Source organism: Cynocephalus volans, chromosome 2, assembly GCF_027409185.1.
Source record: "Cynocephalus volans isolate mCynVol1 chromosome 2, mCynVol1.pri, whole genome shotgun sequence".
In the NCBI taxonomy this organism is placed as follows: Eukaryota; Metazoa; Chordata; class Mammalia; order Dermoptera; family Cynocephalidae; genus Cynocephalus; species Cynocephalus volans.
The window spans coordinates 170,675,334-170,819,512 of NC_084461.1; the positions used below are offsets into that span (position 1 = coordinate 170,675,334).

Genomic DNA, 144,179 nt, shown 5'->3' on the forward strand with positions numbered 1-144,179 from the left:
ACCCCTGTTGATTTTATCTCAGATCTGTGGACAACTCTGTATCCCTATTGTTGTCATCATGTTGGTTGGACGAGTGTGCTGGCTTCCTAATTGGCTCCCTGCTTTCATGCCAATCCATTATTTACACAGCACCCAGGGTCATTCTATAATATCCTAAATCAGATATGTTGGTTCTCTGTGTGAAACCATTTTTGTTTAGAAGTCTGAAAACATTCTGAGTTTAGATATTCTGCATGTGATTTTTTTTTTCACTTAAAAGCTTTCAGGATTTTCCTCATATACTGTATTATAACTCACTGGACCTCTTAAATCTAGAAACTCATTTCTTTCACACTGGGAATTTTCCTGTATATTGCTTTTCTGATTTATTACTCTCTCTTTTCTTTGTTCTTAAATTCTACTATATTGACTCTCTAGGTTTTTATATTTTAATCCTAATTTCCATCCTGCAAAAGTTTCTCTAGGGAGATGGAAATGATTTACTAGAAGTTATTTTCCTACTTAGCTTATGAGGATGGTGGTTTTAATGAGTGTCACTCCAGGAGCTATTTTAACATAATTACCCTTTCAACTAAGTGACAAGCTATGATAAGTTTTAAATTTTGTTTTGTTTTGTTTTCCTCTAGCTATCTTTTTGGTAGTCTCATATGTCTCATCTTGAACTGCTTTAACTTAAAACTCACTTAGAAATATGTTCAAACCCTTTTTTTTTTCCTTCAAAGCAGTGAAAAGAATTGGGTTGTCAGAAGTGAGGGTAAAGTGCAATGGGATATAAATTTAGAAAGTAGGTCAGGTCCTACTTCTGTGTCAGGGATAAAAAATGAGTCTAAGATTCAGAAAGGGAATATTCAGTAATTGACACAAAGAGAGAACTCTCAAAAGTCAAAGTCATTTGTCATTTGGTTATGGAATGCAAGAACTCTAATCAACAGCGTAAACCCCAGGGAAGGCAAGTCCTGCCTATTCATTGTAGAGTGTACAAGGTATAATAAGGTTTTTAGAGTGTAATCAGTGAGAAGAGGAAAAAAGAGAAAGAGAGGGTGATCAGCATGGAGTAAAAGGAAAAAAATCACTGGATTAGAAACTGAGTTTAGTTCTGGTTCAGCACTTGTGACTGAGGGCAAGGCAGACACAGTGTCTGCTTGTGGCTCAGGATCTGTCATAAAATCTGAGACTAAAATAAAATATGATATGTGACTCATCTTTGGTAAGCATATTTTTTACAAACGACAGTTGTGATTGATGAATTATTCCAATTTACAGTAGGATTAGTAATATAGAAATCAGTTACATTGTTTTATTTATCTTTTTTTTCAAATTTGAAAACTGCCAGATGAAAGTGAAGCATCTGGAAGCAGATAAAACAAAAGCTTGTAAATGCTCGTCCATTAAACATAACAATTTAGCTGAGAGTTTGTGATGACCACATGGAGGGAAATTGATGTCTTCAAACGTTGCAGTGATGTTTTAAAGAACAGTTGTTAAAATATACAGTGAGTTTAATAAATTGAAACATTAGCCCATTATTCTCTAGGCTCCTACTTGTCTATGATAATACAGGAAAAGTCTTATCTAAGGCAGAAACAGATAGTATATAAGCTCTGATGAATATTTTAAAAAATAATTTTAAAAAGAGAAGTGTTGTTAGCTAATGGAAAATATTGTTAAAGAAGCTATAAAGTTATATTTAATAAACTAATGACCCACTTGGCTAGTATTAAGATGCTGTGTGGCAGCTAACAAGTAGATTGGCTAGGCAGACTCAGGGGAACCCTCCAACTCTAAGAATCTTTAATAGAACATAGGTTAATTATTACCTTCTGAACCATTCCCCAGTAGATTATATTTAGAATATTAAAACATTTGTGATCTACACCTCTGTGTCTTTCCACTTGCCATTGCCTCTGGACAAATGTTTTTCCTTTATTCTCCACCCAATCTTTATACCTTCAAAACTCAGCACAAGTGTCATTCCTCAGATAAGCCTTTAGTGACCTGCCATTTTTTATTTGAATGCAAGTCTTCTATGTTCATACACCATCATCTGCGTGGTATGAAACTTCTTGGACTCTCTGGAAATTGTGGGTCATTAATCTGTGTCTTCCCATGGACTATACAGACACAAGTGTGGGAGCTTACATGATTATGTTTTCCCAGTTGCTGGCACAATATCTGGTATGCTAGTTACCCAGAAGGAATCAATTAAATAGATGAAAAAGCATGGAATTTTTAATTGGAAAAACTGGAGATGAATGCTAGTTTAGCTCAATTCTAAGCTGTCTTACTTAGGGGAAATCAAATTATCGCAGATTTTCAGTTTTCTCAGTTTTTAAATAGGGATAATAATGACAATTTTGTTATATGCTTATTGAGATGTGAATGTGAGATTATGCAAAACCACTTGATAAACAGAAAACTCTACATTAACGTTACCATTGTTGTTCTACAGAAGGAAATGAAATAGGAGGTGCTTAGTTTCCATGGGCTTGGGTTGCAGGACACACCTCTGGGTTTCAAGCCATTCCCCAAGGTCTCAGGCCCCTTCTCTCAGCCCTCCCTTAGAGGAGAGTTACTGTTGCTAGTTAGACCTATTTTTGGCACCAACATGGGGTAATTGAGATTTCAGGGGGCTGGCTTATGCAAATCCAGTGGCTGGGCATGCTCAGCAGAGAAAGGTTATATAACCCTGGTAGCTGAGCATGCTTAGTGGAAGGGAGTTTATCCTTTGAATGACCTTCCACTAGAGGTGCTAAAGAGCACAGAATATTCTTGAATACATTTGGTACACGTGATAGAATTTGACTAAAGAACATGCTCCAAAAAGAGACAATGTTACATAACAGGGAACCACCCCCTTAATTAAATATTCATTTATTAGATAGCAGAAGTATAAAAGTTGAGTTCTGTGAGAAGGCGGGGTTGTTGCTTACTTTCCTGGGGTCAGCCTGCATTTCACTGGCTGAGGTGTGTATGCTTTCTTTTTTATCAAACTTACATTCAGCAAGGGGCTGCTCGCTCCCTTGAGCCAGTCTGAAATCTGTACTGCTCTTTAAGTGTGTATTTCTTACTTTTGTGTTAAACTTGATGCAGGCTCTACCCAGTCTCTGGAACTAGGTTGCACCTTCTCTGTGAAATATGTCTCTTATTTGTTATATTAAACTTGTTTTCACTTTCTACTGTGCCTCTGCTCTTGAATTCTTTCCTGTGTTGTAGTCAAAAACCTGGTCAGAGGATGAGGTGAGTTGCAGCTGGCGGTCAGGCTTCCCAGACCCTTCCTCGCATCAGAAAGAGGTGTCAAAGCTTCTAGATCTCATGATACCATGCAAATATGCTGATATCAAATGCCTTTATATTTTAAAACCCTCAAATCCCTCTTCGGACATGTTTCAAACTCAAATTATATTATTAAACACAAAAGTATCAAAAGTCTTTCTGAACAACACTGGTAGAGAAGGGAATGTTTGGATATAGGTTTGGGGCAAGAGTGGAATTAACCCGTAAGCACCATCATTGCAGAGGGGGCAGGAAGCAGAGAAGACATGAGTGGTATAGCCTGAATTTACAAAAGCCTAGATGAATAATTAGAAAACATTTTAATAAAATGTATGTGTAAAGAAATTACTTTTCAGAAGTCATAAATACTGATACCATGTTATTTAAAAGATGACATTTATAGAAAAATTAGTTTTTATGGTTTCTCTTGCCTTTGGTTGTAGACTAAAAATGCCCAGAAACTTTTGGAAAAGATAAAATGAATTATAGTGTATAGATCTTCTTTTCCTTTGAAATAAAATTATTTTTACAGTGTTCATCTATGTGCAAAACCCCCCTGAGTAAAGGCCATTGGCTATATATTCAGAAGATCTGAAAGCAAACCCCATGTAGGAGTAAAAAATGAAGAATGACATTTATTTTATTTGTATCAAAAGTTAAGTCAGAACTTCTGCTTTAGGGTAGGATAGAGAATTTCATAGCAGACCAATGTTCCCACTGAGACCAACTAGAAAAGTCAGATAAAATACATTTTTTATAGATTTAATAGTGTTGGAGAATCACGGAACTATGAGCACTACAGAGCAAAATTCTAAGGAGAGAAAATCTTTCAGAAGGTGAAATTAGGACTTTCAGATCTCTGTGGGCATTATCTGATTCTGGGCATGAGCTGGAAACTGAGACTCTGGGCTCAGCCCAGGCTTTGAACTACTTCTGCGGTGCAGAGTAAGCAGCAGTGATCTTAACAGTCATGAAATGTTTGAATGACAGGTTTAAAGATGTAACTACCCTCAAACAGATGGCTAGTTCCCCTTTACATACATGTGCTAAATTCCTAATCTGCGCAGGACAGGAAGCTAAAACACTAAGCCCAAACCTCAGAAAATCTAAGAGGAATTTTTCACAGTGTCCTGCTCCTTAGAAAACAAGTACTTACCAGGGACAGACCGCCGAAAACAAGAGATGAGAACTGAAATCCTCCCAAGGATGGTGAACTAACACGGATACATAGCTCCAACTTCTTTTTCCCTGGGGCTACTTGCAGATCTGGGTATAGCTACAGTCTAAGAATCTAGGTTTGACCTCTCAGAGAGGACCATGGCTGTGGACAAAGAAGACAGCAGAACGTTTGGCATTTGCTCAGAATTGGAGTGATGAAATTGGAAAGTTGAGGGCCTTTAAACATAGCTGTCTCCTCCTCAAGACTATTGTCAAATTTTGATGTCATGTGGGATAGCAGGCTAAAGAACTAAGCTGAAAACCTCTAAAAAATCAGAGCAGAAATTCCTGCGGTTTCTCACTGCTGACGAAACAAAGACTTACAACGACTTCAATAAAAGCCCCAAAGGGCTGAACGCTATCTAGGAAGAGATACAGAAAAGAAGTTGACTGAGTCTTAACGACACTGCAACACAGTATTGGCTCAGAGCAGTCAATCACTGTATTAAAGTGATCACTCTCCTTCTAACCATTTAGCAGAAGAAAGGGGAATCTTCTCTTGTGGAAGACTAAACTAATTAAAGTATCTCAAGCTTTTAACTCAATATGTGGCATTCAATAAAAAATTACCAGATATGTGAGGAGACAGGATCATAAGATCAAACCTAAGACACAAAGTAGAAACTGAAAGCAAACTAACAAGAATCTAGATATCAGAGTTACCAGACCAGATCTTTAAAGAAAACTTTGATTAGGATGTTCAAGTAAACAGAGGACAAGAGGAAAAATAAGAAGAATGCAGAATTTCACCATAGAATTGGAATCTATATAGAAAATGAAGTGGATGATCTTGAATTGAAAAATACAATCTCTAAATTGGTGAGTTTAACGGCAAATTGAATATGCCAGAATACAGAGCAATAAATAAGAAGAAAATATATACAGCCAAAAGAAAGTATTCAAAATGAAGCACAAAGAGGAAAATGAGTTTTAAAAAATAAGAGTGTAAGAGACATATGAGTTATGGTCAAAATGTCTAACGTGTGCTTGGTGTTTGGGTGAGAAAGGAAGAAAAATGGGAAAAAACAAACAACAGTTTTTTAAGGAGATTGTAGTTGAAAATTTTCCCAAACTGATGGAAGACATCAGTCCATGGTTTCAGATAGCTCAGGGAAAGCCAGATTGATCAATATAAGGTAAACAATAACTAGGCACATCATGGTCAAATTGTTGAAAACCAAAGAGAAAGAGAAAATCTTAAAATTATTCAGGGTAGAAAATGACATAGTCTCTGTAACAAAGCACACAAGACTAACACCATCTTGTGTCCTGCCCACCATGTTGACTCCTCTTTAACCTCAATCCTTTGTTTCAGTGAACAGTTACAGATTAACATTAGGACGAGCATAAAATGAACATAAGGCTTAGGGACTAGGTGACATTGCAACTCCCAGCATCACCTAGTTGGCACACAAGCATTACAAGCTCCCCAATTTATAGATCCCAGAAAACTTGTTTTAAATTATTTCTTTGAAGTTATATAAGCCTTGTATAAATGCCAGAGAGTGAGAGAGCTCTCATCACCTGTGGACATCTGAGTCTTTGCTGTGTGTGACTTTACCCACATATGTTACTCTTTTAGTAAAATGTTTGCATGGATTTTCCTGCCTTGTTTCTGGTCTGAAAGTTTCTTCTCAGTTCAGAGGATATTATACTCTAACCTCCTCCTTGCACAACCCTTTTAAAGAATCAACTGGCAGTTGACTTTTCTATGGAAGAAGTCAGAAGAAAATGCAGTGACATCTTCAAAGAGTTGAAACACAAATAACTGTCAATGTAGAATTTTACACCCAGCAAATATATCTTTCAAGATGAAGATGAAGTAAAGACACATTCAGAATAAAACTGAGTAAATTTATCACCAGCAGGCCTATGCCTAAAAAAAAAAAAGTATAAGAGTCTTGTGGGAAGAATTAATGACTTAAATGGAAATACGGAAGTGCAAGATAGAATAGGAAGCACAGAAAAGAGTGTGTATATATGGATTGATATAAAGAAATTGACTGGAGAAAAAAATATTCGTAATGTCTCATGGATTTAGAAATATATGTAGAATTAAAATATGTGACAAAAATAACATGAAAGGCAAGAGGAGTAAATGGAGTGAAATGTTAGTTACAGCGTTACTGAAAATTGATAAAAATAACATTTATGCTATATTGCACTAATTCAAGAATACCTGCTGCAATGCATGTAGTAACCAGTAAATGAGTAATGAAACAGTGAATACCTAAGGGCAAAATGGAAAAATGAAGAAAATTTGAATAATATAAAATACAAAAATGAGAAAAAAGGAAAATAAAACAAGTGGGGCAAATAGAAAGCAAGTAGTAAAGTGGTAGATATAAGCAGAAGTAAATAATGAGTTAAATACTGATGGGATAAATACTAATATTTAAACATGTTAAACATAAAGGTAATAAATGGTTTAAAATAAACTATTATATCCCATGCAAATACTTAATAGAAGAAAGCTGCAGTAGCTTCGCTAATGTCAAGCAAAATAGAATTTAATGTAAGAAATATTATTAGAAATAAAGAGGTATACTTAATGATAAAAGGGTATATCTATCAGAAAAATGTCAAATTTTAAATTTGTATGTCCCCAATGAGGCATCTTTATAAAATTTAAAGCAGAAAATTGACATAATTTAAAGGATAAATACACAAATTTAAAGTGACAGTTGTTGACTTTAACAAAATTCTCTATAGCTTATAGAATAAGTAGAAAAAACTCAATAAGGATACAGAAGATATGAACAACACAATTAATAAACTTATTCTGATTGATTTATATAGAACACCCTGCCCAATTATAACAGAATTCACATTATTTTCATGTGCACACGAAGCATTTACTAAGATCACCATATTCTGGACCAAGAAGAAAGCTTTACCAAATCTCAAAAGATTCGTATTGATATTCAGAGTATGATGTCTGAACTCCAGTGGAATCAAGCTAGAAATAAATCATAAAAAGATAACTTAAAAATTTCCAACCTTTCAGAAATTAAACAAAGAAAAAATTACAACTAAAATTGGACAAAATTTTGAATTGAATTCCAGCAAAAATATAACATTTCAAAAAAAGTTGTGGAATTCGGCTAGAGTTCAAAGGCAAAGTTTTAGTTTTATGTGCATATGTTAGAAAAGAAAAAAGACAGCAAAATAATTGCAAAGCTAAATAAAATAAAGTAAAATTAGTAAACTTAACAGCAGAAATGAATAAGATAGGAAAGTGTACAATAGGAAAAAGCAACAAAGTCAAAGCTGGCTTTTTAAAAAAATTTTAAAAGTTTTTTATTTATTTAATCTTCCAAATTTTATTTTATTTTGTCAATATACAATGTGGTTGATTATTGTGGCCCATTACCGAAACCTCCCTCCCTCCTCCCACTCCCCCCTCCCTCCCAACAATGTCCTTTCTGTTCACTTGTCGTATCAACTTCAAGGAATTGTGATTGTTATGTCTTCTTCCCTCTCCCCCCACCCCATTTTTTTGTATTTATTTATTTATTTTTAGCTTCCACCAATAAGTGAGAACATGTGGTATTTCTCTTTCTGTGCCTGACTTGTTTCACTTAATATAATTCTCTCAAGGTCCATCCATGCCATTGCCAATGGCAGTATTTCATTCGTTTTTATAGCTGAGTAGTATTCCATTGTGTAGATATACCACATTTTCCGTATCCACTCATCTGATGATGGACGTTTGGGCTGGTTCCAGCTCTTAGCTATTGTAAAGAGTGCTGTGATGAACATTGGGGAACAGGTATACCTTCGACTTGATGATTTCCATTCCTCTGGGTATATTCCCAGCAGTGGGATAGCTGGGTCATATGGTAGATCTAACTGCAATTGTTTGAGGAACCTCCATACCATTTTCCATAGAGGCTGCACCATTTTGCAGTCCCACCAACAATGTATGAGAGTTCCTTTTTCTCCACAATCTTACAAGCATTTATCGTTCACAGTCTTTTGGATATTAGTCATCCTAACTGGGGTGAGATGGTATCTCAGTGTGGTTTTGATTTGCATTTCCCGAATGCTGAGTGATGTTGAGCATTTTTTCATATGTCTGTTGGCCATTCGTATATCTTCCTTAAAGCTGGCTTTTAAAAAAATTAATAACATTGATAAATACCTAGAAAAGTGGTGAACAAAAAGGAAAAGAGGATGAAGAAGTATGAAAGGATGAAAAGGAATTCAGAATAAAGAGGAAATATATGTAACCAACAGAGAGAATGAACGTTACCACATATCCTGCATACCTATGTACATTACAGAGATAAGAAGATATTAGAAAGAACTTTGTCAATAAATTTGACAATTTGGTCGAAATACAGAGATTCCTTCAGAAAAACTTACACAAACTAACAATTTTAGGAAAAAAGTCTGTAGCCTGATATTTAGTAAAGAAATTAAATCTTTTGTTAAGTACCTTCCACACACACAAAATAACAACAAAAAACAAAACATGCTCATGTAACTTCACCAATGAATTCTTTCGATGATTAAAGAAGAAAATAACACCAATCTTAAAAAATTCAGCCAGAGCATAGAAACAAAGGAAATGCTCTCCTACTCGTTTCATGAGGCCAATTATAACCTTGATCCCAAACTTTGACAAGGACATTATAAACCAATATTTCTCATGGACATAGATGCAAAAATTCTAACAAAATTTTAACACAAGGAACCCAGAAAATATCTATAAAAAAGAGACTGTAAATCTTGACTAAACTAGTCCTATTCCAGGAATGTAAAAATAAGCTAACATCTGAAAATCTACCAAATGTCATTTTCCCCATTAGCAGGAAAATGGTGGTGGGGGTAGGGAACACATTATCTTTTCTTTAGATGCAGAAAAACAAAACATTTGAGAAATTCAACACCATGCATGATAAAAACAAAAACACAAAAACAAGAAAAAATCTCTCAGCAAACTGAAAATAGAAAAATCATTTTTTAAGTTCAGGTAAAAATGGATGAATTTCTCATTATATCAAGGTGGAGAAACCAAATGTAAAGAATGTGTACAATGTAATTCCACTTATATAAAATTCATAACCAAGGAAAAGGAATCTGTGTACCATCAGACGTCAGAATAGTGGTTACCGTTTGTCTTAGTCTGCTTGGGCTGTCATCACAAAATACCATAGATTGGGTGACTTTAACAACAGGTATTTATTTCTCACAGTTATGGAGGCTGAGAAGTCCAAGATCAAGGTGCCAGCATGGTAGGTTTCATTCTGAGCCCTCTCCTGTTGGCTTGCAGATGGCTGTCATCTTGCTGTGTGCTCACATGACATCTTGGTGCATGTGTGGGGAGAGACAGCAAGCATTCTTGTGCCTCTTCTTATGAGGACACTAATCCCATCATGACAGCCTTATTCTCATGACCTCATCTAATCCTACTTACCTCCCAAACTCCTCATATCTGAATACCATCTCTTGGGGGTTAGAGTGTTAATGTATGAATTCGGGGGTGGGACAAAAATATTCAGTCCATGACACCATTTATTGTTCAGGAGAAAATAGTGACCGGAAGTGGGCAAAAGTGAGCTTCTAGCATGCTGACCAAGTTCTGTTTCTAGACCTGGTTACTGATGTCATTGATGCAAACTCTTTGTAAAAATACATTGACTTGTACATTTATAATTTGTGCTCATTTCAGCAGGTATGTTATGTTTTTTGATAAAACAAATTGCTCAAGAAACTGTGCATGATATCCTTATATATGAGTGTATGAGTAGTGTAACTTCACAGCTTCTTGCTTCTTTTTAGATTTAGAAAATGTGTCTAGATAATCTGTATCAACTTTGATCACTTTTCCTACGTGAGAATAAGCTTGTTTTGCATTTCTCAAAAAGTTACCTAGCCTTCCAGGTATGAAACCTTATTTTGAACATGATTTATGAAAACTCCATACAAGCAATAAATCTATTTACAGGTTACAATTAAAAAAAAAAAAAAAATGAAGACTTAGCAGGAACTTAATTTCCAGGTGGCCTTGCTGCAAAATTGCAAAATACTAAATTACTCTATTCCATGGCCCGAATTCCCACAGTGTTGCTCTTTTTTGTGGGTGTGGGTAGGAAGTATGCTGGAGTCAGATGAACTGAGCTCTCATTCTCATACTTCTCTGGTCCCGTTTTCTCTGGAAAATTTTAAGTAGTTACTGCTTTTATTGTCCTTTTAGGAGGAAGGCCATGACTTCCGTAAATTGTCCTAACCAGTTTCATGAAGAGGTGAGAGAAAAATTGAGAGACACTGTTTCGGGTGCTGCTAACTAAGTGATTTTTAAAATTTAAATCCCCATAGAAATCAGTTTGTCACTTTTTTTTTTTTTCTCTTAAAGACTGAGCCAAGAGGTGAAGATAGGGACTGGGTCTTTATCCCTAGAAACTCGGGCTACCGGTTTTGGGCTGTAGACATTTGTCTGTCCTGTTTAGTAGAGGCTGACTCATGCAGTATCAGAATGATGCTGTTTCTGCTGTCCCATATTTCAAACTGTGTTTATAAGCTTTGCAACAAAAGCAGCCAAATAAGTCTTCCTGTTTGAAATTAAAATATAATGCAAGAGGAGAGGCAATTTTCTTCTTTCTTAATGACCGTGACCCACGAGTTTAAAATAATTTGGTCTATTAATCACTAATCAGATTTACCAGATTGCCAAGTAAATATTTACCCTAGTATAAATCCTGTATAATTATGTAGATTTCCACCATTCTTTGGCAAATATACATGAATAAAACATCTTTAATATCTGCTTTGGTTTATTACTTTAACTCTTGAACTGCCCGTGATGGTTCTATAGTTTGTTTATATCTCTCAAGTCAATTGCTTTATCAGATGCATACTTCTGCCTCATTATTTATCTTCAGATATTAGCTAAATGGCTCTATTATGCTTTCTTCTACCCATAGTTCCCCCTTCCCTCCCCCACCCATATCTCCAGGTCTATCTCTATAAAACGCAGATCTGCACATGCCACTCCTTTAGTTAAAAATCTTCTGCATCTCCTCTTGCTTTCAGGGGAAAACTTAAAGTCTGACTTAGAACACATGGCCCTTTATCACTTGGCCTTTGCCCTATTATAGAGCCCAGCAACCTTGGCCAATCCACTAAGTTCTTTGCACCTCAGTTTTCTCCTTTGCAAAACTGGGATAGTGAAGTACGTACCTCATTCAGCCATGAATTTAAATGAGATCAGGCATAAATGTAACAGACTTAGCTGAGTGCCCAATGTGCAGGTGGAAGGCAGAAGGGAAAAAAATGATGAACGTTGTATCTTCCCATAGCAGAGGAGCTTGAAACCACTCCCTCAAGCCTTTTTATAAGGGCTCTAAACTCATTCATGAGAATTATGCCCTAACGACTTAATCACTTTGTAAAGATCCTTACCTCTTAATACTACTGTATCAGAGACTGTTTCGACATTTGATTCAAAAATCAAATGTTTGTAGAGGGACACAAACATTCAAACCTTAGCAAAGGTAATTTCAGTTCTTTTTTATCATGGTACATTTGTATATTGTCTTTAGTAATTACAGTAAAGAAGAACTCCTTTTTAAAATTTTAACATGTATTTGTACATGTTTAGCATGTATTTGCACAGTGTGTTGTTTCAATACATGCATATGCTACACATTGATTCAGTCATGGTAGATAGCATAGTTTTGTGCCCATTAATCTACCACTTCTCCTCCCCTCCCAGCCTCTGGTAACCATTATTCTACTCGCTACTAGAAGTACTACTTTTATAACCATAAAACAAATAGGATTATTTTCATGTTGCAAAACAAACAAAAACGGTAGAGTTTATACGATTTCTGAATGAGATGGCAAAATGAAAATAAAGCTTAATCTATTTCTACAATGGCTCTCTCCCTATTTCTCCCATTCCTTTCACAGCACCTTAATGAAATAATCAACAAAATATAATGAGGAAGAATTACCATGAATGCTTCTATTAGGGATAAGAATGATTCATAGTCCAGCAAAGTTAAGAAATCTGCAATATGTAGTATAAAGGGACTAGGTTTAAAGGAAGACAAGGATAACTTGCCTATTCACTCTTGAGAAAATTCTGTTACAGGAAATACGTAGAGGAGAGCATGGCAGACCTCACTGTCAGTCTCTTCGCTAAGGCACGTCAGTTCTCCTGGCTAATTCTAAACAAGAAATTTATTCATAGAAAATTATCAGAGATGCCAACAAAGACTTTGAAGATTTATTATATTCCTATGCATGATAGCAAAAACTTGAAACTACTAAATATCCAACAATCAAATGTTGCTTCAATATATGATAGAATACACATAATGTGGAATTTTGAGATCATTTGTAAGGATTTTGTAAAATGACCTCGATATAACCTGAAAACAGAGAGATAGCAAATAGTAGATAGTGAAGCTAGTAATATCTTTAAATATATAAAATATACATTTAAAAATATTGTATATATGTTTCTGTGTATAGATAGACTAGATAGATAGTAAATAGATGGATAGATAGATTTGCATAAAAAATTGATCTATGTTAGAGGTAAATAATTGTCTCTTACGTTTGCAGTGTTTATAATTTTTGTATTGGGGAATTAAATGTATTTTGGCTTTCTTTATAAAACTTTACATTTTTCCCAATTTGTGCAAAGATCAGTTTATGATTCGTTAAAAAAGAAAAAGAAAAGACACCTTTAAGTGCACAATTTTGTGAAAATAAATATTGTGTAAGGAAAGTTTGAGGTTATGTGAATTTCTGAAGCTCCAGTTATATCCAATTATAGACACTGTCTTAAGAAATAATGTGATTCTATTGCTTTGTAGCTGTCTGTGAATTGTGCTTCTTGTATCTGACCAACTCATTTCAAGTAGCATGCCCCCCTAACTCAGAGGAGGATGATGCAAAGGTTTCTCGCTCTGTGATGAAGCTTTGGGTGTGGGGTGCTGAATACATTCATTTTCAAAGAACTTAGCATCCTCTCTTAACTACTTGTATCTGGTTAGCTCAGAATTTACTGTTGCTATTTTAACTGTTCCCAGAGAACCATTAGAGGGTTTTAGCTCGAGTGTGTCTATGAATATTCATAGACAGTCAGCTTCTGTGTTAGAAACCACACCCACATCTCTGCAGTATCTGCAGCATGAATAAGGGCGTCCTCTGGGACTCTTAGGGCAACATGAAACCTTGACAGCAGCTGCCTGAAGAATGCACATGAGGTCTGTTTTGCTGCATAGATTTGTAGAGGAAAGTCTTTCTAATTTACATTTTTGCATCATGGAAAGACTTTAAAGCTTTTTTTTTTTTTTTTTTTTTTTTTACCTGTTTTGCATGATTAGCCTATCACAAAACCCTCATAAAATAAAATTGTCATTTTCTAAAATTAGGATTGATATGTAGCTTTAAAAATAGCACATATGCTGTTTCTATATTACTTTTGGATGTACAGTGAAGCAGCAGTCTGCATATACACATGGCAATGAATGTAAAAAGGCAGTTAAATATATAGACAAATATAATGGCTCATGCTAAGTATCTCAATGAGGTTATCATTTCAAATTTGAATTTGATGCATAAATATAGAGACATATGGAATTGGATCAATAAATGGTCAAATACTGGCAAATTGCTGAAGATCACATAGCTAGCTAGCTAGCTAAATTCATTATATATGTTTTACTCACACACATCATTTATGGATGTCTATTCTGTGTAACACACAGGTCAACTGGGACCTTCCTGCCCCTGGGAGAAGTCGGAAGCCTTGCACACAATTTTTTTGTCAGTTCTTGCAGCCTAGTCTGTCATGGCCTCCTCTGTCTTATCTTACAAACATTGTCTTTTAATTGCACTCAGCAGCCAAAAGTGTAAATCTTTAAGAACTGACCACCACCCTCCAACATCCACCCTAGGCCAGTGAATCCACAGGCATAAAGACAGCAATGAACTGTGGACCTCCTCAAGTTTGTATTTGGGAAGAATAACTATCACAACGTAGAATGTCAAATCTCTTTTTGACTAGTTTCTTTTCTACAGTCCCTGCCAGGGTCTATCTCTCTGATCTCCCTAAGTATCTAGCTTTCCTTTTTTGTTTTCTGTCCCCCTATTTTTCTCTACAGAACTTCAATTCTTCTCCCTCTAATTTGCAGAGTAACTCAGAAAATTTGCATGCATATCCCAAATTTGCTATCGAAACTTATCAATGTGCTCTTTAAACTAGGCTTTTCTATTAACATAATATACCCTTCTAAGGAAGAATTGGGATTACATAACATAAAACATTTTTTAAAAAAAATTAAATACAAAATGCTTTTTCTTAAGCATGAGTGCACCCAGGGTTCTATTTTTTAATGTCTTCTCAAATGGTGTTCTTCCTATGTACCTTTTCCTTTTCCAGTGGTTCTAACAGCTATTTTTGTTACAGTAATTTGTAAATTCCTGTTTCAACTTCTACCTCCTTCTGTGCCACAAACCTGCACACAGATCTGCATACTGGACATCTAGACTTGGAAGTTCCTCAAGCACCTTAAATTCAGGATATTCAAAGCAAATCTCTGTATATCCCACAGGCATCCCACTTTTAGTCTATTTTATTTTTTCTATACTCCTCATATTTGTTAATACTACCACTGTTGTCACAAACACCCAGAAATTTGGGAGCCATTATTAAGTTCTACTGCTTACTTATAATTAACATTAAATTGCTAATGGGAATCTGTCCTCTCTGAATTGGTAGTTTCCTTTCCAATCCAATTAGTCTTCCTTGAAACTGTCATTATTTTTTTCTCCTAGACTCTAGGAATTTTCAAATTAGTCTTTGTGCCTATGGTCTATTCCTACTCCAATCCATCCTCCTCCACTTGTGCCAGAGAAATCTTTCTAAACTGTAGATCTGACTTTCAGTCCTCTGCTCCTACAGGGTCAAGCCCCGGTATGTGAAGTATTATACTACAATGTCCTTCACAATCTCTCTCCAGTCGACTACAGCCTTATCCACTTCTTTTTCCCTGCAGGCACCCAGTGCTGGATCTAGCCTCTTCCTACATTGTTGTTTTATATTTCTGTACCTGTGTAAGTCTGATTGCTTTTGCCTTGAAAGGCCTTCCCCAATCTTATTTACTAACTGGTAAACCCCTACCCTTCCATCAAGACCCAAACCAAAAAAATGCTCTTCTGTGAAGGCTTGCTTGACCCCTGTCTTTCTCTCCTCTGCTTTGCATCAATTCCTTCTCTAACTTGTGTTCCACAGCACACCTCCACCCCTCTCTTACAGCATGTGCTGCATTATATTGTAATGATTAACTTATGCTTTGTCTCCCCACTCGATTGGGAGTTCCCAAGACAGTGGATGCATATTGTTGAATTAAATAATGGCTGGTTCCTATTTAATTATTGATATTTGGAGTTAAATGGACTTCAGATGAGCCCTTGAGTTGACCTTTTATGTGACAAAGATTCTTTCCTTGACCACACTTTATTTGGGCTCCTCTGAGAGTTCTTTTACACTAGACCTCATTCTTGCGCTTGTCTTAGGCTCACCCAGTTCAGCATTGGCAAGAATCCTTCTAAGGCAGTTTAGCAAGAATCCCCCACTCTTGATATCTGATCACCTTCACTATCTGATCAAATTCCTCATCCTCTTTGAATGTTTGGTAAAATTCTGCTGTGAATCCATCTGGTCCTGGTTGGGAGCCTTCTGATAACAGACTATTCCAAAAGATTGAAACAGACGCAAATCTCCCAAATGCATTCTATGAAGCAAACATCGTCCTGATACCAAAACCAGGTAAAGATATAACCAAAAAAGAAAACTACAGGCCGATATCCCTGAAGAATATAGATGGAAAAATCCTCACTAAAATACTAGCAAACAGAATACAGCAACACATACGAAAAATTATTCATCACGATCAAGTGGGATTCATGCCAGGGATGCAAGGTTGGTTCAACATACGCAAATCAATAAATGTGATACACCATGTTAATAAAATCAAACACAAGGACCATATGATCATCTCTATAGATGCTCAAAAAGCATTTGATAAAATTCAACATTCATTCATGACAAAGACCCTCTATAAGTTAGGTATGGATGGAAAGTATATCAACATAATTAAAGCCATATATGATAAACCCACTGCCAATATCATCCTGAATGGGGAAAAGCTGAAAGCTTTTCCTTTAAGAACAGGAACTAGACAAGGAAGCCTACTCTCACCACTCCTATTCAACATAGTGTTGGAAGTACTAGCCAGAGCAATCAGAGAAGAGAAGGAAATAAAGGGCATCCAGATTGGAAAAGATGAAGTCAAACTGTTTGCAGATGACATAATCCTATATATCGAACAGCCTAAAGCCTCTACAAAAAAACTCTTGGAGTTGATAAATGATTTCAGCACAGTAGCAGGATACAAAATCAACAAACAAAAATCAGTAGCATTTCTATTCTCCAATAGTGAACATGCAGAAAGGGAAATCAAGAAAGCTTGCCCATTTACAATAGCCACGAAAAAAATAAAATACTTCGGAATTGAGTTAACCAAGGAGGTGAAAAATCTCTATAATGAGAACAACAAACCACTGCTGAGAGAAATTAGAGAGGATACAAGAAGATGGAAAGATATCCCATGCTCTTGGATTGAAAGAATCAACATAGTGAAAATGTCCATACTACCCAAAGTGATATACAAATTCAATGCAATCTTCATCAAAATTCCAATGACATTTTTCTCAGAAATGGAAAGAACTATCGAGATATTTATATGGAATAACAAAAGACCATGCATAGCCAAAGCAATGCTGAGCAAAAAAAAAAAAATAAAGCTGGAGGCATAACACCACCTGACTTTAAACTATACTCCAAACTATAATAACCAAAACAGTATGGTACTGGCATTAAAAAAAGACACACTGATCACTGGAATAGGATAGAGAATCCAGAAATCAACCCACACACCTACAGCCATCTGATCTTTGACAAAGGCACCAAGCCTATACACTGGGGAAGAGACTGCCTCTTTAGCAAATGGTGCTGGGATAACTGGATATCCATATGCAGGAGAATGAAACTAGATCCATACCTTTTACCGTACACTAAAGTCAACTCAAAATGGATTAAAGAATTAAATATACACCCTGAAACAATAAAACATCTTAAAGAAAACATAGGAGAAACACTTCAGGAAGTAGGACTGGACACAGACTTCATGAATATGACCCCAAAAGCACGGGCAACCAAAGGAAAAATAAACAAATGGGATTTAATCAAACTAAAGAGCTTCTGCACAGCAAAAGAAACAATTAACAGAGTTAAAAGACAACCAACAGAGTGGGAGAAAATATTTGCAAAATATACATCTGACAAAGGATTAATATCCAGAATATACAAGGAACTCAAACAACTTTACAAGAAAAAAACAAGTAACCCAATTACAAAATGGGCAAAAGAGCTAAGTAGGCATTTCTCTAAGGAAAATATACAAATGGCCAACAGACATATGAAAAAATGCTCAACATCACTCAGCATTCAGGAAATGCAAATCAAAACCACACTGAGATACCATCTCACCCCAGTTAGGATGGCTAATATCCAAAAGACTCTGAGCGATAAATGCTGGTGAGATTGTGGAGAAAAAGGAACTCTCATACATTATTGGTGGGACTGCAAAATGGTGCAGCCTCTATGGAAAATGGTATGAAGGTTCCTCAAACAATTGCAGATAGATCTACCATATGACCCAGCTATCCCACTGCTACGAATATACCCAGAGGAATGGAAATCATCAAGTCGAAGGTATACCTGTTCCCCAATGTTCATCACAGCACTCTTTACAATAGCCAAGGGTTGGAACCAGCCCAAATGTCCATCATCGGATGAGTGGATACGGAAAATGTGGTATATCTACACAATGGAATACTACTCTGCTATAAAAAAGAATGAAATACTGCCATTTGCAATGACATGGATGGACCTAGAGAGAATTATATTAAGTGAAACAAGTCAGGCACAGAAAGAGAAATACCACATGTTCTCACTTATTGGTGGGAGCTAAAAATAAATGAATAAATTCACACACACACACACAAAAACCGGGTGGAGGGGGAGAAGACATAACAATTACAATTCCTTGAAGTTGATATGACAAGCAAACAGAGAGGACATTGCTGGGAGGGAGGGGGGAGAGGGAGGAAGGAGGGAGGTTTCGGTAATGGGCCACAATAATCAACCACATTGTATATCAACAAAATTAAAAAAAAATTTCCTCATCCTCCACCTTTGAGGTATATAATTTTGGCCTGCGTTCAGCAAGAATCCTGTTAAGTCAGGTTAGCAAGAATCCCCCTACCCTAGGTGTCTCCTTTTAGTAATTTCCTGTGCACTGACTCCTGCACTCTGCTCAATAGCTGTGGATACTCGGCTGTCCTTTTTGTATTTGGAGGTCATCTCTCTCCCCTACTGCCATACTTATTGCAATGGTCCTAATAAAATCTTCCTTTGTAAGACTGGCCCGAAAGCGTGAATCTTACTTGTTGGGAAGGCTCATCTCGCGAAGACCAGGAGACAGAGATCGCTGCAATCAAGCAAGAGGTTTTTTTATTCCAGCATGCTGGGGTCGCTCCATCTTCAGGACAGAAGCGGCCCCGAGCCCTTAACACAGGCGCTTTTTATACAGTTTTTAGACAGACTTTGGCAACAGGATAAGTTGTACATAGCTCATTGGTCATCTGAGGTGACCTTTAAATTCATTGGTAGCTTTTTGGCAGGTTGGCACGCTAACAAGGAACAGTGTATTGCTTAATCTTCTTCCCCTCTGGGTCAGACCCAGTGGCCCCTAGATAAGGAACTGGTCAGTCCTTCCTGGAACTGGGTGTACTTTCGGTGGTTACTCCCTTTCTGGAATCTACCGTGCCTGGGCCCGCCTTGACTATGCTTATCCTCTACATGACCCCTTAGAAGCTGCCTTACTTAAAATGGCTGATGTACTTAAAATGGCACTAATTATGTTCCCCGTCACAAGCAAGCAGTAGTACAGAAGCAAACCGCGTATGTTAGAGTAATACAATTTCCTTTATACCTTATCATTTTAACAAGTATCTGAATAATTTTTTCTTTAACACATGCCATGTTTTTCTTTATGGGGATGCTCCTCTCTGCACATAAATGAGAATCTCTGAGAGGTACGTTGATTCTTCCAGAGCAGTTTTGAATCTTACATATCTGGGATTAATTATTATTTTTTATTTTTTATTTATTTTTTCTTTCTTTCTTTCTTTCTTTATTTTTAAAAATTTTATTTTGTCGATATACATTGTAGCTGATTATTGCTCCCCATCACCAAAACCTCCCTCCTTTCTCCCTCCCCCCCTCCCCCCCAAAAATGTCCTTTCTGTTTGCTTGTCATATCAACTTCAAATAATTGTGGTTGTTATATAACAACCATATCTGGGATTAATTAAATACGTTTTTACCAACGTACATGAGTAACTGATTAACTTGTGCTCAGAGAATAATTGACTCATATGTCAGAAATTTGACTGTCTATAGTCAGAAGAATCAGTGACATTTTCAATATTTCATTAGTCCATATGTTTTTATGCATAGACCTATGAGGCACTGGTTTTTATAGTGAATGCATAAGAATGTGTACATCTAATTGATTATTAACCACTGAGAATTCTCTAAGTGAAATAAAAATGCTAAAGAAAGAAAATTTCCCAGTGTCCAAGTAATTCTGAGCATTCATTATATGCAACTTTTCCCTATTTTATTAATCAATATAATGTCCTTTAGCATATATACACTTATTCCAGTGATACTTAAACTCACCAAATACTCCCTCTGAGAATATATCAATTATAATATTTTTAGGATCAGTCTTAAGACTTCATAATTACAGTTTAGTTTAACTTAAGTTTCAAATCCTTCATGGCTACCTCATGTTAATATAGTACCTTTCATGGGCAGTAAATATTTTTCAGCACCTACTGCTAGGTGCTGTAAATACAGAAGAAAAATTCAGATCAAGTACTTGTCCTCATGGAGCTTGCATTATAGTGCAAAAGAATGACAATAAATAAGACAGTGTAAAATCTGCCAGACAGTGATAAGAACTGTGGAAAAAAATATAGCAATGTAAGAGAGAAAGGGTTTGCTATTTTATATGGGTGTACTAGTCAGGGGTCTCCAGAGAAACATAACTAATAAGATATATATAGATACACAGTAGAGGAGATTTATTATAGAAATTGACTTATATGATTATGGAAAGGAAGTCCCATGATATGTTATCTGTGAACTGGAGACCAGGAAAGCTGGTGGAGTAATTCAGTCTGAGTCTGAAGACCTGAGAACCAGCCAGTGGTAAAACTCCTAATCTCAGAATACACTGGGGGTGTGGGGGTTCTGGTGTAAGTACTGGAGTCTGAAGGTCCAAAAACCAGAAGCTCAAATATCTCAGGGCAAAAGAAAATGGAAGCCCCTCAGCTCAAGGAGAGGAAGAGATAGAGATAATTAATTTTCCCTTCCTCCACTTTTTGGGTCTATCTGGGCCCTTAATGGATTGGATGATGTCTGCCCACAATGGTGAGGGCGATCTTTACTTAGTGTCAAATTCACATGTTAATCTCTTCTGGAAACAGATACAACCAGAAAAAATGTCTTACCAGCTATCTGGGAATTTCTTTACCCAGTCAAGTTGACACATGAAATTGACCATTACCCTGGGATAGTCAGAGAAGGCCTCTAAAAAGATGAGAATTTAGGATAAATCTGGAGAAGAAAGTTAGTTCGAAGAAAATCATCCCAGGGAGGGAACACCCCTACAAAGGTGAGGTGGGAGGATGCTTGACGTATTCAAGGAGCAGAGTAGGGCAGTAATAGGAGAGAAGATAGAGAGAGGGTGGTGGGGCCAAGTCACTGTAAGGCCTTTGGCTTTTACTTTGAAAGAGATGTTGTCACTGGAGGGTTTGGAGCGGAGGAGTGACGTAGCTCATTTGCTTTTTTAGAAGAATCACTCAGATTGCTGTGCGAACGCTAGACTTTATGGGATCAAAGGCATAGTCAAGGAGAGTAGTTAGGAGGTTATTGCAACAATCCAGGGGAAAAAATGACCACAGTTTTGACCCCAGTGGTACAGAAGAAGTGGTGAGAAGGGTCTGGATTGTGCATGCATTTTGAAGGCAGGGCTGCAGGATTTGCTGATGGATTCAAGAGAAAGAGGAAATAAGGATGAGGTATTTTGTCTGAACAACATGAAGAATGGGACTGTCATTTACTAAGACAAGAGGGGTCGTGATTTTGGAAGGTGAGAGTTGAGTAATAAGGATATCAAGTGTTTTGCTTTTAAATATCTTATGATACAGCTTGCACTGTTGTCTCCTAGAAAAGAAATATGTTACTTTTTTTTTGTTTCCATCTTAAGGTAGCAACAGAATTAAAGCTACAGATGTGCCTATGCAGTGGGTTATACACCTACATAGTTACGCACTGCAGTGTGAATTAGGATACTTGCTTGAAAACCTGGTGGGTTAGAAGATAGGAGTTAAATCTCCCAACTCAATGGGCAGCCTATCTATATTTCACAAAGACAAGAGCGATATTCTAATTAGATAATTAAGACTCGAGGCAGTTTGGCTTGAATAGAATTCTACCTAAAGAAAGCCTGCATTTTTCTCCTAGTATTAAAGCTCAGACTGCCTTCTCAGCTCCTGGGATTTTTTTTTTTAACATATGGAAGTATCACTTCTAGCCAAGAGGCTTTCCTGCTTGCTTATAGAGGGTGCTAATGTTGCCTCAAAAATAAGAAGTCATCAGTGTCGTCTTTCCTATAGGCATTCCTGGAAGTTGATGTGGACATTTATATCTGTCAAAATTCTTGCACATTCTGTATTTAATTAGATGCCCTTGCATGTAAGTCTTTGAAGTAGTAAGCACTGACACAATTACCATTGTCAGCTAAGAAATCAAAAGTCTAAAAAAATAAATAAGTAAAAATAAAAAAAGAAAAAGAACCTAAATTCTAGAAGTGGTAAGAAGCATCAGAAGGTTGCAAAGGTGATTGTATCAGAGCTGGGATCAGGAACAAGGTGTGTTAATTTGTAGTTGAATATTCTTCCCACCATAGTACACAAGTGCAATTACTGAGAATTTATCTCTGCATTTCTTAATCTCTTATGTAAGTTTTCTTTTGGAACAAGCAGAAACCCCTGCAGTCTAGTTTATGTATGAGCGTTGTTGGCAAATAATTCAAGGAGGCCATTGGCAAGTTGAGGAGGGACTTGTTTTTATTGAATGATCATAAAATATCTTATATAAGCAATTGGAGACTATCCAGTTCTTTCTGGTTGCGGAGACATTTGTCCTCCAACTCCTGGAAACAGGAATTTTAGTCTCAACCAATGAAGCTCAAGCACATAGCATTACCTCACCAAAAAAGTCTTTCATTGGCTGTTCACTTTCCAAGTAGTTTTAAGATAGTTTCTAATACTTTAACCCTTGTGTGTATAAATCTATGTAGTGTAGTGTTAGAGCTAACTCTTGGTACTAAAGACATTTTCTAGCATGTATTTAAATTAAAAGCAAATGCCATTTATTTCCATTCAAAACATATAATAAAACCAATGGTCAACTTGACTTTAAAAAAAGCAACATAATTTTCTTTTTGCTGATTCATAACACTTCAGTTTGCATGCTGGAATGCTGGAAAAATACCGGTTCTTGAAAAAAAAAAAAAAAAAAAAGAGCAAAAAGATCCATAGACTGATGATCTGCTATGAGTACCAAGCCCTGCAGCTTCTGAAATTGACAATATTTTCCATGGATTATATTCCTTACCCATTTTTCTTTAGCAATTTAGGGGTTAGAGTTGGGTTTAGAAGCTAAAGAGCAGAGTAGAAATCCATGCGTGTGGAAAGACATGATCAATATAGCTAAAGGATTAGAGAAGCATTATAGGGATCCAGGATTAGAAGACTCCTGTAGTTTATTATGAAGAGATACCTGTTCTTCTCTGGGTTAAGGACACCTTCCCCATTACCTCTCTTCCTAATCCCACTAATAATTTAAGCAAAAGTGAACCCTATCACTTCTATTTAAAGCTGTTCCTGCTATTCTGATCTCACATTTTCACCCCTCATATTTTTCTCTCTGTCCTGTTTCTGTACTAATATTGTGACCCAGTTAGATTGTTATCTAACTATCTTTATCCTGTGTTGCCAGTTAGATGGCAAACCCTGTGAGAATATTTATGAGTTACAATTTTTTGCTTCTCTCTCAGAACCTAGCACTATAAACATCTGAAGATCAGTTAATACTTAGGATTATTTGAGTCAATATTGGAAATGAGGGCCTGAAAATGACCATACTTCTAAATAGCTAGCAGGACAAGGACAGTCCAATCCAGAAAAGAGCTGGATTTTTCATCTCTTTCTCAGTTCATGGACTTAGTTTCTCAAAGTCTTAAGGGAGCTGAAGGTACAGTAAGCTTGGAAAATATCTAGATTTGACACCTATCTCTGTCACTTTCTGTATCATAATTTTTGATAAATTATGTAACTTCTATGGGCTTTAGTTTAGTTTCATTAAATTTTTTAGTTCAGTTAACCTTGCCTGCAAAATTGGGAGAAAATGAACCTAGTTCACAATATAGTTGTAGGGTAACTAGCACTGCACAGATCTGCTCTCCTTGCTGCCTTCCTCACCATCTCTCCTCTACCTTGGGTAAGATTTTTTCAGCCTGGGTGGTGAGAAAGAAAATGTTGTATTTAGCAGGAATTTTCTAGTACCACCCCTGCTTTACTCATTCCCACTATGGGTTACTAGAACCCTTCACTTGTTGCTTAACTTCCTTCCCAGTTTCTAACCAATCCCCATCAAGACAGAAAGAAGAACATTGACAACATCCAACTTATGAATTAAGGGGTCTTGAATTAAATTTGTGTCATTAATCTGCTTCACCTTTGATGAACCTTGAGCATTGGAATGCCTCTTTGTTCCAAATGCCTGTGTCTTATCTTCCTGCTCAACTTTTTTATCTCCATGATGAGATAAGAATCTTAACATCAACTGTAGTTCACGTTATTGCAATCTAAACATTATTCCTACCTCCTACCTTTCCTCAAGATGCAACTAGCCGTCCTTTCAAACTATGGGAACCTGCATCACGGACCTAAGGTTTGACCTGATTCTATGTTATCACTGCCAATAGTAAGCCATTCACCCTGACCTCCTTGGGCTTTACTTTGCATTGCTGAGCAGCCAACTAACACACACATCCTTCAAGATTAATTTAATGTATTCACTCTCTCACATTTTCATCTGTTCTTTCATTCACTTTCTGAGCACACACTCTGCTTTGGACCCTTGCCTAAGCCCTAAGATACAGAGTTAAATATGCTAGAGATAGTTCTATTGGTTTCTATCTGATCATACCTCAGCTTCACCTCAGACTGCCTTTATCCCAGCATGAGTCATAGCTGAAACTGAATCGTCCTTAAATGCTACCTTATATTGTTTATGGGGAAAAAAAAATATTCAAATAAGAAATGAAGAAAATGTTGTTAACAGATCCAAGTACATATTGGATAATTTGGATATTTTCTGAAGGCTTTAATTCACCTCTAAGCAAATAAGCAAAAGATATTGTCTAAGTGGAATTATTTACATTAAAAATAAAGAGATTAACAAAATAATAGGTTAGAAAGAGAAAAATTTCTAAAAGTATAGTCAGGTAACGTACTGTGCTTTCCTAGTGAGAGGCAGTGAAGAAGACAAAACAGACTTAATGCAGGACTCTGTCTTCTATACACAAATGCTCTAGTCTTAATAGATGGCTGATTTGTTATGGTCATAATAAAGTTAATGGAAATGACCAAAACCTTTCCAAGTTTTTCTCACTTTTACTTTAAAAAATCAATACCCTGCTTTCAATCAAATTACAATAAAAAAATGAAAGCAATATGTAGACTTTACAGAATCTGCCAGAAGTATCTATTTAAAATGACCTAATGCAAAGACAAATGCCCTAATGCCTTTGTGACTCCCCAGTGCCTGACACACTGGCAGTCACACCATGTTCTGAGATAACTCTAGCAAAACAGGGGATACCAATGGTAGTTGCTCCTCCTTGGTTAGACTTGAAATTAAGTCATATGCTCCGGCCTAAGTTTCAAATGTCCCATGAAGTCTGTTTCTCTGCTTGGTTGACCTTAGATCTTGTCTGTGGAGGTGAGTCCATGTTACAGCCAGAATTTCAGCCTGGTGCGTAGGATCCCAAGTTGACTTCTGTGTTAGAGCCTTCTCTACCTGATTCGTTAGCTCCCTTATGAAGCTTTTTTTTTTAAAAAATGTCCTATCTAGACTCATGATTAAGATACTATTGTTTTATGTAGCTTGTTAATTCATTTATTTGTGTAATAAGTATTTACTGAACAATTACAATGTGCCTGCTAGGTACTGGATTTGAGCAGGTATAAGACTGAGATTCCCCTACCTTCACATAGTTTAAAGTCTAGTAAGGTGATAAATATTTAACAAGAAATTAATATGAAACATGATAGGTGTTAAATTGGAAAAATAAAATTCCTATCTTCTCAACAGGCTGGACCTTGACTTCTTGAGCCCAGTAAGGAAATTGCTCAGAATCATAACAACAGTTTATCTGATTGCTAAGAATCCTGCCCCTCCCCCTGGAATTTCCCCACATTATTCTCTCCCACCTTATTTTATTCCTTCACACTGACCACCTTGAAAGTCTTAATTGAGGCCTTTTTCATTATCCTGGGAGCTGCCTGTCTCTGCAGCTGGCCTCTCTAGCAAGGTAGCAGCTTCCAGCGGAGCTCTGGTGTGCGTGCCTCCGACTAGCCAGTGTGTCTTACTCTCCGTCTCAACTTCACGTTAGGATGGTCCTGGGGCCCTATGCAGATCAGTCTATAAGGCTGCAAAGACCCTTGCAAATACATGATAGCAGAAGAGAAGAATGGTAAGAATCTTGCTGATAGCCAATGCTTGCACATCCTTTAATCCTCATAATAAATGCACAAGATTTATATTGGCATCTCTGTTTTGCCAATGGAAGATATGAGACTGAGATAACTTCAATAATTTAATCAAGGTAAAATGCTATTAATAGAATGTACAGTCAAGACAGTTACACAACAAAATGTATGTTTTTCCTCTCAATCAAAGACTTTAATGGCTCAGAAACTATAAATAATATAGTTTACCTGCTACATAATCTATTACCCAAACTGGGAAGCTTCTGAGAGTGAAAAGGGAGTGCTACTGATAATTACTCTGGAACAACAGCCATAAACTGGAAACGACCTGCACCCACAGGGACATACGATCATCCTACCAATCATATTTTACTTAAACTATCTCACTGGTGGGAAAATGAAAGACGTAGGAATGATCTATAGGCAAGGGTCCTAATTAACAGCTTGGTGGAGGAGCCATCTCTCTGCTCTTCGTCACTCCCCTCCACCACACCCCAGGCTTCAGCTGTGTTCTCAGACCCCCCAATGCTTGAGTCTAATATTCTTTAGCTGCATTGTGCTGACCGCTTACGATACTTCTTTTGTAAACCAAGCTGTTACTGTTTGAAGCTTATAGGAAGTTAGGACTGTATTAATGAAATTGGAGTTGCAGGATGTGTCCCCAAATAACCTGCAAGGTTGCCTGGTCACCACTATTGCTTATCTCTAGCTAGCTGTCATATATTTTGTTAATTTGGTCACAGAGATGTTTAGGAGTCACCATTGATCTAGGTTTGAATTTTCAGCCCACCTCTTAAGCATGTGATACTTGGCTTGTTACATAACTTGTCTTTGCCTGAGTTTCCTCATCAGTAAAAAGGAGTAAATAATAGCACCTACATAATAGAACATTATTTCTAAATGTATTTACTACTTTTAGTATTAATGTTAGATAATTAGAATTATTAGTTCTTTCTACCACACAGGGGAAGGGATAAGTAGCTCAGTAAGAATGATTTTCTGACACTTGCAAACGGTATCATAATACAGTAGCTGGTCCCGAGTTAAAGTCTTGGGTTAAAGTCCCAGGTCCTCCACAGAATGCTTTTGGGCAAGTCACATTACCCCTTTGAATCTCAGTTCTTCATCTGCATACATTGGAGCTAATGCACATTAAAATAAAATATTTTATATTCTGAAAAATTCTATATTGAAAGTAAATCATTGTAAGTTGTAATTTTAAAATGTTTTATTACAAATGATTTAACAAAATTTGTATGGCCTTTGACAGCTTACAAATATTTTTGAGTAGTAACTCACAGCTTTTGTATAACTTATAATAGAACTGGTTAATTATCATTGCAGGGTTGGACGGAGAGCTAAAAATAAAATCCCAATTGTCAGTTTCTGGTGAAGTAAACTGTGTTCAGAGTTTTGTTACAGGACAGAAGAGTGGCAAGCAGGACAATTGATTACAAAATGCTCATCATATCCAAGCCTTGGAGAAACAACAGACTGAACTCTCTTAAGTATGGGATCCAAGTCCCAGTATAGAAATATACATTAAGAAAACACTGCTAGGGTTAGGAGAGCTCTGCTTGGAAGAGACTTCCATGGTGCATTGCAGAGAAATATGAACAGCAATGCAGAATCCAGTTGTAGAAATCAGTTTCAATACCGACTTGCTCCCTCAGTGAAGAAGCCAAAGAAACCAAGAGTACTAGAGTTCAACAGTGGGCCAGAGGCTTCCCCAGGGCAATTTTCAGGGAAAGGTGATAAATCAGGTGAGAGAAAAAGGCCTCTGTACTGCTTTAAGTTGCTATAAAAATCAGACTAAATTCAGAAGTTTCCAAGTGAAAATCCTGTTAAAGCAAATCCTTGAAAAATGTAATTTTGGTTGAAAATCTGCATTTTAAAAGGGCATAGTGAGATGAATATTCACCGCCCTTGAAAGAGATGCAAGCACTTCAATCAGCATCCCCATTTTTTCATGTATCTTTTGGCCATTTGTATGTCTTCCTTTGAAAAATGTCTATTCAGCTCCTTTGCCCATTCTTTAATTGGGTCATTAATTTTTTTACTGTATAATTGCTTGGGCTCTATGTATATTCTGGATATTAGTCCCTTGTTGGATGCATAGTTGGCAAAAATTCTCTCCCATTCTGTAGGTTGTCTTTTCCAGCACTCTGTTGATTGTTTCTTTTGCTGTGCAGAAACTTTTTAGTTTGATATAGTCCCATTTGTTTATTTTTTCTTTTGCTGCTTGTGCTTTTGGGCTCATGTTCATAAAGCCTGTGCCCTGACCTAACTGCTGAAGTGTTTCACCTATATTTTCCCTCAGTAATTTTACAGTTTCGCATCTTATACCTAGGTCTTTAATCCATTTTCAGTTGACTTTAGTGTATGGTGAGAGAGGCATATCTAGTTTCATTCTTCTGCATATGGATATCCAGTTTTCCCAGCAGGAATTGTTGAAGAGGCAATCTTTTCCCCAATGTAGATTTTTGTCACCTTTGTCTGACATCATATGGTCATAAGCCTGCCCAACATCACTAGTCATCAGGGAAATGCAAATTAAAACCACATCGAGATACCACCTCACTCCAGTTAGACTGACTATGATCAAAAAGACGGTAATAACAAATGCTGGCGAGGGTGTGGAGAGAGGGGAAGACTCCTGCACTGTTGGTGGGAATGTAAATTAGTACAACCACTTTGGAAAACAATTTGGAGGTTTCTCAAACAACTACAGATAGATCTTCCATATGATCCAGCAATCCCTCTTCTGGGTATATATCCAGAGGAATGGAAATCATCATGTCAAAGAGACACCTGCACTCCCATGTTTATTGCAGCTCTGTTTACAACAGCCAAGATATGGAACCAGCCTAAATGTCCATTAATAGATGATTGGATAAGGAAACTGTGGTATATATACACTATGGAATGCTACTCTGCCATAAGAAAGAATGAAATATTCCCATTTGCAACAACATGAATGAACCTGGAGAAACACATGTTGAGTGAAACAAGCAAAGCACAGAGGGATAAATACCTCATGTGCTCACTCATATGTGGGAGCTAAGAGAGAAAGGAAGGCAGGAAAGAAAGACCACAGTAGTCCCATGATCCAACAGAGGGAGGGAACATTCCTAGGGCTACAAATTGAAGTTGAGGGGAGAGGGGGATGGGGAGGAAGGTTGGGGGATAATTGGAAGGGGACAAAGGGTACAAAAGCAATTTCTGGTAATGGGTATGTCCCCAATGTGAAGCTGGCCCCCACATCATGGGCAGGAGGGGGGACAATCAGCTTTGTATCTCATGAATATTCGAAGTAAAAAAAAAAAAAATCAGCATCCCCAGGGCTTGTGTGAATGCTGGGCCTTGCTGCCGTGGTGCCGTTACCTTGCTCATTATTTTGAGCAGTCAGGACAGCCCCATTTTCCAGTGGGGGATACTGATGGAGTTAAACGCCCTAAGCCCATAAACTGGCTATTTCCGGGCTTGTTCTTTCTTGCTAGTAAACCTCACCATCATTCAAGTATGTCAAGCACAGAAATTTCATAAAATGCACTTAAACTTGAATGGTTGGAGGAGCTCATGGTTGCCTAGCAACAGAGCTTGCAGAGGTGAGCATGTGACAAGCTAAAGGGAAGAGAGGAAACTTGGCTTCCTGCTGCAGTTTTTCCTTGCTGTAGTAAGTGGGAAAAGCATTTCAGCACTTGGGGGAACTCACCTCTAAATGACATGCTTGAATGAGATGATGACTAGAGTTCCTTTCACTATTTTATCTATGATTGGATGAACCATCAAGTTATTAGAGTCTTAGCCTCTGAGACACGGCACCTGGATTTAGATCCCTCAGTTATCATAGAATACAGCATCTTTGATGATTCCCAATCAAATTTCTTACTTACCTTATTCTCTATGTAAGATAGCACCTTGCCAATATATGGTTCGTTTGCATGATTTCTTAAAGAACGATTAATTCTAGAGCGAGCATAATGTATAAGGCACAGAGCTTGTGCTAAGGGAGTATACATGAGTACAACACAAACTCCATCTTCTAGAAGCTTGTAGCCCTGCAGAGGATTAGAAAATGTTCACAAGTATCCTGAAAACATGGAGAGGTTGATGAAACTGGGAGCAGCCTTAGAGGTCACCCAGCAAAGTATCTTATTTGGCTCTCATGACTACCTAGAGATCTGGAAACCTTTTATTTTATGACAGGATTTATATGGTAGTGAGTCATGGAAATTTTCACTCATCTCCGATATCTTGACAGAAGAGGAAATTGAAGCTCAAGTTAAATGACTTGCCCCAAGTTACACAGTAAATGGCAAAGGTAAGATTCAAACTTATGCTTTCTGTGTACACATATAGTTTTTTTTTTTTTTTTTTTTTTTTTTTTTTTTTGCAAACCAGGCCCTTGATGTAGGGCGAAAATTGATAAATACATAGAAGAGATATAAAAAGAAAATGATGGTATATGAAAGGAGAAAGAAATTGCATTTAGAAAAAATAAGGAAAAAAAGAATTCATCCAAGAGGTAGACTTTGAATTGGATATTGTGGGATAGACACAGTTAAGTCTGTGAAGATGGGGGGTAAAAACCCTTGGCAGGGGGACTGATAGGAATAAAGGAAACAGGAGATGAATAGTGCAACTTTACACAGTGTATTAGTCAGTTTCTGTTTCTTATAACAAAATACCCAGAACTTGGTGACTTATAAAGAAAATGAAACTTATTCCTTACAGTTTTGGAGGCTGGGAAATCCAAAGTCCAGGGAACTCATTTGGTGAAGGCCTTGGTGGTGACCACAATGACCCAGGGGTCTTACATGGCAGAAATGGCAGAGCAGCAAGAGACTAACCTCCTCATTCACTCTCCTTTCAAAGCCCTCCAAACCACACCCCTGACCACCATTATTAATTCATTCACTATAGGATGATCCTACAATCTAATCACCTCTTCAAGGCCCCACCTTTCAGTTACCACAATAGGATTTCCCATCCTCAACAGTTACCGTGGTGTTAAGCTTCTAGTATATGAACTTTGGGGACACAATTTAATCAACCCACAGCACACAGCAAATGTTGGAACAAAATGAGTCTAGTTAGAGAACAGGATATGAGAAGCACATGAACAGGACAGAAGTGAGGTAGTCTGGAACCAGCTATGAAGCCCAGGTGCAGAGGCTTTGATTTCATTCTGAAAACAATTGAGAGATATTAGCATTTTTCAAGCAAAAGAATAGCATCGTCATATTTATGGGCTTGGAGGAAGTATATTTATGACAGGTGTACATGTAGTTGTGAAGGCCATTTAAGCTACTACAATTTTCCAGGAAAAGGAATGAGGTGGAAAGCAGAATGAAAATTGTCAGGGAGGGGAGGAGAGAATAGACTCAAGAGATTTGAGAGGCAGAATGGATGGTGTTGTGGATGAGGCTGTCAGAGGTGGGGAAATGCTCACGTGATCACATGAACAAGTCTGGTGGACAGGAGAGCGGTGATACCAGGGCTGCAGCTACAGGATTTAGTATCATCTGTCTACAGGAGACCATTAGTAGAATGAAGGTGGACAAATGGCCAAGGGAATGATCATATGTTATTTATATATCTGTAGCACCTAGATGAAATAGCAGGGACCTTAATTGCAGGGACCATATTTTTATTTGTAATAAAGTTTTAATTAAAATATATATTCCGAAAAGTACACCGATATCAAATGCAAAAATGTCTTTTTATAGAGCAACTGCAATTGAACATTACCTGCATTCTGGAAGACACTCTCAGGTCTTCTTGGTTTTTTCTACTTCTCTCAAGAGATAACCCCTATACCTGCTTAGTTCTGCTTAATTTTTCCTTTACACAAACACAGTCATCTTGTAAATACTCTTGTGTTTGACTTCTTTTACTCAAAGTTATACCTACAAGATTTATCTACCATATTGTATGTAACAATAAATTATATTTTTTCATTCCTGTATAGTATTCTATTGTATGAATACATCACTGTTTATTTATATGCTCTGCTGTTCAATAATTTAAAATTAAAAATAATACTTCTATGACATTCTTTTACATGACTTTAGGTGCATGTATGCATGTAATTTATTGGGAATAACCCTGGGATTGTTATGTCTGGGTGTGTGTGTGTGTGTGTGTGTGTGTGTGTGTATCATATACACAACATTCATATGTGTGTATGATCCTAATTTCTAATGAGGCAGGGTCACAGTAGGCTATGCCATGGAGCATGATGAGCCATGATAAACCATCTGCTCGTATTGCTTCTCAGTGGGGAGCAGAGTGAGTAGACATAGCCTGGACCAGAACTAACAGACCCAATATAGTGCTCATCTCTGAGAGCATAAACGAATCTGAGTGGAGGGGTACTCACAGACCAATTATCTCTTGATCTGGGCTGTCATTTATATACAAGGAAGTCTGATCTGATGGATGATGCAAAACCAAGAGAGCTTCTAGGGAGTGGAGATATATGTAGTTGGGTGAAATCAACATCATGGTTCCAGGTGATCCACTTGATTTAGAACAAAATAGAAACAAATACATGAAGGATAGAAAATACATCCAATCCCCAAAGCAAATGCCAGTGAAGGTTAAGCTGTATGTCAGAGTCTTTTCTATTTCAGTTGGGTTTCAGCTCCAATTTCTGATGTCACCGAGAAACTGGAGCACAAATCAGGAAACAGAGGCAGAAGCCCAGGCATGTGGTCTGAATTCCTCAGTAAAGATATGCAAGATTGTAGCTCAGTTGACAAGCAGATGTCCTTGAGTCACTACAAAACAAACCCTGGGCTGGCTGAATGAAGCGAGGCCTATTCTTGACCCTATTCAAGGGTGGGAGCCATTTTCCTTACGGTCTTCTCTGGTTAATCTAAATTGACATGACAGCCCTAGAGCTACAGTCAAGACTGGATGCCCCAGCAGGAATTGTCCCATAGCCCCAATATTGTCACGTTTCAACCCTCTGTATGCAAAGAGGTCTAAATCTAAGTAGAGGAGCTGTGTGTTTTAAAGACAAAATTAGAAATTTCATTGCCTTATTCCTCCAGAAACAATTTCTTTTTCTCAGTGGAATGTGAAATTACGAGAGGTAAATCTCTAAGTGATGTGTAAGACATAGGATCAGAAAGATTCTTCCCCAGTAGGACTGCAATGGGAACACTTGGTGAGAAGTGTCGGCAAATTAATACCCTCAAAGAGAAAGCTTATAATAAACTTGTTTTGCCCAGGGTGTTTGAGCCAAAAAGAATGCAAATTGTAATACTGAATTTAAACAAGAGAATTAGACAGTGCCCCTGCCCTTTAGTTCCCCTTCACAGTGGTGAGAAAATTTCTTTCATTTTCAAATTCGTAAGTTAATGAATAATAAATTGCTTTTTATGAAGGAGCCTCCTTAATTGAATGTTTATTCTTGTACTTTAGCAATCTTTGCCTTCTTTTTCCCTTTCTCTTCACTGGGTATTTTCAGTATTCATAAATTTTTTGAATAAAATATTGCCAGGAAGAGAATAAAAATAGGGAATCGTCGAGTTAATGAAGCTCTTTTTAACACGGTAATATTTGCTGACTTGCACTAATATTTTCTACATGCCAGGCTCTGTCCTGATTGCTTTACATGTATATTAACTCACTAATCATTGGGTGGGTACTATTATTACAATTTACCTTTTTTTTTTTTTTTTTTTTTTTGTCGTTTTTTCGTGACCGGCACTCAGCCAGTGACTGCACCGGTCATTCCTATATAGGATCCGAACCCACGGCGGGAGCGTCGCCGTGCTCCCAGCGCAGCACTCTACCGAGTGCACCATGGGCTCGGCCCTACAATTTACCTTTGAGGAAAGTGAGGCACAAAGAAGTTATGTAACTTGATCAGGTTCACATGTGTATATAGTATAGGTAAGAGTCAGACACAGGCTTTCTGGGCTCAGTCTATACATTTAACCACCAAACTGTGCCACCTCTTGATGTGTGAGTGCTATAGGAGAAAAGACCAAATTCTAACTTATTCAATAAACCTAACTTTAGTATCTTCTATGGATTAGATACTGTTGTGCTCTAGGTGTGATTTAATAGGACTAAGACATGTTGTTAGCAGGATAGATAAATATATGCCTCAAACTACAGATGTGAAAATAGGTACTCATGTTCAAATTTTGTGTCTAAGATTATTCAAAGAATCAGTGCAGAGCTAGGAACAAGTTTAAGTTCTTCTAATGCCTTACTTAGACTTTGATTGTACCCCTTAGATTTTAGGCACAGTGTTTTATGGGACAATATGCTCCTGCAACCTTTTCACACCTGCTGATAAAATTCCTTTGTCGTTATTCCATTTCTGGTTTTTATTCTGTTCGTGATATAAATAGGTTTCTCCAGCCTACCTATTTCTGTTAACTGGAGATAGATGAGCTCCTACATTTAAGTAAACTTTGCAGAACCTTGATTTTGCTTAAATATACCATTCTTGAACATTCAGTTTTGGGAGCTATGAGATTGGAGTTGCAGGAAACTGGGTATTGCTAACTAGAGGTCATTATAGTATAAACCAGACCAACATCGGTGCTGTGTTTATGTAAATTCACGTAGCATAATCAATGAAGCCAAAGGAAATGAATGTGAATGCAGTCACTGTGTTGGCCATGTATAGAAGTGTTGAAACACTGAGACACTATCTCTTGCTCCCCCCACCCCCAGCAGATTTTTTTTTACATTTCGTAATAATAGGTGGCTTAAGGCTGTGGTTCACTAGTTTGCATGGAGGCACTGACATTTCAGTGGTGATAATGAGAATTTCACAAATCACAAACATTAGTTTCTGTGACTCCCAGATCTTTGTCATGTTTTTCATCTTTCTCTTTAATGAAGTGATGTGGTATTTAAGAGAATAGTTTTCAATGTCCCTGGCAATTCTGTGCTAATTATGGAGTTGAAACAAATGGGTTTATCAATCTAGGACATTGACAAAACCCAGAAAACCTTAAAGGTCATAATCTGTCCCTGCCTCTGAGGTCATAGAATGTCAGAGCCATTTGCTGCTGAGGTCCCTACCCGTTGCTTTGTTTTTTTCTTTTTAAACCACTAGGGCTTACAAAAAGCACTTATAAAGATGTTCCTCATTGAGCAAACAATAAAAAAGAGTGCAAAGCATCTGGCAAATACAAAAATGCCATATCAATTTAAACACAGTTCTGTTAATTATAAACCCAGAACTATATACATACAATTACCCTGCATGAAAAAAAATATTGCCTTTGATTAATTTAAAGGCAGGGTTGATGCTTTTGATGACTAACCTGGTGCAGTGTAAAGAGCATGGATTTGAGTAAAGAGAGATTTGTGAGGACTGAATGAAATAACCTAGGCAAAGTACCCAGCAGAAGGTCTATCTTATAGTTTTCCTAGAGTTTTATGTGCAAACACTACATGGACAGCATTGAATATAAGAAACAGACTAACAAATAGTCCATTCCAATAGAGGTGCCACAAAGAGAAAACTCTGTAGGTGTCAATCTTTCTCATTCTAACTCCTCTCCTTGGATTATATATCTGTGTGGACTTGAAATAGTGTTAAATGAACAGATGGAACTCTTCTTGAAACTTGCTCCTTAATTGGTCATTGTGAATGTAAGACCCGTGCACCATGCACAAATCCCACACACCAGGATGGCTCACTTCACAAAGACCATGAGACAGAGACTGTTGCTATCAAGCAAGAGGAGTTTTATTCCAGAATGCTGGGGTCACTTAGTCTCCTGGACAGAAGCGACCATGAGCTTACAACACAAGCACCTTTTGTACAGTTTTTCTGGACAGACCTTTGTGACAGGATGAGTTTGTTGGTTATCTGTGGCGCCTTTAGATTTATGGGTAGACTTTAGCAGGCTGGTACCCCGATAAGGAACAGCGCATTTCTCAATTGTTTATCTTCCCCAGGGTCTGGCCAGGTGGCCTTTAGATAAGGAACTAGTCAGTTCCTGGAACCGAGTGGGGGTCATTCCCTCCCTGGAATGTTTAGTGTGCTCGGGCCCGCCTGACCTTTATGTGGCCCCTTAGAAGCTGCTTTACTTAAAATGTTTTTTTTAGCAAGCATTTGTTACAAAACTGCGTATATTAAAGTTATATTTTTCTACAATTCCCCTACATGAGTTCATTGATAATGGGTGAATCAAACTGCAGAAAGAATCAAGGAAGCATGTTGTAGTGGAAGCAATACCTGGCAAGTTGCAGATGTTTAGCAATCTAGTTATTTCTATCCAGCTGCTAGCAAGCAAGCCATGGAGCCTGTCTGGGTGTCAATTTCTTCACCTGAAAAGAGGAGGTAAGTGGCCCAATGACCTTTACAGCATTGAGCCCCTCTTTGAATCTATTAAGGAAAATTCCTTCATGAAAGAGAGATTTCTGCAGCTCAGCAAATGAGCCAGCTGCTACTGAAGAGTTAAGAGGAAGCTAGAAAGCTTTCCCTACAAATTCCTGAATGGGAATTTAGCTTAAGCAATTTCTGGAGCACTGGCTAATGACAGGGTACTTGGATCCATCACTGAGGAGGAAAACACAGTCGAGCTTATTCCAAATGGGAATGTGGCCTGCAGAGGTAGCAGCATTTTTGTAACAGTATCATTAATAGATCTGTTCAAGATCTTGAGGGTTTTAGAACAAAGTCATATGGATTCAATAGGCAAATCATTTGGAATGTTTTATGTAATTTTCATACATTTTGTTAAGGTTATTGGGCTTTAAGATGCCACAATACACTTTTTCTTCTCTCCTAACACCCTGTGAAACCTAATGCATTAACAAGTGTATTGCAGCCCTTCCTACATTTATAAAGTTCTTCCAGGGAAGGGCTGTGTGTTGCTTTTCTCATAATACCAAGCACACAGCATGAATACTGAAGTGTTTTATTTACGCAGTAATTATAATAATGAATCACCAGCCAGAAAGTGAAGTACTGATTTTCAGTTAACAGACATTTAGTTCAATGACAATCTACAAGGAAATTAAAATTTAGGAAGCAGCTCTGTTTGGTTCCTATCAGATTCGAGCAAGTAATTTTCACCTTTCTGGGCTTGAACATTTCCCTTGTCAACTGAGAGGACAGAACAAGGTAATTTTAAAGATATCTTCTAGTTCTAAATTCTATGTTTTGGATATTTATTCCAAGCAGAGGAGATAGGATAAGAAAGAATGACACCAACAGAGTTTTCTCTTTGTGGCACTTTTACTGTGATGGGTCATGTGTTTTTTATATTAGACACTGTCCCCTATAGTGGTTTACGTAAAATTTAGATCATCACACATTTGTCTTTGGTAACTACACAAAATCAAGGGATACCAAAATGACTCCTCTGCTCAAAACTATAAAATGTCTCTTCAGTGCTTACATAATTTTCAAGTTCCTTAAACCTGGCATTCAAATCCTTTACAGCATACAATTTATCACAAGCCACATGACACTTTTTGCAGGGTTACTTTCAACATACAATATTTACTATACAACTTCAGAGGAGCAATAGAATTTCTTGCCACAGTTATCCATTTACTTATTTTATTTTAAACTCCTTGAGTAAGAGATTGTAGTTTTATTTTTCTTTCAGTTCCTATTAATGCTGTGCACGTAAGAAGTGATAAAATTCACATAACTATATATGAATAAATGATATCAAATATTTTCTTTCAAATACACATGATGAAAGAATAAAAAAATAAGGAAACCCAATGAAAGAGACAGAGAAGGAATATGGAATGAATCCCCTCTTGCTAGAGGCTTGATTTTGATAAGAGAGATACAGGTTTGATTGCAAGCAGGTAGGAGCTGAGCTTTGCAGGACACCTGTTGAAAATTCTTAGAGGAAAACTTAGATTTATTGCTTTGAGCACATTCAAACAAATTATTTCTGCTCAGCTGTACTGGATGAATAGCATGTGAAAGGCACTGATTGTTGAAGATTGAATGTCTTAATTTAAAACCCGTTTTTCTGTGTGATCCTGAGCAAACTACTTAACACCCAGGGACTTGGTCAAGTTGTTATTAAATGAGGAAATGCAAAGATCGTACCACAGAATTTGGCCCTTTTTAACTATTCAAAACATGCTAATTTTTTTCCTTCAAAGATTTTGTATTTCTTACCCTTCTATATGAGATAAAAAGAAAAGGCCATATCAGACAATTTAGATGATCAGAAAGCACTACCACTTTATGATGTGTAATCTCATTGGAGTCCATGTCAGATGGATTTTGCAGCCATTTCTGATCATATTCATATCTTTGCCCTTTTTCTATTTTATTCCTTTTCTTTTTTCCTTTCAGACTGCAAATCAAACAATGTGCCATTAGAGATGTAGCGTGGGCCTGAAGAATTATTTTCTACTCGTTTTTCAAGAAATGGAAATTAGAGAAACTTTCCTGTGTGGCAACCACTTCTGGGCGAGTTTCTGGACACTTTCATAGCTTTGCAGTTTCCAAGTGCAGAATTGTGTCCAAGGCCTATTTATCTGTCTCTACCAAGCAGGTCTTTAGCAAAATGCTGTAATTCTTCATAACACTCCTCTCACTAAAGACGTAAAGATTTCCACATGTGCCATAATGGAAGAATTGGCTTGGCTTCTACTGGTTTCTCCATCGTCCTGAAAGTCGAAAAAGATCATTCGGAGGATAGCACTACCAGAGCTCCAAGATCCTAATAAAATTAATGAAAATTACTACAGAATTCCCTCCAGTGGTCTGTCGCTTGTCTCTTCAAGTTTATTTTACAGCTGCAATGTTTTCCTCTTGCTGACTATACCTAATCTAAATATTTCTACATGACATTCACCATCTTCCATAGAGTGGTTTCCTCTGCTCATGGACACCTCCACCATTTCTCCCCACAATGTACTAATTCCTACCTCATTTTCTCTGCACGAATGTTACCTTTCCCTGAGATAACCTAGACTCCTTGATGCTCTTTATCTGTCAAGGTCATGTCAGCCTCATCTTGCCCATGAAACCCTCTCTAACTTGTCCAACCTTTGCGATTATGAGTTCTTTACCTCCCTTGCGCTCTACTTTTGTTACTGGAACTGAGAATGTTCCCTCCTCTTGTCCCCATCAGCTGTGCCTCGCTGTATCCATAGGCGTGAGGCACACTTTTTGTTTCGTGCTTGGGAGGAGTGTTGTGATTAGGAGCAGGGCCTATAAGGAAGGTGGAGGATGAGGGGGGATGATTTGATCTCTTTCTTCTTTTTTTTTTTGCTGCCTGTTTCCTAAGGTTGTAGAGAGTTGAGTCTTACAAGGTTTGGCATAACTCTTGAACTGAACTGGACATAAGCTGATCTTCTTTGGGGCCCATATCATTGCCTGTGGCATTAACTGGGGAAGGAGAATTAATGTCACTCCTCTCTCTCTGCATGAAATTCAGCAGTTTTGACATTGTAGCAGAGTCCAGATGAACCGCAGATGCCACATTCATGTGGGGATAGTTGATAAGTGTAAACACAAGGAGTAGCAGAAGAAGGAGGATTTGCTATTTCATAAAAAAAAAAAAGTATCTTTAGGGTTTCAGGAAATTCAAGATGAAGAACTTTAAGGCTATCAACAGCAGATACCACCATTACCCTGAAGGGGCAAAGGGAGGCAACTCTTGCTGGAAGTGCGTGTGTGCGTGTGTGCGTGTGTGCGTGTGTGCGTGTGTGCGTGTGTGCGTGCGTGCGTGCGTGTGTGCGTGCGTGCGTGCGCGCTCGCCCCCGCGCTCGCGCTCGCGCGCATGCGCGTGTGGGGGGTTGCTGTAGGAGAGAGGGCTGAGACTTGGGCAGAGAGAAACAGTGACTATTGGACAAACATAAAATGAAGACAGAGTAAGAAAATGTTTGTCACTGTAGTCCATAATAGTCAACATCCTTGGGCAGGAAAAAAAGGGTGGAAAGTGAGTCCAAGGGGCACATGGAAAGTATGCAGCAGAGGCAGCCTGATGATGGAAAGTTGCAAATGGTCTAGAAAAGACATGCATATTTCTAGTGGAAGGGATGGGACAGCAGACCTGAGCAGACATGAGCAGGCATGAGCCCGGGTGGATACATGGCATACACTCCTTGTCATGCTAACAGCCAATGCTGTGACAGACAGATATGAGAACCCCTGTGGGACTCCCAAAAATGAAGGAGGATGTTTAGAAGAGAGAAGAATGCCTGCCAGTAAAGCTCATGGGGAAGCACGGAGTGGTCAAGTGACGGCCCAAAAAGCATACTGCTAGTCAGAGCCGTGAAGTCTGACTTGGGTGGTTTTACTTTGGAGCCTGCAATTTTAATGACTTCACTCTTCTGCCTGTGTTTTGAAGCCACAGTATGGGGAGACTTGGAACATTTGGGTTACATAACACTTAGTATTCTGTGCCCTAACATGTAGCTTTGAATGACATACTCTTGTATTATTTATCAGTAGATCTTGTTTTCATAATCCAAATAGAAAGCTAAGAACTACTTTTCTTTTTTACAGCTATCATGTATATTTAATAGAATTTTAAGAGCGGAGCACACAGTAGGTGCCAATTAAATATTTGCTGATGGCTTAACAGAATTTGAAAGCTAGAATTTTATAAAAGTCAATTATGTATAGATAAAACAACTGTCTGGCTCTGGTTATTTTATCCACACAAAACTGATGGTCTGAAATAATTCCTTAGCTATCACTGGCTTTATAAAACTAAACAAAATGAAAAATAAAACAAAACTTGTATTTCTTCTATTTCTAATATCTTGCCAAAATGCAACTCGCCTAAGGAAAATCTTTGTACCTCTTATATCTAGGGGAAAAAATATACACATTACACATGCATAGTTGAAAAATTTGAGCATGAAAAGGGAAAAATTTTTACCAAATAAATGCAAGTATTAACATCATTAGCTTAGTAGATTATTAAATTTTCCTTGTGACATAACTATTTTTCTAAAAACCATCTCTATCTTTTCTTACACATGTGTGCATCCTCTGAATCCACTAATAGAAATTCTTTTAGTGATTAAAGGAAAATTGCACTGTCATCTTCTAAACACTGTAATGTAATGCAGGATATTTAATGACTGCATCTAATTAAATAGTAAATCTCTTTTAAAAACTCTTGTGTTATTATTGCAGCCTTGTTATTAGCAGTCCTGGAATAGCAGTGCTCCTTAAAAAAGCGGTATGCCTATTACCCAGAAGAAGCAAGCCCTTGGTACTAGTGTATCTAGTCAAAAGCAAGAAGCAGATTTTTTTGTCAAGTCATCTAACTAGTCATGCTGTCATCCAATGACATTGTCTCATCATTGCAGCAAAGGAGGGTTTTGACCTGATCACCTGCAGACTCATTATCTCATTAATTTCATTTATTTGGGTGGCTCACAGAGGCTGTGGATTGAATTTCAAAAGAAGAGAACAGCTTACCCTTTGTGTGTTGTTTATGTGTATGTGTATTTGTTCAAATTTTGAGTCTTCCCATCATATGATGGTTTGAAGGTTTTTTTGTTTTTGTTTTTTTATTCTCTTTAAATGGATGAACTCTCACATGCAAATGTACATTTAGAATTCATACAAGCCTACCAGCAGACACTGGCTCCCATCTCTGGAATTATTCCAGACAACCTCCTATGCATTCTCCTTATTCCCACCAATTCTTGCCAAATCGCCTAGCTCTCCAATTTACTTATACTTATTATACTTTACTTATACATTCATTGTACATTTTTCCGTTTTAGGAATTTTTTCCTATCTTCCAACTGAGAAAAATATTTATCACAGTTTTACCTCCTTTCTCTCACCCCTTCTCTTTACAAAACCAATTTATATAATCAATTTGCTGTTCAACACATCCATTGCATTTTAAATTTTAACTATTTTATATATGTTTTAATTTTACTGGTGATATTTGTTTATTATTTTAATTATTCTGGTCACCTTATAACTTTTTAAACACAGTAAATATACATATTTTTATATGTTAATTCTGTTAATTCCAACATTGATTATATTTGTGAATCTTGCACTGCTGTTTACTTTTTCTACTGATTCTTGCTCTTGATGACTTAATTCCAATTCTGTTTTGCATTTTTCCAAAATATGGCCTCATGGTCATAGGACTCTTACTGTGACAAAAAAATGAGGTTGTGATGAAAGTGGTTTCTGCTTAGCTTACATGTATGAATGCATGTTTCTCATTGTTTCTGGATTCTGGGGTTTCATTTGCTTTTTTTTGTATCAAAACAACAAAGAACTTAAAAGTTAATAAAAAGCTTTTCAGAATATTTTGATATTTTGTACCAGGTATATTTCTTCAGCTTTTGAGACCATCGTTTTCCAGAAGGGGAAGTTACAATTCAACTTCACTCTTCACTTGTGTCCAATCAGGAGTTAACTGGAGTAATAGGACCAGATTTACTTTCTCACCTGGAACAACCACAAAAGCTCAAAAGATCAAAAAGAATGAAACAACAACTTAAGACACAAGCCATCAAACAATGAAGGATGGTGACCCTGAGGGACTGTGAATGCAGTAGCTGAACTCTAGGGTATCCCAAAGTCACTGTCTTAAGGGTTTCCAGGCTGCAGGACAGAGGAGGGGCCATCGAGGCAGAGCCCAGGGAGTTCCCTAAGCTGGAGAGGTGAAGCTGAGGGTCCCAGTAGAGTGAGGCAGCTGCATTCTGCAGGCAAAAGTAACAAAGAAGCAGGAGCTTCACATAAATGGAACTCTGGAGATTTGAAGAGCATTCCCCCAAGGTTTTTAACAGAGTATGGGTCAGCACGTACATGTGAGGAAACTACCTAAGACTAGGAAAAGAACTAGAGAAAGATTTATAGAAAAGATTACCTGGGTAACATATGAGGCTTGGAATAGTGCCTGTTCTCCCCAGCCAGACTGGAAACCTTAAAATTTATGGGGCATTTAGTAGAGTACTCAGAAGAGTCTTGCCTCAGTCGTGAGGAATAAATAGCCCTAAAGTAAACACTGCTCTGGTATGGTGTAATAAATCTTAAAATCAAGACCTGAAAGGATCAAATTGTTCCCGAATAATGTCACTGCTTCTCAGAACAAAGTTCAAAAATATTTATAGATACAAAAAAAAATTAACATAAACAAGTGAGCCAGTCACAACGTGTGACAGCTAATCAAAATTGAATAGATATTTTTAAATAACCTCTTTTTTTTGAGGAAAACTTTTCTGAGTAATCCAAGTAATTTTCCCAGTATACTTTCATTATCATATTAATTCACCATGCTTATTTACATAAAAATCAGTTAGAAATGCCTCAATCTTAACCTTCATTGTCATGTCCAGTCCAACCTGCTTTTTCCCTTTCTTTCTTTCCTTGATGAAAGAACCAAGGAAGCCCCATCTACACAAATCAGAAACTTAGAAGACAACATCAACTCCTCCTTCTACTTCACCCCTGCTCCCCCATCCAATAATAAAGAGCTTCTTGAAGCCATTCTCTTCCCTGTGTTTCTATCAACCCTGGTGTCTATGAGGTTTGGCATCTTCTAACTGGGACAGTGCAGCAACCTTTCTCCAACCCACCCTTCAAAATGATGACTCTCATTTTTTTTCTAAAACACAAATTTGACCATGTTACTCTCATTGAAATCATTTTAATAAGTCCATTGCCTTTAAGATAACTGCAGCATAGAATACCCTATACAGCCAACCTTCAGTCTACTCTCATAGCATGCTTTCCTGTATAGCTTATGATTCACCTACACTAACCTACTCACCATGAGTGGACCCACTGATCTCTGGTATGCATAGACTCACTGCTTCTTCCTGCAATGCTAATTCTCTGCTTTGCAAGCCTTTGTACGTCTAAGACCTTGATAAAGATTTGCCCCTCTGAAGCCTTCTCCATTCCAACAAACAGTATATGCCTCCACTTCCTTCCCCTGGGTAATTTTACCTGTTGCTTTCCCTCTTTGTGCCATTTCTTACATCACTTTATGATTATTCTGTTTTGTTTTCCCACAAGGCTTGGGCTTCTCAGGCCAGAGCTCTATACACCTGCATATCTTCATGTCTCTACAACACACCTCAAATACAGCAAGAATGCAAGGAGTTCATGTTGAATGAAGGATTATTGAATAAGTAAACAGAACCTAAATGGTGTTCATCCATATTTGTTATTTATTTAAAAAAAATTTATCTTATTTTTAATTGACATAATAATTGTACATGTTTATGGGCTACCATGTGATGTTTAAATACATATGTATATCGTGTAATGATCAAATCAGAGTAATTAGCAAATCCATCACCTCAAATATTTATCATTTCTTTGTGGTGAGAACATTCAGAATCCTCTCTCTTAACTACTTTGAAATATAAAATACATTATCGTTAACTATAGTCACCCTGCTAGGAAATAGAACACCAGAACTTCTGGTGTTCTATTTCTCTATTTCTCTGTGACCTTTGTACTGGCTGACCAACTTCTTCCCGTCCCCATGCTCTCCTCCCCTCCCCAGGCTCTAGTAACCATTTTTATGCTTTATGCTTCTATGAGATCAACTTTTTTAGATTTTGTATGAGTGAGATCATGTGGTGCTTGTCTTTCTGTGTCTTGTTTATTTCACTTAATATAATGTCTTTCTAGTTTATACATGTTGTCACAAAGGGCAGGATTTCATTTTCTTTATGGCTGAATAGTATTCCATTGTGTACATGTATCACATTTTTAAAATTCTTTCTTTCATTGATAGACACTTAATGTTGATTCCAGTCTTGGCTGTTATGAACAGTGCTGCAATAAACATGAGAGTACAGATATCCTTTTGACATATTGATTTTCTTTTCTTTGGTTATATATCCACTGGATATATACTCAGTAGTGTGATTGCTGGATAATATGTTAGTTCTATTTTTAATTTTTTGAGGAATCTCTGCACTGTTTTACATAATGACTGTATTAATTTACATTCTCATCAACATTGGGCAAGGATTCCCCTTTCTCCACATTCTCACCAACACCTGTTATCTTTTGTCTTTTTGATGAACAGGTCCATAACAACTAACAAAATTGAATCAATAATAAAAAGCCTCCCATCAAAGAAAAGCCTAGGACCTGATGGCTTCACTGCTGAATTCTATGGAGAAAAACAAATAGGAATTCTTCTCAAACTACTCCAGAAAATTGAGAAGGAGGGCTTTCTTCCAAACTCATTCTGTGAGGCCAGCATTTCTCTCATACAAAAGCCAGACAAGGGCACAACAACAACAAAAAAGAAAACTACAGGCCAGCATCCCTGATGAACATAGGTGCAAAAATCCTCAACAAAATACTAGCAAACCAAATCTAGTAGCACATTAAAAAGATCATTTGCCATGATCAAGTGGGATTCATCTGAGGGATATAAGGATGTTTCAACCTATGCAGTTCAATAACTGCGATTCATCACACTAACAGAATGAAGGTTAAAAAAATACAATCATTTCCATAGATGCAGAAAAAGCATTTTACAAAATTTAGCTTCATATAAAAATTCTCAATATATAAAGGCATGTACCTCAACATGATAAAAGCCATATATGACCAACTCACAGCTAACATACCAAACAGGGAAAGTTGAAAGCTTTTCCTCTAAGATCTAGAACAAAACAAGGATGCCTACTTTCTCCCCTTCTGTTCAGTACAGTACTGGAAGTTTGAGCCAGAGCATCTAGACAAGAGAAAGAAATAAAAGGCATCCAAATAGGAAAGGAGGAAGTCAAACTGTCACTGTTTGCAGACAATGTGATCTTCTATATAGGAAACCCTAGATTTAACCAAATAACTGTTAGAACAAATAAACAAGTTCAGCAACGTTGCAGGATATGGAATCAACATACAAAAATCAGCATTTCTATATGCTAATAGTGATTTAAAAAAATTGAGAAACAATCTCATTTACAGAAAAATAAGATATCTAGGGGAAAAAAAATTAACCAAAGAGGTGAAAGATCTCCACACTGAAAACTATAAAATACTGATGCAAGAAATTGAAGAGGACAGAAATAATTGGAAAGACTCCCAAATTCATGGATTGGAAGAGTTAATATTATTAAAATGTCCATCCTACCGAAAGCAATCTACAGATTCAATGCAATCTGTATCAAAATACCAATGACATTTCTCACAGAAATTTAAAAAAAAATCCTAAAATTTGTATGGAACCACAAAAGACTCCAAATAGCCAATGCAATCTTAAATAAAAAGAACAAAGCTGGAGGCATCCTACTACCTGACTTCAAAATATACTACAAAGCTGTGGTAACCAAAACAGCATGGTACTGGCATAATAAAAGACACATTGACTAATGAAAAAGAAAAAAGCGTCCAGAAATAAATCCACACATCTACAACCAACTAATTTTGACAAAGGTGTGAAGAACACATATTGTGGAAGGAGCAGTCTTTTTAATAAATGGTTCTGGGAAAATTGGATGTCCACATGAAGAAGAATGAAACTAGATGCATATTTCTCACTATATACAATAATCAACACAAAATGGATTAAAGACTGAAATATAAGACTTGAAACTGTGAAACTACTAGAAGAAAACACAGGAAAAATGTTGTATGATGTTGGTCTGGGCAAGGATTTTTTGGATAAGACCTCAAGAGCACAGGCAACGAAAGCAAAAATGGACAAGTGGGATTGTATCAAACTCAGAAGCTTCTGCACAACAAAGGAAACAATCAACAGAGTGAAGAGACAACCTGCGGAATGGGAGAAGATATTCGCAACCTATACATCTGACAAGGGTTTAATATCCAGAATATAGAAGGAACTCAATTCAATAGCAAAAAAAAAAAAAAAAAAAAAAAAAGTAATCTGATTCAGCTAAAGGCCTATGAACAGATGTTCAACATCACTAATTTCAGGGAAATGCAAATTAAAACCACAATGAGATATCATTTCACTCCAGTTAGAATGGCTATCATTTTGTTATTTTTATACCATTCTTTTCTCCAAAATCTACATAATACTCTTGGTCTCTGTCTCTACTTCTATTTGTTTGTTTTTAAAAGGGTTACTAGGGAATCTGAGTAAAGAATATTATAACTTTGGCTGTTCTGTGATGCAGGAAATGATATCATGTGGTTCTGCCACTTTATCATTTTTTCTTCTGAGCCTGAATGTTCCCTCACTTGAAGATCCAGGTGAACCATGACAGGACTATAACATTAGATTGGGCTTGTGCCTGATAATTCATTTCTGAAGGTGGGATATTGAGTGTCACAGTGTCCAGCTGGTGATATTTTCAGCAAAGAAATCTATTAAATGACCAAGGCAGCCTTAACAGGATGGAATGAATTGATTTATTTCTCTTCTGAATTGCATGACAGTGCTTTGTTATTGAGGCATCAAATTTGCTAAGTGTGCTACTTAGGAGATTATTTCTTCCTTCCCTCAGCCAGACCAAAGACTGCAGTAGGTCATGATATCTTAAACGCTGGAAATGTCCTTCCTCAGAGAGAGTGTCAGAGACATTTCAGAGAAGATCAAATTAATCTCCAGCTGCTTTTCCCTGGTGGACCTGAAGAGGCATGTCCCTGACTCAAGACTTTGAGGGTCAGGAGAGAACAAACAGGAAGCTCAGGATGTCACTCAAACCTTTATTTCACCATCCCGGCTTATTGATATAAACTTTGATACCAAAGCTGATGCTGATAATGTGAGACAAAGGAATGGTTTAAATATGGGATGAGAATTATTTTAGATGCTGAGGAATTTCTCTAAAATCATTCACATTTTTCCATCCAGGGACTTCTCTCTTGAGTCCCATTTGAATAAAAATAGACCTTTAACATTTTTTCCCCCTCTACTCATGACTTTGACAAACCTGGAGAAGACATGAAAATGAAATCTATACTGTGCTGTTTTATGGTAAAAACGTAGGTTGGAATGGTGGATGCTCTCTGCTGCCCCTTTTGACATCAAAGATGCTTTTTCCGGGACAGACCCTGAGGCCATTCAGTTGCTACCTGTGAGGCTGATGACACATTGGTCAGCCTAAAAACTCGAACAGGTGATTGTTCAGACCGTGGCTTTGGTCTGAGACTTGTCTTTAGTTTTCTGTTCGCCATTTACCAGCTGTGTGTTTGAAGACCTCTTACCTCTAATTTCCTTGCTTGTAAAATAATCCTCACCACGGAGCTTTGCACATTTAATAGAAATGTGAGCAAGTCTAGCAGATGCCTGGAGTCCTCAAGGTGTTGTTCAGATATTCTCCCTTTCTCTATGTGTTCAAAGTTATCACTCATTGGGTACATTCTTCATTTTATTAAGACAAAAAAGAAGGCTTTATAAGAAAACTCTACCTCTTTGTTGACCCCTGTCTACCCTGACCCACTGGCTGCTGCCAGGTGTCAATAATCCCTTTGGCTTCCCTTCCCTCTATGGTGACCACAGAGCTGGCAATAGACAGCTTGCCTGTGCTGAATTAAAACTCCATCCAGGTAGAAGCCTGCTCTGTTGAGAAAGCATCTCCCAGAATCTGAGGTCTTTGTAAAACAAAGAGAAGATTCCAGGATCTCAATGAACCTGCTAGGGAGTGGCCTATGAGAGCTGTAAAAGGTGTTAAAGTCTCAGGTCTATCGCCAAATGAGCCTCTAACCTGGGCAATAGCATCTCAGCCATGGTCCAGCAGCATTCAGAGCTGACTCCTTCTTGCTATGGAAACCCATACATCATCATTACTGTGGCTGCGAAGTTTGGGAAGTTTGGTGAATGGAAGATGAGAATGGGAGGGAGATATATTAATTTCACTTTCACAAGTTTGAATGTGGGGAGGGGGGACTGTGCTTTTTCTCTATGAAGATTGTATTTACACCAGTGGGGTAGTAATACTATTTGGAGTTAGACTTCCTGACTATACTATTTAATCTGCTGTCTCTCTTTTGGCAAATTGTTTGACTTCTTTTGACCTCAATTTTCTCTGGTTGTAAAATGAGAGTAATAATAGTAGTTAACTCATAAGTTAAATAAAGTAATACAAACAAAGCACTTAGAATAATGCCTGACAAATAGTGTGCCCTCAATAAATTGCTGGTATCCTTGAGCAAACAGCAGAGGCTTTTGAATTCATTTATATACGATTCTCTAAGACAGCTAGCATTCCTCTGATCAAAGATCCTTTTTCTATTCCTTTTGTCCTGGAGACCCCTGAGGTTTAAACTTATATGTATCTTCTTTTCTTAGCAATCCATATCCATTACATGTAGCTCACAATTGCAACTTTTCCTGGAGAAGGACGTTAATGGATTCTGTCAAGCCCAAGAGTCCCCCCACCCCCTTCCCTATATAACAGCTCTTGTGTTCGCTAAAAGCCTGACCTTCAGTTGGGAAGTGATCAGGAAGCTTCCAATAAGCCCAGGAATCTAATCAATATTTCTTACTTGGCAGTGATTAGAAGAGAGGCTTCATTTGTCATCAACAGTCCACCACAAAATCAGACACGTCACACAGGCCACCGGCTTCTACTGACATTTACTATCCATCAACATCCCTTGGGAAAGAGAGAGACCTCTTCAAGTTTCCATGGCTGCAGTGAGCCAATTTGCTGGCATTCTAAAAAAATAAGTGAACAGATAATATATAATTAAAAAGCAAAAACTAGATACCCAAACATAATAGTTTTCAGTAGACTGTGCTGTTTGGGTCTATCAACATGTCAACGTCAAGAAGATCAGACTTCAGAACTGAGTCAAGAAGGTTTATCTTTCAAACTTAAAATATCCATTAAAATTGCAATTTGAGGTGGTGGGTGTGCTGATAATATTGGTCTGATCACATCTTGGGCACAGGTTCTGACAGCTCGTTGCTCCATGAATATGAATAATCAATTAAAAATTTTTTCAAACCAAAAATAAAATAAAATAAATAAAATTTTATATTCTTAAAAAATAAAAATTAAAATTAAAATCTCATTCCAAGCCTTCCTGCTGTCAGCCCAGCTCTCCTTTTGTTAAGGGTGTATTCCTGTTTGGCTACTTCCATCCACAGCCCTGGCAAAGAAGAACTTGGTGTCTGGCAAAATTCCATCTCTGATAATCAGGAATGAAGTTTAGCAAATTAATAAGTTTACTTAAAGCTCTGATTTTGACGGCCTAGTATTGTCTGGAAAGGAGTGGAATCATCGGATGCTTTTCCAGCTAACATGAAATTTTGTTGGCGATGTGGCCACCTAGTGGCCCTCGTGTGTACTTCATTGTCGGGTTAGCAGGTACATAGCCATTTGCAGGCTACTATAGAAGTTATTACTTTTAATATGATTTACCAATTTTAGCACATGCAATATGAGCTTTTGAATTCTATAATCATCTGACAGGACAATGCCTTGAGAGAAAGGCAGAATGGCCATGCAGAGATGGTTGATAACTTGAGAATAATCGATGTTATATACTGGGGATGCTGGTGGTCGGTCAGGTGGGTGAAGGTTTTTGTTTCGCTTTGTATCACCATCGCTGCATTCCTGGTGGAACTGACATAAAATATACTTGAAATTCCTTAGCACAACAACATTTAGATAACTTATCATAACAAAGATAGATTCTGATTTATTTTTCTTAGTATTTTAAAAAGTGACTTGCCTGAATCTATTGCCACACCCTTCCCCCCTTCCCCTGTTCCTGAAGTGTACAGCCACTGATGTCTCTGCTCAGGTCTTAATTCTTATTAATTAATTCTTATGGGTTGCCCCTGGGTCTGCATAGTTTAGTGGTCAGCAGAATGATGTCAGCAGAGGTTTTGCTTAAACCCTGGGAGCCACTGAAACTTCAGCCTTCTGGCCATTGATCTGTGTATGGGCTGGGAATGGAGTTGAAGCTCAGCCAGTGTTCAGTCCTCTCTTGGATTTTACTCTCTGTGGCTCTTGAGTACCCACCACCACACACATCCCAGGGACATGTGGAGAGGTTGTCCAAACTTTTATGCTTTGTTTGTTTTTAGAACACCCCACCCCCACCCCAGCTTACACCTCCGGCTGGGTGCACACCTCTCCCCAGCTGCTGCTACAACCTCAGGCTAGCAAAGATGCCCCTTTGTTCTATTTGCTTCTTAGAAACTTTGCCACTTATTTTCCCTCCTCCCCAACTCAAATCCAGACCATGGAAGCTCATTTAAAAAAATGTAAATACAACATTAGATAAGATGTGTTGGAAGGGACAGTACTTATGATGGGCTGTGAAGCTCAAGATTCATTACCTTCCTGAAAAATCTGCCTCTGTCTGGGGCAGAGGAGACATAACTTAGCTTGCACAGTACATCCCAGTGTCCCAAAACACAGCACCCAGAACTATAACAAGTTTAGTCTGAGGTTCGGCAAGTTCCAGAGCAGGAAGGGCTCTAAGTCCTCGCCTGGGGAGGGGCAGCGAGAAGTCCATGAGGGCTGAGGTGGAAAGAAGAGGTACTTAGACTTCAGGTGTAGCTCCTGTCAGCCAGTGTGCATTCAAGGGAAAGAATTCAAATCTGCAGAGGGGACAAGAGCTAGAAAGTCTTCAGGCTGCATCTAAGTAGGTTGACACTCAGGGCAGGGCTCCAATCCTGGAGATGGAGATTCTAAGCAGCGAGGGTAAGATAAAGGAATGCAGTCGTAAGATCAGGGTAATGGGATTAGAGACTACTGGGGCTTCTGTGCAGCTTATGAAGACATTTAAGCCCCATCCCTGAAAAATTGATTAAGGAGTCTGGTTAGCAGAACAACTTAATTCCAGCTCTTCCAGCATCCGCATCCCAAAGGATGGAGCTGGGATTTCTGATGTATATTCCTATGAAATCATAACTGGCTCCATAAGCAGGGGCAGAACTGGCCCTATAAGGAAAAATCTTATAAGGAGACACTGTAAACACAGTATTGGAAGAAGAGACTCCCTAAGAAATAGAGCAGATAGTGGCAGCATTTGAAACGTGTACAAAGTCCTTAAGACCTGGGAAAAGTAGTTTGGGCGAGCTTAGAGAACAATACCTAAAATCAAAAAAGGGCTTACTTGTCAGAAGGCCCCTGGGGTTATATGGAGAAAATAGCAGCAGATTAGAAATTTAGAGAGATTATCTAGGTAGGAAGCGATGAGGCAGGAGGATTTCAGGGATACTGGATGTATTTAATAATTGGAGAAAGAGAAGAAATTTGAAAAAAAAAGAAAAATCAGCAGAAACTAGTAGTTGAATGTGGAGCCCAAAACAGAAGTGGGAGGTGATGTGAGTTTTCTGGAAGACATCTGGGAACAGTAACAAAAATAACGAATAACGAAGGCGACCCTTCTGCAAAGGGAAGAAGATATCACCAAAGTGTTTGTTGTCCATTAACTTCTGCAGTGTTCAGGCGAATATAACCATGTGGCTGTCCCTTCACTTTGGACATCAGAGGATTATTGTTTGCTTTAAGAGGCTAGCATACATCAGATATAGAGTTTCTTTTCATCCACAAATTTACAGAAAATATTTAAATTAATGTTTTGCTTTAAGTACATGTTTATCAGTATTCTTTCCTAAAGTGACAGTTTTGATTAGAAGCACCGCATGGGAAGCTGATGAGATGGAGAGTGCTGAGTCACTGCCACTCTTTGCTGCTCTCTCTCCTTCAAGAGATAAAAAATCAGCACAGCAACCAAAACATCACCAAGGACAACAGGCTTTCTTCCTTCCTTTACAGCCTTTATTTCATTGAATCAGAAAATTTGCATTCAGTACTTGAAAACTTTATTTCAGCAAACGGAAAAAATAATTACAGATAGGTTTAGCAGTTCCCCAAAAGAAAACAGAGAACACAGGAGAACACCTGGAGAGGCATGGGTGTAAGAAACAGCTGAAATCATTCCCAGGACAACACCACACACCGCGACAAACTGACAGGGAGGGGCTGAGACAGCAGAGACACTGCACACCGAACGCTCAGATCCGTGTGTTACAAGCACCTCAAAATCCCTTCATGGGAGTTATGAGCATGTCTTCTCAGTTGCAATTCTTATTCTGAAATTCTTGTAACTCTCCCACTTCTCTGTCAGAATTCTAGAAAGAATTCTAGAAAGGCAACCCTTGGATGGAATTTAGAATTGCCAGGAGCCTTTTGTGTTCTTCCTGTGCTACCATCATGATTTTAAAGACAATTTAACTAATTGGTGGAATCCATACCACCCTGCACCTCCTTCCATGGCATTTCTGTAGGAAAAAATTTCATTAGAACCAGAATTAGTGGTAATAATGTCATGTTCAAATTTAAGTAAGTATTTTTATGCCTCCAAAGAAGGAACCTTTTACAAGCAATGTTTTGCTTCTTAGACTTAGGGTTAAAAGTCACCATCCTCAAAGTTCTGACTCTTTTAAAAGTAGCTAGATTAACATTTTTGTAGGAAAATACCAGAGTAAAGAGACTGTTTATTTTTATATTAAGCAAAAGAGCATTTGAAAATCCGTGAGAAATTATTTTCTAGAGCAGTTCTATGCTCCAGGTTGTGAGTTCTACAGGTAAATATTAACAGGAAGAAGTTGTTTCTCTTAAACATTTTCTGTCTGGATATAGAGCAATTGAAAAAGTTCCAGAAATTTGTGTAGCACATGTCTAGAGAAGGTTGTGAAGCTCTTACATCCAGAATCTTCAGCCCAGTCTTGCACAGCCATTTTGGATATCCAACTTCAAGCTCTAAATTGAAACAGATGGTTAAAAATAAGTTATTTTCTATAAACTCTATAAACATGTATTTCAGTTACTCATTTATATCTACTAATGAGAATAAGCTTTCTAGATTCTGTTGTTCTACATGTATTCACACTTTTCTAGATCTCCTTAGCCATAGCTAATTATCAGTTATAAAATGTACAGGCCTATTGTGAAAAAAAGAAAATAATGTTGTTTTCCATTACAGGACGCCAAATAGTTTACTTGCAGTAAGCAGCGTCTCTGTTCTCCACTCTCTATGGGACAATTCTAACCAGGTGTGTCCTTCTGGAGTGGAAGGATCATTAGAAAATGTCCTGCTTGTCTGTCCCAGTGGGGGCAATGTCCATGTTGGACAGGATTCCTTACACAATCGTTCCGAGGAGGAAAGGTTCATACTAACCCAGTATCTGGTACATTGTAGAAATTCAGCAAAAATGAACGGATGAAGACATGAAAGCAAAAACTCAGGAATAGAGCCAAGCAATACTCATTTTATCTCCCTTTGACAGCATCACAGTTTTTTGATAAATTTTTCAATATGGACCTAGTAATCCCAATGTGAAATCAACTCCACATATGGTCATTTATTAATTTGGTAAGTGAAAACTTTGGTAAGGCAATCAGGATGAAAACTGTTCCTTTTCTGTGACTACCCACACTGTTACCTCCTTTTTTAATTATTCATATTTTTTATTCAAAATACTTCTTTGTGGGGTACAGTGTGCTTTGATACATACATATACTGTACAGTGATTTCCTTAGAGTAGATAGCATGGTTTTTGATATTTTTTTTCTTTTGGTGGCTGTCCTATACGGGGATTGGAACCTTTGACCTTGGTGTTACCAACACTGAGTTCTACTGTAACCAACTGAGCTAACCGGCCAGTCCTGATAGCATAATTTCGTACCCATTAGTTCACAACTTTAATGTACTTCAAGAGAACCCGTGGGTATGTGTACTCTGGCCAACAAAAGTCTGAGAGAAAAGTGTTTGTTGTTTTCATTATTTCTAAAATATATCAAGACTCTGATATTGTTGAATTCTAGCTTGCTCCTTACATCAGGTTTAAAACTCTTAGACTAAACTTGTTTGGCAGAATTACCTGTTAGAAATTTTAGCATATCAGTGAAAACAATTTTAACCAGTCTATTCTGATAAATACAGAAGATGTCCCCAGTCAATCAATGAGTAAAGAACACAAAAAGATATCAGCAATTGAAAAGTAAGATAGGGGAGAGACAACCTGCTATGGGAACCTACCACCGTGGCACTTTGATTGGGATCTGTCATTCCTCTTGGCTCTTTGCTTGCAGATTTCTGTAACAAATAAATGTTGTTGTATCAGGAGCCACACCAGATACACACACACACACACACACACACACACACACACACACACACACACACACACACGTGCACGCATACACACGAGCACATACACACACATACAGACCACCTTTTCTTGCTCCATGAAAAATGTAAGACAGTTTGTAAATTGTTATGGGATGGGGTATGAGGGTGATAGTTCTGGTTAAGTGAAGATTTTTCAGAAACCACAATTCCTTGTGAAACTTGTGATTATTTCCTAGAATATATTAGGTAAGAGATTATCAAACACCTTGTAAGCATTAGAGCTGAAAGAACATTCAGACACTATCTCTATTGGAATCATGATAAAACAGATTTTTGAAAAAAGGACTGCACTGGTTAAAAGGGGAATGTGGAGATTTCTCATACAGCTCCACCCCTATGGTCTGGCACATTCTGAGATTCTTTTGTGTGATCCAAGGATTCTCTGGAACCACAGACTGAAAATTACTCTAATCACAGCCTTTTAGTCATTCGTAATGAAAGCTGAATGAGGATTGCTGATTTTAAAAATATGGAGTTGAGAATCTGGGTGTGTTTAATGCCCAATTCCGAGTAAGTAATGTTCTACTGTGTGACCTTGAGGATGCAGATATAGAGACTCTAGCAATTTGAGTGATTTCTAGTGATTCTGTAACGATTCTCTTATTTTGACTCAGTCTCTAATATACGTGTGCACTAATTTGGCTAATTTGTTTCTCTCTCATAAATATTAGTGCAGGGATTATACCACCTTGATTAACTGAGGGGCCCTCAGTTAATAAAAGTCAAGGCCTCATTGAAAAACATCACTGAATTTTCACCCCAGTACCTGGGCCAGGACTAGGGTGAAGAAAGTCAGGCTGTCATCTCAGGAACAGAATTTAAGGGACAAAGACCAACTCAGTAATCACAATAAATAATATGTTAATGCATCAGTTTAAAAAATTGAAATTAATTTCCAAGAATTCATGATGAACAAAATGCCTACATTTTAGACAAAGACAGGGTCTGCCCCAAGACTTGCATTGCTCACTGCATGCCCGTCGCCCTCATGCCCACCCTGCTAAGAAGTCTCCATGCCAGATTATCTTATGTCTACCTCAAATCAAAGATCTAGGTTATATTGTTTATTGGGCATCTCCAAGGAACCAATGAATGGTTCAATGCCATCAAAGTTGTTCTTGAAATGGACACAGATTACCACAGCCAAAAGAAAGGACAGGGGACATACCAGTGTTATGTAGTGGGGACTTGAAAAACTGGTTGGAATGCTCTCCAAGGATTCTGCTGTTCTCTGCCAGTGAAAAGAGATACTATTAATCTGTGATTAGTATTCAAGCAAGTATGACTAGTTCTCAAGCTCACAGAATAAATTTTCCAGCGATTTCTGAAATATATTTTCAGTAAATGTACAAATATTAAAAGAAATGGAAACAGTATTCTTCCCTTGATTGTTGTCTTGCAATAGATGAATCCATGTAAGGACCAGGCAAACTTACAGAGCAGAAGAGAGAGCATCTCTTTATTCTTTGTGATATGAGTATCACAACACAGGTCTGTTAGCCTTCTAATCTTAATATGTCTAATTGTCTGAAAGCCTCAAATTCCACAACCAGCTACATTCCTTTGGACTTGAAGGTCTTTGAGAAGCTCCAGAACTCCCTATTAAAATATCGATATACCTGACTGAGGTTACCCTCTTTAAACTGTTTTCTGTTAACTCCCCAGTAGACATTAATACAACTAGAAAGCATGATCCAGTGGAGGCCGGACCTGGGAGAGGCACTGAGTTCCAGAAGGGACAAAAACCAAGCATTATTAATGTATCAAGGAAAGGATTTCAAAGACAGACCTTCTCTAAACCACAATTCTGTTGGGGACTGGCCATTGATGGGTAACTAATATGTCAAACAATTATCAGCTTGCTCATGTTATTACTCATATAATTTTATACCAAATAATACAAAAACCTCACACGTGAGATTTGAAGGCCCAAACTCTGCTATACAATCTGTGTTTATAATATATCATGGTGTTTAATGGCATCAGTAGCAAATTAAATTTGTTCATATATTCAATAAATATTTATTAAGCCCCTTTTCTAAGGTTCCCCTCATTTAACCAAAAAGCCAGAAGTCCTTGAGGGCTTACAATCTAGAAACATTATAAATATTTCTCAGGCTCAATCTGGACCACTGGTTGGCCTGTACGACTATCACTTTCACATGCTTAGGCCACCTTCACCTGACTCCCTGCTCTGCAAATGCACCTGTTTAATGTTAATTTAAGAAAAACATAGTTGGGAAAGTAACTGCAACCTGTTCAAGAGGCACAGTAGATAATTAACACATTAAGTGATAGATGTATATCAAACACTGTGCTGAGTACATTTGCATACAATTCCTCATTTAAACTTCAAGGCAACTACGAGGGGTCTTCAAAAAATTCATGGAAAGATTCTATTAACTTTTAAATCTATTTTTCCACAAACTTTTTGGAGTACTCTCATATATGATATTTATATTAGTGTCATGTGGTTTCATACCAGAAAATGTCAGTGTAAGCTTAAAAAATTATCACACAGTATTTTCTGTCCATTAGAGTGCACAATTAATACTGGTTCTTACCATCTTGGGGTTACTATTGGCATAATGAAAAGTACAAATGGACAAAAATAATAACAAACTATCATATAACCAGTGAAAGATTAACTATCCATCTGTAAATACTCCAGTGAAGTTCATAGAGGCATTTCTACTAAAATGTTATATATGTGTTCCTGGGGGTAGAGCTGGGGCATGTTCTGCAATGTTGTAAAAAAGCACAGGGCTACAGGGTGTGTAGAGTTGGGGCAAAGCATTCAAAACCTGTGGAACTGTGTAGCCTGACCATCTCCAACAATAAAAAAAAACCTAATTTTGAAATACTGGTGTCATTATGTTTTCACTGGCACTTGCATCAGTTAAGAGCTTTAAAATTTGAGCCTTGTGGTCCCTCCTGTAAGACATAGGTCCTAGTGGGCGGTTCCACTGCTTCATGGATCTAATCTTATCAAGAATGCTGCTTTCCTTATCAATTATTCTTTTTTAAAGGGAGTGCCTTTATAGCTTATTAATCTTTACTCAGTCTTTTCAGTGAGCTGAATACGTTGGGAATCATAGTTTTTCTTACAGTCCCTTAGCGAGCCACTATCTGCAGGGACTTCTGCAGGATTTTCAGCTTTTTTCTTAGATCTTCATATATTGCTAAGATCGTTATTTTAACAAATTGCTTACCTTAGTGTAAAATATACACACACAAAAATGCACAAATGCTAAGTGTAGAGTAGATGAATTTTCACAAATGACCACATCTATGTAACCAACCACCTCCGGATCAAAAAACCAAACTTTGTCACCTTCTCTGAAGATCCTCCTCCCTTCCTGTGGTAACTGCTACACGGACTTCCAATACCACAGATTATCTTTGCCAGTTTTTGAATTTGATATAATCTATAATCTTACAGTTTGTTTTTGGATTTGATTTCTTCTGCTTAACGGTATGCTGGTGAGGTTTATCCACATCATTGTAGATGCGAGTAGTTCAACTGTTAACCTTTGTCTGTAGTAGTCCATTGTATGAATATAGAGAAATTTGTTCATGCCTTTTTCAGTTTATGGATATTTGGAAGGTTTTCACTTTTCAGCTTTTGCGAACAATGCTGTTGGAACGTTACTGTGGATGTTTTCCAGTGTACACATGCACACATTTTGTTGGGTGTATTCATGTGAGATGAATTGCTGGGTTCCAAGTTATGTGTGTGACCTCTTGTAGCACATAATACTAATTCCCCCCAATGATTGTACTATTTAAATTCTCAGATTCACGTGACAGTTTCCATTGTCTGCATCCTCAACAATTATAATTGTTGTCCTTTATTTATTTTAAATCCTTTTATGGGAAAATAAAACACAGATTCAACACACACATCAAATGCATGACTTAATCAACCATTTAAGGTAAACACCCTTGAAATCACCACCTTGCTTGAGAAATAAAATTTTGCCATTTCAAATCCCATCATGATCACCACCTACTTTCTCCCCACAAATCAGCCAATTTCCTGAATTAAAATAATGACTTCCTTGTGTGTTTTAGAGTTTTATCCCTAAATGTTTATTTCTAAACACTATAGTTTAGTCTTATACATTTAAAATTTTTATTTTTAGAGGGGAAAAATGTAACATACATATGTGTATATGAGTATGTGTGTATATACTCATATATAGCTAAGTTGCAGTTTGAATTAATTTTGTCTATGGGTTGAGGAATGTTCATCTTTAATGTTCTTAAAGTTTAATGAACTTTAATGTTCATCTTTCTCCATATGGGTATCCAGTTGTTCTTGCATCATTTGTAAAAAACCTGTTCTTTCTCCATTGAATTGCCTTTGCACCTGCATAAAAAACCAATTGACCATATAATATATAGGTCTATTTCTTAATTTTGTATTCTGTTTCATTAATCAACTTGTCTATATTTATGCCAATACTGCCTGGTGTTGATTATTTAGCTTTATAGTATCTCAAGGTCAAGTAGTATAAGTTCCTAACTATATTCTGCTTTTTCAAAATAGTTTTGGCTATTATGGATAATTTGCATTTCCTTATGAATTTTAGAGTCAACATATTAATTCATATTTTAAAGAGTGTGCTTAGCTTTCAGTTAGGATTGTTTTGAATTTATTGACCAATTCGGTAAAAGTTTAAATGTAAACGATATGGATTTTTCTGATTCAACAAGATATAAACCTCCATTTGTTTAGGTTTTTAAAAATTTTTCTCAGTAATGTATTGCCGTTTTTCATGTACAATTCTGGTTGATATTTTTTTCAGATTTATCCTAGCATTTCACATTTTTGGTGCTATTTCAATTCTCTTTTTTATTTTATTTCCACATTGTTGCTAGTAGGTAGAAATAGAATTAATTTTTGTTTATTAATCTTGTATCCTACACTTTTGTTAAACTCATTTATTAGTTTTACAAAAACATCCTGCTGATATACTGATTGGGATTGTTTTGAACCTGTAGATCAATGTGGGGAGAATTGACAACCCAACAATAGTGAGTCTCCTGACCCATGAACATGTATTTCACTCCACTTATTTTGGTTTTCTTTAATTTTTCTCATTGATGTTTTGTAGTTCTCAATGCATAAGTCTTGCACATCTTTTGTCAGATTTATCCCTCCCTAAGTGTTCATTTTTTCTGAATTGTTCATTGCTAGTATATGGAAATACAATAGATATTTATATACTGATCTTATATCCAGAAATATTACTAAATTTACTTTTTTATGGATTCCATAGAATTTTTCTATATATTATTGTTTCTTCTGTGAATCAGAAGAATTTAATTTTCCCTTTCCAAGTAGGAATTTTTTTTTTTTTCTTTTTTGCCATTTGGCAGTGGCTGCAATCTCAAGTCCAATACTAAATAAAGTGATAGGAGTGGGCATCATTGCCTTGTTCCTGATATACAGGAAAAGTATTCAGTATTATTCACATAAATACAATGTTAGCTGTCGATTTTCTGGGTAGGTGACTTTTACCAGGTTCAGGAAATTCCCTTACATTCTTAAGTTAGGGATAGATGCTAGGTTTTTTCAGACAATTTTCCTGCACCAATTGAGATGATCATATGATCTTACTTTTTCATTAATAATGCAGATAATTAGTTTAATTAATTTTTTGAACGTTAAATATGCCTTGAATTTCAGGGATAAACCACATTTGGTCATAATGCATTATCCTTTCCTACATATTATGAGATTCAATTGCCTAAAATCTAATAATAATCCATGCATCTATATTTATTAGAAGTATTCACCAGAAGTTTGTCTTTTCTTGTAAAGACTTTGTGTAGGTAGTTATCAGAGAAATATTGACCTCATAAAATGAGTTGGGGAATATTTCCTGTCTCCAATTTTCTGGGAAAGTTTATGCAGAATTGGTGTTATTTCTTCATGAAATTCTTAGTCTAATTCACTAGTGAAGCCATATGAACTTAGTGCTTTCTTTGTGGAAAGGTTTACTACAAATTAAATTTTTCAATGAGATATAGAGCTATTCAGGTTATCTATCTCTTCATGAGTAAGCTTTAGTAATTTGTATCTTTTTAAAAGTTTCCATTTCATTACACTATCAAATATATTGAAATAATTTTTTCTAATATTTTCTATTTATCAATTTAATACATATAGAATCTCCAATAATGTCATCTTTATGATTCCTGATATTAATAATTTTTCTTGTCGTATTTTTTCTGATCATTCTGATTGGAAGTTAATAATGTTTATTAATCTTCTCAAAATATAGCTTTTGGTTTCATTGATTATCTTTGTTATTTTTCTTTTCTTTGTTTTATTGGCTACCAATCTGATGTTTTCTCCTGTTCTCTGTATATACTGAGTTTAATTTGCTTTATTATTTCTAGTTTCTTAAAATAAAAGCTGAGGTCATTGATCTGAAAACTTTCTTCTTTTCTAACATACACATCTAGTGCTGTACATTTTCCTCTAATTACTAATTTCACTGCTTTCCTCATATTTTGATATGCTGTGTTTAATATTCATTCATTTAGTTTGATTTTCCTTTGAAACATGGGCTCTTTAGAATTTGTTAACTAATTTCCAATTGGAGAATTTTTTCCAATATTTTTCTGTTACTAATTTCTAATAAAATTTTATTTTGAGAACATATTTTGTAGGACTCCAATTCTTCTAAGTTTATTAAGAGTTGTTTTATGGCCCGGAATATGGTTTATGTTTGTAAGTTTTTCCAATAGTGTACAAATTAGTATTTTTTTATCCAACATATTCTGCTCTGAAGTAGTGTCTTGGTTATTGTTCCATGTTTGTTTCAGTCCTGTTCTCTTTTCTCTTCCTCACATATAGATTGAGAGCTTCATTTGTGTGGAACCATGTTAAATTACTTCTCTGCACCTCCCATCTCACTTAGCTTAGGGATAATTCCACTTTAAACACACACACGCACACACGACTTATTTATCAATTAATTAAGTACTGCAAATGAACGTTTCTTACATGCAGGGGATGAATATCTGGCAAGATTGGCTCAGTCCTTGTCTGCTGCTCTTCACCAAAGTATCCTTTATTCTCCACTCCCAGTGTATCTCTAGGCAAGCTGTAGAGAAGAAAATTGAACACTGACACAAGCTATAAGACAAGCCTGTAGTTAAAATTAAATCATCTACAAAATTTTTAAAATACTGATACTCAAGTTGCATCCTACAACAATTAAGTCACAATGTCTTGGGGGAACACCAGTATCAGTATTGTTTTGAAAGATCGCTAGGTGATTTTAATGTGAAGAAAAGCGTGGGAACCACTGGGATAAGCATTTGGATATGGGCTAGTATGTAAAAGCTTAATTTACTACTTTCTTACCTGGCCTTCAGTAAGAGGATTATATCTTTCCCCCCTCGATTATCCTCTGTGGCCACAAAGCTTAGATATTCTAAGTAGTGGTCCCCTTCAACATATAGAAAATGCAGACATACCTCTGAATTTGCTTCAACTTAATACATTTTTGGTAACGAATTAAAAATGTGACAGCTCCAACACAAGTAACAACCAGGACAAACACAACAACCAAGATGACAACATCTGCAACATTAAAATACACGGGTATTAGCCAGGGCATCGGTTTTAGGACAGTAGAATACTAACATTTAATGGAGCTGTTACAACCTTGCTTCTTCCTTCCTAAAGGAATATAATTACTCTTTCTGCAATTATTTCCACATAAAGTAAAAAGCCAAAACATTATACAAATTGTCATTTGTATTAGCAATTATCATTTCACCGAAGATTCCTCTATATAGGAAATGTTTTGGTTGTCATTAACTAACTGACTATAGAAAAGGTCTTGTATTGTGGGTTCTCAGAGGACCTAAGCCAAATTTAAATAGCAGAAGACCTATTAATTTTAAAAGGCCGTTGTAGTAAATTCAGTTTGGGTAGCCAGACATGCAAAATAATAAAAAGACCAGACAAATCCATACAGAAACACAATTATGTAGCATACATTGAAAATAAGAAAAAAAACCCAAAACATTCTCACTGGATAGGCTTTTGATATTTGTAAGATATTATATTCTAGGATGCTCACTGGTAACATTTATGGGTTCTTCCCAGTGTACAGGTGCCTGTACTTCTTCACACTGGCAGTCGAGTTCATGGCCATGCACCTGGAAGAGCAGTCAATCACATGTTATCAAATGACTGACATAAGCTTGGTACCTCACTTAGCTTACTATTAGCGTGACATCAAATGCACACACACACACACACACACACACACACACACACACACACACACACACACTTTTTATTAACTAAACTACCTACAAAATCAATGTTGAACAAAAATAAGCAAACAAAATACAAGAAGCAACCACCTTTGAAGAAGAGAATGATACTGACAAATTGAAGGACAGATGAACAAGACAGCATGATTCACCTATTTAGAAAGAATCCATGTCCTTAAATGAACAGGCCCTATTAGAGTTGGACATATCATATTAACATGGGAAATAAATGGTGGCACTCTGACAATGTTTAATTCATCAAAGAAAACTGTGTAATAGTTATGAACACAGACTTGTCACTGTAAGAGATGTGAGAGATCGAAGTTTAAGTTCAGGTTTAAGTTTTATATGTACATAAATTACTGGATTTCTAGACTACTGGTCCAATAATAAAACATCTACTTGCAATTCTGGCAATATCTATGTGCAATAATGTCTGGTTTGGCTCTTTAGATCGGTTTTATTGATAACACTTGAAATAAATGGATTCCAAATACATATTTGATTTGAAAGTCAGCATAAATACATATATGCATACATATACATGCACACACAGGCTCAGAGATAAAGTCCTATGTAAATAAATGGCTAGTAAAATGTTAATTTGAAAGCAGTAGAATCTTACAGCATTTTCTTCACAATGAAAGGGGCAATTAGTTGAATTGTAGACCTTTTCAACATTTACACATTCACCACTGCTGCACACCTAGAAATGAATTAACCAACATGAGTTAGAATGACTTACAACGTATGTGAAGTTGTAATTTCACGTAATTGCATATGAAAGGTATAATACATTCTAATTTCATGATTTAATTACAACTTAGGTGATTCTTTCCTGTTGTAATATTCAGTTCTAGTGTCTTCGGTGGACAGGGAAATTCTCTATAAATATTTGATGAAGGAATGGTACATGCAAACATTGTTGTATACAAACTCATTAATTATTAAAATATTTATGTCCTTATTAATTATTTGAACGTTAACCAATAAAAATTCTATTATTATAATTCCAACAATTTCTTCTGTTTCTATCAAGTTTTCCTTTTGATTTTATATAATGATCTATGCTTATTATATCATAATTAATTGCTGGTTGGGTATTTTATTAATGTCAATTAATCTTTTTATTTATGCTGAATACCTTTGTTTTAAATATTCATTTTCTTGGTAAATTTTATCACCGAAATATTGTTGTTTTTGTTGCTTTTGGTTTTTGCCTGGTTTATCTTTGCCCATTTATTTAATTTTTAACTGTTATTTTTACTTTTACTTATAACTGAACATTATTTTTTTTGCCACCAATACAAGGATAATATTTAAATTTTAAATCGAGAGATTTTAATTCATTCATAGTTATTGTGATAAATATTATGTTTAATTCTACTTCTTTCATCTTATTATATTATTTTTAATATTTGACATTTTACCTTACATTTTGCTATATTTATCCATTTATTCATCAATTATTTTTTCTATTCTGAAAGTTATATATGATATTTTCTAAATATTGATTTCATTTAAATTAGAATATTTGAAGCTATGCAATTCTATCATTTTCAAGAAAAAGTCAGCATTAACTTCTCTTTGTATAAGGTATTTATCATATTTTTACTTCTTTCCTCTTCCTCTCAGTTCAAGTTAATTATTTGAGTAAACTGAGATTTTAGATTTCTGAAAATTATTATTATTCACTATTCAAGATATTATTAGCAGTCTATAATAAAAACACTAAGAGTAAATAACTCAAACTTACTCAAAAGTTTTGTAGATTTGGTTGCTTGCAACCATTTATTTAATATCCTATCTCCTCATTTTGACTTCATAATTCAAATTAATTTCCCAGTTGGCTTGATTGCTTTCTTGACTATTTTTCTTTTCAGAAAATAAATGTGGTCTATACATTACTGCATATTTTCTTAGTCACAATGTGTGTGAGCGTGTCACTCTATTGCTTTACTGTCTGAATAATAACTTGGCTGTATGTATGGTTTTAGGGTCCTGATATTTGTGTTCCTCAAAGCTCTGTAGATGTTGCTTCATTATCTTCTGGCACTTCTTGTTGCAAAGAAATATGATGCTAAACTGACCATTTTTCCTGTAGAAAAATAATGACCTGTCCTCCTTTGTGTTTGTAGCACATTTTCTTTACTCGACATTCGTGGCATGAGAGTAAGCATAAATGCTCATTTCTTCCAATGAATTTCTCCTGGTACTAAGTGAATTTTTTATTTTATACATCCCTTAGATCAGCAAAATTTATTATTATTATTTTTCTAATTGTATTTTCATCTCTTCTGTTTTATCTAGGATTCCTATTAAATCTGTATGGTATTTCTTAGGATTGTATTTCCTGCTTTTCTTTATTTTCTTTTATTTTTAAATTACTTTATCTTGTCCACCTGTGTTAAGAAGCTCAGCTTCTAATTTACTTTTTTTTTTGGTAATATCCATTCTATGGTTTATCGTCCAAATTACATATAAACCAGCAATCAGGATATTTTGTACTTTGAAGGCAATGCTTCTTGATCTCAAAATACACCATTTTGTAGACATTAAATATTTTTAAAAAATCTTACCCCCGAATTTAACTTTTACTTGATAAAGGAAGAAATCTTTGAACATCAAGAAGTAGAAAGGAACAATCGGAAAGTAAAAATATGGGTACAAACAACAGGCTATCATTCTCCACTGGAGTTTTCTGAATTATGTTTGATTGTTGAAGTAAAATCTATAATACGATTCTCAATGTACCTAGAGGAAATACTTAAAATAATTGTATTATAAATGGGGAAGATAAAGGGACTTAAAGAGAGGTAAGATTTCCACCCTTTATTTGAAATGGCAATATATCTGCCCTGGTGGACTGTCATCATTTAAAAAATTTTGTAGCACTTCCTTCTGACTTCCGTAGTTTATGACGTGCATTATTCCTCAAATTGTTTTCCCCTAGAGGTAAGATGTGTTTCTCTCTTGTTGCTCTCAATATTTTTTCCTTTGTCTTTAGTTTTTCAATTTCAGAGGATTTATTCTGTCTGACATTCACTCAACTTCTCTCTCTAAGGCTCTTTTTTTTTCTATTTCTGCTGTTCAGATTAGATAATTTCTATTTTTATTGTTTTCAAGTTCATTTTTTCACAGTCATGTTATTTTTATTATAATCTTCAACAGAAAAACGTGCAATTCAAAAGATGTATGCATATTAAAACATCTCACTTATCTTAGTTGCATTTCTATCACATTTTTCTTAATATTTCTGGAAGAAGATAGCTTACTAGTTAGATTAAGCAGTTGCTCCAAAACACTTTTAGTTCATTGATTCTTTCTTCTGTTCCCTCCATTGTGCTGTTGAGTCTATCCATTGGATTTTTAATTTTTATTATTGTATTTTTTGGTTCTAAACTTTTCATTTGGTTCTTATTTATATTTTATACATCTTGACAGGCTTTCTATTTCTTTGCCAAGATGCTCTTTCTTTCTTTCTTTTTCCATTTGTTTCAAGTGTGTGCATAATTGCTCAGTGAAGCATTTTTATAATGGCTACTTTAAATTCCTTGTCAGAATTCCAACATATATGTCATCTTATTGTTGCATCTGGAGATGGTATTTTATCATTTACATTGAGATTTTCCTGGTTCTTTGTATAAGGAATGATATTCCTTTGTATCCTGGATATTTGAGTTACTATGAGATACTGGATCTTATTCAAATGATTGTCTTAGCAGGCTTTCTCTAAAACCATGCCTTATTTGTGCCAGATGAAGTGGAAATCCAGGTTCTTTATATGGCCTTCATGACACAGTGGGGATGGGAGGCTTCATTACCACTGAACTGTGATGAAAAAGTCTTGACACCCCACTAAGCTCCTTCTAAAACCCAGCATGGAGGGGAGGAACATCTGTTATAGTTGAAACAGGATGGAGGTCTAGGCTTTTCCCTTGATCTTTGCCAATGTGGCTGGGGTAAGATTGCAATTTTTCTCTCTGGTGTTTGTCTGGAGTAGGGTTATTATTTCCAAAATATTTTCTATCTTGTTAGCTCACTTCTTTCCTGGTTCCTTGGCTAGAGAGAGAGAGATTTTCTTGGTGCTTTTTTTGTTTGTTCCAACTAGTGTTTCCAAGGCATAGGCTTATCTAGCACTCAATCTGGCATATAGAGAAGGCAAAAAGAAAACCCAGAGAACCTACTCTCCTGTGCTTCCTCGGGTCTCAAGTTCTCTAGCTCATCTTTCTTCTCCCCACCTTTCAAGGTCTTATGCTTTTTAAATATATAATGTCCTGTGTTTTAACTGTATTTAGCAGAAGGAGAAGTGTCCACTCCATCTCATCTGGAACCAGAAGTCCCTATATGTATTTTAAAAGTAAATCCATTATTAAAATCTTCCCTAAAAATGTTTCAAATACTACTACACACCTATTAGAATAACCAAAGTTCAGAATACTGATGACACCAAATGCTGGTGACGATGCAGAACAATGCGGGCTCTCGTTCACTGCTAGTGGGAATGCAGAGTCGTGCAGCCACTTAGGAAGACAATTTGATGGTTTCTTACAAGACTGAACATGCTCTTGCCATACAATCCACCAGTTGCACTCTTCAATTTGCTCAGGGAAGTTGAAGACTAGTGTCCACACCAGGGCCTGTGCATGAATGTTTATAGCACTTTCGTTTAGAGATGCCAAAATTTGGGGGCAATCAGAATGTCCATCAGTAGGTGGGTGAATGAATAAACTGTGGTGCATTCAGACAGTGCAGTATTGGTCAGTACTGAAAAGAAATGAGCTATCAAGCCATGAAGCAAACTTAAATGCATATTACTAAGTAAGCGAAGCCAGTCGGAATGGGGCTAAGTCCTATATGATTTCAATTGTCTGGCATCGTGGAAAGGGCAAACTATGGAAAGGATAAAAAGATCAGTGGTTACCATGGGCTTGGAGAGAAGGTGGGATGAATACACAGAACACAGAGGAATGACCATATACTATATTGGTGGATACACGTTATTATAAATTTGTCCAAACCCATGGAATGTTCAACACCAAGAGTGAACCCTAATGAAGAACTACAGATTTTGAGTGGTGGTAATATGTTAATGTAGATTCGTCATTTGTAACAAATGCACCACTTTGGTGGGGGGTGTTGATAATGGCAGAGGCTGTGCATGCAATGGGGATATGAGAAATCTCTGTATCTTCTGTTTAATTTACACTAAAATTCTCTTACAAATAGCATCTTTTAAAAAACGTCACTTTTTCTAGATGATTTTCCTCTTTTTTAATGTATATCTGTTTCCTAGGGGACTATCGCCTATGATTTCTCAGGTTGGTTTCCTTTGTTCACACTGTTGAATTCTTCCATGTCTCTTGCTATTTCCTCTCTTTGTCTATTCTCATAGAATGGATTTTCTGTACACATTATTGTGCCCTGGGCAGATTGTTTTAAAACCCATGTAGATAACTCTTCAAGTATTTCAGGTTCAACTAAAGGGAAATATTGAGATGCATCTTACTTTGATTTTGCTTTTTTTCGTATGTTTAATAAAGGGAGAATCACAGACAGTCTTGCAGCAATTCTTCCATGTAAGAAGATGATCTAATTTCCTTCTCCCCTCTTCTGCTCTCCTGCCCCCTTCTTCTTTCTTCACTCTTCTACCGTTTCCTTGTTTTCCCTTTTCTTCACTTTTATTTCCTTTTCTTTATCTTTCCCTCTCTATGCTGTTAGTACCATAGCATAACTAGGGAAAAAGGCGCTTAGTAGCAATGCAATATGTTTGCCCTATCATTCTGTGCCAAATTAAAATGTATCCAGGAAAACCAAATATTTAGACAAAGAAAAACATTTTTATGCATATTAAGTTCACTATATCTAAAAACAGTTTCCCAATGCAGATGACTAGTGTCATTGTGATATCAGCAAAGACTTGCATTTGCTGTGCACGAATTCTCTCATTAGGAATTGGCTGAAGAGCTAGCACCACTGATTGGTGCCTCTGCTGTAAATCTTATTGGGAGGAAGAGGCACTCTGTGTGATGGTACATGGTCATGGCACATTTGCAAGACTGTCATGTATTCCTTAACAACTGCTTCCGTATCAGCCTCTTTCTTCAGTCCCTGCCACTCTTAATGAAGGGAATGCCAGACTTTGACTTCATACCTTAGGTTGATTTTCTGTATCTTAAGTGAATAGCAAATTGTTTAGTATTTTCTTCAGCCTGATGCTGCATACACTCCACCTTGTTGAACATCCTTGAATTTTCTAGTGGTTGACATACATACCTTAATTTTCACAAATATAGATTTCTCTCCATTTCAATATTCATTTAGTCATTTTAATGGGGAACAGTATAGTTCAATGTATGGACTTGAAATGCAAATCTAAAGTAAATCATTAAGTTCTAATTATTATTTTTTTACATTCTGAATTTCTATTATCCAATTTATTTTTCTATTATGCTATAGAAATGCCACTGTAATATCTGCAGGTGGTGGTGCAGAGAGAGAGGTAGAAGACATATTATATGGAGAGAAACTACTTGACTGCAAAAAGCTGACTTTTTGGTAAGGTATTGTATGTTTCCCATATATGCTGGATTAGCTGGCTATTGTTTAAAGTATATATTCTAACATTTTCATCTTGGTATGATAAACCCTCTCTAATATGGCCTTATTCTATCCGTTCAGCTTCATCTTTTGCCATTTTACCCAAAGCTGAAGACACACTGAAATTGTTGGTTATCTGAAGATGCCATATGCTTTGCACCTTTTCACATTGTGTAGGTATTTATGAAAAGTCTTTTCCCATTTTCTGTGCGGTAAAAGTGTTGGTTGTCAAGTGATAACCTTCTATGAGCAAAGTAAGCCCCTTCTTCTTTTAGATTCCAAAAGCACACTGGTCACAGCACTGCAAGAGTACTGTTGTCAAATTGCAATGATCTGTTCAGTTAATGTGTGAAATTCTCAAGTACACTCATCATTAAATCATCTGTGTCTAGGATAGTCATTGGCACCATAGCACATGGCCAGTAAATATGGATGAATAAACAAAAATAAATGAAGAAGGTATGACTACTTTATAGTCACATTAGTCAGAAAATTATTGTGTCTATAATTTCATTACATGTCTACTGTTAAGATACTTATTAAGCACATTTATAAAGTAATTATATATTTGGGATGACTAAAATTAGGCAAAATGAATATTAATCACAGTGTTATTACACCTCTGCTCCTCAATTAGAAAACAAAGATGCCAATTGTTTTCCTGCTTTTTCATATATATAGATCCCTCTGGAACCAATTATAAGATCCAGTGACATTTTAAAACAGCTGAACGAAGAAGTTTCAATAAAGCAAAGGGATTTCATCTTACCATTCCATCTCCACATTTTGTTCCAGAAGCAACTAAGCCAATATCTTCAGAATTGTGGTGTAAAAAAATGGTTTTGCATTTGATAGTGACATTCTGCTGCGAATTCTTAAGGTAATAGGTCTTGTCTTCCCCAAGGAGGGATGAATGTTGTCCTCCAATACAGTATATCTTTCCACATCGTACGTCTCTAAAGGAAAGGAAGAATATTCTCAAACTTACAACCAGAAATAGAGCTTAAGAGAATAAGCTGGCAGCGTCCTGGTCACTTTTCTCTAGACACAGGTTTGTTGACAGGTTAAAGGGGCCAGGAGAGGCAGAGGAAAACCATTGGACAGCAAAGTCCTGACCCTGCAAATTGAGATGAGTAGGTGAAGAATGTAAAACGATCACATTTTTTTTGATTTCTCTATGATTCTCACAAATAAACATTAGCTCAAGTTCATGGAAGAATATTTCCCATTAGTCATTTGAATTAGCATAACTTTAATCAGGACACCAAGAATCCCTGCTTATTCTTTCTTGCATAGAGCATGTCAGTTGATTCTGACAATAGACCTGTGAAGATACTATTATTATAACCCCATTTTACAGATTAAGCAGCAATTGAAAGGAATGGAAGTTAAGTGACTGTCTATTCTCACCTAGTGTATTTATGAGCAAATTTGAACTCAACCATAGGTTTCTGAGGTTGTTGTTTTTAGCATAAATTTTGTTTTGTGGCATATAAAAAGCCCTACAGAATGTCAGGAACAAACCTAAAATTTTGGCTCATACTTTTCTGAATCAGATCTAACTTTCAAATTCTCCCATATTCCCAATTTCAACTTCTAACTTTCTTCCTTTCTTTGACTTCACTTCTCTCTTTCCTTCTTTTTCTTTTCCATGTTTCTGCTTATTTTCCCTCTCCTTCTGCTTGATTCATTCTCTTTTATTTGATGGTATTCTTTTCCTCAATTTTTTTTGTCTGATAACTAAAAAAATCTGTTCTGACCAGGTCAGTGAAATCACAGTGCCTTGAGAGATCTGGGATAAGCCAATAATCATGTCCTGTGTCCCAGAAAATGTTATTATAAGACCATTTTAACTTAGAAGCACACAGACTAGCACCAAAAAAATGAGAAAATAACCTAGATTACTTTTTGTAACTCTTTGCTTAGATCCCTACATATAGGATGTAACCTAGTAACAATCCCAAATCCATCTGTCATATACAACCAATCGAAAAACTGATGTAATAATAAAGGGGCCTGTCCTTTTTTCTCTCCCCTTTTGACTGTTTTCCCTACTTGTGATTATAAAATACTGAAATCTGCTGGTCCCCTTTGGAGTGCATTTCCCTAGTTGCAATTGTCTATGTCTTTCCAGGTTGCATTCATCATACCAGCTCAGTATATCCTGTACATTATATGATCAGCCTCTTTTTTTTAGGTCAACATTCTCTAAACATCTTAAATCTTCCCTATCATTTCCCCTTATATTTCATGAATACAGTATATAAATGCTAGTCGACCGTATCAGGGATGTGTGCTACTCCCCTTCCTGCTCCCCTCTTTCTAATCTCCTCAGTTCAAGGAAGTTAGCAGCTGTCAGTACAAGAGCCATTCTGATTTTGCAAGATGCTGTTAGAGGGCACTTACTTCTCTTCACAGGGAACAAATTTGTTTTCCTTGTTTTTGCAGTATCCAAATTTATTTCCTTTTTTATTTATCTGGTAGCAGATATCATGACTCTCTTTTGCCCCTGGAGTACAAAATGGTATGATAGAAGTAGAACAATAAAAATATAAATATCACGACTCATAAAGACCTTATTTTTCCAATGCAATTGAATTTTTCAGTATCATGTTGTATCATGTAGCAGTGAAGCAGAATGGGATAAATACATAATTTAAAAACCAGCCTACTGCCTCAGGAGGATATTTTAGGTAGGAGTAGAAATATATAAAAAGTAATTAAAATACTTTAGCTCGCATACTGAGCTAGTCAGTAACATTAGAGGTAACATCTAGAGAGATGCTAAGTAATATCTTGGAAGAATGGTACAAATGGTATTATCTCCAAGCTTGCTCCAAATTCCTATAGGACAATAACAGAGAAATGAAGGCTATTATTTTTATCAATAAATCATTCACTATGATTGTCTCTCACCATCATCAAATAATTCAGAGCACTGAACACTCCGGGTGGGACATTTTCCCATGAAACAGTAGCCTTCTGAGTTCTTGCAAGGAGATCCATTGACTTGGAATTGGTCCTTAGGACATCCAGAAGAGTGGCCAGTACACACTTCAGGAAAATCACATTCATCTTTTGCTGGTCTGCATATGGACCCTGCTTTTTTCAACTGTTAAGTAAAAACAAAGAGACCGAATCTTGGACACATTTAATTAGGTAAGGTTCAGTAAGTAGGCAGAAAGCAGACCCATTTAATTTGTCTAAAAAAAGCTTTAAAGATGCATTATAACTGCCTTCTTTATTCTACTATTACTATCATCTGTAAATAGCTTGGATTTTATGTAATTTAGGAATAAGAAGATGGTGATTTTAAAATTTGGAATTAGAACAGCCTTAGGTAGAGTTGGAATGGACATAAAATGAAGAAACGGTCAGGTGTTCTCATTTATTTTGTTTTTTCTTTATCACTTGCTCCAGTACACACATCCCTGTTCTCCCATCACCCCCCCCAACAAGCAAACAAAATTGGGAGCCCCTGCCTAAAATGAGGATTCTACATTCTCAAAATATCAGAACCCTCCACAGGATCTGGAAAAATACCCTGGCTTTTACTGCTGGAGAGAACTGCATGGAGATAGTCTCTTATTTAGCCATTCAATATGTATTTAATTGTGCCAGGTTCTACTGGATTTGAAGATGTTCAAGGCATGCTTTCTTTTCTTTCCTTCTTTACAGCAGGGTAAACGAAGTGTTAATAAACCTTTGGACAGAGCCATTTGGATTTCTGGTCATCTTGCCTAGGAATATTTTACCACCTGCTAGCCACTATCACTTTCCAATCCCAATGTAATCTTTTTCCCTTTTAGCTCATTGTTGTTGGGATATGAATTTTTCTCCCAGCTGAGATTAAATAAGTTGGTAAAGATTTACAAATGAGCAAGGATAGTGTTGATCATGTGACTTTACTCCTAACACACCAAGTGCTGCTAACCAGCTTCTGCACTCCCCAGACCATAGCACTATCCAATGCTCCTAAGTCAGAGCATCTCAGGTATTTGCAAGCCCAGCCCCATACCAGAATTAGGGTGTTGGGTCATCCAATGCTCAGAAAATTGTTTAGTCCTTCATACACTTAAACTGAAGACAGCGAAACCATCTCACAGCACAGGATCTTACCTGACAAGATTCACAACATTCTCCTTCTGCACAAGTAAATCCTGGCTTCAGTACACATTTGTGTGCATCACAGCAAGGATTAGTACACTCCTGGCAATAACCAAAATTTAAAGATCAGAATTGGATGCGTGTTTTGGCTCGTGTTCAAAAAATTAACTAGTTGTACTTCTGTGTAATCTTTCAGAGTTAAATACAAATGCCTGATCCTTGGCTATGGTATTTAGGTAAAGATTACTGTTTGGAGCTGGTGTCTGGGACTTTTACTGTGTTTCCTTGTTGTGTGGCTGTTTGGTACTCCACAGCTAATGAATTCTCATTGACAGAATTACAGAGTCCAAAGTTTGTGACTTTCTGTTCTCCTGGTGACTTCCATTTTCGGGAAGGGTCCTGCCACTTCCTTAAACTAAAGTTCAATATGAGGTACTATAACTTCTGAAGATCTGATTTTCCCTTTTGCTCAAGATGCCAGGTATTTCAGGCTGAACTTTCTTTAAAAAAAAAAAAAAGATGCATCACTAAATAACAGCAGGATGGTCACTTAGGCCCTATCTACTTAAAGTAAAGTTGCTTAGAAAATTGTGTGTTTGTTCAGGTCAGGTGCTTCATGTGTTAGAGTGAAACTGTGGAACCATTTCATAGAATGTGCATGGGCATTATCCAAACTTAAGAGGCTCATCACATTTAATCTAAGACAAAGACTAGTTCTTGTAATCTCTGAAGAGTTCACTGTCCCCACTCTAATAATAGTCTCTTAATAACTGTCCTCTTTTGAACTGTGCAGTGTCTAGAGCTTAGCTACTAAAAGTGTGGTCCTCAAACCAGCAGCAGCATAACCTGGCAGCTTGGTAGGAATGTAGAATCTCAGTCCTACTTCAGACCTACTGAATCAGACTCCATGTTTTAACAACGTCCCCTGGTAATTTACATGCACTTGATAAGTTGTCTAGGACAAATACCTGTATGATGAGCTCTTGAAAGAAATAGCGTCTATGTTGGGGAAAATCATATCAAGAATTACTTTAAAATTTGCCTCAAAGCCTTTTTAAAAATGCTCCAGAGAACAAGACTGAAATTAATATGTGAAAGGTTAAAAGGTTTCCACTCTATTAAGAAAAAGTTTCCTAATAATGAGAACTGTCCGACCATGATATAGGCTAGCCTCATAAGGCCCTGAGTAAAATCTGATTGACTATGACAGATTTTGCAGAACAGATTCCTACTGTGCATGAGAGAACAGATTTAACGACACTGATGGATCTTCCTCACAAGAAGAGCCAATTAATACACAAACCAGGTAAATGTGATATTGCTGATCTCTAGCAAGATCATTGTAAATGATTTAGGACTTGGTAAAAAAAAAAAGCCTTGAAATGAGGTTGCATAAACAGCTTGCTTCCAAATGAAAGAGAACAGCAAACAAACACAGTTTTAAAGCTTTACAAGGAACACCATGGTCGATTTGATTAATGACTACATCCCTGCCTAGGTTCTGGATGAGCATAAACTTTGTAACTTAAAGACAACATCAGTTGCAAATACCTGCACAGGGCCACAATCACATTCTTCTCCATCGTCCAGCATTTTATTTCCACAGTATGGGAAATAGTTGAATTTGTCAGGAAATGGAACATTGAGCATGCACGTTGGCTTAGAATCCCTCAAGTATCGATGGTACTGGATTTGGCTGCATTTACTGAATTTTACTGCAGGAATGCTAGAGGTGGCAGGAGGTAAAAGATAAAGATTAATCATATCAATGCATAGTGGTATAGCAGCCATGAAAGTTTTATGAAGAATTTAGAAAGAAAAGATATAAATGTGCACCGTTAAAGCAGAGCAGTAACTAGGCACTTTATTATGGAAAATTTCTTCTCCAAACACAGCTAACACATGTTATTTTAGTGAAAATACTCTTGTTATATATTCTCCAGCAACTCCCTCCTGAATCCGCCAGTTTAGCCTGGTTAACCGGGCTTGCTGCTCCCAGAGTCCCCTTTATTTGTCCCTCTTGAAATAACCCATGCACTTGTTTATTATCCCTGAAAATTACAAACTTCCCAATGCAAGGACTGTATCATGTTCAACTTTAGAAAAAAATAGCCACTAGTTAACACAGTGCTTGGCTACAGAGTAGTCCCCTATAAATATTTGTTGAAATGAACTGTTTATTTAATAATGTCATATGTATCCTTAGAAATGCAATATATTTCTTTCTAAACTTAAATCCACCTCCCCTTCACCTTCCTTTATTATTACTGACACAATAATTAAATACAGAAGGACTTTTAGTCTTGATTACGTTAGATTGGGATGGTGGGACTCTGAAAAAAATATTACTAATTATGTAGATAATTGTGTAAAATGAGATGCCAGTTACTCAGTTCTTACTCTGTGCTAGCCACTGCATTTTGGTGTGTTAGCTACTGTACTTCACCTAATCAATAAGTGGAAGCACTGATCATCATTTGCAGACACTTTTTCTTACCGTATACAATGCATTATGTGTACTTGCTGTGATTCAGAGATACGTAAGACTTAGGAGCTGGCTGCAAGGTAATTTACAGTATAGGGGGACAGTGGACGTTCATTTATTCTGTAACTATTTATGAAGTACCTAACATGTGCTGGGGACTTTGTTAGACAATGACCATATAACAGTGACCCAAACAGATAAAACCCTCTGACCTCATGGAGCTTATATTTTAGTAGAAGAGTAAAATAAATAAGCCAAACATATAAAACATAGATATGGTAGTTGGCTTTGTGGATTGATTGAATTGTGTCCCCCAAAATTCATATATTAGAAACTTAATTCCCACTGTAACTGTTGAGGGTGGGAAATCCTACTACAATAATTGAAAGGTGGGGCCCTAAGGAGGTGATTAGAGTGTAGTACCATGCTGTAGTGAATGGATTAATAATGGTCATTGGAGCGTGGTTCTGAGGGCTTTAAAAGGAGAACATGTGAGAGGTTAATCTCTCTCTGCTCCATCATTTTCTGCCATGTGAGGCCCCTGGGTCACTGTCGCCACTACCAAGACCTGCGCCAGATGTGTTCCCTGGACTTCGGACTTCTCATCCTCTGAAACTGTAAGTAATAAATTTCATTTTCTTTGCAAATTACCCAGTTCCAGGTACTTTGTTTTAAGCAGTAGAAATGGACTAATAGAGATGGTGATAAGTACTAATGAGAAAACAAAACAAATGCCATGATATGTGTATGAATGGGACAGATTTAAGAAGCTGGATTAGGTGGCCAGGGAAGGCCTTGTTGAGAATGACACTTGAGTAATGATGTGAAGGAGGAAATTATATCTTACAGCAAAGATGACAGAACAAGACATGCCGAGTCTATTCCTCCCCAGAGTGCCTCGGTAGAGGTTGGTACCAATTGCTCATTGTGGTGATCCCAGATGGAACCTTTGCAGTGTTCCTGGATGGAGCTGGAGGTTTTCTCTTACCCTATCACTAGAGACACTACCACTTGATAAGATTTAGCCTTACAAGAGAAGTTTCTTATAATAGGCCTTCTAGGAAATTCCAAAAAATAACAACATATCCCTACAATATTAAATTGTGACACAAAAGCTACTCCCCAAATATTTCAATGTATTCTATATTGTTTGAGCCTCACCTTCCACCACTATCCATCACGCATTTTCCAAATGGACAGGTGCATGGGAACTCGTCATGCCGCATCCCAAGGTTATGCCCCAACTGATGGGCCATTCTGTTTGCAACTATGTTTATGTCAGGTAAAAGATCCTGAGGCAAAAACAAACAAAAGTGTGCATTACAAATTTCTAAAAGATAGCACACTGTAGTACTTAGTGCTTCAAACTAGTGGTTGAGAGACCTGGTTTCTAACTTCTAGTTAACTGTACTTAGTTGAGAAGGCACAGACTTAGTTACCTCCCTCCCGGGCACCTTGGTTTTTTTAATTATGTAAAGAGGCTAGGAAAATGACTTTTTAAGCATCTCTAGCTCTAACATTTTGAAATTATTTTTTTGTAGCACAGTAGTAGTCACCATTGAATGTACTTAGACTCATTCTTACAAATAGCTAAAAACTATTAACTAATGTTACAATGGTTTGAGTGTTTGTGCTCCTCCAAAATTCATATGTTGAAGCCCTTACCCCAAGGTTTGGGAGGTGATTAGGTTATGAGGACAAAGCCCTTATGAATGGGATTAGTGCCCTTCAAAAAGAAGCCTGAGAGAGACCCCTCACCCTTCCACCATGTGAGGACTCTGTGAAATGGTGCCACCTATGAGCCAGAAAGCAGACTCTCATCAGATACCAAATCTGTCAGTACCATGATCTTGGACTTCCCAGCCTCCAGAACTGTGAGAAATAAATTTCTGATGTTTATTAGCCACCCAGTTTATAGTGTTTTGTTATAGCAGTCTGAAAGGACTAAGACCGATGTCCTACACAATATAATAAATATTATTGGTTATCTTTTCTATATTAGATATTCAAAGGGGATAAAAATAAAAATATGTGAGGTCCTTGTTTTCAACTTATAGTCTCACATTGCAAAACAATGCTATATAATTTCAAGGAGGGGATTTCTATTATCAGGAAAATCTGAAGGTCAGAGATATAAAACTCCTGGCAGAATCAGTTATTATCTTGGCTCATAGTTGTATTCCATGTTTCAGTCTCTAATTAATAAAAAAAAAAAAAAATTCCAAAGAGCAGTAGGATATCATGTTACTGGAAATCTAATAAAATAACCCTAATCTGGTCATCTCATCTTACTAATATGAAGTTTGAAATGTGTCCTGGACTGATTTTAATATTATAATCAAAGTAGTATAACAGACTAGATCAAACTAGATTGACTCTATTATGCAAAACTTATGTTACTGAACTACCATAGACAAAGCTAGAAGCATAAAAATAACTATATAATAAATAAGTTATGTGGTTATTTTAATAAGTGCTAGCTTCTAAGTTTGAGGTCTTAACAAGACTGTGCTAGGCACAGCAACAATTTATCAGAGACATAAGAAAATAAATACAAACCTTTATGTTCTCAATAATCTCTTAGGGTTACTTGGACAGTATCTATTAGAAGATTAGTGACTTGGGAAAGGATCAGATAAACCAGAGGAGTCAAAGTTCATAGGCTTACGCTTTCTGAAAACAAATGGCAAGGCTGTGTTGCTGTGATATATTAAGTGGTTTACACACTTCTTATCACAGGAACAACTGTCCTCACTTGCTAAATCAGCCATGAGGTTTTGTATACATTAATGTTCCTATAAATAATGATATTTAATATGCAAAATATCTTTCCTAATCATGGTATGTTAGTCTGTGTACAATGTTCTTTTAAACTCTGGTCAACATTAGCTTACCTTTATTATTCATCTACAGTTTTTTAAATAAAACATTTCTTTTCCCATTTAATAATGAAAACATAGCAGTTTATAGCATATCTTGGTGGGAATGTATGACAAAGTGCACACATGGTCTGTTTCAAAGGAACACAGAACATTACAGAAATTTAATTCAAACGTTGATTAAGTAATATAACAGAACACAGCCCACCTTAATGACACTGGAGGAATAATAGGGCAGGCACATACTTCCTGGGTAAGACATTCCTTGCGCATGTGTGTAGAGCCACTTCCCACTATAAACAAGATGCAAATACATTCTTCAATCTGAGTGAGTAGTTTAATTAACACAAAAATAAAATCGCAGTAAATGACAATGCTAATGAGTTTGCACATAAAAGTGCCTTCTTATTTCTGGAGTTCTGGGACTGAGCATGACCTTAGTTGTTACTTAGCTCATTTTAAACCTGTGGCATATTAGAGGCATCAAAAAAGCCAGTTGAAATTGTAAAAAGTTGTTTTCTAAGAAACAGACAAAAAATATAAGGTTAGAATCTCATTTTACTTGACTCTAAACCACTTAAAAGACAAAAAGTAAATAAGTTAATTAAATTTAAAAGTGTTCAGAGGAAAAAATGCAACACAGTGAATGAAAACACTGTGATCAGTTAGGTGTGGTGGAAAATTTTTTAAACTTTCAATCAGCCACAGAAACTCAGAGCGAATTTGATAGATATAACACAACTTTTAAAAGAGTTGTCATGCAAAAAGAGGACTATTACTGGATTACCTAAAAAGACAAATGTAGACGTGTTTAAATTTTTATTTAATTTTATTTTAATTCAAATTTTATTTAATTTCAAGAAGAGCATTTAGACTTGACCCTCTTTAAAGAGAGCTGTCGTTGGCTGGGGGAACACATTTGGAATGTAACAGGATTCAAATACCAGGAAGGTGGTCAGGCTAGATGACCCCTTTTTGTCTTTTTACTTTTTTGGTCAAAATGATACACTCTCTGTCTTTACTATTGAAATGTTCTTATCCCTACATTTTTAGTGTCAGTATTTGACTATGCATCTTCAGGGAACTTGGAATTCTGATCTCCCTAGACTCTGAAGATCTTAGGAGAACACCACTAATGGAAGGGAAGTAATAGGAGAAGTATAATATGTAGTCTGACTTCTCTCATGGTCACTTGAAACCCAAAGTAACACCATGATAATGCTATATATACCGCTTTGCCACTTCTGAATCTATGTGAATATAGAAGGAAAGATGCACAAGAAACTCAACATGTAAGAATTCCCAAATATGATCCCCAGATGGACGCATAGCACTTCATCCCATTTCCCTATTTGCATATCTTATTGACATGAGAAGCTACTAGTAAGAATAAGGGACATTCTACGGAAGTAAAAAGTTTTCCTATTATACCCATTTACATATATCTGAACTTATTTATTAGGTATTTAAAAATACCTGTACAAGGAGGGAGTAAAGAGATTAATATTTCCCAGTATAAAGTTTATGGTGATATTTACTACCCTCCATCCCCCCAAATTTGGGGGCATGCCAGTACATAAATATCCAAGACCAAACCAGGCACAACTATACTCTCAGAAATATGTGCTGTGTGCCATCCAAGGTGTGAAAATCAGGGATGATATTACTTTGGAGATCTGGTTCACTCTCCTCAATCTGCCAAATGACTAGACATGACCTCCAACAACAGGCTGTGGAAGCTTCATGTTTCTGAGTTCAGAGTGGGAGACAATCAGCAAGCTGTGTCTGCAGTCCTTAGGAAGATAAATACTGATATTACAGGCAGATAAAGTAGGTAAAATGGGTACCACTCTAATATGTAGCTTTAAGGGTATCAGAAGAGATGATAAAAGATTCCATTGTTCCAAAGTAGTTCTTCTGCAATTTAAACGTTTCTTAGGACAACAGGACTATGCAAAACATAAGTTCGTATTAAGTTGAGTTCCACAGTTATTCAGTCTTTTTTTTTTGTTTTTTTTGTTTTTTGGTTTTTTTTGCAGGCAGCTGACTGGTACAGGGATCCAAACCCTTGATCTTGGCATTACAAGGCCATGCTCTAACCAACTGAGCTAACCACCAGCCAGATTATTTCCACAGTTATTCACCATTTCTCTCTGAGCTAAGTACTGTCCTAGATATTTTGAATAACAAAAATGATAAAAAAAAAAAAACCAGCATCCTTTTTAAAGGAGTTAATGATTTAGTAATCTACACAAATCGAAACTTTAACTTTAGAATATTAAAGCTGTGGCAGGTTTAACTTATCAGATGAATTATCTGTAAACTTGCACAGCAGAGAAGATGGTCTTGAAGGGCTGGTCACTGGACAGGCACATTTTGATGAGGAAAAATGTCCAGAGGGTGAGATTCTTTCCCAGAAAGGCAGATTTTGGTGGAATACTGGAATGGCATGGCTTGGGAGGGTGCAGGCAGTTAGAACTGGATGCTGATAAGTAATGTAAATGGATTCTAAAAGTACTTTTCTTACTTAATGACATTTTCAACTATGCCCAGGAATATGAATACATCAGATTTTTCTTTTCTAGTATTAATCAGTATGAGAAGGAAACATTATTAAATAGCCCACTAGGAAATTTTCTGAATAGCCAGAAATAACATTTTTGTCACCACGTACTACCAGAAAGTCAATTTAAAAAGTTTTTTGTTGTTCATTTGTTCTGTTTTCTTTCTTAATAACCCACCTAAGGTGCACAGGAAAATAGAGTAGTCACATACCTGAGTAACAGAACATGATCATAATTCTTCCTGTGTTTAAGGATTGTTTCTTGCCAACTTGAGAAACGCAATAAGGTAGTTTCTATATTTGAATCTATTTCTATTTTATCTCCCTTTGTCCATATTTCAAGGCCAACCAATGTCACATGAATATTCAAGGTTTTATAAATCTGTTCAAGGAAGAAATCATTTTTCCCAAAGTCAAGTTGCTAGAAGAATCATTCATCATCATTGTATTACTTTACATATTCAAAAAACACAGCAATTTCAGCTTGTGAGGTATACAAGCAAACAGTGCAGGTTTCATTTTACAAACAGATATATTGAAATAAAATGTAGAGTGTATTACACAGAACACTGGGTGAATGTCCATGGCCAGCAAAGAAACTTGACCAAAGAGGTCTGATTCCCCTTGAAGTATCATAAGCCCTGCAGGACTCAGAATGTGTCTAGAAGAAAGAATTTATTAAAGCTCTGAGATTATAACTGAAAACATGAATTTACTAACAGAGGCACACAGTAGAATGAATGCTTTTCATCCATCTCTCTACTTTAGGCCAGGACTTGCTTCTGTGGCAGACAAGAAAGTTGGTATTGGTTTTTAAAAATTTAGTTTAGCTGCCATGTTTGATCTCCATATTTGATTTTTAGGAGGACTTTTTTTTTTTTTTTGGTCTGAGGAACTTCACTAGGGATTGCTCAAAGGTGGAAGAAATAGTTGCAGCCTTGAAGGCTTCTCGTCCTTATTTCCATCTGCTTCTGAAAATACTTACTTGATAGATACTCTGATGCCAGGACAAAAGATGACAGACAAAAGAGTCTAGGTAATTATTATGAGAACTGTGAGACAATGAACTATGTGTTATATTGATTTTATATTCTATAACAGCCAGTACAAAGTAGGCTGAAAGAATGAATGATAAACTATGAACACTGAATCAAGATCAGAAATGGAAAGGTCACACATACAACATTACTACAGGTACAAAGTTACAGTTAGAGAAGAAGAATAAATTCTAGTGCTCCAGAGTGACTATATCTAATCACATTGTATTTTATATTTCAAAATAGCCAGAAAAGATGATCTTGACTGTTATAAACACAAAGGAATGTTAAATGTTTGGGTGATAGATATGCTAACTATTCTGGTTGGATCATTATATAATACATGCATATATCGAAACAACAAACTGTGCCCCTTAAAAATGTATAATGAAAAATAAATAAATTAAATGATTGCAATTTTAAAAAAAAGAAAACATAAGTAGTTATTAAGAAGTTTAATATTCATATTATTCCTATAGCAATAACTTTGTGTTAATTTTTACTTGGCCTAAACTGTGCAATAGGAATACACTGAATATCATGTGTTATAACATAATGACCCAAAAAGGTCATTTCATAACCGTGAGAACTGAGCTTCATTGAAACTTATAAGAAGTTAGGCAGGTAGTCAAATCACGACCTCAAATCTACACTGAAGCTTGTGATGCCCGTCCTCTTTCCTCTTGACCCTGATATTATCGTGAAATAAACATTACGAGTCAGGTCCTTCAGAGCAAGAATTGTTTAACTTGGGATCTGTGGATTCTCTCTAATTATGGTGGGCTTTGTATTCATAAAACTGGATGCAGTTGCAAATGGAAACACTTTTTGTTATCCTGTGAGTGCATTCTCCTCTAGTGAGAGTTAATCTTGCAAAATGAAAGCCATGTTTTATCTGCTAAGTGCTTGGATACGTTTGGAGACACATCTTCAAAAGGTTGTGGAGAGTTTAATTGCTCTTCATAGTAGAGAAAGAACTTTGGAATTTCTGAGATAAAAGGGGTAAAGATATAAGGAAAATAAAAGTGAGAGAGGATACAGTGAAATAAAATAGTATGGGCTGTGTGAAAAATAAAGGGCCAGTGAGAAGTGATACAGTGAGAAAGCTTATGGAATTTTAGATCCCATTACTTTAAATTGTTAGTGGTAAAATGTGCTACGCCACCTCCCAATCTAACTGCAAACCTTCAGTAAAAGTTCAGCAGTATTCAACAATTTTGTATTTTTGCTTACTTTGGAGGTGGGGAACTGAGAAGAGAAACTAAGTCTTGAATTAGGGTCAATGCCAGGGCAGTGTTAAAGACACAATCAGAATATATAAGAAATGGAAGGAAACAGAGGTGACTATAAGATCTAATCATTCCACCCCACATGGTTCCGACCTATCAGAAAAAGTCATGGGCAGGAGTTTCACTTTCCACAGACACAGATTTAAAGATTGGACAGGAGTTCTGCTCCTGCCTAAGACATACAAAGTTGGAAAGAATGTTGCTTCTACCCTGAAAAAGAAAAAGCAAGAGAATCTACAAAATCATATCTCTCCTTGAAAGTATCAGAGAGCTGAGATAACAGAGCCAACGAATAGCCTGAAATCTGAGGAAAGACAATCTCCTTCAAGGAGATGGTCCTGGAGCATCTCCCCTGTGGCAGAGCAAGAGAAGTGAAAAGATGCTGAGCTCCACATAAGCAGGTAAGAACTCACCAGATGCTTTGAAAGAATTGCTAGAGGCCAGGTGTGGGGTGGAATGGCAGTAGAGGGCTCCGTAGCAGACATGGACACAAGACTCTTCATACCACGTACAGGCTCTTCTCCAGAGCCTCCTCCAAATGATGGAGCTCAGAGTGGAAGACTGGAGATACCCTCCCTCAGTGGTAGGAGCCTGAAGGACAAGGTCAACTGCTTCTCTGAAAAAATTATATAATCTACCAGATTCTTCTCCCTGAGGAACAAGAGCCTTAAGCTGCTGAGGGAACTGCAGAATATCAATTTTATTTTTAATCCACAGACCTCAAATGAAGGCCTACTGTGGTTGAAGGAAAGGAAAAGAAAAAAACCTTCTACCCCTGGAAGAGAGGCGGGAAACCATCCTGAGCCCAAACCATTCAAGGTCTCCTACCAATATGGAAGGAGAATGAACACTGAAAAACACTCACCCAAAGACAATGGGTAGGGCTTCCCTAAGACTGAGGGTAGATCAACAGAGAATGTCTGGGCCCCACACCTAGGCCAGCAGTCACCCAGTAACAACAATAGCAGAGTACTACTGAAGAAGAGATGAGAACTTGAGGGAAATCTTCTCTGAGGCTCTGGCCCTTGATAAAGGCCCAAAGTTGAGGGTAGAACAGGAACATGGAGAAAACCTGTCCCACAACCCAGGACCCTAAGCACAAGGTAATGCGAGAGGAACTTGAGGTTTGTGGAGTGCTGTGGGGAACTATAGCAACCACAAAGCCCCAGACCAGCTCAATTTCTGACACAACTTGTTTAATTCCACGTTAATGGCCTAGCAAAAGCAGAAGCGTATTATTTGCAGACATAAGTACTATTTCCTACATCCACTATCCAATAAAACATTAAAAGATACCCGAAAAAGAGCGTGGATAAATAACCCACTGTTTAAGAGAAAAGAGTTAAGAAAACTAGACTCACAGATGGCCCATGTTTTGAAATTATCTGATAGGAAATTTGAATTAATTATTAGTAATAGGTTAAAGGCTGTAGTGGAAAAGGTGCATGTAGTTTGCAGAATTTTAAGATAACCCACAAGAATTCTTGTTCCCTGATGCACTCTGTGTAATTCCCAGACTGTGAATGCGGTAGATTTCACTTCTATAATTAGGTTATGCTATGTGACAAAGGTAAAGAGATTTTGCAGACTTAATTAGGATCCCCCAAATCAGGGAATTTTGAGTTAAACAAAAGGAAGTTTACTGTGGGTAGGCCTATTTAATCCTTTATAAAAGACCAGTAATTTGAAGTAGCAGAGTTTCTCCTGCTGAACTAATGAAGTAAGCTGCTTTGTTATAAGAGGGTCCATGAGAACATTGTGTGGCAAGGAATTGCTGGAGCCTCTAGAAACAAAGATGGCCCCAACTGACAGCCAGTAAGAGTTGGGGGACTTCAGTCCTACTGCATAAACTGAATTCTGTCAGCAAAATACATAAGCTGAGACTCTACTCTGATTTCAGCATTGTGAGATCCTCAGGAGAGAACTCAGCTATGCTGTACTTAAACTTCTGCCTAAAAAAAAAAAAAAAAGTGACTTCATAAATGGGTATTGTTTTAAGAGGCTAGGTTTGAGGTAATTTGTTATGCAACAATAAAAAGCTAATATCGTGAAAAACATGCTTGAAAAGATAAAGAAATTCAACAGAGAGGTGGAAACTATAAGAGAGAGTAAAAAGAAATGATAGAAAAAAATATATAGTAACAGAGATAAAGGATGCCTTTGGCTCCCACTTAAGAGTGAGGACAAGCGGTATTTCTCTTTCTGTGCCTGGCTTATGTCACTTCATATAATTTTCTGCAGGCTCATCCGTGCTGCTGCGAATGGCAGAATTTCATTCTTTTTTTTTTCTTTAATGACTGAGTAATATTCCATTGTGTCTATATACCACATTTTGTTTAGTTAATAATAATGCATCAATATTGGTTTATTAATTGTTATAAATATACCAAACAAAGTTAAAATGTTATGAATAAGGGGAGAAAGGGGGTTTGGGATATATGGGAGAACTCTATACTGTCTTATCAAATTTTATTTAAGTTAAGAACTGTTCTAAGCAATAAAGTCTATTTGAAAAATAGATAAACACATGAGTACCACAGGTGGATTGTATGAATTGGAGTATACTGTTATAAGGTACTTCCACATGTGTAGTGTATACTTTTTGAAGTTAGACTGTATGTTATTAATCATATACTGTAAACCCACGGTTAAACACTTAAAGTATTTATTTGAAAAAATAGGAGAAACTGTGTATATGTGTGGGGGGGTCTGTGCGTGACTGTATTTTCTGATCAATTTTTCTGTAAATCTAAAACTGCTATAAATATAAAGAAAAACTAAAATAAAATAAAAGTTAAAAAATAAAAATTAAAAATAAAACTATTTTTAATGAGCAAATGGTGGAGATAAAATGGAATTACAGAAAATACTCAATCTAAAAGCAGCAGAACTAAGGATAAAAGAAACAAAGAATGGGGAAAAATTAGAAAAGACCAGCAAAATGATAGATTTTAATCCAACCATAACAATAATTATATTAAATACAAGTTGTCTAAACACACCAATTAATTCATCAGATTTAGTAAAGAAAATACTATGCTATCTACATGAAACTCACTTTAAATATAAAGATATAAATAAATTAAAAGTAAGAGAATAACAAAAGATACATCATGCAAACACAAATGAAATGAAAGCTGGAATGACTAGATAGGCTTAAGAACAAGAAATATTTACAGGGGTAAAAAGGGCATTAAATAATGATAAAAGAATCAATTCATCAAGAAGACATATTGATCCTAAATGCATTTGCATTTAACAACAGCTTCAAAATACACAAAGCAAAAGCTGATAGAACTGAAAGGAGAGACAGAGAGGTCTACCATTGCAGTTGGAGAATCCAACACTTTTATCTCAATAATTGTTATAACAAATAGAAAAGCAGTAAGGATACAGAAAATCTGAAAACTGCTATCAACCAACTTGACATAATTAATATTTATAGAAAACTCTAGCCAGCAATCGTGAAATACTCACTTTCGTTTTCAAGTACACATGAACATTCACCATGCTAGAACAGATGATGCTGGGCCGTAAAACAAAACTCAACAAATTTAAAAGAATTGAAATCAAACAAAGGTCTTTAATTCTAATAAAATGAAAATTAGAAACCAATAACATAAGGATATATAAAATATCCCCAATATTTAAAAGTTAACACACATCTATAACTACTGAATGAAAGAGAGGGCCACAAAGGACATTAGAAATATTTTTTAATTGATTGAATATTTAAAATAAAATATGTTAAAATTTGTGGGAAACAGCTAAAGAAGCATACACTTTCCGTATGACCCAGAATTCCACTTTTAGTTATTTAGCAAAATAAGTGAAAATTTATGTTCGCACATATGACTGTATGAAAATGTTTAAAGCAGTCATATTCATAATAGCCAAAAACTACAAAGAAATCAAATGTCCTTCACCTGGTGAATGAACAACCACTGACCTAAAGGGGTGATTTTTTTACAGCATCTTCCTATGGGGCCTCTTTATCTGAATAACAGGACTCAGGAAAGAAAGATGTGTCCAATTCACATTTTTTTGAAGGGTTATAGTTTATTCTAATTCAGACAAATAATCAATTTAACAGATTTTACTGAAATAGTGATTCTGATTTCTGTGCCAAACCATGGACAGTAAATCACAGCTTGAAAGACTTTCCGTAATACAAGGTTGTGGAACAGTGATTTAAAGTAATGAGATTTGGGTTATACGTGATTGGTTTTAAAATTCTTTGTACACCGTTTTATAAATTTTGTGATTAGAGAGCAATATTTAAAACTTATTGAAGTACTAAATGTCATTTACTTGGAAAACCAAAATCTCAGCTCTGTAGCTTGTTACTATAATTTTTTCAAAGGGTTTTTGTTAATTAGTCTCCTTGGTTAACTTTTGTGGCTTGGATTGCCTCAGTATCAAGGTTACTCCAGCAGAGATCTAAAGGTTCTTTGCATTTGTGTTTTCAGCTTGATTCAAACTGTATCAAACCTTACCATGTTGACAAAATTGACCATTCCCCAAATTCGATTCCTTAGTTTACTGTAAGGATGACTATTCCTGCGATACTGGAAATATAAACATATCAACATTCATTAATAATAGGAATCAAACAAAAGCTCAACCAAGTACTTCATTCGTTATGAGATATTAAAAAGAAAAAAAAATCATTGGCACAGTAAAGAAAGAGGTCTCCTTCCAATCAGCTAAAAACTGGGCAACTTATGCAGTTTTTTGATGTAAAATAACTTATGTTTTTTGATGTAAAATAACTAGATACAGCAGTTTATAAAGACACGCTTTGGCTTAGCACTACATTAAGTTTTTCTTTCTAACTTTGTTCCCTTTTCACATTACTTTATATTAAATACATTGATTTATTAAAGCAACTGATTCATGTTCTTTAGAGTCCATTTTTATCACATTGATGAGGCACCAATGAAAGTTCCGCAGCAACCACTATGTTGCAAACAATTAGCAACTCTATCAGGACCCTGGTGCCCATGGTGGTCACAAACTAAGGGACATACGAGGGTACTTCAAAAAATTCATGGAAAATAGAATTAAAAGATAATTCGAATCATTTTATGAACTTTTTGAAGATTTCTCGTATAATCAATCAAAAACACCCTGGAGCCAGAGATGTGCAGAAGGACAGGAAACTGTGGCTATCTCTATGCTGCAAGTATTCTCTAGTTAATATTCCAGTGCTCCCCCATTATCTTAAATATCTAAATATCTCCAAAATATAGCATTAGAATCTCTTCAATTTTCATCTCCTACCCGCTAAAGTGACTATGCTCTGATTTTAACTGCCACTATTCCTTTGAAACTTTTCATGGTAGACCACAAATGTCCTCTTAATTATCAAATGCAGTGAACACTTTTTCCTCATCTTTCTGGTCATCTTGTCCACATTTAATATTGACCATTTTCTTTTCCTAGAAATTTCTTATCATCTTGGTTTCTGTTACCGCACACACGCCTAATGTTTTATCGTGGGTTCCTCTTTTCCCATTGTCCCCCTTAATTTTGGATGGCGAATATGTTTCACACCAGGATTCCTGTTGATCAATTGGTAAGGATTGCCTAAAATAGGCTGTTGAGAAAGATTCTGAGGCCGTCTTAGGGATCATAGGTGTAACACACTTTATCAATCAGTGATGTCCAACCAGAAGAGAGTGGGGTCGGGTAGGAGATATGAGTTTTGCGCTCTTACTGCCAAACCTTTATTAATGGTTGGCATTCCCCAGGATTTGGACATCTGTGTACTGCTCTTCTATCAGCTTGCTAGCTCTGGGCATACCATCCATCCGATATACTCACTTTACTTCCCTTCTTAAACCCCTCATACTACCTTTAAGGTACATAAACTCTCATCATGTTTTCCAAAAGTTGCCTTTGTTTTTCCTCTTCTATCTGACTGGAGTGCCCAACTTTCTACCCTTCGCTTGCTCCGCTGCCCTTTTTACTTGGCTAATACATAAAATAAAGCAACATGTGCAGGAGATGTGCATGTAAAGCCCTGTTTAATACACCTAAAACCACACCAAGCAAATCTTCTCCTGGTATCTGGGGTAAAATATTAAATTTAATAAACTGTTTTTAGTCTTTATGAATAAATATATTATTAAGAGAGAAGCTTCTTGTATCATTCCTTATAAAAGTTAACGTGTTCTTACCAACATACTAAGCCTATCTGTTGATCTAGTGCCTACAACATACTAATTTCTTTAAAATTATTTTTGATAAGTTAATTGTAGTTGCTCCCATTTTTTTTTATGTGTAAAATTATTGTGTCTTTCTTTCCAATTAACATAGATCTTACTTCATTTTTTTCCTATTACATGGCTAGGAATTTCATTAAAATTGTAGAAAAAATTTTGTTGACAATGAGCAAATGTATCTTATTCTCAGTTTTGGAGGGAAAACCTCCAACATTTTATTATTAAGTTTAATGTTTATACAGAATAGAATTTTGGTAAATATTCCTTATTTTCTTCCACATCTTATTTCCTAAGAATTTTATCACGAATGAGTGTTAAATCACACACATATATATATTTGAGATGTTTGATATGATCACATGGTTTTTAAAAATCTATTAACATTAAAGCAAAACAATATTTGTATTACTGAAGTAAACCTTCATTATCATGCAAACATTTTTGGATATCTGGTAGATTGGGTTTGCAAATATTTTTAGGGCATTTTCGGTTGTGCTTATGAGTGAAATTAACTTATAATTTTACTTTCTCATAACATACCATTGTCTGGATCTCTTATCAATTTTGTCATTGATTGTTGCAATGATGACTCTTAAGAAATCACAACTCCAGGTATCCATACCCATGTGTAAGTTCTCTCCAACATTGATTATAGGGTTGGCCATAAGACTTACTCTGACTAATGAAACATTAATAAATGTAGTACAAGCAGAAGCTTGAAAAGCTCTTGCACATTAGAGCCTGGCCTCTCTCTTAATTTTGACACCCAGCTAGGATATGAGGAAGCACAGGCTAGTCTTCTGGAGACACACAGTCAGCTGAAACCCAGCACCATAATCAAGACCAGTGAGTAAGCTCATCTAGATCTGCTAGCCTCCCAGTGGAGCCATCAGATTTCAGCTGCTGAATGACTGACCCCCACCAGGTTTTGAGCAGTTTCTTACACAGCAGTAGATAACTAATACGAAGGCTATAATGTCATTATAAAATGTGTGAGGACTTTCCTCTCTTTTCCTATTCTTCAGAACAGTACGTATAAGATAGTTTGTTATCTATTATAACAAACTTTGGTAAAATCTGTTTTTAAACTAATCTAAGCCTTGTATCTCTATTTGTTGATGGATTGTGAACTACTTATTTAAGTGTTTAAATTTGTTATTAATCTTTTTAGAGGTTTCTATTTTTTCTTGGGTCAGCTTGGTAACATTTTAATACATACTTCTGCTTGTAAATTTATTGATGCAATATTTTTTCATATATTTTTAATCATGTGTAACCTCTATTGTATTTACAGTTATATTTTGCTTTCTAATTTTACTTCTACTTCTATTTTTCCTTAGTAAATATTGTAGGAAGTTTGTCTATTTCTTTAATCTTTTCAAGGATCTGGTATTTGGCTCTGTTGATCTACTTGACTGTTTCTTTTTTTTGCTTGTTTCATTTTTATTAATTTTGCTCATTGCTACAATTACTTTCTTCTTTCCTCTTATACTGTGTTTCATTTTCTAACCTTGTCATGTAAAGACTCTTAGTTCACTTATTTTTGCATCTGAAGAAAAAGATAATGCCATTCCCCATATCTGTGCATGACATAGGCTTATGATTTTCGCTTTCCTGTGCATAACATTTGCCCTGCCCATGGTTACAGGCAGACAGAAAATTTCCTTTATTCTTGCAGTTTCAGTGGACCTTGTCTAGTTTTCTTTTCAGGGATAGGGCAGCCCCTTATGTCTTTAGAAATTATCCACAGTACTCATTTCCAAATTTCAGCCTTTTGCTCCGAAACAAGTTTAATCCCTCAACTCGTTACATCTGTATTCCATATACTGTACATCACCAAGACTTTGAATTCTATTTGCTTTTGCAACAAAGATTTACTTCTTCATTTCTGGCACTTGGGGATTTTCGGTATTTTCTTTTGAGCTCAACTATAGATTGTTGGCATGTTTTCAATTTTTTATATGTTGTTCAGCATTTCCATTCATTTGTATTCAGTAAGGGGTTCTATTTTGTATTAATCTACTATATTGCCAAAGGACCCAGTAATCTCTTATGCACATCTGTTCGGGGGAGTTAAAAACAGAACTTTGAGCCCAGATGGAACTCTGAGTAGAATACTTTTTTCTGTATGTTAGAATCACAGCTATAGATTTATAAAGATGAGTGAAGACCAAAATGTTCATTTGAAAACTTACCACATTATCATCAGCAACAATGAACAGTTCAACATACTTTTCATGATGGATGCTCTGGAAATTTATGAAAAATTCAATGAAGTATGGTTAACATTTCTCATCTTAACATTTTAAGTTGAAAAAAGTCTAACATTTTCAAGGTAACAAATGTTACTTATATCTCCTGCAGAGTGGATGTCCTCCCCCCCCCCCCCCCCCCCCCCCCGCAACTTCATTGAGGCTTAATCCCCACTGTGACAGTTTTAAAAGGGTGAGAAATCCTATTATGGTAATTGAAAGGCGGGGCCCTGAAGAGGTGATTAGATTGCAAAACCATGCCTCAATGAATGGATTAAAAATGGTTGCCAGGGGAGTGGTTCTGAGGGCTTAAGGAGAGTGCACAAGGAACTGTCTCTCTCTCTCTGCTCTGCCATTTTCTGCTATGCGAGACCCCTGCATTGCTGTAAAACCACTACCAAAGAAAACCCTCACCAGATGTGTTCCCTGGACTTTTGACTTCCCACCCTCTTAAACTGTAAGCAATAAGTTTCATTTTCTTACAAATTACCCACTTCTGTGTATTTTGTTATAAGCAACAGAAACAGATTAAAATAATAGCAGAAGGTGAGGTGCATGAGTGTATCTAATAATTTTATGAATTTACCTAAATAAGACTCACTCTATTATTAAAACATGTGGCCCTATACATTATATTTTAATTATCCTGAAGGAACATTCCATATTTGACTATCTTTTCTTCCTTTGTTTAGTCTTTCAGGTCGAATAAGAATTATAAGTACTCGTGAATAGTTTTTAATATGGAGGTTTTTTTTTTTTTTCATCTACAAAGTTAATGCTTCATAACTAAGCTCATGTAAAATACACACATCTGTAGCTGAGAGCTAAAACATAGAACTGACTGGCTAACAGGACTGACCATTTTTCTTCTACTCCTCCCCCTGCCTGCCAATCTCCTAATTTGCAGTAGTCTCAATTCCAAGGAAACATGTATAAATGTTGCTAATTACAGGGCTTTTATTTTCATAAAACATCAATACCAGGAAATTATTCTAAGTTTTCAGTTTTCAGTGTACATGCACTGAGGGACATGCGTATTCTCTGAAAGCAAACCAGAGACACACATTTCAAAGATCTAACTAGGCTATTCCTTTGTGGACTACGCATTTATTTGTTGAATTACTCAGTCAAGAAACATCTGTTAAGCATCTAGTGTGTTTCAGATACTGTCTGAACCATTAACATGTAAGAAGATAAACAATCATATAGTAGCTTACAGGCTAACATCTACTGGGATTTTAAGGGGATATGAACTAGTTGTCTAGAAAAGCCTAAAACACAGAAGATTCTGTGGGGATTAAGCTCGATGAAATTAAGCCACCAGAAATTAAATCTGTTGATATCCTTAATTGTCCTTAACCATTAAAATATTTGGCCTGATGAAAGGGAGAGAATATGGCTTGTCATCAACCCCCCACACCCACACCCCACCCCACAAGTGGCAGGAAATGCAAGAAAAACAATATCGAGGATAGGTTTCAGGACATTGCACATTTCATTCTTTCCAACCACTTATAGCCCTATTGCTGTCAATCTATACTTAGGGTTGTAGACATGCCTCTTTCTTAAAATTGATGAAACAAACTGAGATTTACTGTAGGGACTGAACACTTTCTATATAGACAACAAAAACAGTAGTTTGAATCTCAGACTTCTGACAATGAAGTGTTAGATTCAGAGAAGCACATAGATTTCGCCAGCTGGACTTATTAGTCTCTCCCTCAAGATCATAAGGAAATGTTTTACCTGGAGTAAAGATGGTTTAATAATTGAGCACTCACTTCAATTTTGGAGTCCTCCTTCAGTTTAGTATCCCTTGGAACAGTCTTCCTTGTAAAATTGTGCTCTGCACAAGAATAATTGGCAGCATATGGGACCCGTGGGTTATATTTGAACACCAAATGTTCTCCCTCATCTGAGTATTTCATTGGTTCAATGAGGTACCTTTGGTCATTTACTCTGAAGAATCCCCTGTAAAAAGTGGGTACACAACGTGCATTCAAGATCCATAATTACTCTGTTCCACCTTACTGACATTGCCTTTTCAAGAAAGGGAAGCTACAAAGCCAGCGCCACATGAACAGGTTTCCAGGTGCTTTGAGTGGCAAAGGATGAAATGACATGTGTGTGGCTTCTGATTGAATTAATACATTTTTCTAAGAGTCAACTTATCTGGATTTTCAGAAGAAGTTTGACAGTCTGAGCTCTGCTTTGAATATTGGTAGAGCAGCAGCTCCCACCTGTGGTTGTGGACTGCTGCTAAGTCTCAGAGTTTTTGCAAAGATATTGTGAATTTCTATGTTGATCATGCATTAATGGTAGAGTAAGTATGTGAAAGCACAAATACCACTATGTGGTAATTTTGTCATTAAATGGGTTCTAATTGTTGAAAATACTGGGAACTACTCAAGTAAAGTCCTCATAATTGAACACAGAATTTCCTCGTTCTTCTACCCTTTACCTCCTCACATTGTCCTCCTCCCCCCTTGAGCCCAAGATCTGTAGAGAATTACAGGCTTCACCTCTGGCTTTTTACTTTCTAGAGATTGGAAACACAGTCTGATTTAGTAAAAAGCTAAACTAGTAAAGCATTGTGGTGTACTGGGAATCCACATAGCAGTCAAGAGACCTGGATTTTGGACTCGGTTCTACCACTGGCAAATAGAATGTTCAGGAGCAAGTCTCTGATTTCAATATCCTGATCTATACACAAGAGGACAGGCTAGATGATTTCCAGTCATCTTCCAACTCTGAATCCCTTGATCATATACTGCAAAAGCTGCCTTGCTCATTAGACATCTTTTTGTTGAATGTGAACATAAATCTTAGCCCACAGAGGATACTCCCTGCTGAAAATACACAGTAGTTCTTTTCCCACTAATTTTTCTATTTACCAGAGAAGAAATAAGCGAAGTAAATGTCTTTGAAAATGCATACAAAGACTCAGGGAGGAAATGGAAAGATACACTGTATTCATTACCTCAGACCATTACATGTGCTGATACTGGCAGCAGAATCAAATTCATGTATAATGGATCCTTGGTAAAAGCAGTGATCCTAAAATAAAAAACAGTCTATAAATATAAATATGAATGCTGATATTATATAAATATTAAAATCTGAATGTTTTTCTGGTCGGAATACATCAGTACGGTCGACCCTCAGTATTCATGGAAGGTTGGTTCCAGGATGTCCTGCAGATACCAAAATGCATGGATGCTCAGGCTCCTGATATGAAATGGTGTAGTATTTGCAACTACACACATCCTCCTGTATACTTTAAATCATCTCCAGATTACTTGGAATACCTAATACAGTGTAATTGTTATGTATTGTTTACAATACAGTATAATAAGTCCGTGCATGTTGAGTACAGATGTTATTTTTTTTCCAAATATTTTTGATCTGCAGTTGGTTAAATCCACTGATGTGGAACCCATGGATATGGAAGGCTGACTGTATTTTTATCCTGACAAGTTACAGTTATGCTGGTTCATGTATTCATTCATTAGAATATTTGAGCCTGCTTTAGAGAACTTTTATTTTAATTGCACAATTACCTTGTGTAAAGCAATGTATGCATTCCTCCTTCCCAAATTTAATAGTCTATTATTAGATGACACCAGTTTCAGAAATGTGACCTTTTTCCTTTTTACTCCTTTAATTCATTCTGAAATGTTTTACCCAGCTAACTGTCCTGTGCTAATAATATTGTGCTTCCCAGTTGCCTATGAACTCAAGCCAAATTCTTGATGATCACCAGAATTAGTTCTCGCTCTCCAACCCGTTCCCTTCATGCTTTTCCCTCCTGCCTTTCTGCTTCATTTAGTTGGCATCTTTACTACTCTCTACTTGATGCTTTGCCTGTGGTGATGCCATCCAGCCATTATTCTTCCCATCACTTCCATCTGTTCAACTCCTGTCTATGGATGACACTTTCCATGGGTCTCCAGGGATCTCACATCCTCACAGTCCAAAAACCACTTCCTGCATAAAAGAATGTTCCCACATTTTTCTCCTATCCTATTCTGAAAAACTGCATGATTACTTAGATCTTATAGAAGTTGACAGTTGCTTTAAATAGAACAATAGGTTTTTTAAAGTATACTTTTGTTAAGAGAGAATAATGTTGTTCTGGGTTAGAAGTCTGCAGAGGGCATTTTCTGGAAAGGGGAATGAAGATATAAAAATAGAATTTGTATCCACTGGAATAATATTAATAATTAATAACCAAAGATTTATTTGGAGAATAAAGAAGAGCCCTTAATGTTGGTGCATCAGAAAGACTGGGCAAGTGGGTGTGAACCACAGAGGGTCAGATTTGACCGAGATTTTAAAGTTGTTTGATATCTTCAGATTTTATCCATTTAGTTTGATTGCATTCTCATCAGGGAATACCTTATGCTTCTTTGGTGTCCTGCTTTACCTTTCTCTAAGACTTAACACCCTATTGGGAATATAGAAGTCAGTTTAGTAAAGAAAGATACATTAGCAGTCACTGATTTGCTTGACAGGCAGTCATCAGCTTCCTTCAGGGTTTAGAGGGTCATATTTTCTATTCCAGAATCATTCAGTGAGAGTAGTCAGTTCGGGATTCATTTCTGATGTAGCATTATCTTGAGCAGCTTGTAAAGCTAGAATCGAGTTTCAAAATTACATCAGAAATGAGTAGTATCAGAGAAGAGACATAGGAAGTTTCTACACAATACCATGATCTGAGGGTGCCTGGTGATGGCTTCGCCTGCTGTAGTGTAGTGTGTTTCACTGTAATTCGAGGCTAGGAACTCCCTGAAAAAGAGGGCAGGGAGTTATTGAGACTTATTCATTCTAAAACCTAAAAGGTAAAACCAATCATGGGATGAAGAAACCTCCAGGCTACTTTCAAACTTCAGTGAGATTTCTGCTGAAAATAGAAAAAACAAAATCAAGCCCACTCATATGAAAGCCTTTTAACCTACATTTCATGGTAAAGACCATAGAAAAGCCAGAAAAAGATTCTGACAATTTTAGCAACGCAACATTTAAAAAAAAACTCAGAGAAAATGTTATCTAATTAAAAATCTATCACAGAGCCAAAATTAATGCAAAGAAGTATGTGATATATGTGATACATATATCTTAATATATAGTAACCCAACAGCTATATATTTAGATAAAACAACATGTATTAGTTATAATAAATTTAGAAAACACAGAAAAGTACAGAGGAAATTCTTCAGAATTCCACCAATGGGAGAACCACCACTGCTAATAATTTCATGTAATGCTTCACAGTCTTTTCTCTGCACAAGTAAAAAGATATTTCCTGACTTATCAGTAATTATTCTGCTTGTATGATACCGAAAGCAGCTAGTGTTGTGTATCTTCAATGCCTCAGGAGATGAATTCCACAAAAGAACTAAGGAACAAGAAAGGAAATTATTGACTTTTATTTTACTTTGAAAAATAGATTTTTGAAGCTCATGTTAGAAACACTAGTCTTAAAAGTTAAGGTGTCGATGTGCAAGAGCTGAGCTTTGTGAGTTTCCTAAGTTTAATAATGATAAGCTTAAGACCGTCTTCTATAAATGATAGGCTGACAAAAGTGAAGAAGATGCCAGGCTGCACAATCAACAGGATAAACTCTGTCTATAGGGACTGAGCCATTTCCCCTCAGAATGTCAACTTTCTGTTCAATAGCACATAGTTAATTTTTCTTATTTATGCTGCTTTCGGTTTCATACAAGAAGAATAGTAAATTATTCTTATTCATGCTGACCTTTTTCTCTCTGTGTTTCAGCCTTCAGCCTTCAGCCTACATATATATATATGTATATATATATATACGTATATATACATATATACGTATATATATACATATATATACATAAAACGTCCAGAGGTTTTAGTTGTATTTAGTGGGAGGAATAAGGGAAAGTATCTCTGCTTCATTTCTCTCAAAGCAAAAGTCCTAGAATTTCATTGTTTTGCAAATAAAAATACTACATTAATTTTAAGAGATATTATAGAAAAATGTATCATAGGGAATTCCATTCTTTAATATTATGATATATAATATTATTGTGCTGGACCAGTAGACAATCAAAGATTATGCTTTAAATCTCAAAATATATACACAGTATATAATCACAACACATTTATCAGTATTTACACTATTAGTAGGATCCATTCAATCTAAGGACTAAATGAATTATATGGCAACTGAACATTAGTGTTTCTCTCCAATTTAACATTTTGTGTAAGTATTGAAGCCTGTAATATATGGTGAAAATGTTCACATAACTATAATAAATGATTTAGAACAAACAATAAAAATTATGTTCTATAAAAAGTGCTGTTTCAGTTAGACAGGAGTAAGTTCAAGAGATCTCATGTACAACATGGTGACTATAGTTAATAATATTGTATACTTAAAAATTGCTAACAGAGTAGATTTTAAGTGTTTTCTCTACATGCACTTACACACACACAAATGATAAGTATATGAAGTAATGCATGTATTAATTAGCTCAGTTTAGCCACTCCACAATGTATGTACATATTTTAAAACATCATGTTGTACATCACAAATATATGAAATTTTTATTTGTAAGTTAAGAAATAACACACACAAATATACACACAGTGCTGTTTGTCCATGCTATTCCTGATTTAAGACTGATTTAACATTTCAGTAACTACTTGAATGATACAAGAGTAAGCATGATAAAGGATTTTTACCAAATTAGAGGAAAATAGTTGTTAACATCCACAGACTTCAAGATGCCTCACAATTTAAGAAAACATGTCTGTGAGAGATGATAAAGATTCTTTGCTTGGCCATACTTTAGTTAAACTTCTAAACCTTCTCCTAAGTCCCTCTGTGCACTTCCTTATAAAATCCACTTTTAGCTAAAGAACCCAGCTAAGTCCATTTAGCTTGAACCTCCTGCCCTTGAATTCTTATCATCCTCTGTATCTGATCAGGTTCCTAATCCTCCACTATCCCCCAGGTGATGTCTGATCACCCTGGTCTGTTTTCAGCAGAATACTGTCAGGTCAGTTTAACCAGAATTCCCCTTACCCTTGATGTTTCCTTTGTAATTTCCATCCACTGGTCCCACACTGCTCCTTGGCCATAAATTCCCACTTGCCTATGCTGTACTTGGAGTTGAGTCCAATTTCTACCCCCCACTGATTGTTGTAGTGGTCCCTACACCTGTTGTGATGGTCCTGAATAAAGTTGTCTTACCATGCTTTAACAAGTACCATCGAATTATTTTTTTTTCATCACCTCCCTTTGGACTACCTGGCCACTACTTGACCCCACCCCCCACATGACCAACTTCTAGAAGTGCTTCAAAAAACACACTTCCTTCTTGACTCCACCAGGCAGATTTTGAGATTCCTTCCTCTATGTGTATTTCACACCTCCAAAGATCTCCATTTTCATGTTTACCACATTTTAATCATGTATTATAGGGGTCAGCAAACCTTTTCTGTAAAGACCAAGATCATAAATACTTCAGGCTATGCAGTACACTTATGGTCTCTGTTACAGGTTCTTTTTTTTTTTTTTTGATTGTTTGTTTTCACTGCAAATATTCTAACATTTAAAAATCCTTCTTAGGTTGAGGGGCATACACAAATAAAAAATACGCCCAATTTGGCCCACCAACTATCATTTGCTCACCCCTAATGTATCATCATGTTAATCTTCAAGATTACCTGTGAACTACCTTAGAAAAGGAGGGACTTTTTTCCCCCCACTTTTTGTGTCTCTCTGGTTCCTAAAACAGTGTTTGAAATATTAAGAGTATTCAATAAATAAATGCTGAACTAATGTTCAAAATGAGCTAAATACAGAATTTCACTCTTGCTGTGACTGAATATGATACTATCAGACACAACAGTTCATATATAATAATTTAATTCTGCACAGCATACAAAAAAGCAAGTATGTAAAGGATCTGGGTATGGAGTAAGAGGAGACAGACTCTGGAAAGCTGCCAACACACTGAAGAAGACACAGCAAGAGGTGAATTTTCCATGTGTACAGCTTTTAGCTTGAAATCAGGCTAACGTCTGCCATGTAGAAAATGGCTAAAGCTCTACTAGGAAATCACAGTCTTTCTGATATGAAAACCCACAGAACAGAGTCTGGGGGAATCACAGTTGGAGGAGTATATACAGTAATCACGAAAATAAAAAAGACAGAGATGAGAAAATCCTCATTTCTGTAAACAAACATAGGCTCACACTCAGAATTATATGAAGGACAGACTAAAAGTAGCCCTGCTAAGAATAAAATAACTGAATTAAAATTTGAGCCACCACCTAAAAGAGTTCACAGTTTGAGTCCAACAAAGTCAATTCCCCAATAAAATAAAAGTATCAGAACTCTTCAGCAGAACATTACAAAACCCAGAGTCTCTTCCACATAGCACTCAAATTGTTCAGTACATAATCCAAATTATACCATGTGTGAAGAAAGATGAAAATTTGAAATATTGTCCAGAGAAAAGATAATCAGTAGAGACCTACCACAGTTAAGCCAGAAGTTGAAATAATATACCAGGATTTTAAAGCAGGTATTTTGACTATGCTCAATGAAGTAAAACAACAACAACAACAACAACAAACTTGAAATGTGTGAAGATACGAAACCTCAAAAAATAAATGGAAATTACATTTTTCAAAAAATAAAAATTTATAATTGAAAATATCCTAAATAAAAAGTTCAATTGATGTGGTTAAAATAAGAATAAAATTGATAAAGAAAAGAGTGAATAAACCCAATGAAATATTAATAGAAATTACCCAACTTGAAGAAGAGAAAGAAAAAACAAATAGAGCAGAACTTCAGAGACATGTAGATTATACCAAAAAGATTAACATACTATAATTGGAGTTCTAGAAAGTGAAGAAAGCTGTGGCAGAGAAAAAATGGAATAGTAATAGTTGAAAATTTACCAATTTGGAAAGACTTTAATTACAATTTCAAGAAATTTGGCAAACATCAAACAGGATATATAAGAAGAAAATTACAGCTTTGCACATCACTGTGAGATTACAGAGTATCAAATACAAAGACATAATCTTGAAAGCAGCAAAAAAGCACAATGTAACATGTACTGGGGAACAGAAATTCAAATGATCACGAACATTTCATTAGCATCTAAGTAGGCCAGAAGAGAGGATTTCAACATCAATCATCCTCTTATGCTAAAAGAGATGGAAAATCTGTCAACCCTGAAATTTACATCCAGCAAAAATAGCCTTCAGTAGTGAAGGCAAAATAAAGATCTTTTTAAGTAGAAAAAAGCTAAGTTAAATTTTGCCAGCAGATCTGTACTACAAAAGTTAGTAAAGGAAGATCTTCAGGCTGAAGGGAATGACAGCAGATGAAAAACTGAACCTCTAACAAAGAATGGTAAAATAAAAAATAGTAAATAATTGAATAAACTAAAATATCATATATTCTCTTAATTTCTTTAACATGCATATGAATGTTTAGTGCCAGAATTATAACTATGCATCATGGAGTTAATGATGTATATAGTTGTGTATTTATATAACAACTTAGCATAAAGAAGTTGTTACGGTAATAGGACTTATATGATAGCAACGTTTTTACATTTCACATAAAACGATATTATGTTAAATGTAAATGATATCTGTTAATAATTAATTGTAAATATATGTTGTAAACTCTAAAACAAAAGTTAAAACTAATGCAGACAGTTACTGCTAAAAAGCCAGTAGATTAATAAAAAGCCAGTAGGTTAAAAAACAAAAAAAAGAATAAATAATAAGGAATCCAAATATTAAAAGGCAGGAAAGAAAAACCAGTGGAATAAATAACAGAAGAAACAAACAGAAATGAAATGTCATATCCAGCCATATCACTCATAACATTTAATATTAATAGACTAAATATTCCATTTAAAAATCAGAGTTTATCCAAATTTATTAAAAATTAGGACCCAACTAATTGCCATTTTCCAAGACATTTTAAATGTAAAGATACTGATATATGAAAAGAAAATTAATGAAAAATAGTACATTATGCAAATAGTAAACATAAGAAGGCTGGATGAGCTATATTAATATCAGGTAACAAACTTCAAAATACAAAAATTATTGACACAAAGATACGTTAAAAAAACACAAACGTTGGAAATTAATAGCACACTCTAAAATAATCCATGCATCAAAGAAGAAATTCCAAAGGAAATGAAAAAATATTTTGAAATAAATATTAATAAAATTCAACATATCAAGATTTTTGAAATGTATATAAATTAATACTTGAGGAAAATGTCATGATTTAATTACCTAAAAAATTTATAAAAGAAGACATTAAACATTTCTATAAGAAGAAAAAAGTAAGCTTTAAAGTAGAATAAAGAAAATAATAAAAATAACAGAAGGTTCTATTAAGTGAAACAAGTCAGGCACAGAAAGAGAAATACCACATGTTCTCACTTATTGGTGGGAGCTAAAAATTAATATATAAATTCACACACACACACACACACACACACACACACACACACACACACACACACATACACACACACACACACACACACAAACCGGGGGTGGGGGGGGAGAAGATATAACAACCACAATTATTTGAAGTTGATACGACAAGCAAACAGAAAGGACATTGTTGGGGGAGGGAGGAGGGAGAAGGGAGGGAGGTTTTGGTGATGGGGAGCAATAATCAGCCACAATGTATATCGACAAAAGAAAATTAAATAAATAAATAAATAAATAAATAAATAAATAAAAATAACAGAAGGGACCAGTGAAATAAATAAATTAGCAATAGTTAACGAAACTAAATTTTAGTTATTTGAAAAGATCAGCAAATTGATAAATACTTTTAGACTGGTCAAGAAAAAAGAGGGAGAACTCAAATTACCAATATTGGAAATTGAAGCGGTTAATCACTACAGATACTAGACTACACTGAACTTTCAGAAGAAGCAGAACTGTGGTTACTACAGGTGGGAAAGAAGGAGGGGAAGGGGCGTTAGGGAGAAATTAGTTAATGGACACAAAGAACGATTACATTCTGTGATGATGGATATGCTGATTATCCTGATTTGATCATCACATATTGTACACAGTACTGAAAATTAATTCTGTATCCCCAAAGTATGTGTAATCGATTTTGTTTCAATAAAAATAAATGAATCAATTAAAAAAAAAAAACACTGCAAGGTAGATATTATCTTACAAACACTGGAAACTGAAACTATATAAATGAATGACCAATATCTAGGAACTTCTGCTTCCTAAAGCTATGCTTTTAAAATAATTAAATAAAAAAAAGTTTAAAAACAATATTATGAAACACTTTATGCCAAAAATGTGGTAACTTAGATGAAATAGACATTTTCCTTGAAAATTATAATTTCAAACTGACACAAAATGAAATAGAAAATCTGAATAACCTTCTATTAATGAAGTTGAATTTGTTATAAAACCTCCTTCCCAAACACACACACCAAAAAATCCTCAAAGTACAGGTAGTTTCATTTGTGAATTTGTGAATTCATTTTTAAAAGCAATAACATCTTTTAGAGATCAGAAGAGGAGAAAACACTTCTCAACTCGTTTTAGGAAGCTAACATAATCACGAATTTGGGAGGCTCCAGGTATGCGGTGTTAAAATGTACCTCAAAGGACAGACAAAAAAACCAAAATGGACTCATTGTGGTTAAATGAGACATTCAAATTGTAAACAGAACCAAGGGGCTGGGCAGGAGGGAAAGGGCAGACCTGTAGCTCCCAGCTTGCAAGTGTGCATATTACTGTTATGTAGTTTTTCTTTTCTGTAACTAAGAAAAAGCAGCCTAATCTGCTGTGACTGGAAAACCTCCTCACCTGTCTTTGCAGGACACCTGTGCTTCCCTTCTCCTTCCTGAGGGCCCACAGTGAGTCCAATTAGACAGACTCCATGGATAACCTCCAGATTAGAGGGGCCACATCAGAGCCAGCCCTGGCCAGCCTGTGGAGCCTGTGCAGTAGCACACATTTTCCCTTACGATTACGTACACGTTCACTCACTGTGCACACATATAGCCGTTTCCATACATACTCATAGCTTTTCTCCAAGATCACTGAACGTGCATGTAAACCTGATCCAGGGAGCTACAGACACCAGTCTTCTCCCTCCCTTGGTGGAGTGCATACATTTGATCTTGCCAGAGGTTGCATTTCCCCAGTCTACAGATTGTATCTTTCCTGGACAATAAAGTCTCCCTTTTCCTCTTTAGTAGATCTAGTGATCCTCTTTTGTTAACAGCACTAAATTTATTTACTTGGTGGCGCTGAGGGAAGGGGGCAGTGTTGCCTATCATGTTAAACTGCTTTGCGTGTGCACAATTCTCTAACATTATCACTCCAGGCCAATTATCAGAATCAAACAATGGCTAATGTAAAAAGATTGGCTACTGGAGGCATAGGCAGACTGGTGTAATTTTGAAAGCAGGCATTTCTAAGTCAGAGTATCAGCAGCATCATGTGCTTATGAGCATTGTGACCTTGGACAAGTTTTAATAGTTGCAGTGCACCTATGATTCTTCCTCAGCAAAATAGAAATTAAACAATACCTGCATTCATATAGAAATTGTAGAAATTAAGAAATAACTTTGAGGAAACACATATAAAAATTGCTCATTAAGTGTCAGCTTCCTTTTTGCTGGAAATGTCCAAATATTCAGTCTGAATATATTATCAATATGGTTGTGGTATTAGGTTTATTTTATATTCAGAGTGAAGCGAGGGGTTTCTTGTTGGTTTGTTTTTAGCTAATTGACCAGTCTCAGTTTTTTGGCATTCTACTTAGCATTTCACAATTCCTCACGCTTTTAACTTTTGGGGCTCTGAGACAGAGTGATTAAAACATGTAGGGCCGACCCCGTGGCTCACTTGGGAGAGTGCGGCGCTGGGAGCGCCAAGGCTGCGGGTTCGGATCCTATATAGGGATGGCCGGTGCGCTCACTGGCTGAGGGCGGTGCGGGCAACACCAAGCCAAGGGTTGCGACCCCCTTACCGGTCACAAAACAAACAAACAAACATGTAGAAGTGGCCCAAAGAAAAACAATGGAAATTAAACAACAGCAACAACAGGTGGTTTTAGAGAGGGTGAATGAAGAAAGTTAAAGGTATTAGAATTACTTAGCTACATGTGATGTCTTGATAAAGGAAACTCCCCCCAGTTCTTAGCTTACTCTCCAATAGAACTTGATTTGATATCTATTTTAAATAACTCAGAAGCTGCTTTAAAAAACCATGTTTTTCAGATTTCTTTTGCTCCACTGATTCACAAATCGGTAATACAAAGTAGTAATGTATTAACCCTCCTCTTAAAAAAAACTGTATGAAGCTCAAAGAACTCCTAGTACCCTGAATAATTTGGGGTTAATTCAGGAACTGGAGTAATTTAAAGATTAATTTAAGAACTGGAGAACAGTGTCTATCATTGTCTTTAAGCTTCTGAGATGCAATGGGATTATATGTGAAGAGCTTTTATTTGAAGAGGAAGAATTCAGATTATTCATAATTGACAATGTCGAGGAATTCACTTTATCAGTAGTTTTTATGAAAACTGGGATTCCACAGAGTATTAAATCTGTAAGGTATTGAATCACAATAGAACTTACCTTGATCTTAGAAGATGAAGTATTAAGATTTTTCTATTTAGTCTTATTTCATACAGCAATTCTTCTTCATAAGCTTCCTAAAAAACGAAATTCCTCATGTGACTTAAACCTGAGGTCATTTAGTGTGTGGGGGGGCTGGGTGGGATGGTGGGAGGAGAGGGAGGTTATCTATTTCCCACAGTCTACCCAGCGATCCTTTCCAGCAAAATGATCAATACTCATACTGATAGAGCTGAATTTAAAGAGAGCTAATATTATAATGAGGATATTACACACTTTTAATAACAATTTTCGAAAGGGGACTGGCCAGTTAGCTCAGTTGGTTAGAACTTGGTGTTATAATTCCATAGTCAAGGGTTCAGATACTCTTACTGGCCAGCTGCCAAAAAAAAAAAAAAAAAAAGAATTTCAAAGGGCTTTTTCCCCCTAGTTATAAAATAATATAAAATGGAAAATGCCTAGTTTACCCTCAGCCAGGGATATACAGTTACCTTGTGTCCATGCGTCATCTCCCCTCCACACATCCTCTGTTTGTCTTTTTAACAAGTTTGCACATACTGTTTTATAGTCTACAGTTTTACTTTACAATAAATTATGATTATTTTCTATTCTAATAATTTTTCTTATAGCATTGTTTTATGGCTGCAAATCACAATGTGCATGAAACTTCATTTATTTAATTACATCTATTATCAGAAATTTTGTTCAGGTGTTCAATGTAGTTAGCGTTGCATTGTCAATGATGTGCAAAAATATAATGCTTTTGATAAATATTGCCAAAATATCCTAATGAAAGATAGAATAAATTCAGAACTTCACCAGCAATCTATAGTAGTTCCTGTTTCCTTGCCTTCTTACCAATAATAGATATTATCATTACTAAAATTCTTTTAAACAGTGAAATTATAAATTATTGTGACAAGTTGTTTTCTTTGATGACCATTTGCATTGATATTTCTCTTGTTTATTTATTTATTTATACTTTTTATATGACTTTCTAATTCACGTCCTTTCACCATTTTCTTTTGTGGTATTTCCTTTATCATTCATGAAGATTTTTTATAATTTAAGGCTTATATTTGTCGGTTGTATTCATTGCACATTTCTTTTAAGTTTGTTGTTCATTCATTTATTTGACAGCTGGTATTTCAGGCACAGTGATAATATGGAAAATACAATGGTGCAAAAGATGGTGGTGCCTGTCCTCATGGAGCCCCAGCTTGTCAAAGAAGAAAACCAGACAGCTAAGCACATTTGTTGGAGAGTCATACACATCATAATAGGAGAAATGCAAGGACTGTGCCAGGGATATTAAAAGGAGGAGTCAGAGACAAGCAAGAGCACATGCAAAGGCCCTGAGGTAGGAAGGATCTTGACATACTTGAGGAACAGAGAGGGATTCAATGTTGCTGGAAAATCCAGTGCAAGTTGAATATAAGATGGGTAGATAGGAAGGAGCTAAATCATGCACAGCCTAGTAAATTAAGGATTTGAACCTTTTCCTAAGAGCTAAGAGCAGCAAAAGGTTTAGGCAGAAACATGCAGAAGAAAGCACAGTGTTTTAGAAGGGCTTACCTATTACAGATAATAGGACAGCAAAAATCAGTACTATAGACGGGGAAACAATTCGAAGGCTGTTGATGGAATGTGGGTGATTTGAACAGAGGAATAAAGAGAAGTAGATAATTTCATAAGATGTTTACATGCTATATAGACTCTACAAGCCTTAGTGATTGTTTAACGGAGGAGGTAAATGAGAAGAATCAAGAATGAGCCCAGGTTTCCGGTTTGTTTAAATGTGCCAGTGCTAACAAGATGTGAAGAGGAGCCACTAAGAGGTAGGGAGAAGGGAGCTTTGTATTTGTTGAATGTGAGCTGTGCATTAGTTGGGAACTTTTTGATTGCAAGTTCAATAAAAAAATTAGATCTTCATAATAAAGAAACAATTCACAGGCGGATAGGCAAGAAAGTGGATGTTTAATCAAATAAGAAAGCTTGGGTCACATTTTATCACAGGATGGGGTATATGTGTAGGTGCATGTCTGTGTATATATGGATGTGCATGTAACAGGAAGAAAACAAGACTTTTAAAATAAAATTTTGAATATGTGAATATGGATTTTATATTAATTAATGTTAAGAAATCATTGTCAATATTGTCAAGCATAATACTATTTTTAATCTTGCTGCTAATATTGGTTTCTAATAAATAGTTTTACTTTTAAATTGAGTCATTTTAAATTTACAGAAAAGTTGGAAAGATAGTACAGAGTTTACATGTACTTGTACCCAGATTTCCCTGTTGTTAACATCTTACAATTCAATGGTGTATTTGACACAACTAACGAACCAAGATTCATATATTATTAATTGAAGTCCAGATTATTCAGATTTCCTTAGTTTTTGCTTAATGTCCTTTCATTCTTCCAGAATCCCATCCTGTGAATACCACATTACATTCAGTTGTCAGGTCTTCTTAGCCTCTTCAAGACTGTGACATATTTCCCAAGTTTTCCTTATTTTTGATGACCTTGACATTTTTGAGTACTTATTAGGTATTTTGTAAGATGTCTATCAATTTTTTTTTTCTGTTTTTCTCATGGTTAGATTGGGATATGGATTTTGAGGTGAAAACCACAAAAGAAAGTGCCATTTTATCACATTATATCCAGAATACATACTACCAACATGAATTCTCACTGGTGATGTTAACCTTGATAATCTGGCTCAGATGGCATTTGTCAGCTTCCTCCTCTGTAAAGTTACTCTTTTTACCCCTTCTACACAGTACTTTTTGGAATTAAGTCACAATGCACAGGCCACCCTTAAGGGGTGGGGATCTTTGCTTCACTATCAGAATAGGAAAGTACCTACATAAATTATTTGATTCTTCTGTATGGGATATTTGTCCCTTCTCTCTCATTTATTTATTTATTCAGTCCATTCAATCCATATCACTACGGGCTCATTGACACTAATTTATACTTCGTGTTATCATCCAAAACTATGTTATTTATTTTGTTGTTCAAGTTATGCCACCTTTGGCCACTGGAGCTATTTCAGTCTGCTCCTGAGTTCTTTTGGCATGCCCCCATCAGTATGGGTTTAGGGTTTTTATTTTGTTTGTTTGTTTAAGCAGTTTTTGGCACTATATTATGCTCCAGGCTCATATTCTATATTTTCTGCCCCCATTATATCTATGATGGACTTTTAGTATCAATCTTGATTAAGTGTTACTATAATAGATGCCAGAAGAGCCCACCAGCTTCTGCACAGTAGGTGGTAAAAAGCTGGTTATGTCCCCTTAACTGAGCACCAACCTTCAACCAATACAAAGGTTTGAGAAAGTGAGAAAAGAGCTGGAGATCAAAGCAAAAGTTATTTGTGATTATTGGAGAAAAATAGTTAGGCATTATTTCCAAATGAGAGGGAATGGAGAGTTGCTTTTTAAAAATCATCTCAAGTCATGAGAAAGAGGTCTCAATGGGACCATTTGGAAAGTTGAAATGTATCGTTCACATGACCAAGAAACCTAACAAGTGAGAGCCTGGAAAACTGGCTGCTCTCATGGTAAAGGGAAGAAAAGTGATTGCATTGGGAAAGATTTGTTGGGGCAATGTACCTGTCAGTATTCTTTGTGAGCCAAATTAAAGAGAGCTTAAAATGCAGGTGCCTAATGATAAATCTCTAAGAACATTCATCTAAAGTCTTACTACAGTGGGAATTGAGAATAACCTAATTTAGAATCTTGTTTCCTCTTAGGTACATTAGTTACGTTCTACAATAAATATTCATTACTTCTGAAAATAATATTTTAAATATTTTTAAAGTTTAAAACCTGAATAAATACCCTTCTAAAGAATAGGCCAAGCAGGTCTTTTTGTTCCTGAGAAAGTTGTCCAACTTTGCTACAGAATCTGTCTAGCAAATAAATCTGCACATCAGATCTCCGAGAGAGCAAAACTCTGGAGATTACATTCCATGGGCACGAGCTCAGAACAACTGAGGTTGCTTTAAATCAGCCTGGAAAGCTGTTGGTGAAACTTCTCACATAAACTGGAAAACTGAAAGTGGCACCTCCTAAAACCTGAACTTTGCTCTTTTTTGTTTCCTGAGCCATCGAGGGAGTGCTTAACACCAAGCACGTGCTGTAAGCTGAGTCCTCAGAAAAATTGAGACTCTGTTCTTCTATTTGCTTCTGGTTGGAGCCAGAGGCATTCTACATGCCTGTGAAAGGAAGACATCTTATTTACTAAATCAAAACCTGTACCGGTATGTCATAACCATGGGTATGTCCAACATCTCGCTTCTGTATCAGAGGAAGCCTTTTAGGACGAACCAGTTTTTGATCCTCTACTCCAAGGATTACTTTTTCTAAAAGGAAACACAAGGGGAAAAATCCACCTGACATTAACATTCATCCACTGTGACCAAAAACCAGACTTGTTCTCATACAATTCACTTGCTCCCAATTAGCAGCCATGTACAGCTACACTGTGAAATGTCATCCCCACTTCATAGGTGAGGAAATTGAGACTGATATTTACAAATAAGGAAAATAGAAGCAAAATTGAAAGGAGGCAGGGAAGTGAGAGCCCCTTGGCTTCTCCCATATTTTCACCTTGCTCTGCATTTTTTATCTTTGTGGCTTTATTCTCCTCCTGCCTGTCTCTGGATTCTGCCTGCCTGCACAGGAGTGGCCTGTTTCAGTGTAAATTACCCAATTTTCTCTTCCAGAGACATTTGCATTTGAAGTCTTAAATCCCATAGCTAAGAATAAAGCTTTGGCTTGTTAAAGTTTAGAGGGCTACATGGATTCTTCTATTCATGTCCTATCACATTGGTGGTCATTGTGAGTGAGCCCTGCTTAATGAAGGTGTAGCCCTTAAAGAGCAATAAAGAGCAGATAGCATAGACTTTTTGGGATATGTTCTCATTTGAATGAAAGTTTTACCAGTTCATTAGCTGTGTGACCACAAGTAGCATATCTTACCTTTCCGAACTATGAATATGTCTCATTTATCTTATTTGTAAAGTGGAGATATTAAAATCGAATTTTAAACATTTTAACACACAAAGCGGCTAATGGCTAGTACAGTGCCCGCTAATGCTATAGGTATTCAGTAAATACCTACTCCTTCCTCCTTCTCAGTGTGGGTCACAGTGTTTAAGAGTGATATGGCATTACATAGAATTAAAGAATGTCACGATTAGCCATAACTTAGTCCAAGCTATGTTCTCAGCAAAATCACCAATGCACACAAGGTTTTTATCATTTACAATGTAGTTTGTGACTAAAGAGATATTATGTCATAGTATAATGAGAAAACCCTGATAAAAAGAGTAAGACATACCTGTAATCTGAGAAATGAGTAAAGTCATCAAAAATATATACCCAGGGAACATTCTGAATGGTTTTGGTAGAAAGAGGGGCTCATATGCATGAGGAAAGATGAGTGCTGATCTTCGTCCTTGCTTCCCCTGAGAGGAGGAAGGACCTAACACACAGATGGGCAGTTTTGATGCAGCACAAGGAAGTGTTCTTTGATGGAGTTACACAACTTGTTATGCACTTGGGACTAAAACCTGGAGGTTGAACATCATGTACCAATTAGAGACAGCCACGGAGGTGGTGGTGGTGGAGGTGGGCTGGGCATTGATTTGTACTTCTTGTCTAACACCAATACAAATATGATATCAGATGCATTAAAACTTCAAAAGTGAGGGGAAAAAAATCAAGACTGTCTTGGAAAATATTATTGAAGAATATTTTTATATATTTTGAAGAAGTTGAAGTTCATGCTATGCAGAATACCACATGCAAAAACTGTAAAGGGACATTAGATAAAATAAACAAGGTAGAAATAATGGAAACTTTTATATGTCATAAATCACATATTAATTAAAATTAAGAAGCAGCAAAACTCCAGAAATGTATACAACTTAATAATAAAAGGTGGAAGTAATATCCTTACAATATGGCACTCTTTCAAATTAATACGAAAAAGGAAACACTAATGGACAAATGTTCAAAGAACTTGGACAAACCTATCCAGATGTCTGTGTTCTCTTGTTATGTAAGAAGAGACATCCCACTGCTGATACTATCCCCTTATGCGCATTTGGGATTCTGTTCCCTCTCCCATCTCATGTTATCTCCCTAATACTCCCACAAACTGAATTAATCTATGTCAACTGGAAGCTTCCTTTTGATATTTAAACAAGCTCAAGTCTCTCCTGTATGAAATATCCAACCTTCAATCCTAGATCCCACATGCCCCTACCACCACCTTGCTAATCCTCTTACAAGGTTTATCCGGACTTCTTGTAGTAATTTTCTTATCTCCAACTCATCCTAACACATTCCAGCTCTGGCATCTGCCTTTATTACTCTACTGAAATAGCTGACTAATGTCACTAGTAATTTCACCATTTCTATACCCAATGGATAGTTTCCTCATCGTACTTGCCTTATCACTGTCCTCCATGTTGTCCTCTTGAAATATTCCATTTAGATCCTTTGACTTACAGTGTTAACTTTTTCCTGACTCTCTGGAAACTTGTAGGCATCTCCTCTTGTAACCATCCTTTAAATTTTGGAGTTCCTCAAGATATTATCCTCTATCTTATTTTCCTCTAACGATGCCAAAGCCTCCTTCTCTTCAGTTATGGTTTGATTATTTCTATGCTATGCCTCAGATTTTATATTTCCAGCCATCTGAGCAATAGACCTTTACAGCTAACTTTCTACTCAATGTCTTAATTGCGAGGGCTCGAAGCCCCTGCAAACTCAATACATACAACACTTAAAGTACTATTCCCATCAACTTGCTCTTTGTCTTAGCTAATGATACCATCACCTGTTCAGCATTGCAATTCTGAAAGTCAGCATCGTCATTGGGATCTGTCATAGTCAACCCATCACTAATGTTTATTTTTACCTCCTAAAAGTAATCCATCCACTTTTCTCCAGCTTTTCTGCCTCTATCCTAGTCCAATCTACCAATGACTCTCTTTGGCTGCATTCGAACACGTATGATCTTTTCCACATGGAAACCTGGTCATGTCATGTGCCTTTTTAAAATGCTTCAACAGTTTTTTCATTGGTTTTCAGATAAAGACTTTGGCTTTATCCAAAAGACTCATGTGGCATAAATTGGCTGCCACTTATTAACTCTAAACTCTGGGCAAAATATGAAACATTTCTATACCTCTATTTTTTCATGTATAAAATGGGTATAATATATCTATCTCATAGAAATAGGATAAAAGTATTAAATGAATCTGCGCTGACAAGCAGTCTTGTATTCCGTGGTTCATTCACTCTCTAACTCTCTTAGTTGACTATCTTACTCTTTTTCTTCTCTATTTAAATCTCTAAATCTTCTCTTCCTTGCTGCTGTCTGATTACCTTGCTTTCTGTTCTATTTCACTGAGAAAAAGAAGCCATCAGAAGAACTCTCACTTTCTCCCAATATCAAATCTACCTTACTATCAACATGTGTGCCTACAGATGGGTTCTCTCCTGAGTCTACGGATGTTCTGTCCATGCTTTCAAGGTCTATCCAGCACCATTATGTCGATTCTCTTCCTTCTTGCCCCTTTAAGATCATCATTCCAGGGACAGTTTCCTATCTCTACTGAACCTCTTAATTAATATATATATACAAACGTGATCATTTATTCTATCTTTTAGAAAAGTATTTTTTCTTTTATGTTTCTCTCTCTATATATAGCTACTACCCATTCTTGGCTTCTTTTAACAGTAAAACTTGTTGAATGATGAGTCTATAGTTTATGTTCAATGCTCCTTTCCCTGTTTGCTCTTGAAATTACTCCTCCAGACTTTCTATCTTTTGCTCAACGAAGCAGTTCTTGTCAATGTTGTCAATGATCTTCATCTTGCTAAATTCAGTGCTTTGCTTTGTGCAGCTTATGGTCTTCTGGAAAAGACAAATACTCAAAAAATTAGACTAATAAATTTATGATGCACCAACATAAGTTTTCAGAAGGAAAAGACTCATTTCACAAAGAAATGTGGTCTAGTCTTGGAGGTTAGGGAAGACTTTCTTGAGATAGTGACCCTTGATTCAAGAACTGAAGAATGAGAAATTAATTTGGCCACAAGAAGGAGAGGAAAGGACTACAGGTAAAGAGACAAATGTGTCTAGAGGTTCTTTGATGGGAGATCATTATTTGATTATATCCTCACATGTTTTCTTCTCTGAAATTTTGAACATAATATTAAAACAGCTTTAACCCAAGTGATCATCTCTACCAGTAGAATTTCTAATGTCTTTTTCAGGGCAATAGAAGAGATGGTTGAAGGCCAGTGAGTCTACCCAGAGTATTTGACCTTTCACTAAACATTCATCCACATATCAAATGGCACTTACCAGCTTCATTCACAGTGCCAATTGGAAAGAATGTTTTAAGCTGAGTGACAGGAAATATAACTGAGCCCACCTTCGTAACAGTTGAAATTATGGAAAATGTAATAAACCGATTTTTAAAATACCAATCATGGAACCTCAATTATTTATAGTGTCATGTTAAATAACAAGGCTTTAAGGCTTTTGTATGATGTCTTTGAGCAAGTTATTGGTTAAGTTAACTTACTAGTGTACCTGAAATATTAGAGATATGGTATTTAATAAGGTTAACTCAGATGAAATAACCAAGAACTTTAGGAAATTCACGAAAAGTTTTTGTAACTTATTCAAGTCACATAAGTGCAAATCAGAGAGTAAAAGAAAATTTCTGCCTAACTCTGTGTTCTTTGTATTATATACTAGGGACTCTCTTTTTTGAGGAGTGGGAAGGCTTTATGCTTTCTCGTAATTGCTTTATAATCAATCTTTCAAACTTGAAAAACATTATCTATCCCTCAGTCAAAACTCTGCAAGGTCATTGGTATGGGATAGTAAAAATACCTTATAACAGTCTACAATTTGTTCTCACTCTCAGGTCACGGCTTTCTTTTTTTTAAATTAATGAGCTCATTAAAGTTTGCAAAGCTTTTTAAAAAAATAATGAACCCTGAAACAGATTTCAACATCAAAGGAACTCTGTGGGGCCCAACTACCAGACAAAAGCAGATTTCAGAGATTAAACAAGTATGAGAATGTTCTGTTCTCTTCTGTCTCTGCTGCATGTTAGTGAAGCAGCGTCTCCTGGAAGATTCTCTAATCGATTTCCATCTTGGTTTCCATGAAGAGTTTTGAGTTTGTAGATTCTTGTGTTCATTCCTTATCGCTACTGGGATCAGCTCTTTACAAAATAGTCAACCAGTAGGAGTTGTCTGAGAGGCCTCCCAGCTCTGCACAGAGCTTCTCTCTTTCTGTTTTGATCTCTCTTACAAACCAGATATCTCTTCAGCCTTGCCCTCCTGAACTTCCAGTTTTTTCTCTTCCTCAATCCCACCCCCCTCTCCTTCTAGATAGCAACATGGATAGCAATTCCTTAAGTCTTCTTAAAGACTTTTAAAGAAATGAATTCACAGGGGGGGAAGCCCAGGAAGAATGACAGATGGTAAAGAATCTATTCCAAGTCAGCAATGAAAAGCAGCCCACTCTGTGGATCCAAAACTCTTACACCTGTCCCACCTTTGCAAAGCAAAACAAGGAAACAATAGGCTGCAATACATTCAAGAGGAATGAAGAAACATATCTCATTCGAATTATAACCGTAATGGTGAAAGCTTCATATAGAAAGGCTGGAATAAAAATTAGCATTTTTCTGTCTGACATTAAAAGAAATATTATTATAAAGTACTCCAAAACCACATCCATCTAGGAGAACTTGTAATTCTCTTTGAACATTCAGAAGCTAATTTCAGCCCATTAAATATTATTTTAAGTGCCCTGAAGAGAACACTAGATTCAAAATCAGGAGCTCTGTGTTCTCCTGTACCTAATTCAGTCAACTTTGGCAAGTCACTTATTTCCCTGGGCACTAATGCCTTATTTATACATTGGGATTGCTATAATGTTTGATCTCTATGACCTTTTTAACATCTCCACATTCTTACTCCCCCTTTTCTATAGTTTTTCTCGTTGTAAATAGGAATTTTAACATGCCAAAATCATAAAAAATTGGGGGCTTTTAATCATTATCATATTTTTCATTTCCAACCACAAATTTATCAATAATACACATAGTAAATGTCATGTAATAAAAGCAGAAAGAGCCATAAAAAACTGACTCACTCTGATGCCCAAAAGGACAGGTTATTCATAGGGAATGGCAGACCCAGAGTAGTAGAGTGTATAATAATTTCACCTCAATTCTAGTAATCACATTATTTAGCTAACTGATTACTTAGTAGTCTTATGATTTTGGTTCCTCATTGTATACTAGGAGTAATAGAGCATGCCATACAGGACCACTGTGGGAGTGAAATAAGATTATCAATAAATAGTGCATAGCACATACATAACTGTTAGTTTTTAAGAGTCGACATACTTCTCATCTTCAATTTAACTGTTCATAAGAGCTTTAAGAAATACACAAAATTCAGTAAGGTCAAAATGGTTCACATAGCATAGACTTAAAGCAAAATAGTGACAGAGTGTGAAATGCAGTATAATTAGAATTTCTCCTGTTGGATAAGTAGGGCCAAGGCCACAGCATTCATGATTCTGTTCATAAGCATCATATTCTTACAAAACTGTGTCAAAGCTTCTTCTCTGTTCTCAATCCTCCAGAACCTCCTTCCCCATCTCTAACAGCTGGCAGCCTTGCTTCCTATTTACTGAAAAAATAGAGACAATCAGAAAAGAGCTTCCACAAGCTCCCGCCCACCTCATCTATGTACCACCGCCCCATATCTGTGCCATATGCTCTACCTTACAGTTCCTATGGATAAGTGGGCCACACTCCTATCAAAAGCCAGAACCTCCTCTTGTTCCCTAGACGCCAGCCCCTCCCCTATTGAAGGCCATCCCGGCAGCAATTAGCCCCCTTGTGCATCTTACTTTCCCCCTCCGTCCTGGAGCATTTCCACGAGCATACAAACAAGCCGTTATTTCCTTCATCTTTCAACAAATTATAGTATCTCTCTTGAGCTCACATCTCCTTCCAGCGACCTCAACATTTTTCTAATCCTTTTATCACAAAATCCTCTCAAGGAGTGGACAGTAATCACTTTTCCTAGTTCCTTTCTTCACTCTCTCTTTAAGCAGCTCCATCAGGTGTTTTTGTTTTGTTTTGGTTTTGCAGCTGGGCGGTCAGGGGATCCAAACCCTTGACCCTAGTGTTACTAACACCATGCTCTAACCAAGAGAGCAGACCTGCCAGCCCCTTCCATCAGGTTTTTGTCCCGACTAGTCTACCGCAACTACTCATCAGGATCACCAACAATCTCCAGATTTTATTTTATTTTTTCTTCCAAATTTTATTTTCATCTCCAGATTTTAAATTCCTTGGTCAATTCTCAACAATCCTGATTTTCATTTGATTTCTCAGTCTCGTGTGATTTGACACTAACCATCTCTTGTGTGTGTTTGTTTGATACTCTTTCTTTACTTGACTTTGCCCAGGTTTTCTCTCTCATTATTGCTCCTTCTCACATCCTTCCACTCATTTCTCCTCATGCCCCAAACATTTAAACACTGGAGGGGCCCCTTTCGGCTATTCTCTGTTCTGTCTTCACACTCTTTGGGGGGGGGATCTCAACAAATTGCATGTCAATTGCCAAATTCTTATAACCCAGAAATATTTCCTTGATTCGGTTATTTATTTGTTATCTCCATTTTGGGGTCTAGTAGACATTTCAAATGTAATGTGCACAAAAACCAAACGCATGATCTTCATCCCCCAAACCCTTCCTCCACATGTCTTCCTCATCTCTGGTAAATGGCAATGCTACCAAGATACCCACTCAAGCCAGACATTGGAGTGTTCTCTCTCACTCTGCACACATAACAGGTCAGGAAAACCTGTTATCTCATTTTCCAGAGTATACGCAGAACTGAACCAGTTCTCATTTCCTCTCTGAGAAAATCATAATCATCTCTCACCTGAATTTCTGCAACAGCCTTCTTATTTGTGGTTTCAATGTTTCTATTCTTGCTTGTCTCCCATAATTCTATTTTCCAAAAGTAGCCAGTTATCCTCCTAACATGAACTCAATGCCATGCCATTTCTCTGCTGCAAATACTCCAATAGTTTCCCATCTTACCAAGTGTAGAAGCTAACTTCCTATAAGGACCTTCAAGTCCCTCCAAACTCTGGTGGTGTGTTACTCTTGCACCTCATCACTTACCCATCCCCTCAGCTCTCTTCAGCTTCTCTGCCCTTCTTGCTGTGTCCAAGCCTGCTCTCACTTTGAGGTTCTACCCCTCACCTCTTTTACTTCTTTCTTCAGATGTCATCTTTTTAGCCAGACCTTCCCACTTTTCAGAAACACCAGGGGCTTCCCTGTGTATTTTATTTTATTTTATTTATTTATTTATTTTTAATTTTTATTTTGTTGATATACATTGTGGCTGATTATTGCTCCCCATCACCAAAACCTCCCTCCCTCCCTCCTCCCTACCCCCCCCAACAATGTCCTTTCTGTTTGCTTGTCGTATCAACTTCAAGTAATTGTGGTTGTTATATCTTCTCCCCCCCGCCGGTTTTTGTGTGTGTGTGTGTGTGTGTGTGTGTGTGTGTGTGTGTGTGTGTGTGTGTGTGTGAATTTCTATATTAATTTTTAGCTCCCACCAATAAGTGAGAATATGTGGTATTTCTCTTTCTGTGCCTGACTTGTTTCACTTAATATAATTCTCTCAAGGTCCATCCATGTTGTTGCAAATGGCAGTATTTCATTCGTTTTTATAGCTGAGTAGTATTCCATTGTGTAGATGTACCACATTTTCCGTATCCACTCATCTGATGATGGACATTTGGGCTGGTTCCAACTCTTGGCTATTGTAAAGAGTGCTGCGATGAACATTGGGGAACAGGTATACCTTCGACTTGATGATTTCCATTCCTCTGGGTATATTCCCAACAGTGGGATAGCTGGGTCGTATGGTAGATCTATCTGCAATTGTTTGAGGAACCTCCATACCATTTTCCATAGAGGCTGCACCATTTTGCAGTCCCACCAACAATGTATGAGAGTTCCTTTTTCTCCACAACCTCACCAGCATTTATCGTTCAGGGTCTTTTGGATTTTAGCCATCCTAACTGGGGTTAGATGGTATCTCAGTGTGGTTTTGATTTGCATTTCCTGGATGCTGAGTGATGTTGAGCATTTTTTCATATGTCTGTTGGCCATTTGTATATCTTCCTTAGAGAAATGCCTACTTAGCTCTTTTGCCCATTTTTTAATTGGGTTGCTTGTTTTCTTCTTGTAAAGTTGTTTGAGTTCCTTATATATTCTGGATATTAATCCTTTGTCAGACGTATATTTTGCAAATATTTTCTCCCACTCTGTTGGTTGTCTTTTAACTCTGTTAATTGTTTCTTTTGCTGTGCAGAAGCTTTTTAGTTTGATATAATCCCATTTGTTTATTTTTCCTTTGGTTGCCCGTGCTTTTGGGGTCTTATTCATGAAGGCTGTGTCCAGTCCTATTTCCTGAAGTGTTTCTCCTATGTTTTCTTTAAGAAGTTTTATTGTTTCAGGGTGTATATTTAAATCCTTAATCCATTTTGAGTTGATTTTAGTATACGGTGAGAGGTATGGATCTAGTTTCATTCTCTTGCATATGTATGTCCAGTTATCCCAGAACCATTTGCTGAAGAGGCAGTCCCTTCCCCAGTGAATAGGCTTGGTGCCTTTGTCAAAGATCAGATGGCAGTAAGTATGTGGGTTGATTTCTGGATTCTCTTTCCCTGTGTATTTTAGATAGACCTCTCTCCCCTTCACACACATACATCTAAGCACTTTTATCCCCCTCCCCGCTTTTTTGATCCTAGCACTTCTTAGCATTTTGCCAACAGAGTTTTATTTATTTATTTGTTTTTCATCTATCTCCCTGTACTAGAATAAATATAGAGATTTTTGTCTGTTGTTCGATGCTATATCCCCAATGTTCCTCATATATAGTAGACTCTCAATAAATACTTTTACTGTAAATTAACCATTTATTTAAAGGTATTGTTCTTATACTCTACATTTTCTTTTGAAGAAACTGAGTATTATCAATAAATAACTGGCAGTCTAGACTGTTCTGCCTTTCTCAAGAGAATTTCTTGGCAGTGTGCATGGACAAATATAAGGAGACAAAAGTTATCATGTCCAGCCACTGTTTGCAAAATATTTTAATATCATCAACTAGAAAAGAGTATTTTCAGCCAGATGATCACTTAGTTGGTTGACCTTTTCTGCTCTTGGTGCCCCTGCTCCTTTGCTTGGCACGCCTGTGTATGTTCTCCTACGTACCCGTCTGTCCTTTCATCTTCCTACTAAAACATCTTTTTCAAGGTTGACTGAGCAGAACTCAGAGAGGACCTGTTGCTCTTTTGTGGCTTAATCATTTTCTTCATTTCATGCCACCCTCCTCTTCTAGTTTGACAATATAAATCACTCTCTGGGACAAGGGGCTTCTTCTCCCCAACCCACCTTTTCTGAACCCACACGTCTGGTACCACATTCTCTTTTTTTAGATTAATTTAATTTAATTTTTAGATTATTTTTATTTATACATATTTACGGGGTACAGAACCAACTATCAGTATTGGGGTACAGTACGTGATGATCAAGTCAATATTATTAGCATGTTCAACATAACAAATTGTAATTATTTTTGGTGTCCCTTACCCAATTATTCTCTATCCCCCATTTCCCCTCCCCCTTTTCCAACTCTAGTAACTATAGGTCTGTTCTTTCCCTCTGGAAGTTCAAAATTTTATTATGATTATTATGGTCTTTCTTTCTTTCTTTGTTTCTTAGCTCCCACTTAGTGAGGACATGCCGTATTTCTCTTTCTGTGCCTGGCTTATTTCACTTAACGTAATTTTCTCTAAGCTCATTCACGTTGCTGCAAATGGCAAAATTTCATTCTTTTCTATGGCTGAGTAGTATTCCTTTGTGTGGTACCACATTCTTCATGCTACCTCTGTTACCCTTCCCTGACTCCTAAAACTCTGCCTACCTCTGCCCTGCAGTCTCTATGTTCAGTGAGCTTTGTCTTTTTTTCTTCATTTGCTAGTGTGGACTAGTTGTAGCGAGGCTTGAGGTATTTAGTAAGTTTTTGTTTGTTTGTTTAGATCTTAATAAAGTGACATATTGGAAGTTGCATATCCTCTGTTACTTCTCCCAAACATTTGTAATGCCAGGAACTATTAGTAAGATTTTCATTTTATCTTCTGAAAAATGTGCAAGCTCTTTGAGGAGAGAGACCGTGGTTAATATTCACATGTCCTCTGTAGAATCTAACCATACAAGGCCATGCACATTATTGGAACTCAATAGTAGTTTAAGAAATTGATTTATCAGTTTTATTGCTACGCTTGGCTTACTGGATAGCTGATAAATATTATAGATTTACTATGACTGAAAAACATTTCTACTACAATTTTCATCTTTGTAGTAAAAATTTGAACTACTCTGAGTCTCTGCATAGTCAGCTAAGGCTGCTTACAAGCCCCAGAGTTACCTGTGATCAAGAGCTGTTCATGGACCGTCCAATACTGGGAGCCAATGTCATATTAATAATTTTAATAACTTGCATATCCATCATGCCCTTCTTTTGAAGATAGAAATGAATGAGATAGTATCTTTGCAGTCTGTCCGTTCAAACTCTGCAGATTGCTTTCACCCAACCTTCTACCTTCCGGCACAGCTTGATCTCTGTGTTCCTGTGCCAGCAGCACTATATTAATCATGGGTTAGAGTCTGAGTATGGCCCTCATGCCTGTGCCAGAAACTCCCCATTGAGAAGGCTGTCTCCTCACAAGAGAAAGTTAAGGCAGGTATTTTGGCACCCAGAGATTGTCAGCTCAGAATGCATATACTCGAGTCAGATTTGAAATGTAACCCCTCGGCGAATGACAAAATAAAGATGACAATCCTGAGTATTCACTCTGTCAGGCACTTGCTCATTCAGTTTTTTCAAGATGTGTTAGTTGTTATTTAGACATTTTACAAATGAAAAATCAAGGCTCAAGAGAGAAATTCACCTGCTTAAGAACAACCAGAAAATGGTGGAGATTGATGCAAGCCCTAGCCTCTTTGACAACCAATTTATGAGGTTCCCACTATTCCATTTTACCTCTTACTTCTGGACATCACAGAGGAAATCTTTGTCAGTGACAGTCTAAAAAAAAAAAAATGTTTTCATCTCTCAAGGTAACCAACACTTGCACAAGGTTTGAGATTAAGGAATGCACTCCCTTTCAATTTCAAATTCCAACCACAAATCATGCAGAGGTGAAGGGAATATTTCGAGCCCTTGCCTCCTGCTGGCTTTGTTGAGGAGAACCTGCTGCCTGCTCATGCCAATGGTCATCCTCAGATAGAAATTCAAGAAGTTTAAAATTTTTCTTCATCGGAGTATTTTCCTTCAAGAATTATGCTCATTAATCCCTAATTGTTGAGAATTCGCAAGAAAACTACTCTCACTCTTTCCCTATGAAGTCAGGAGCATGTTTTTGTTTTCTTTGTTCTCTTCTGTTGCTTTTGTTTTATTTTGTTGGTTATTATGGCTTAAGACCCTCCAGCACTTCCTTCCATCATTTCCTTTGCTGGACTTTCTCAGTTGCTTCACCTGAGGAATACACATTTGTAGCAATTGTAATACTCTTCTAATCAGAAAAAAAATTAGATGTTAGTGGGATGATGAGATTTGCCCACAGTTATGACCTCTCTAGTAGAATATTGCTATGAATTAAAATGAAATTGCTTAAAAACAACTTAGATGAAGTCAACTCACATTTAAAATGCTGACAGGTTCCTGGAATGGAGTGCTCCATGGAGATGTGTTTGATAATGGAACAGGCTAAATGGGACTTGGGGGCAGGGAAGCCTGCATCATGAGATGAAGCCACCCGGGTTGGCTGGAGAGGGGCTGTGAAGAAGCTGCTTTGCCAGAAAAAGAAGATGATCATTTATCCTGAAGGCTATAGCTACTAAGGACTTTAAACATGGAAATAATGTTGTATCTTTTTTTTTTCTTTTTAATGATAAACGTATGTGAAATAACGGATTGGAGTGGGGAAAGGAGAAAGGAGATAATGGTTTTGATTGTGCCAGATCTTCTAACCAGGAATGTCTTAATTTAGTTTTTGCTCACACTGATAAGTTTTAGTTTTACCCTCCAGACCTAAGAATTTTATTCCTGGGACTTTTTTTTTTTTTTTTTTTTTACTGGAGAAAGGGTATCCAACTTACTTAGTATGGGATATTCAATGCATGATTTCTAACCGAGCTTTGATGCTTTCGGATGATTTTAAAACACTTAAAGACAAGGAAACAATTAAAAGTTTTGTCTCTAAGTCTAGAGGAGAAAAGGAATAATGCAAATGGTGATGTTCAGCAGATAATCCTGCCCAAGTATGGACTCTCTTTGCTCAGAAAAACAAAAGACTAAGTCCCAAATGTTGGTGCAAGATAGGAAGCTTTATTATCAGACATATGAGGAAACAGTTAAACTAAAACTGTCTCAGAGGCTCAGGAGCCTCGGCAAGGGTTTTTAAAGGGAAAAGGGTGGGAAACAAAATGATGAGTTTAGTCCCATTAGAAATCTGCTACTTGAAATCTTGCAGGCTCCAGGCTTTTTCCCTTTTTTTTTTTTTTTTTTTTTTAATCTTGGGGCTGGTTCTGTAACTCTTTCATTTCAGAATGTGGGTGTTATCTGGCTCCCACAAGCTGGACGGAGCCTTGTTCCCAGACAACTGTAACTCCAAAGAAAGAATGTTTAGTTCACCAAGTTCCTGATCAGCTCTTATTATCTTTCTCTTCCTGGGCACTAAGTCCTACAGCATTTTCCTATGAGCTATATGCTGTGAGTCAAGGTTACAAAAAAGACTTCTTTATGGCTAGTATCCTGCTTAAAGTTATGTTCTACAAAATGGCTCTTCTAAGGCTAATTGTCTATGACTCTTTGCTGTGGTGGGCTCTTAAAAGCCCATGGTATTAACTGTCCATTATCATAAAATGAATATGATAGAATGCTATAATTGAAATGAAAATGTGAGCTCCAAATAGTTTTTAAAAAACAGCAAAAATTGTAGGAAATGGTTTTGCATTCCTGATATTAAACTCATATTGCGTAAGTGTTAATTTCCTATTGAGGTTTGAGCAGGAAGGGCCTGATCATTGTCAATAAATCTGAACTCCTTACTTTGGTGATAATATGATGTCCGGTGTGTACTAATCTGATAATCAGACAATCTATCAAGCTGAGAAAAATCACTCAGACTAGAGAAGAGTGAGTAGCCCATATTCAAATAAAGAAATGAGCTCAATATTTTAAGAGAATTGCAGCTGGGGGGAATGGCAGTCCCTGTGATGAAGTAATCAAGAATTCACACAACCAAAACAGAGAGGAATCAGTGGATCTTCTGGATAAAGTTTTTTTTTTTTTTTTTTTAAGGCTAATGTTTTCTGAAGTTTTCTATGTGCGAGTTCTTTACATATATTAGCATTTAATCTTATATCAACACTTGTAAAAACGGAAGATGTTATTCCCATTTTCCAGATAAAATCTAGTTGTTTATGTAACATAACATGTTTATATAACTCTGTCAAGATCACATAGCTAGTAAGAAAGGTGCCAGTGTTCGTACTTGTAATCAATTTCAAGAGCCCATACGTGGAATCATGACACTATACTGGATCCTGGTAAGTGAAAAGTGCTTGTATTTATGGAAGACCTAGAATTTAAATTCTTTAACCCTTCCCAAGTAGTAATTTTGCACTGTTTTCTTAAAACATAAGGCACACCAATTTATTTGTTTGCTTCATAAGTTCTAATGGCTTTTCATCAAACTGAAAACCTAATCCAAATTCTTACCCTGACTCACAACACCCTGCTTATCTGGCCTCTGTTTACTTTCCTGACTTAATTGTCTACAAATAATCATGTCTGCTTGGTTACTGCTCTATTTTCACTTCCTGGAAAATTGTCTGACACAGTAGTCACTATACTTATTGAATAAATGAAAATCAGGGATGACCGGGTAGAGCAATGAGATTGAGACATCGGGCATATGCTTTATGCTGTCTGGACTTTGTTCTAGAGATGCAAGAACAAGATAAAAGTGTTTGACTGTCAGGCAAGAGCATAATCTTACAGATCCCTACAAATCCTAACTCCAGTAAGGGAAGATTTACAAGGGATTTTATACTAAGTGTGGAATTGAGAAGATTTATCAAAACATCTGCTCTTAGTTATTTTTAAGGACAGTAGTCCACCCCCCACCCCTCCCAGAAACACAAAAGTAATGCCGGACAGATTAAACTCCAAGGAAATAAACACGAAGCAGAAATAAATAGCTATGAAATGCTTTGCTTCAGGTTATTTCTTTTAGAATAGATTTTCTACTAATAATGCAGTTGCAGCCATAAATCACTATTTTATTAGCTGGAAAGCATCATGGAAAGTAGGAGAAATCATTTTCCTAAGGATAAGTTTCTGTCTCGATGTATTTATTGTTTCTAGAAGTTTTCTGCATTGCATTTTACTTCTTAAGAACAGCTGAAATGGGAATTTGGAAAAAATAGATAAGTAGAAAGCCTCTAAAATAGCCATAGTAATAGGGCACTGCACATACACACACAGATATGTGTATGTACACACACACACACACACACACACACACACACACACACACACTGTGCACATAAATAGAAGAGCAAAGAAAAAAGAAGAAATACAGATGGAACAATTTCTTTTGTCCATTGTAAACCTAATGTTATATCTTTTTTGCTAGAAAAAAGGAAAGCTTATCTCTTAGAATAGCTAACCTTATAATAAAGCTTCTTGGTATTCTTTACCTGGACACTGGGGCACTACTCTATTGAAAGTGTGTAAATGATAGTATCATTATATATCATGTAGAAGAATGTAGTTTTCAAATGATGCATGTAGAGAAACTTGCCAAGTGTGTCCTGAGTTGCCTTCTTGTTGGTCAGGGAGATACTGGTGCTATGGAAAATCAGCAAAGCCTAGATATTATGTCTAAGATTGGACAGAAAGAAGAACAATTTCTATTACTGTTATTTTATAATATTACCTTTCATTTGTTGAGTGTTTACTGTCTCATACACATTGCTAAGCAATGAAACCTCCCAAAGACTGTAAAATGTAACTGTGTTTCTTCCAGTGTTTGCACATCCTGTGTCCTCATCTATAAAATAGGGGTGGGGGTGGTAATTTCATAAATGAGTAAATCAATTTCACTTTCCAATTTCATACAGGTAGGAAGTGTCAAAGTAAGGATTCCATCCCAAGTTTACCTCCTACAAAGCTATTGTTATTTCAGGATAGCACATTGACTCTATTAAAGGTAAATAAATTTTTTAAAAAAATCCCAAATATCTATCTCATGCCAAGACTTATGATTCATAGCAATTGTAAATCTCCTTTGGATAACAGGAAAATAGAAAAGTAACTGGAAATACGTACTTCTGAAGAAACATAAACTTAATCAGCACTAGAAATCAATATGTGTCCTGGACATACCTTTTTCTAAAATTAGTTCTAAATCCATTAAGGTCTCTCCTAGCTCTAAAATTCTCTTTTCCTTATAAAGAAATCTGACTTCATACATGCCCTGGGAAAAAGCACTTTATCTGAAAGGGTAAAATGACTGAAAGAACATTTTAAGTCAACCTAACTAATTTTTCTCCCTAACTTACAAAAAAATATTTTGGTTCTCTAACTCTGTGAAGCTTATTGTAATTTCCCAAAAGGAAGTAAAACAAAGACAAAAACAAAAAATACTAGAGTCACATTTTTTTGGAGTAAAAATAATGAATTTGTTTTGCTCATTTGTTTTTTGTGGGTGGAAATGCACAAGCCTGTATGTGTTCTGTTTTACCCTAAAGGCAGAGTCAATTAAATAGCAAATTAGTTGACCTCTGGGATTTAGCAGAAAAATGAATTTCAGGGACTTTATCTAGAGCTACTTTAGCCTTCTTTTCCTGTTAATATAAATTTTATGATCATACCATTATATTTCCACGGAATGTAGAGAAAATATTTTTGTATTTCCATAGATTTGGGGCTTTCTTTATAAAACTTGCATAAATTTTATACTCTGGGCTCAGAGCAAGTCTTGGGAGGTTAATTTACAACAGTATAGGTAGAGGGAGAACTTTAGAGAAATTTACCTAATTCTGAAGGCATGAGTTTACATTTCAAATGAGAATGAGGCCCAGGACATTGTAGATATATCTAGGTCATCAAAGCTGGATACACTAGGGCATATCTGACCTTTGGAGTGATGTATTTACATTCCAAAAAATTAAAGTAAAAATGAAAGGTCTTTTCCATCTTGTTGCTAAGGAGCAAAGGTTTTTCTCCCTTCTTTTGGGAGGGGTGAAGGGAATAGCTGCATCTTTCTCCTACATATAAGCAGAAAAAGATATCATTTTTCTCCATTTCTTGCCTAGGCGAGTGTCTGGCCACTCAAATAGGACATTTTTTCATCTGGCTTTAATTGAGTTGTCCAAAGGTGAGGTCTGGAGCAAAGGAGACAAACACAGTTACTATTATGGAAATACCAATAACTCTTCTGTCTCTGATTCAGAATACCTCTTATGCACATTGAGGATAAAATTAATAAAGATGAGTATTAAAAACTCAAGGGTTTACTTTTCTTCTTTATCTACTTCAAATTTACATTTTCTTTCTTTTTTTGTACATTGTGTGTCATTGTGAGTTATCTTAAAATTTTTGTTTAACTATATGGTGTAGGAGTAGGTTGGTGTAGACAGGAAAATAGATTAGATAAGAGAGAGAGAAAGAGAGAAGTTAAGCAACAATCTTTGTTATTTGTACTGACTAGTTCTTCATTAAGAGTATCACTTAAGTGAGATGTATAATAAATAAAGCTATTTCAAATCAGGGTGATATATTAATTATTTGACTGTATTAATTGGAGATGTCATTAATTTTCTTAATGAGATGCATGCAAATGTTTCAATTCTCTGTAGAGTTAAAATCATAAGCTTTTTCAGGAAGAATTTAGGGCATTCATTAGCGAAACAATTTCTTAGTAAAACAAAATATTCTTAAATGCATTATAGTATTCATATCAAAGATACTGAAACTCTAAAAATGTATGTGTAATGTGTGTATAGCTCTGTACATTTTAAAAATGTGATCCTTACAAATTAGCCCTCATAAGCCTAGTGACACCCTGCGAATTAGTAAAATAAAAATTATCTTTATGTTGTAAGTTGTAAATAATAAAGTTTAGAAAGAATTGGTAACCAAAAAGATAACAAATAAATAAATAAAAGTAAGTGGCCAAGCTAAGGCATGTGGATAAATTCCCATAAAACAAACAAACAAAATTATTGAATGGATAAGCAATAAGAATAAAGAAATATACAGTTCTGGTCTGAATGAGAACCTCTAGGAAGTGGAAAGAATTGTATATCAATTACGAGGTTTATGCATGGTGTTCTAAAGTAAGTTTTGTCTTGCCCTCATCTCTGAAAAAAGGCTCACACTCAAAAAAACTGGGCCACACCATCACCTTGATTTCAACCTGGAAGCAACTTCCAGAATGCAGCACAAGGAGTGAAAATACAAATGTAGCCTACTGGTCCTGCTGGGTTGAGGAGACAGACTGAAGGGTGTTTTTAAGAATGTAGGATTTACAGGTCAGAGTAACAGAGGAAGTGGTCTAGAAATTCAAACATTAGGCCCATCGAACATCTGTATGGATAGCAATCTGTGCATGCGTAAGGCACAACTTCATGAATCAGGAAAAGAACAACTTCTAGAGAAAGGATAATTACCAGAGAGTACTAAGCCCAATAATTTCAAAAGCTCACTCAGAGCCAGTAATTACAAAGGTTTACTCAAAGCAACAATTGGAGAGACTTTATTCATCATTCAGAACAATCAATAGAGACTTCAGAAGATTATATCTTTGTAGTAAGGCTAAGCTAGTGTTAGAATAAAGACTATTCTATATCCATGACAGAGGATAGGTCAACCTTAGATGTAAGTAACCTAACTGACCATCAGAGAAAAGTCCAACACTCTGGAATAGAGCATGACAAGGCTCAATACCAAGCATATACATTCACAATATCTGGCATCCAATAAAATTACTAGACATAATAGAAACATGAAAACATTACTCATAACCGGGAGAATATCAGTCAATAGAAACAAAACTAGAAATCACAGACATAATGGAATTAGTACACTCAAATAATAAAACACCTATTTAAAATATGTTCAGATATCCAAAGGAAAATATAAAGTTAATGAGAAGATAAATGAATGATATAGAGAGGCCACAAAAGGAATTATTAGAAAAGAACATATTCTGAAAATTTTATAATTTCTGCTTGTGATTTACTGAATATTAAACACCATAAAGGAAAAGATCAGTGAACCTGATGACACTAACAATAGAAAAATATCCATTATGAAGTAGAGTGTAAAAATACTTAAAAATAAACAGAGCTTTGAGTTGTAGGGGAAAAAAATCAGGATTTATACTATATACGTAATTTTGATCTCATAAGGAGAGAAAAAGTAAAAAAAAAAAAAAAAATTGAGGAAATAATCCAAAAATTCTTCAAATTTGAAGAAAATTATAAATCCACAGATTTAAGAATTTTTTTTTTTTTTTGTCTTTTTGTGACCAGTAAGGGGATCGCAACCCTTGGCTTGGTGTCATCCGCACCGCGCTCAGCCAGTGAGTGCACTGGCCATTCCTATATAGGATCCAAACCCGTGGCAGGAGTGCCACTGCACTCCCAAGTGCCGCACTCTCCCCAGTGCACCACGGGGCTGGCTCAGAATTTTGATGAACGCACAAACTACACCAAAAATAATAATCAAATTGTTAAATAAATAAATAGCCCAAAAGCAGCTAGAGAAAAATGTATTGTATGTACAGATGAATATAAGTAAGAATTATCAGAGATTGCTTTTTAGAAACTGTGCAAATCAGGAGATAATAGATCAGTATTTTAAAGGGGGAAGAAAAAAAAAGCAAAAAGGTGACCTAGAATTCTTTATCTTTCAAAAATAAAGGTAAATTAAGTGATTATTACTGAAACTGGTATGGTGAATTTAGGTGAAGAATAAATGGAGGTTTATTACACTGGTTTGTCTATGTTTCCAAAATTTTATATAAAAGAAGTGAACAATAATGAATTCCTCAAATAAAATTTCCATGCCCACCATTAAACCTTAAAAAAATAAAACTAAAGCACAGATATTTTTTGCGTAAACAAAAACAGCATTTATTAACAGTAGATCTGCACTATAAGAAATATAAAAGTAAGTTTTTCAGGTGAAGAAAAGTGATACCATATATAAACTGGGATCTGTTAAACAAATAGAATGCTCAAAATGGTTAATATATGGATAAAGATAAATGATTTATTTCCTCGAGTTTTGATTTCTTCAAAACATAAAAGTCTGTTTGAAGCAAAAATAAACTGTATTGGAGCTCATACAATATATAGAATTGATTGTGTGACAACAATGGCACAAGAGATTAAAAAGGAAAATAAAAGTGTGCTATTATTAGGTCCTTTAACTGTGCATAAAATAGTAAAATGCTACTGAAAGGTAGATTGTGATAAAGATTCATATTCTAACTAGAAAAACAAGCAGTAAAAAAAGGAAAGATGTATAGGTAACAAGTCAATAGGGAAATTAAATACTGTCCTAAAATTAATTAATTAGTCTATTATAGGGAAGAAAATAAGGAAAAGAGAAACAAAGAACATGTTGGAAAAATTAAAAAACAAATAGGAAAAATGTTAGATTTAACATGTCAGTAGTTTTAATAAATATAAATGGCCTACACTTTCCAAATAAAAGTCAAAGATTGTTATTTAAAAATAACAAAATTCCATATGCTGTATCAACTGGAAACATACTTTAAAAATAAAGACACAGAGAAGTTAAAAGTAAAAGAAAAACATACATATACATGCAAAACTAATCAAAAGAATACTAGGGTGTTTATATTAATAGGAGACCAAGAACTTCAGAATAAGAAATATTATAAGGGATAAAGACGAGCATTTCATAATGATAATCAAAAAGACATAATCCTAAATTTGTAAACACATAACAATAGATCTTCAGAATACATTAAATACAAATTCAAATAATTAAAAATAAAATTATAAAATTTCACAGCTAGAGTTGAAGATTTAAACCCTGCTTTATCAGTAAATATTAGACTAAGTCAAGATAAAATAAGCAGAGAGATAGGAAACCTGAACAGAAATTTCAACCAAGTTGACCCAATTAATATTTGCACAGCAGTTCATTCAGTACTACAGATATTCATTGTGCTGAAGTGCTCATGACATAGTCACCACAATATACCATCATTATGAGCCATACAATTTTTCAATAACTATGAAGAATCAAAATCATATGAGGGTGATGTCAGCAAGATGGTAGACTAGGAAGCTCCAGGTCCTCATGCTCACCACAGAAACACCAAGTAAACAACAGACTCACTAAAATAGCTTTGTAGGAGTTCTACAAACCAGTTAAAAATGTGCATCAGCTAAGAGAAGCCATATTTAAATCAGTAGGAAATTATGTGGTGTTTTTGCTTGCCTTTGCCCTACCTTCTCTCCAGTGCAGAGTGGTGTGTTAGAATTTTTAAAAAAATTTTTTTACAATCCTAGTCTTTTCTTGGGAACAAAAAGAAAAGAGTGAAACGTGTTTGCAGTGTTCTGGCCTCTCTGGGGTTGCCTGAATAACTGATTTCTGTCTCATGTGATTGGAGCTTAGAGGAGAGTAAATGCACAGCTTGGGTATCAAGTTGGAGGAAACAGAATTAGAGGGTGTCATGGCACCTGAGAACTGCAGGAGGACTACAGACCCAGTGGTCACCTGGGGGCAAGAGATCATGAGAAGAACAATACAATAGGACACTTAAAGCCCCAAGAAGAAACAAGAGTGAGGCTTTTAGGAGAATTAAGACATTTAAAGCAGCCACAAAAATGGTAAGGGGTGCTGAGAAAAAAGCACACAACACAGTTCCAGGGGAGATGCAAACTAAGAAAAGATCTAAGAAGATCATAACTCTTTACATAGGAATGGCTAGAGAAGCCTTCCCCTGCACAGAGCCAGTCTGCAAAGACTGGGAGAGGTGACTGTTTTTCCAAATGCTCAGTTTTCAAAGAAAGATCACAAGACATACAAAAAAAAGGAGAACATGGTCCATTCAAAGGAACCAAATAAATCTCTAGAAACAAACTCTAAAGAAACACTAACTTTGGAATTACTGGACAAAACATTACAACAATGGTCTTAAATATGCTCAAAGAGCTAAAGGGAAACAGGAACAGAGAGGTAAATAAATTAAGTTTAAAAGTGATATGTGAAGAAAATAAAAATATACAAAGAGAGATGGAACTTACTAAAAAACAAACAGAAGTTCTGGAGCTAAAATATACAGTAGCCAAGTTTAAAAATTCAATAAAGGGGCTCAAAAGCTGATTTGAACACTCACAACATAGAATCAACATACTTGAAGGCAGGCCATTTAAAATTATCCAGTCTGAGGAGAAAAAAAGAAAAAGAAATTATGAAAAAACAGACCCTAAAGACATATGAGACAGCAACAAGCATACCAACATATTCATTACAAGATTCCCAGCAAAGGAAGAGACAAAGAAAGGGGAGACAGTTCATTTGAAGAAATATTAGTTAAAAACTTCCAAATTTTGAGGAAAGACATGAATATTCAAAGACAAGAATCTGGATGAACTCCACGTAGCATAAATCCAGAGACCCAGATTGAGACACATTATAATGAAACTGTTGAAAGATAAAGACAAAGAAAAAATTTTGAAAGGAGCAAGGGAAAAGCAACTTGTCACATACAAGGGATTTGGATTTCTCAGCAGAAAACTTATAGATCAGAATTCAGAGGTACAATATTTTTAAAGTGTTGAAAGAGAAAACCTGTCAACTGAGCATTCTATATTGAGCAGAACTGTCCTACAAAAGTAAAGGGGACATAAATTATTTCCAGATAAATAAAAGCTGAGGGAGTTCATTACTATTAGACCTACCTTATAAGAAATATTAAAAGGAGTCCTTCAAGTTGAAACCTTTTGGACACTGGAAGAAAACTTGAAGCCTTACAAAATACATAAAGTTTGCCAGAAAAGGTAAATACATAGATAAGTATTAAAACTAGGATTGTTTTGATTCACACTCCCCTTTTAATTCTTTTACAAGTTTTTAAAGAGAATGAATAAAAATAATATAAATCTCTGCTAATGGGTACACAATAGATAAGGATATAATTTATCTTCAGACAAAAACATTAAGTGGGGGGAGCACCAAACTGTAAAAACATATGCAATTGAAGATAAGCTGGTGTCAATTTAAAATAGAATGTTATAACTTTAGAGTGTTATATGTAATCCCGTGGTGATCACAAAGAAAATAGCTATAGAATACACACTAAAAAAATGAGAAGTGAAACAAAACATGTCACTTCATAAGAATCAACTTCACACAAAAGAAAAAAAAGGCAGTAAGGGGGATGATGAACAAAATCTATAAGAAAACAGAAAACAGAGTAAAATGGCAATATTAAGTCTTTTCCTATTAGTAATTACTTTATTTTTATTTATTTTTTTGTTTGAATATAATCCTATTTATTTTTATTTCTTATTTTTATTTTTTATTCTCTTTTAAATTTATTTATTTATTAATAAATTTATAAATTTGTTACCAAAGGCTTCATGCACTCTTTTTCAATACTTTCTGAGAACCATGCTTTATGACTTCTCTCCCTTAAGTAACTATTTCGTATCTTGTTCTCTCTTCAACACCAACTATCTTACCCAAATGCTTGTTCTATGTTGATGACTTTGCTTCCTACCTCCTTTTCTTTGACTTTAAACTACATGCAAATAAATTTAATATCCCAATCAGAAGACATGTTTTAGCAGAATGTATAATACACAAAACAAACAAAAACAGACAAAAACAGGATCCAACAATATGCTGTTGACAAGAAACTTGGTATATCAAAAGACACAAATAGGCTGAAAGTAAAAGGATGAAAATATATTCAATGCAAACAGCAACCAAAAGAGAGCAAGCGTGGTTATATAAATAACAGACAAATAGACTTCAAGTAAAAAATGTTACAACAGACAAAAAAGACAATAAATAATTAAAACAAGGTCAATTCACCAAGAATATGTTACCATTATAAGCATTTATGTACTAAACGTCAGAAGTCCTAAATATAGGAAGCAATGATTGATAGAATCAGAGGGATAAATAGACAGCTCAATATTAGCAGAAAACTTCAATATCCCATCAGTACCCATTCAGTACTTTCATTAATACCTAAAGCAACCTGGCAGTATATCAATAAGAAAGCAGAGGAATTAAAAACACTATAGACCAATTGGACCTAACAGAGACAGAACACTCTTCTCAGCAACAGCAGAATGCACATTTTTCTCAAGAGCACACAAAACATTCTCTAAGTTAGACCACATGTAAAGTGACAAAACAAGGCTTAATAAATTTAAAAAGATTGAAATCATACCAATTATCTTTTCTTATCAAAATGGAATGAAAGTAGAAATCAATAACAGAAGGAAAACAGAAAAATCCACCATAAGGTAGAAATTAAATACACCCTTAGACAAAATCAAATGAGACATCACAAAGGAAGTTAGAAAATACATAGAGACAGATGAAAATGAAAACACGACATACCAAAACTTATGGGACAAAGAAAAAGCAGTGCTAAGGGGGAAATTTATAGCTACAACCACATTAATAAAGAAGAAAGATCTCAACTCAACTACTAAATTTACACCTAAGTGGCTAGAAAAAGAACAATTTAAACCCCAAGATAGCAGGAGAAAGGAAACATTAAAGATTAGAGCAGAGGTTTAAAAAATAGAGAATAGAAAAACAATAGAGAAAACAATAAAACCAAGAGTTGAATATTCAGACAGATCAACAAAATTGACAAACCCTTAGCTAGATTAAAGCAGAGAATACTCAAATAACTAAAATCAGAATTTAAAGAGAAGACATTACTACCAATTTTACGGAAATAAAAAGAATTACAAGAGAGTACTATAAACAATTGTACATCAACATATTGGATAACCCAGAAGAAATGAACAGATTTGTAGAAAAACACAATGCATATAATGAAAGAAAATATTTTCCAATCTTATATCTGATAAGGGATTCATATCCACAATGTATAAAGAACTTCTACAACTTAGCAACAATAAAAACAACCTAATTAAAACATGGGAAAGCAATTTTAATACACATTTCTCCAAAGAAGATACACAAATAACCAATAAGCATATAAAAGATGCTCAACATTATCAGTCATTAGGAAAATGCTAATCAAAAGAGCAATAAGATACCACTTCACACCCATGAGGAGGGCTATTATCAAAAGGAAGGAAGGTAGGAAGGAAAGGACGAAATGACTAACAGAGGAGGGGGACAGAGAGAAAGAAGGAAAGAAAGAAGGAAGGAAGGAGAGAGAGAGAGAAGGAGGGAGAGAGGAAATGAGGGAACGAAGGAGGAAAGAAAGAAGGAAAGGAAGGGAAAGAAAAGAAAATACATGCATTCGTGAGGATATAGAAAAATTAGAGCACTTGTGCATTGCTGGTGGAAATATAAAATGGTGCAGCCACTGGGAAAACTCACTATCCCCATGCAGAAGATTTAAACTAGACCTCTATCTTTCACCATACACGAAAATCAGCTCAAAATGGATTAAAGACTTCAAATCTATGAAACTACTAGAAGAAAATGTAACGGAAACACTTTTTGAAATTGGACTGGACAAGGCTTCTTTGAAGAAGATTTCAAAGGCACAGGCAACCCGCATGTTAAGTGAAGTAAGCCAGGCACAGAAAGACAAAGACCACATGATCTCACTCATATGTGTAGAATCAAGAAAAAAAAAATGGTTCTCATAGAGATAGAAAGTAGAACAGTGGTTGCCAGAGGCTGAGGAGGTGGATAGGGGAAGATGCAGGTCAACAGATATAAAGTTACAGGTAGATAGAGAGAACAAGTTCTGGTGTTCTAGGGTGACTTTACCTAATAATATTGTATACTATATTTCTAAATAACTAGAAAAGAGGATCTTGAACATTTCATCACAAATAAATGATAAATGTTTAGGTGATAGATGCATATTTACCCTGACTGGATAATTATACAATACCTGCATGTATTGAAACAACACACAGTACCCCATAAATATAAACAACTAAAAAAAAAGAATTTTATAAAAACAAATAAATATAAAAGTAACAAAGATAAATAAATAATCACAGAAAAAATAAAGGTGCAGCAACTATGGAAAACATTATGGCAATTCCTTAAAAAATTAAAAATAGAATCACCATCTATCCAGCAATTTCCCTTCTGGGTATATACCCAAAAGAATTGAAAGCAGTGTCTTAAAGAGATACTCACATATGCATGTTTATAGCAGCATAATTTACAATAGCCAAAAGGTCGCAGCAACCCAAATGTCCATCAGTGAATGAATGGGTAAACAAAATGTGATATATTCATAAAACAGAATATTCAGCCGTGAAAGGAAAGAGAATTCTGACAACTGCTGAGACATAGATGAACCTTAAAGACATTATGCTCAGTAAACTAGTCACAAAAGGGCAAATGCTGAATGATTCCATTTATATGAGTTAAAATTTCAATTCAGTAACAGAAAGATATCTAGAAAACACCCTATATATATAAATTCAACTCTACTCTAATTAATAATCAATGAGCCAAGGAAGAAATAAAAGTGAAAATTAGAAAATATTGTGAATTAAATGAGATGGAAAAATAGAAATAACAAAATTTGTAGGAGGTAGTAACAACAATCCTTAAAGGATGTCTGTTACTTCAAATGCTTGAAGCATAAAATAAGTAAGGTCTAACAGTAACAATCTAACCTTCCACTTTAAGACCTTGGGAATTATTCCCTAAGTATACAGAAGCAGGGAAACAAACAAAGATAAGCACAGAATTCAGTGAAATAGAAAACCAAAAACAGATAAGAAAATCAGTGAATTCCCAGCTGATTTTAAAAATTTTAATATTTATTTGTACATATTTGCAGAGTGCAGTGTGTTGTTTCAATACACTATATACTGTATATTGATTGATTCACTTAGAATCAATAATATAGCTTTTTACCCATTAGTTCTCCACTCTCCATGCCCTCCCCCGCCACCCACCTCTGGTAACATTATTCAACTCTCTACTTCTATGAGAATCACTTAAAAAAATTTTTTTTTAGATTCCTAATATTAGTGAGATCGCGTGGTATTTGTCTTTCTGTGCTGGGCTTACTTCATCTGATACAATGGTCTCCAGATCCATTCATGTTACCGCAAATGACAGGATTTCATTTTTTTAAACAGCTAAACAGTATTCTACTGTGCATATATACCACAGTTCACTTAGAATGGCTTATAAAAAAGATGAAAAATAACACGTACTGGTGAGGATGCAGAGAAAGGGGAACTCATGTACACTGTTGGTTGGAATGTAAATTAGTACAACCGTTAAAGAAAAGTGTATGGAAGTTCCTCAAAAAACTAAAAATAAAGCTGCCATACAATCCACAAATCCCACTGCTGGGTATTTATGCAAAGGAACAGAGGAAAGTAGCATACCAAAGAGATACCTGCACCCCACCCCCTTGCTTACTGTAGCACTGTTCACAATAGCCAGGAGAGGGAATCAACCTATGCGACTGTTGACAGATGAGTAGATAAAGAAAATGTGGTATATATACCCAAAGGAATACTATTCAACCATGGAAAAGAATCAAATCCTGTCATTAGTGGCAACATGGATAAACCTGGGGGACGTTAAGTGAAATAAGTCAGGCACAGAAAGATCAATACATGTTCTCATGCATATGTGGGAGCTAAAATAATAACAGTAAGTTGAACTTTTACAAGTAGAGAGGAGAAATATGGTTACTAGAGGCTGGGAAGGAGACAGGGGAGGAGGAATGGTGAGAGATTGGTTAATGGACACAACATTACACCTGGATAGGAAAAAATAAGTCCTAGTGGTGTTCAGTAGTGTTAAGTATCTACAATTAACAATAATTTACTGTGTGCTGTCATATGGCTAGAAGAGAGGAGATTCAGTGTTCTCATCACAAAGAAATGATCAATTTTTGTGATGATGAATTTGCTGACTACTCTGATGTGATCACTACATGCTGTATACATGTATTGAAATGTAACTCTGTACCCCATAAATATGTACAGTCAATACATTTCAATTAAAAAATAAAATAAAAAAGTTAAACAATTAAAAAACATTAAAACAATAACTACCTGAAAAAAATATGAGAAAATCTTATCAAACAAGCAGAAGTAAAGATTTCTTAGACAAAACAGGGAATAAGAAATAGAAAAAAAAAATGATTTGGACTTTACTAAACTTAAAACTTTTAACCTTAAAAGACAACATTAAGAAAATGAAAGAAAACCTGAGAGGAAATATCTGTAATATGGATATCTGACAAAGAACTTGTGTCCAGGATATAGAAAAACCTACGGTCACTCGATAATAGGACAAAGAGCTCATCAAAAATGTGCAAATGACTTGAACACACGTGTTGCCAAAAAAAATAGACATGGCCAATAAACACACAAAAATGTGTTCAATGACATTAGTCGTTAAGGAACTGCAAGCTAAAATCACAGTGAGATGACACTACGTACACGATAGAATGGCTAAAATTTAAAAAAAGACTGACAAAACTGTTGGTGAAGATACAGAGCAACTGGAATCCCCACTTATGGCTGATGGGGATGTAAAGTCATTGTATTCTAGAAAACATTTTGTCAGGTTTTTTTGTTTTGTTTTGTTTTTTTGAATTTAATTTAATTTTATCAATATACAGTGTGGTTGATTTTGGGGTCCCTTTACCAAATTCTCCCTCCCCCCTTCTTCTCCCGCCTCCCACCCATCAACCTCATATCTGTTTGCTTGTCTTAACAACTTCAAGGAATTATGATTGTTGTGTCTTCTTCCTGCCCTCCCCATTTATTTGTGTATTTATTTATTTATTTTTAGCCCCCCAAAATAAGTGAGAATGTGGTATTTCTCTTTTTGTGCCTGACTTGTTTCACTTAATATAATTTTCCCTAAGTCCATCCATGTTGTTGCAAATGGCAATATTTTATTCTTTTGTATAGCAGAGTAGTATTCCATTGTGTAGATATACCACATTTTCCTTATCCACTCATCTGATGAAGGACATTTGGGCAAGTTCCAACTTTTGGCTATTGTAAATAGTGCTGCAATGAACATTGGAGTACAGGTATCCCTTCAACTTGATTTCCATTCCTCTGAGTATATTCTCAGCAGTGGAATAGCTGGGTCATATGGTAGATCCATCTGTAATTGTTTGAGGAACCTCCATACAATTTTCCATAGAGGCTGCACCATTTTGCAGTCCCACCAACAGTGTATGAGAGTTCTTTTTTTCCACAACCTCACCAGCATTTATCATTCACAGTCTTTGGGATATTAGCCATCCTAACTGGAGTGAGATGTTATCTCAGTGTGGTTTTGATTTGCATTTCCCAAATGCTGAGTGATGTTGAGCATTTTCTCATGCATCTGTTGGCCATTTGGATATCTTCTTTTGAGAAATGCCAATTTAGCTCCTTTGCCCATTTTTAGTTGGGTTATTTGGTTTTTTTTTTTTTTTTTTTTTTTTGCTGTAAAGTTGTTTCAGTTCCTTGTATATTCTAGATATTAATTCTTTGTGAGATGTATGTTCTGCAAATATTTTCTCCCACTCTGTTGGCTGTCTTTTAACTCTGTTAATTGTTTCTTTTGCTGTGCAGAAGCTTTTTAGTTTGATATATTCACATTTGTTTATTTTTCTTTTGGTTGCCTGTGCTTTTGGGGTCATATTCACGAAATCTGTGCCAAGTCCCACTTCCTAGTGTCTTTCCCCTATGTTTTCTTTAAGAAGTTTTATTGTTTCATGGTGCATATTCAATTCTTTAATCCATTTTGAGTTGATTTTGGTATATGGTGAGAGGTATATACCAAAATATATACCAATTTTTTTGTATTTGTTGAGACTTGATTTGTGACCTAACATGTGATCTATCCTAGAGAATGTTCCATGTGCTGATGGGAAGAATGAATATTCTGAGGTTGTTGGATGGAATGTTTGGTAGATATCTGCCAAGTCCAATTCGTTTAAAGTGTTGTTTAAATCTTGTGTTTCTCTGCTAATTCTTTGCCTAGGTTATCTGTCCAATATTGATAGTGGGGTGTTCAGGTCCCCTGCTATTATGGTATTATTGTCTATCTCATTCTTTAGATCTAATAGTGTTTGCTTTATAAATCTGGCTGCACTAACGTTGGGTGCCTATATATTTGTGGTTGTAATGTATTCTTGGTGGATAAATCCTCTTATCATTATATAGTGGCCTTCTTTATCTCTTTTTATGGTTTTTTGGTTTAAAGTCTATTTTATCAGATATAAGAATAGCTACTCTGGCTCGTTTTTCATTTCTATTTGCATGGTATATCTTTTTCCATCCTTTCACTCTTAGTCTATGTGTGTCTTTACAGGTGAGGTGAGTCTCCTGAAGGCAGCATATAGTTTGGTCCACTTTTTTAATCCAGTTAGTCAGTCCATGTCTTTTGAGTGGGGAATTTAATCTTTTTACGTTAAGAGTTGTTATTGAAAAGTGTTGATTTATCTCCTAGCAGTTTATTGATTTTTGTTCAGATGTCTTAAGTGTCTTACTCCTTTCTTTCTGATTTACTGTTTGTCTTCTGTATTTGTTGGTTTCTTGGGGTGGAAGATAAACTTTTTTTCCTCTTCATTGTTGGCATTTTAATTTACTAGTGGGTTTTGATTTTCTTTAGACTTGATGGCAGTGGTGGTTATTTTTCAGGTACCAAACCCAGTACTCCCTTGAGAATTTTTGTAAGGGTGGTCATATGGTAGTGAATTCCTGCAGTTTTTGTTTGTCTGAGAAATATACTATTTCCCCTCATTTCAGAAATAGCCTTGCTGGGTAAAGTATTCTTGGCTCGCAATCTCTGTCTTTTGGTATTTTGAATATATCATCCCATTCCTTTCTGGCTTTTATGGTTTGTGATAAAAAGTCTGATGTTAGTCTGATTGGGGCTTCCTTATAGGTGACTTGACACTTCTCTCTTGCAGCTTTTAAGATTCACTCTTTGTCTTTGAGTTTTGCCAATTTGAGTATAACATGTCTTGGAGAGTACTTTTTTTGGGTTGGATATGTTTGGGGATATTTGAGCTTCCTAAATCTGAAGATCTGTGTCTTTCCCTATACCTGGGAAGTTTTCTGCCAGTATTTTGTTGAATATGTTTTCAATGCAATCTCCTTTTTCCTCCCCTGCTGGAATACCCATGATTTGGATATTTGAGCACTTAAGGTTGTCTGTTATCTCTCTTAGATTTTCTTCAATGTTTTTAATTCTTTTTTTTTTTTTTTTTTTTTTTTTGTCTGCCTGTGTTATTTCAAACAGCCCATCTTGAAGAAATTCTCTCTTCTTCTTCAAGCCTTCTGGTTAAACTCTCTGTTGTGTTTTTTATTTCATTAAATGAATTCTTCAGCTCTGCAAGCTCTGCTACATTCTTTTTCAGGGCGTTGATTTCCTTGTACATTTCTTCTTTCAGGTCCTGTATACTTTTCCTCATTTCATTGTGTTGTCTAGCTGAGTTTTCTTGTATCTCATTTAGTTTCCTTAGAATTATTGCTCGAAATTCCTTGTCAGTCATTTCAAGGGCTTCTTGTTCTATAGGATCTAGAGCTTGAGAGTTATTATTACCCTTTGGTGGTGTACCTTCTTGATTTTTTCATATTTCTGGTATCTTTCCTTTGGTGTTTAGTCATTGTGGCAGGGGATTTCACAGTCCACTCATTTGACCCTAATGTCTGGCTAGGATCCTGCTGGAACTGCCAATTTGACACAGCTGCCTTGGTGCCTGTGGGTGAGAGGCTCTGGCCTCTCTGGGCTGTGGGGACTGGACTGTGCTGCTAGCCCAGCAGTTGTGCCTTCCTGTTCCCACATGGGTGGCATGGGGCCCTGAGGGCCCTGGGGGCTTTAGGGCCTTCCTGGGCTGTGCACACTTGCCTGGGCTGGGGGTCCTGCATTGGCGGCTACTTGCTCTGGCAGGTGGGCACCTTGGGGAGCATGGTTGCGGTGGCTCTCAGGCCCCTTTGCAGGGGACCTCTCTGAGCTGCGCACACTAGCCTGGGCTGGGAAGGTCCCACGTTAGTGGCTTAGTCAGTGTTTTATAAAAATAAATATGCACTGCCATGTGTTCTAACAATTTCACTTTTTGGTATTTATCCTGAGAAATGAAAATATATATCCACACAAAGACTTGTACACAAATGTTTATTACAGTTCTATTCCGAGTAGCCACAAATTAGAAACCATCTAAATACCCGTGAACAGATAAATGGAGTATATAAATTACATTATAGCCATATGAGGGTATACTTACTACTAAGTGATTGAAGAAATAATGCCAATGCCCATGATTAAATAGATGTGGTAGTTTTACAATATGGTCACAGATCCTTCATCAAATTCTTTGTTGGGTCTCCCCTTGAATCTAGGCTGACCATAGTAATGCACTTGCAAGTGATATGAGTACAACACAACCATAACGATGCTGTATAACCTTCATAGCCAGGTCAGAAAAGGCCTACCTACAGCTTCTGCCTGGTTCTCCTGTGACACTGGCTTTTGAATCCCTGATCTGCCATGTAATAATTCTCACTATCCTGAGGCCACGTCGCTGTGAGAAGGCCACATTAAAGTGCTCTGGCCCCCAGTCCAGGTGACTCCCAGTACTACCATACTCCCTCAAGAAAAGTGAGCCAAAATGCCAGGTATCATTCAGCTTTATTAAAGAAAGTCTGCCAGGCTGTGCTCAAAGTTGCAGGCAGCCCAGGGCTGCCCAGAAAATGGTGGACAGCACTAGGTGTGGGGGTGGTAGAGCTTGTATAGTGCACCAAGAGCTGGGTGATATAATTCCAGGTGGGGGTTGAG

The 144,179-nt window shown here is 36.2% G+C and overlaps 1 protein-coding gene across 1 annotated transcript; it reads right to left on the bottom strand.

Annotated features, from left to right (window-relative positions):
* Positions 1–39,050: 39,050 nt before the first annotated feature.
* Positions 39,051–112,359, bottom strand: ADAM7 (ADAM metallopeptidase domain 7). The gene is made up of 25 exons (XM_063087708.1): positions 112,308–112,359; positions 111,224–111,327; positions 106,954–107,030; positions 98,005–98,083; positions 96,276–96,352; positions 95,077–95,266; positions 93,239–93,292; positions 89,313–89,384; positions 82,703–82,872; positions 80,136–80,220; positions 78,210–78,340; positions 76,115–76,289; positions 74,576–74,665; positions 73,373–73,568; positions 72,863–72,965; positions 71,226–71,412; positions 64,482–64,562; positions 63,658–63,736; positions 63,047–63,152; positions 62,571–62,670; positions 55,397–55,453; positions 50,758–50,952; positions 42,966–43,149; positions 39,529–39,670; positions 39,051–39,123 (listed from the first exon to the last, which is right to left on the bottom strand). Exons 1-25 carry the CDS (start codon positions 112,357–112,359, stop codon positions 39,051–39,053), a joined length of 2,859 nt encoding a protein of 952 aa, XP_062943778.1.
* Between the last annotated feature and the right edge of the window lie 31,820 nt (positions 112,360–144,179).

What these genes read in the sequence shown, in the direction of transcription:
- ADAM7 (XM_063087708.1), bottom strand. Translation starts at nt 112,359, where the DNA reads ATGTTCCCTGGGTATATATTTTTGATGACTTTACTCATTTCTCAGATT. An exon ending in TGGTCAATTTTGTCAACATG is followed by an intron (nt 82,873 to 89,312) that starts GTAAGGTTTGAT and finishes TTCCTTGAACAG; the next exon opens with ATTTATAAAACCTTGAATAT. An exon ending in CTCTGAATTATTTGATGATG is followed by an intron (nt 72,966 to 73,372) that starts GTGAGAGACAAT and finishes TTTGTACTCCAG; the next exon opens with GGGCAAAAGAGAGTCATGAT.